The 121,896-nt window shown below is 39.3% G+C and overlaps 2 protein-coding genes and 1 long non-coding RNA gene across 17 annotated transcripts; 1 reads left to right on the forward strand and 2 right to left on the reverse strand.

Moving 5' to 3' along the window:
* Nucleotides 1-15,690: 15,690 nt before the first annotated feature.
* CDC27 (cell division cycle 27) lies at nucleotides 15,691-86,240 on the reverse strand. 14 transcript variants are annotated; one of them, XM_038547015.1, is made up of 19 exons: nucleotides 86,052-86,240; nucleotides 69,106-69,181; nucleotides 59,009-59,156; nucleotides 57,323-57,448; nucleotides 53,748-53,845; nucleotides 52,851-53,005; nucleotides 52,539-52,750; nucleotides 51,459-51,573; nucleotides 48,242-48,375; nucleotides 40,772-40,871; nucleotides 39,569-39,776; nucleotides 39,196-39,368; nucleotides 36,217-36,369; nucleotides 34,247-34,455; nucleotides 31,654-31,771; nucleotides 26,975-27,103; nucleotides 21,571-21,645; nucleotides 20,573-20,689; nucleotides 15,691-18,751 (listed from the first exon to the last, which is right to left on the reverse strand). In XM_038547015.1, the coding sequence occupies exons 1-18, from the start codon at nucleotides 86,076-86,078 to the stop codon at nucleotides 20,615-20,617; spliced, it is 2,331 nt and encodes a 776-aa protein (XP_038402943.1). In that variant the 5' UTR covers nucleotides 86,079-86,240; the 3' UTR covers nucleotides 15,691-18,751; nucleotides 20,573-20,614. The 14 variants fall into 14 exon arrangements, 13 of the variants coding, with proteins under 13 accessions (XP_038402943.1, XP_038402946.1, XP_038402945.1 ...); XM_038547018.1 differs by having other exon boundaries at nucleotides 20,597-20,689; nucleotides 39,196-39,365; nucleotides 48,242-48,357; nucleotides 86,052-86,239; XM_038547017.1 differs by having other exon boundaries at nucleotides 20,597-20,689; nucleotides 48,242-48,357; nucleotides 86,052-86,239.
* Nucleotides 86,241-86,412: 172 nt separating this feature from the next.
* MYL4 (myosin light chain 4) lies at nucleotides 86,413-113,714 on the forward strand. Its single transcript, XM_038547021.1, has 8 exons — nucleotides 86,413-86,551; nucleotides 102,210-102,360; nucleotides 105,230-105,257; nucleotides 110,319-110,468; nucleotides 111,756-111,929; nucleotides 112,411-112,488; nucleotides 113,042-113,086; nucleotides 113,540-113,714. Exons 2-7 carry the CDS (start codon nucleotides 102,244-102,246, stop codon nucleotides 113,068-113,070), a joined length of 576 nt encoding a protein of 191 aa, XP_038402949.1. The 5' UTR covers nucleotides 86,413-86,551; nucleotides 102,210-102,243; the 3' UTR covers nucleotides 113,071-113,086; nucleotides 113,540-113,714.
* Nucleotides 112,535-117,883, reverse strand: LOC119873238. Of its 2 annotated transcripts, none has more exons than XR_005364337.1 (4): nucleotides 117,750-117,883; nucleotides 116,301-116,621; nucleotides 114,748-115,295; nucleotides 112,535-112,852 (listed from the first exon to the last, which is right to left on the reverse strand). It is a non-coding gene; the product is annotated as an uncharacterized LOC119873238 (long non-coding RNA). The 2 variants fall into 2 exon arrangements; XR_005364338.1 differs by having other exon boundaries at nucleotides 112,537-112,852; nucleotides 114,748-115,052.
* Nucleotides 117,884-121,896: the final 4,013 nt, after the last annotated feature.

Here is a 121,896-nt window from a genome sequence, read left to right on the forward strand (position 1 = left end):
TTATTTAGGAGAGAGAGAGAGCACGAGTGAGCAGGAAGAGAGGGAGAAGCACACTTCCCATCAAGTGGGGAGCCCAACATGGGGCTTGATCCCAGGATCCCGAGACTGAGAACTGAGCCAAAGGCAACTGCCCAACTGAGCCACCCAGGTGCACCTGTATTCTTTTTTGAATTCTTTTTAAAAAATTGCTTTTAATTTAGGTATAGCTGACACATAATTGTTGAAATATTACATTAGTTTCAGGTGTACAACATGGTGATTCAACAAGTTTATACATTATGCTGTGCTCACTACAAGTGTAGCAACCACCTGTTACTATTCGAGGCTATGACAGTATCATTGACTATATTCCTTATGTTGTGCCTTTCTTCCCTGTGACTTATTCATTTCTTACCTGGAAACCTGTATTTTGCACTCCTCTTCACCCATTTTGCCCATCCCCCTGCCTCCTGTATTATTTCGTTTCTTACTTTTCTTGTTTATAAGATTCATCTTTTTGTGCATAATTCTAGTTTATATCATTCTAATGTTTGAATTATACCACCATTTATTTATCACTTTATTGTCGATGAACATTTAGGGTGTTTATACCTTCAGTCAATTAAAAAAATTCTGTAATGGATATTTTATACATAGAACACAACTGCTTAGGGATCCCTGGGTGGCGCAGCGGTTTGGCGCCTGCCTTTGGCCCAGGGCGCGATCCTGGAGACCCGGGATCGAATCCCACATCGGGCTCCCGGTGCATGGAGCCTGCTTCTCCCTCTGCCTATGTCTCTGCCTCTCTCTCTCTCTCTCTCTCTCTCTGTGACTATCATAAATAAATAAAAATTAAAAAAAAAAAAGAACACAACTGCTTAGGGCTGAACTGTTAAGTATGGGAGGCTCTAGCTACATGTATCTATTGAGCACTTCGAATGTGGTTGGTCCAAACTGAAATGTGCTTTAAGTGTAAAATACACACTACACTTCAAAGACTTAATATGAAAAAAGTAAAATATTTCATTAATATTTAAATTGATTCTATGTTCCTTTAATATTTTGGATACATTGGGTTAAATAAAACATATAAAACTTCTTTGTTGAGAAGAAAGAGAATTGCTTCATTGAAGGTCACTTTTCCTTCTTGGGACACCTGCATCCAGTGGCCGCTCAACATGGTGGGCAGGGGATAGATATGAAGGCTTGTCTCCTTGCCCCAATTCAGGACAACTCTAAAGGCCCACCCAGTATGACAGTTATAAAGATTTTTAAAGTATGCCTTATTTCTGCCCCCTAAAAATGAACTCGTTTTGAGTTTTTTCCACCTCGCTTTGTCAAAGTATAAACATGGTTTTCTTAAAAAATGTCATAAGTGTAATTATGTAAAACTTGTTTTTGAATATATTTTTGAGAAAAGTTTCTAAAAGGTGGAGAATATGTTTTTACTTGGAAATTGAGTAAACAAGATGTTTGTATTTGTTAGAACGCTTATGGAATTACTCGGAAGGATCTATGGGAAGACTCCTGGCTACTGAAGCTCCACAGCTCCCCTAGTGAATGTTTCGTATAAATGTCTGACCTCAAGGGAGTCTGTAGTGAGCAGAACATCAGTCTCCCATTACCTCTCATGGAAGGTGTCAAATTGAATTGACAGATCAGATTGTTAGGTAGCTTCGATCTCCTTGTGCAGATTGGAGGAAGAAAATTATTTTTTTTAAAAAAAGATTTTATTTATTTACTCATGAAAGATACAGAGAGAGTGGCAGAGACACAGGCAGAGGGAGAAGCAGGCTCTATGCAGGGAGCTCAATGGAGGACTCGATCCCAGGACCTGGGATCACGCCCCGAGCCAAAGGCAGATGCTCACCACTGAGCAACCCATGTGACCCAGGAGGAAGAAAATTCGGCTCACAGAGGCTTCCATATTGGCTGGGAGTCTGCAGAAGCTGAGGTAGAGAAGGAAGTTTCCTCAGGTGAGATTACATATCTCTTTCACCCATGTGCTAACTTTCTCCCTGCTTAACTCATTGAAGGGAAAGAATGGAAATACTGCACTGAACAAATGTGAGGTCTTCAAGAACTTCTCTCATATTGCCTACGCTTTGACGTCCTGAATCTAAGGGTCCTGGATTCAACCTTGAGTTAATACTCCTAGAAAATCCAGCTTCGGAACTGCCCAGAGTCAGCTGAGTCCTTCATCAAGACTTTACCATAGCTCTTCTCCCTTTGTTCAGTCTTGCTTCCTTTGCTTCTCTTCCATGGGTGTTGATCTCAAGAGCATTCTCTCTCTCTCTCTCTTTTTTTTTTAAAGACTATTTATTTATTCATGAGAGAGAGAGAGAAAGAGAGAGAATCAGAGACACAGGCAGAGGGAGAAGCAGGCTCCATGCAGGGAGCCCGACGTGGGACTCGATTCCAGGTCTCCAGGATCAGGCCCTGGGCTGAAGGCGGCGCTAAACCACTGAGCCACCCGGGCTGCCCCCCCCCAGAGCATTCTCTAATTTAAAAAACTGCACCAAAATAAGGGTACAAATGAAGGATATGGAAGGTATTGGATTCAGGAAACAAGAGAACCATCACAAAGGAAGAGCAAAGGGAATCTCTAGGAGGATGGTAAAGGGAGATCTAATGGTGACAGCTACTGACAAACAGAATGTAACCAGTCCAGACAGAAGCAGCTCTGAAAGGTACTATAAGAAGTCGAAACTGATGGAATAACTGATAGAGTCAAACATTTTGAGAGGAGATTTAGACAAATGGTAGAGTTTGGAGTTGAATTAATGATAAATATTTAAAAGCTTAAGGGGTACCTGGGTGGTTCAGTCTATCTATTAAGCTGCCTTCGGCTCAGGTCATGATCCTGGGGTCCTGGGATCGAATCCTGAGGGAGCCTCTAGCTCCCTGCTCAGCGGGGAGTCTGCTTCTCCCTCTCCCTCTGCCTGCCGCTTCCCCTGCCTGTGTTCTTTCCTCTCTCTCTCTCTCTTTCCCTCTCTCTGTCAAATAAATAATTTTTTTTTAATCTTAAAAAAATTTTTTTAATGAGAAATGAGGCAAACAATTCTAGGGAAAACACACAATTTTTTTTTTAAGGTTTTATTTATTTATTCATGAGAGACACAGGCAGAGGGAGAAGCAGGCTCCATGCAGGGAGCCCGAAGTGGGACTCGATCCTGGGTCTCCAGAATCAAGTCCCGGGCTGAAGGCGGCGCTAAACCGCCGAGCCACCTGGGCTGCCCCTGAGCCACCTGGGCTGCCCCGAAAACACACAATTGTACAGGGAAGGAAATCATAGGTTGTCATATGGCAATTTTTAAAAAAATATTTTATTTATTTATTCATGAAGGACACAGAGGAGAGAGACAGAGGCAGAGGAAGAAGCAGGCTCCATGCAGGGAGCCCCACGTGGGACTTGATCCCGGGTCTCCAGGATCATGCCCTGGGCCGAAGGCAGATGTTAAAGCGCTGAGCCACCCAGGGATTCCCCATATGGCAATTTTTGAACAGCGTTTAAAAAGTTATGAAATTCTAAACTGTGAATATTATTCTAACCACAATTACAACTATATTGAAGGGAGAATGGGAAACTTGTGTGTTCAGGGAGAAATAAGGGAGGAAACAGAAATCTTTATTTTCCTTCATATGCAGTCCACAGATAACTCCCAACACTGTAAAATCAGATGTTGTCATTGGAGAATCAAGATAAATATTAAGAGAAACTGGCAAAAGTGGTGAAAGTGATTCCCTTTGAGGAAGAGACTGCTCTTTTTTTGCAATTTTGAATTTTCTCACTAAGTAAAAATATATTTTTTAAAAGGAAAACATAAATTTGGGCACCTGTGTGGCTCAGTCGGGTGAGCATCTTCTTGGGCTTGCGTCATGATCTCTGGGGAGGCGGGGGTTCCTGGGATGGGCCCTGACACGTCAGACTTCCTGATGAGTAGAGTCTGTTTCTCCCTCTCCCTACGCCCCTCTCCACTGCTGCTTGGGCTCTCTCCCTCTCTAAATAAATAAATAAAACTAAAAAAAAGAAAAAAGAAAACATAACTTGCTTTAGGAAGGTTTATTGCAAATATGTAGGATAGTTCAACATGTAGCAATGTTATTTACCACAGACTAAAGAACAAAAAAAACATGATTTAACCCCCCCATTCTTTTTAAAATTTTTATTTATTTATTCATGAGAGACATACGAGAGAGAGAGAGGCAGAGACACAGGCAGAGGGAGAAGCAGGTTCCATGCAGGGATCCCGGTGTGGGACTCGATTCCGGGACCCCAGGATCATGCCCTGAGCTGAAGGCAGACGCTCAACCACAGAGCCACCCAGGTGTCCCTAAAACACCCCTTTTATCTGGAAATAATTTCAAGCTTCAAAAAGTTGCAAAAATACAAATAGTACAGGGGCTCTGGCTGGCCCTGTTGGTAGAGCATGTGTTTCTTGATCTCAGGGTGGGTGAGTTCAAGCCCCATATTGGGCATGGAGCCTACTTAAAAATAAAGAAAAAAATATCTGGTACACATATATATAGTACAAAAAACATTCTTGGGCAGCTCAGGTGGCGCAACGGTTTAGCGCCGCCTGCAGCCTAGGGCGTGATCCTGGAGACCCAAGATTCAGTCCCACATCGGGCTCCCTGCATGGGGCCTGCTTCTCCCTCTGCCTGTGCCTCTGCCTCTCTCTCTGTCTCTATGAATAAAAAAAAAAAATTATTTACCCAGATTCACCTATTGCTACTATATACTTATTTGCTCTCCTTTTCTCTTTCTCTGCACACACACACATACTTCCATATACGTGTCTATAGATTTAATTATATCTACCTATATACATAATTATATATATGTGTCTATGTATAGTATATTCCTTTTTCCGAGACTTTCATGGGTAAATTATAAATATCATGGCCCTTTAACACTTAAATACTTAAGTGTGTATTTCTTAAAAATAGGGATATTCTCTTACATAACAACAGTTCATAAATTTATAATACTTTATTATACTATACATATTCTGTTTTTAAAGTTTTATTTATTGAAGTAATCTCTACATCCAACATGGGGGTCAAACTCATGACCCTGAGATCAAGAGTTGCAGTCTTCCGACTGAGCCAGCCAGGCACCCTTACCATACATATTCTAAATTTGTCATTTGAGGGCAGCCTGGGTGGCTCAGAAGTTTATCGCCACCTTCAGTCCAGGGCCTGATCCTGGAAACCCGGGATTGAGTCCCACATGGAGCTCCCTGCATGGAGCCTACTTCTCCCTCTGCCTGTGTCTCTCCCTCTCATGAATAAATAAAATCTTTTAAAAAAATAAATAAATTTGTCATTTGATCTCATGATGTTCTTTAGAGTATTTTTTTCCCTCCAGGACAGGGTCTAGTCTAGGGTCAGTTATTGCATTTAGTTGGCATATGTCTTTTTTTTTTTTTTTTTTTAGTACCATTGACTATATTTTCTATCCTGTACCTTTTATCCTTGTGACCTATTCATTCCATGACAAGTGTGGACTTCCCACTTCTCTTCACCTGTTTTGTCCATTGCCCAGTCCGCCTCCCCTCTGGCAACCCCCAATCTGTTGTTCTCTGTATTTATGGACCTGTTTCTGCAGGTGTCGTGTCTTTAATCTCTTTTAATTTGAAACATTTCCACAGACATCTTTTATGACATGAACATTCTTTTTTTTAAAAAAAGATTTTTTTCAATTTATTTATTCGTGAAAGACATACACCCAGAGAGAGGGAGAGACACAGGGAGAGGGAGAAGCAGGCTCCACGCAGGGAGCCTGATGTGGGACTCAATCCCAGGACTCCAGGATCGTACCCTGGACCAAAGGCAAGCACTAAACTGCTGAGCCACCCAGAGATCCCTGACATTAACATTCTCGAAGAATATCTTTCCTTACCCCTGGTGCTTTATTCTGGTTTTTTTTTTGTTTGTTTGTTTTGTTTTGTTTTTGTTGCTGTTTTGTTTTGTAATCAACAACACAAAAAACAGCAGGTGTTGGCAAGGATGTGGAGAAAAGGAATCCTCCTTGCACTTTTGGTGGGAATGAAAACTAGTGCAGCCACTCTGGAAAACAGTATAGAATTCTTAAAAAAAAAAAAAACGTTTTGCTTTTTAAAATAATATATTCTTGGGGCACCTGGGTGGCTCGGATAGTTAAGCGTCTGCCTTCGGCTCAGATCATGATCTTGGGGTCCTGGGATTAAGCCCCCCTCCCCTTCAGGCTCCCTGCTCAGTAGGAAGTCTGCTTCTCCCTCTCCCTTTGCTCCTCCTGGCCCTACCTCCACTTGTTCTCTCTCTCTCAAATAAATAAATAAAATCTTTTTTAAAAGTAGTATTTTCTTTATTTTGTATTTGTCCAAGGTTTCCTTTGTTTAAATTAAGATCATGCATTCTCTGCTGGAATACTGTATAGATGACATGGTGTCTCTTTCAGGATATTGTACCTGGAAGCACACATTATCTAGCTGTCCTTCATTGGATGTAATTTTTAGTATCCAGTTGAGGAACTATCCAATTTCTCCACTGCTGATTCTTCTTTCTCCTTTACAATGAATAAACCGTGTGGGGGAAACAATTTAAAACCATGCAAATATAGTGTTTGTCATCAAAATTCCTCTCTAACTTTATCACCCATTGATGATTCTTGCCTCATTCAATCATTAATGTCATTGTTACAGGATGAGTCTAGCACTCCCTCTACATTTACCAGGCAGCCTTTGGCTGTGGGGATGACACTGCCACTAGAGGGTCTGGAAGGCAAGGCATTGAGCTGCAAGGATTATCCTCAAACTTTAATGTCTAAGGAAATTTGCCCCATTAGGTTTGGACTTGCTTGGGACCATTCATTCTTTTCTTTTTTTCCTATTTCTTCCTCTTGGAGTGAGTAGGTCTATCCTATGCTTGTCTTATTGCATTTTGGAAGCACATAACTTGTATGGTTTCATAGGTTCATAATTGGAGAGGAATTTGCTTCAGGATGAATTGTACCCTCCATATCTGATTAATTAATTAATTTATTTATTTAAAGATTTTATCTATTTACTCATGAGAGACAGAGAGAGAGAGAGGCAGAGACACAGGCAGAGAGAGAAGCAGGCCCCATGCCTGGAGCCCAACCAGGATCACGCCCCGGGCAGAAGGTGGCGCCAAACCACCGAGCTGCCACTCCATATCTGATTTAGGTAATATTTAATGAGACTTTGAATTTTAGACTTTTGAGTTGATATGGGAACAAGATAAGACTTTTGAGCTGTTAGGATGGATTTCATGTATTTTGCATATCAGCAGGGCATGTCTTTGGGAGGCCAGAGGAAAGATGTAATGGATTGAATGAATACGTCCTTCCCAAATTTATATGTTTTAGGAGATGGGGCCCTGGGAGGCAATTAGACCAGGAGAGTGGAGCCCTCATGAATGGGATTAGTGCCATTATAAAAGAGGTCACAGTGAGCTCCCTTACTCCTTTAGCCATGTGGGGATATAGCCAGATGACCATTGTCTCTGAACCAAGACACAAACCCTCATCAGAAACTGAATCTCCTGGCACTTTGATCTTGAACTTTATAGCCTCCAGAACTGTGAGAAGTCGTTTGAGCCATTTGGTCTATGGTGTTTCTATTATAGTAGCCTGAATACCCTCCTTTTCTTCTCTCCTTCACTTTTTCTTCCTTCTTTCTTCCCTTCCTTCCTTCCTTCCTCCCTCCCTCCCCTCCCTCCCTCCCTCCCTCCCTCCCTCCCTCCCTTCCTTCCTTCCTTCCTTCCTTCCTTCCTTCCTTCCTTCCTTCCTTCGATTTATTTATCTATTTGGGTGCCTGGGTGGCTCAATTGGTTGAGTGTCCAACTCTTGTTTTCAGCAAAGATCATGATCTCAGGCTTGTGGGATTGAGCCTCAGATTGGGCTCTGTGCTCAGTGGGGTGCCCGTTTGAGATTCTTTCCCTCCCTTGCTCATGCTCTCTCTTTCTCAAATCAATCAATCTTAAAGAAAAAAAAAAGGTAAAAAAGAGATTCATTTATTTGAGAAAAATCACCCATGTGTGCACATAAGAGCAGTGGGAGGGGCAGAGGCAGAGGGATAGAGAATGAGAATCTCAAGCAGACTCTGCACTGTGCATGGAACCCAATGGTGGGGCTTGATCCCATGACCCTCAGATCATGACCTGAGCAGAAACCAAGAGTCGATTGCTTGACCAAATGAGCCATCCAAACGCCCTATATTTTCTTTCTTCCTCCCTCCTTCTTACCCTCCCTCCCTTCCTTTCCTCTTTCTTCTTTCTTTCTTTCTTTCTTACTTTCTTTCTTTCTTTCTTTCTTTCTTTCTTTCTTTCTTTCTTTCTTTCTTTCTTTCTTCTTTCTTTCTTTCTTTCTTTTTTCTTTCTTTCTTTCCTTTCTTTCTTTCTTCTTTATTTCTTCTTTCTTTTTCTTTCTTAATTATTAATATGGGCTCATGAATTCTTATTTTTCTCCAATGGCTTATAATTCATTATTATACTAATCAGGTTTGGCCAGTGGGACCCCCTTCAGGTTGACTCCTGCATCCTTTTGATACAACTCCATCTTTTTTTTTTTTGTTTTATTTATTTTTTTTAGCTATTTCTTAATTTCTGGCAGAGCAAGCAAGATGTATACTTTCCTGTCCTAATCCTAGAATCAGCCATTTCTCTGAGCCCTGGTTCTTTTAGTGGGAAAAAGTATGAGACCAAGATTGGGGCACTAAGTGTGCTCATTGCTATTGGGATGTCTTTGCTTCTTGGAGCTTTCAGAGGAGAGAGTTGAAAATATACATGCATACCTACAAACACACATATAATACATAAATACATGTATACATAATGTGTATATATGCATATACACAGATATACACATATTTTAGAAATCATGAGCTCAAGGGACACCAGGGTAGTTCAGCGGTTAAGCCTCTGCCTTCGGCTCAGGGCGTGATCCTGGGGTCGTGGGATCTAGTCGCACGTCAGGCTCCCTGCATAGAGCTTGCTTCTCCCTCTGCCTATGTCTCTGCCTCTCTGTCTCTGTGTCTTTCATGAATAAATAAATAAAATCTTTAAAAAATCATGAGTTTAAAATAATTTCTTTCTTTTTTTTAAAGATTTACTTATTTGAGAGAGAGAGAGAGAGAGCACAGCAGGGGGAGCAGCAGAGGGAGAAGCAGACTCCCCACTGAGAGGTAACCCAACTCAGGGCTTGATCCCAGGACCCTGGGGTCATGACCCAAGCTGAAGGCAGATGCTTAACCAACTGAGCTACCCAGGCGTACCTCAAAACAGCTTCTATTCCAATTAATCCCCATAGGGTTGTTTCTTGCTTTTTTCCTCTCTGTATTTACACGTATCTTCTTCTGCAGCAAGAACACTGATCCCTAGTGATGTCAAGTGTTTATTTGTTCTACCCCAGAACATATTTAAAATAGCTTCCCAATCGCTTCCTCTGAACTACTAAACCACACCTACTAAAGAATTCATAATTTGTTTGTACTTTTACCCCATATTCCTGCCCTAACACACATCCTTCTCTGCCCAAGACTGAGGGTCTAAGTCAAATACTGTGTTCATAAGTTACTTTAATTCTTCTAGGTCCTTCTCTCTACTCCCCTTCCCAAAATGGTCATGGTATTCATTTGCAATATAGTTAGGTTCATTTATTTGTTTTATTTCAATTTTATTTCCCCCATTCCATTCTTGTTTTTTTTTTGAATGTATTACTAATTAATATGCTCTCAAAAGTAAAAATATTTCAAAAAAATATATCAGAGCGGTGTCATTCTCTTTGAATCCCTTCTGCTACATTCCTCCTCACCCTTTATTGGTAATAACCACCTTCACTATTTTCTGGTGTGTCCTTCCAACTGTTTTCTTTTGTGAAGATAAGCAGATAGATGTATATTTTTATTTCCCCTTTTTTTCTTACATAAAAGTAACACAATCTTTTGCACTTTACTTTTCACTTATTAACATCTGGAAATCCTTCCATAACAGTTCATAGAGATCTTCCTCGTTTTTTTAAAAAAAAATCCTTTTAGTGCAATTAAACTAGATCTTTGTATTCATCTCTGATGATGTAGTAAGTTTATGGTTATAAAGCAGTTAAAAGAAAAAAAAAATAAAGCAGTTAAAAGGAGACTCCAAATGGCTCTGTTACATAGTTGCCTATGAAAATTCAAAAGCAGAGTGACGAACAAAGGTCTATGTACTGTCTACTCAAATACATGGCAGCATTGCTATAGGTGACCTCATTTTCCTGAACAGTGACCAGCTTCTTGGTAAAGTTTCAAACAAAACAAAGCAGTCTTCTCTCAATTTATGTGGCAGTTGCATTCCTGGAAAATTTGGTCACTGTGAAAACTCTGCAAGCTGCTGCTGCGACTTAGGGAGAGAGCCAGAAAGGCAGCTTACTCCATTATCCTTTACAGCTACATAGTATTCCACTGTGTGTGTATCGCAGTTTATCCAACTCATCTTCTATGCTTGGGCATGTAGATAGTTCCCAATATTTTGCAATTACAAAGAATTCTGTGATAAATAAAATTATACATATGTATTTTCATTCTTTTGAGGTGCATCTTCAAAGTAAATTCCTAGAAGTGGGATCGCTGGGTTGAAGAGTAGAAGCATATGAAGTTTTGTTCTATACTGCCAATTTCTTCTTCATGAGGGTTGTATCATTTTTTCCCGGTTACCAATGTAGGAGAGTACCTATCTTCCCACAGCTTTGCCAACTGAGTTTATATTCAAGTTCTGGATTTTGCCCATCTGTTGGGTGAGAAATTATATCTTTGTGTAGCTTTTAAATGGTTTTTGAGTATAGTTGATATACACAAGATTACATTATTTTCGGGTGTACAGCATAGTGACTTGACATCTCAGTGTAGTCATTCTTTTGTTTGTTTGTTTTAAAGTAAATTCTATGCTCAGCACGGGGCTTGAACTCACAACCTTGAGACTGAGTCTCATAGTTCTACCAACTGAGCCAACTAGGTGCCTCTCAATGTAGTTTTAATTTGCATTTCTCTTATTATTGAAGGTGAACAACGTTACATGGTTAAGAGTCATTTTAAAATCTTTCTGGAAATTGTTCAAGTCCTCTCTCAAAATTAAAATTTTAAAAATTATATTAGGAGTATTAGTCTTTTATGTGTGACATATTGGGCAAATATTTCTTCCCAGTTTGTCATTTGTATTTCTTGTCATGCAAAAAGTTTTAGCGTATTCACATTCACCATTTTTTGTTCATTTCTGTGTTTTTTTGTTTGTTTTTTTCTGATATAGGGTGGCTTTTCACTTTCTCAGATGCTTTTAAAAAGATATATCTTCAGGGGATCCCTGGGTGGCTCAGCGGTTTAGCGCCTGCCTTTAGCCCAGGGCGCGATCCTGGAGTCCCTGGATCGAGTCACACGTCCAGCTCCCGGCGTGGAGCCTGCTTCTTCCTCTTCCTGTATCTCTGCCTTTCTCTCTCTCTCTATCATAAATAAATCTTTAAAAAAAAAAAGATATATCTTCTTTAGCTTTGTTGTTTGGGGAGACTTTTCACCAGCAGAAAGGCTTTAACTGACATTTTCTGAATTTTTGCAGGATGATGGCTGTTCTCTATTCCAAACAATTTCATGGACAGAATTGTTAGTTTCAGAGCCCTTATGTGTCAGTTTCACTCTTTCACGCAGCTTAAGGATTTTGCTGGCAGGGTGGGAAGGTTGATGTGCTTTGTTTCTTTTCTGTTCCTCTTACATTTCTCCTTTCTCTTTATCTGTTACCGATTTTCTCCCAGAAACAGCTTCTCTGAGGCTGCCACTCCTGGCCCTACACATTTTCAAATCATTTCCTAAACTCAAGACTGTGACCTAATGAATGCCAAATTGTCTTCAGTATTTTTTAATTTATTTTTTTTAAAGATTTTATTTATTTATTCATGAGAGACACAGGAAGCAGAGACAGAGGCAGAGGGAGAAGCAGGCTCCATGCAGGGAGCCCGACGTGGGATTCAATCCCAGGTCCCCGGGATCACGCCCTGGGCCGAAGGCAGACGCTCAACCACTGAGTCACCCAGGTGCCCAGTATTTTGTTCCATTTTCCCCCGTAGATTCTGTCCATGCTTCCTGAGTCCACTCCTCTCTTCTGTTCTGTCCCATGGAGTCATTTAACCACTTTCCTCACTTTCTATACCCACAGGCGTATGGTGGTACCAGGATCCCTACTGGATTTTTTCCCCCGCTTACAGGTGATTTGAAGTTAGTCTTGTAATGAAGTAACGAAGGCACAAACCCCATGTAGTTTTTGCTCTATTCGATTTGATAGTTTTGGCAGAGTCGGGGCAGATTTGTAATCAGGCTCCTCCCATTGTTTTCCAGCCCCCAACCACTCAACATGCTGAATAGATGGTGGGATCCCTGGGTGGCGCAGCGGTTTGGCGCCTGCCTTTGGCCCAGGGCACCGTCCTGGAGACCCCGGATCGAATCCCACATCGGGTTCCCAGTGCATGGAGCCTGCTTCTCCCTCTGCCTGTGTCTCTGCGCCTCTCTCTGTGACTATCATAAATAAATAAAAATTAAAAAAAAAAAACATGCTGAACAGATGGGTACATTTCAGGAGGTATCCATAAGAACCATTGAGAACTAGCAACAGCAAGGTATCTTCATTGAGTATCTGTGTTTATGAATGGTAGTTGAAATGAGAGTTGAGTGTTAGGGTTGGCAGTGAGATTAGCAAAGGGGACATATTGCATAATAGTGGCTTGTCGATTTTATCGAGTTGAAAGTTTGAGAAAATTAAGCATTCTCTTTAAGATTGGGAGCCAGACAGTGAGTGCTTGCTATTATCATTACTACTGCTTAATATCATATTGGTGATTCTGGCCATAGCAGTTAAAAAGGAAAAAAGAAATGAGTATGTTATCAAAGGATTAAAGAGGAATAGACATCAGTATTTGAAGATAGTATAATCTTAAATATAAACCCTACAAACTCTTAGGTTAGAAAGTTCACTAAATTAAATACCAAGATCAATTGCCAAAAGGCAGTGAATCCTTTACAGCAGTGTGGCAGGGGCTCTTGGCTATTGAACCAATAGCCATTCCCCTTCTTCGTTGATGAAATCTGTTTCTTTCTGTGCAAACCCAGAGATAAATCATGATTTATCTAAACCAGTCATAGCAAATGCATTCCGTTTTGCCAGATTCTAAATTTACCAGCATCCCCCTGCAGCTGGAGATGATTCTATGACCCAATCCTGGCCAATGATGTGGAGGAAAAGCCTGTCAAGTTGTTCCCAGGAGTTTCCACTTTTTGCAGATGTTCTGGTTTCTTTAAGCTTTAGTTTCCTCTTGTATCAAGCAGATAAAACATGCCTTACCCTTTAAGACTGTAAAGATGAATGAGAGGATTCTCATATCAAAGTGATCCATAAATGTGAAATAAAAAGCAAGTAAATGCTAGTGTTATTCAAGATATTCAAAAGATTATGGGCACAGATGTAGCCCTGATATAAATGCTAGAAACTGGCAGTAAGTTTAAGGAGTGCCATTATATACAAGGAAATCCCTTTACCTAATCAAGTCTTATTGTTAAAAAACTAAGAACTGATGAATTTTTCTTCTGTAGTACCCTGTCCAGTGATTTAACTCACAAAATATTGAGAAGAATCTAGCACCACAGAGAACATGTTCTTTGGGTGACTTGCAGATGGTTATGTCAATACAGCTGTTAAGTTCTAGATCAGGGGTTGCCAAATGTGAAATGTCAGATCATATGCACAGTATAATCTATACTACATGTATATATATTTAAAAATGTACACACAAATATACAGATAGTAAAATTGATGCTTCGTAGGCCATATAGTTTCTGTGCAACTATTCAACTGTCTGTCCCTGAAGTGAGAAAGCAGCCATGGACATGTAAACAAATGGTCATGGCTGTCGCAGTAAAATGAAACAAGCAATGGGCCAATTTGGCCGTATGCCATAGGCTGTCCTGGAGTCAAAGTTTACTGCTCTACGGTGAACTTGTCTCATGGGATCATGTCTTGGAATAAGCGTAATCAATATTCCATAACATCATTTCCACTGTCTATTTATTTGTACAGTGCAACCAAAGCTCTTGCATGGTGATTTAAAACATTTGATCTTCAGTCCTTTGAGTCCTCTGATTTTCTTTGTATTGATCAGAAAAAGGTTTAAGTGAATTGTTTAAGGTCACAGACTTCCTGAGGGACAAAATCTATATTTCCTAGGAATCAGTTTAGTGCTTTTTCAAAGCACAAGATTAGAAACCTTAATTCTACTTCATTATTCTTCTTTACTTCTACTGTTACTCCTTTTCTTACTCAAATTCCTGTGAAGCATTATGCATTTTCAAGTACTTAACTTTATCCTCAAATATAGCTTTTAGCCTCAGATTGAAAATTCTATTTTGAGGGTATTGAATATAAAAAAGAATGCTTGTGATAGGGAGAAGAAATTGGTAATAATATATTTAATTTTTTTCTATCTTAAAGCAAATTCTAGTCATTCAAGGAGGAATAACACACTTTCCAATCTCAGTGTGAGAGGGAAAACAGAGAGGCAGGATACAGATCAAAGCACCATCAAAGGACTATGCATATGACAGATTTGAATCTATGATTGATACTCAAGTTTGCTCTGTAAATCCCCAGTTTTATGATACTCTATAGCAGATAATTAAAAAATGCTAGAGAGGATACCTAACAGTCAACATGAGACATGATTTGAAACTTCCGGAGGAAGTGCAAAACTGAATTAAAAAAATTGAACATACACTAATGCCCAAGTGTCTAGCTCTATCATCTAATAGCTGAAGCCATTTTCTCTTCTGTAAAACGGAGTGACGTCTACCTTATAGGGTTGAAGACTGGAAATACTATGTACAATCAAGTAACTACTTATGGCAAAATTTCATTAAATGTGGCTATTTAACAAAGTTTGCACTTATAGGGAAAACTTATACTAAATCATTAATTAGCAGCTAAACAAGCCAAAGACTGCTGGTTTCTGTCTACACTTCTAGTTATCCCTGTCCAGCTGACAGTAAATGGCAGGTCCTAAATTATGAAGCCAGTCATTCCCACTGATCTGCCCAACTAATCCCACTTCACGTGTTTTCTCTATTGCTATCCCTTCAAGTCTGAACAAAACCATTCAGCTCCCCATATTTTTTATCCAAGAACAAAACCATTCAGCTCCCCATACTTCAACAAGATAACTAGACCAGAGTAAAATTTAGTTTCTATATTCTATTTCTCAGACTTTTCTTTCTTGACTTTTTATTTTTTATTTTTTTTTTCTTTCTTGACTTTTAAAATAGATTCTAATTGGAACAGAACAGCTTTGTGGCCCTTTTAAATACATTTCAGAAATCATATGATTAAAGAATAAGCAGGTGACTTGCAAAGTAAGCAGCTGCTGGCAAGGGGCTTTTGTAGTTTGAAAAAAATATATATTCTAAAAATTACATTTTTGTCACAATATTTATTTTGAAATTCTAAATAATACTAAAAAAGGATGGGAGTTTTTAAAAAATGTATATATATATATGAATTAGAAGAGGGTGTAAGTTTACAAAAAAAAGAGAAACACTGCCTTAGACTTTTGTGAAATGTAAAACTGTTAATTTTTCACTATTTTGCTGTGCCTTACTATAAAAATACAGATGGCACAGCTGTTATATAGCTTCAACAACTTGATTATAAATTGCTTTCAAAAGTAATTTATTTGGATTTTCCGTATCCTTTAATGAATTGCAAATATATTAACAGAAAAGGCTTTCTCCCCCCGCCTCCGCCCCGGGCTGTACAATTTCTGAAATAAGTCAGGAAAAGCAAAAAAAGACACAAAATTACATTGTTTCAATGCAAATAGAACACACACATCACACCCACACTTGCATTTTCCCGGGTTTTCACAAAGAAAACGGGTCACCATATTTCTCAGTGAAGACCCCATACTATACTCTGGCTAATCAGAGACTTCCAAACTTTTTTCTTCAAAAAGAGCATTTTTAATAGACTAAATACTGGTTATCACTGAGTTTTTGTTTAAGGTACAACAGCAGCATGGTTCAAATGTAACTTGCAGTTCTTGGAAAAAAACAAAAATTTTAAAATAATGAAATACAGAAATAGTAGGGACCACCTTTCGTTATTTTGAGTACCATTGTTCACTTGAAAAAATATTTCCAACCTTCTAAAATTCCAGAGTTAAGAACCATTTCCAAGGGGGAAAATTATCCAATGCCACAACATAACTTCTGAGCAAAAGTGTGTGTGTGTACACATATATGTATGTGTGTGAAAAGCTTAAAGAGACTAAAAAGGATGTTAAAGTTCTTAGTATTTTAAATTTCCTTCAAAGTAACTACTGAAATTTCAAACATTTTTATGTCCTTTTCTGGTTGTTTGATCCTCATTCCAGGCAAAGAAAAAGAAAAAGAAAAAAGAAAAAAAAGCAAGCAAGCAAGCCAGAAACAGTTACTAGGTGGGAATAAGGCTTCAGATACCTAAAGGTTTTGAAAATAGGTGTGAGGAAAATGAAATCAGGCTGAGCTTTGGGCTGAGTGTCCCATAGCCAGCCATTGCCATGGTGTGCCTTCCAAAGCTATCCTTGTATCCTTGGTCTCAAAGTTAGTACCAGAAAGGCTCTCACCTGTGGCACAGGACATAAATTCCCACTACAAAAATATAATCACACATCAGCAAATTACATTCTGAGCTTAGCTTTCTCCAGGCTTTGTAACAGAGCTCAGGTTGAAGCTGTCTATGAAATCCCATATTTGATACTGTTATATAGCTGGCTTATGATTTGCCAATTAAAAAAATAAAAGAATATAAAATTAAATATTACAGGACTAATGAATAAAATGGAATATTTGTTAGAATCCAAGTGCTAGCCTTTGGGAATTTTTAATGATATTCATTTATTCCCAGCCTTTTCTTTTTCTTATAAATTATTTCTTTAAGCAGCACATATTACAGAGATTTAGGTAGGAAATTTTGTTAAATACCTTTCTGGCACCCAATACCTAATCTAAGACTCTGATGTGAATTAATTTATAATGGTATCTAATCCACATTCAAATGGGCAGATTAACAGAAACGATAGAAAGTTACTGAGTCTATAGGTTACAATTTTGTTCACATCTTCTGTAATCCACCTTATTTTCACAACTTGACTAACAAGTACAGGTAACCAGTAGATAAATTTGTCCTTCATCAAATAATCCAAAATAATAACCATAGGCCTGTCATTCATAAGAAACTATAATTTGTTATAATCTGACATTGGCACTTAAAAAAATGTTAACAACTAAAGTTTCTCTAAAAATTTCAATACATTACAATAAAGGAGATACACAATTTAAGACTTTAAATCTGTTATTGTGAAATTCCAATAATTCCCATTTTATTATGCATAATTAGATCTTTAAAATTGTGGCCATTCCCCAAAAACACCAACCTGTACTATGACAAATTCAGGAGAGAATTCATCTCCTTCATAAGAATGGGTTTTTTGTTTTTTTTGCATCTAAAAATTTCTAATATCCTAAACCCAATCACTCCTGGTAAACGTTTTGGTGACTCACACTACTGAAAATAATTTGAAGCAGAGAGCTGAAAAGAATGGAAATGACCTCAACCAGAGGTAACTACACATTCTTGCACCCTGCTTCAACACTTAGAAAAGTCAAAGGGATACTTTCTTGAACAAATATAGATTCAAGGTTATGGTACAATTCTGATTGTATTAAGGCTTTCGCTATCATGATCTCTTAAAGTCTCTCCACTTTAGTGTTCTCATTTTGATTCTTATGATGAACTTAGATGTTTATTAAGGGCCTTGTTTTGGCTTTTCAGTGGGCAAACACTCTATCATCTCTGAATGTTTAAAGGTGATCCCACAGAGCTCAAAGAGAAGAGGCAATATGGTAAAGGGACAACTTTAAAGTTTGCAATACCGAGACAATGATCAACACTTTGAAGCAAGATGAATAAATTAAAATTCTTGGTTAGACATTAAAGCATTCTTGCCAAGAATAAGTGTACACTGTATGGTGGGATATTTGATTCCTACACAGGAGTCCCAATGTGCCCATTACATTTGTTTATGGGAGACACTGCAAGTTTAAGGTAATTTACATTCCTTGGCAATCAAGTTACTCTGTTATAGGCAATGTCTTTTATTGTTCCATCTGGCACTTGCTAACACCATTCTTGAAGAACCTAGAAATGAAGGTCAGTCACTCTGTTAATCGGGAACAGAACCAAATAAAAACAAAGTTTTGGAAAAACGACCAAGAAATTCTGGTTCATCACTATTTTCCATATCTAATGGTTCCTTCAAGATAAAACATAACTCTTCCTTCCATGATAGCTTTCCAACAAAGGGAGATTAAAGGAAAAAAAAAAAAAAAAAGAAAAGAAAGTTCCCCATCCTACCCCCCTAAATTGTCATTCATACTGGTGAAAGAGCCAGTCTTGTTAGCAGCTAAATATTGCACTGCCTTTCATTCTGTGTACAGTCAGGGTCCAATGAAAGTGGCACACTCATGGTATAAGTGATGGATGATGACACTGCCGGCTCAAGAGTGAAGACTCAGTATATGGAGGGACAAGAAACATGTCAGCACTAGTCACACATCCAGTTGCAAAAGTCTGATTTCCAGAAGTTAAAATTCATCACTTTCAGCTGCATGAAGTTGTGTGTCGTCTGCATCTGTCATGCTGCTCTCCTGGGATTCATCTGTTCCCACTTTAAAAATAAAAGAAAAGTCTACAGTAAGGTGTCTGATAAATATTTCTTGTTGGTTCATGAAAACATATAAGGAAAACTATTCTGTGCAGAGAGAGGAGATCTTAAATCAAGGCCCTTAAAAATCTTGATATCCTTCAATAAAATGCAATTCAGGCTCCTTATTTTACAGCATGTCTGAGAAGATTAGTTTATTGCATTTAACCTTTAAGAGTTTTAACTTTTAAAGCTGCCTCTCCCTAGTGAATTCCTTATTCCTAACCCAGGAATTAAAACTAGTTCAAGACATTAAAAAAAAAGACTGACATACCCTATAACTGTTGACTCCACTTTAGCAATATAATAGTTCCTGCTAGTCCACAGAAATATAATCTTCAGTTTATTTTTTTAAATATTTATTTATTTATTCATAGAGATACACACAGAGAGAGAGAGAGAGAGAGAGAGAGAGAGGCAGAGACACAGAGAGAGGGAGAAGCAGGCTCCATGCAGGGAGCCTGACATGGGACTCGATCCAGGGTCTCCAGGATCATACCACAGGCTGCAGGCGGCGCTAAACCGCTGCGCCACCGGGGCCGCCCTAATCTTCAGTTTAAAAAGGGATATTGGGATTATAGGAGCTATGAATTTTTTTTTTTTTTTTTTTTAGGAGCTATGATTTTAATTTTAAGCCTTTCACCAAGTTTTCTGGAACAAAGGCATCATCAGAAGTTTCTTAATTCTCTTATTAGGAGCACCTGGGTGGTATAGTCAATTGAATGACAGACTCTTGGTTTTGGTTCAGATTGTGATCTCAGGGTCATAAGTGATCTCAGGGTCATAAGACAGAGCCCCCGGTTGGGCTCTATGCTAGGTGTGGAGTCTGCCTAAGATTCTCTCTCCCTCTGCCCCTTGCTCTCTAAAAATAAATAAATCTTTAAAAAATATATTATGTTAGGACTTAGTTCTCACTATTTATTTTAAGAAATACATTCAAGTTAGAGGCGCCTGGGTGGCTCAGTCAGCTGAGCATTTGACTCTTGGTTTCAGCTCAGGTCATGATCTTATGGTTCCTGGGATCAAGCCCCATGTAGGGCTCCACACACCTCAGGGAGGCTCCTTCAAGATTCTCTCCCTCTGCCCCTCCCCTAAGTTATGGGCATTCTAATTTTTAAAAATCTTAATAAAAAAAGATATACAGTCAATTTAGATATAGAGTATTTACTACTGCCTTAAACTACTTTTTTGTTCCCTCCTCTTTTCTTGACCCTTCAGTTTATACATATTAGCCATATTTTTGGATTTTGAATTTGCCAGAGCTTTACAGAATTTGAATAGTAACTACTGCAGATCTATCAATACTTTAAAATGTGCACACATCATTCATTCACTTAGCACTTACAATGTCACATCCATCATCCCTCCCATCCCACCCTGCATTCTTATGAAGCAGTAAAGCAGACATTAGTTATATATTTTAACTTAAATTGAGGTCCAGGTAAAAACCTGCAACTGATTTGTCAAAGTCACATAGCAAATTATATCCAAAATGGAGACTAGTTACCGTTTATATATTGTTATATAATTGTTTATAACAATTATATATTGTTAATATATAATTTAATTTCTCTAAAATTCCATTTGGTAGTAAGAATACACCATCGTTAGAAAAAGAAAATTAAAATGCAGCCCACAAATCCTTATGCAAAAGGTAGATTTCTGAATATTCAATAATGGAGAAAATTTCCATGTTTATTCTGTATCATAAAGAAATATCTGTTCCCCTTTGCCTAACTCTGAGGTGATGTTTTATTAGCTCTCTGGTTAAATACACATACAAACCTGATTCTTACGGATGATACTCACTGATCTGTTCTTCTTGGGTTATTGGCTCCTCATCATCTGGAAGGTAGCGCTTATCAATTGCCTCTTTAATCTGGTTATTGGCTCCTTTAGGATCTAAATCCATAGCCCAAGAGAAATTCATCAGGGCGAGGTGCGTTTGACCTAACTTCTTGTAAACCTAAAAATAAACAGCAGCACTACATTTTTCATTAAGTTGTGAGCTTCAATTAAAAAATTCTAAACATTAATAATTTAAGTAGGCTTCTGATTTACATGCTGTAAACCCATTCTGATGATGAGTAGGGCATTTTCATTCTATAGAAAAACTCAGACTACCTTCTGAGTTCCTTTTAATATATTCAGATATTTTCAGAATTCCTTGCCTCTGTCTCTCTGATAGTGAGCATCCAATAAATCATACTCTGATTGGATCAACGACAATTGAAAGAAATGGACTATAAGCTGCCTGATTAGCATTTATATACACTGATTTTAAAGGCTGTTATATCAACTCTCAACCCCCGTCCACTGTTCTCAGCTACCCTAACCAGTTGGCACCTAGGGGCCAAGTCTGTAAAGTCCTGACTTGTCTGGCCTTGGAAATCTTGGAAGCCAGTTCTTCTAATTAAGATAACACAGAGCCACTAATTTTCTTTTGAGGGATGCCTACAAATTTTATTGATAATTGGAAACTAAGTGGTTTCAAAGATGTAGTCTCAGTTATGAATTCATGACTGCCATAGGCTGCAAGTGCTAATACACTTCCAAAACCATAGTATGTTTAGGATTATGGGGTGTGTGTTCTTGCTCTTTTATCAGGGTATCTTCTTCTTAAATGTTTTAACTAAATCCATTCTTTATTCCCAGAGCATTTAGTCTGGAGCTCTAGTTGAATTTGCTCAATAGATGTCGCACAATATGTTTTTATATTTCTTCTTCAGAAGTTAATATTCATTATGAAAGTCACAGTTTAGGACCATGGCCCCAATCTTTACCTTTCCTATTAAGAAGTAAACGAGGGATTCTTTGGGAACAATTTGTTTCAATTCTTCAAGTTCTTGTAAAGCAGACTGAAAAAAGCAAAGAAAAACAGAGTAGCAAAATTTTACAAAGTTCTAACTAAGCAAGTGTTATTTGATTTCCCGAATCATCTTAACTAAAGTTTACTACGTCTTAACCAATGCACTTCCTTATTGCGTTAATCCTGTAGATTAAGATAAAATGCATGAAAATACTTATGACAACAAACAAGAAATGGCAGGAATTCACCAGAGTACACTGAGAACACACACTTGTGGGTGACAATGCTTGCTTTGGTCACTACTGTATTTAAAATAACAAAGTGCTTTGAAAACTAAGTTGCAGAACAAAACAGTTCTAAAGTTTTGTTAATAAACCTCCCTGATGTAAGCCCTAAGCTTTGAATACCACCTGCCATTTTAACTAATGATTTAGAGTCTAAAATTTAAACCTCTGAATTAAATCAAAACTGTCTAGAAATCTTTTGACCATTGCTAACAGGTTGGGGAAATTGAGAGAAAAGATAGAGAAATAGATTTATATTTAAAAGGACATTATGATCGAAAATAAAACTGGCTCCCCAAATGAGATATTGTCCACTTTTCACCCAGCAAATGGACAAAAATAAAAATAGCTCGATGTTACATTAAGTTACCATAAGTGAATCAGATATTCCCACCACCGAAGGTGGAATTGTAAAGTGATATAATCTGTTTGTGAGAACAATTTAGCATTATCTATTAAGTTAAAAACTGCATGTAACCATTGATTCAGCAATTCCGCCGCTAGGCATTTGTCCCAGGGATATATTCAAAAAAGTTCACTAAATCATCTTTATAAGAATATTCAACCCAACATGTTTCTGCAAATCAATAGATGCAATCAAGTTGTGTCTAATCAAAGCCTAACTAAATAAATTATGGTCCATCCTCTATGGAATACTAGGTCTGTAGGCGCTCAACTGTATGTTTGGGGAAAAAAAAAAAAAAAAGCAAAAGCAAGATGTAAAAGAGTGTGTGCAATAATACTATTTCTTTTGTAACAAAACATATATACCACACATATACAAATAGTTATGTGGGTATTCCCATAAGTATTTTATAAATACATTTATGTGAGCATATATAAATTTTTTTTTCTGGCAGAAATCAATAAATATATGCCTCACGTATACAACTTACTTTTGGGCAGGGGATGATTGAAGTAAAGGGGGAGGAAGGATGTTTTATCTTTTCCTTGGTAGCTTTCTCTATTTTTTGAATTTTCTAACATAAATATCATGCTTTATTTTTCTATAATGTTCACAGAGGTTATCTACTTTTCTTCTCTATATCTCTTTGTAGTAAAACAAAACTCAATGTAAAGTTTTTGAAAAAAGATAATTATCAAATATTTATCCACAAGTGTTAAAGTGAAAAAAACGCAAATTATAGAATAGCATGTGCAGCTGTATTGGTTTCCTATTCTGTCATAAAAAATTACCACAATTTTGATGGCTTGAAACAGACAAATTTTTTTTATCTTATAGTCTATGCATCAGAAGTCCAATATGAGTTTCACTGGACTAAAATCAAAGTGTTTTCCTTTCTGGAGGGTATCTGTTTCCCTGCCTTTCTTGGCATCTAGAGGATGCCCACATTTTTTGGCTTGTAGACTCCTTCCTCCATCTTGGAAGGCAACAAAGGTGGGTTGAGTCCTTCTCATGCTGGTTCTGACTAAAGCTGGGAAAGACCCCCCACTTTTAAGATTCATGTGATTAGACTGGGCCTACCTGAATAATGTAGGGCACTCTCCCCAACTCAAGGTCTATATCCTTAATGACATCTGCAAAGTGTCTTCTGTGTAAGGTAACATATTCATAAGTACTCAGGATTAGGGCATGAACATCTCTGAGGGGTCATTACCCTGCCTACCACAACAGTGTAGCCTACTTTGTTAGATACAATTAAAAATATATAAATAATGAGAAAAAGAGCTAGAGAAGTATGTTTTGAGTTGTTAACAATGCTCCTCCCTGGAGGGTCCCCTTATGCGGCACATTCAACTTTGTATTTTTTTTTATACTTTCATATTATTTGACTATTTCGTAACAAGCCTATTACTTTCACAAAAAACACCCACAAAGATATAATGAATAAAGCAGTGATCAAAGACTGTGGGCTAGTAAAGGTACCAGAGGATTGTAGCATTTAGGTAACAGAAAGGGATTTATTCATTGATTGGTATAAGACTAGTTTTATTTCTCTAAGAAGGGTTCTCTAAAGAATAAGGAACAAATCTTATTACACAGTCCTAAAAAAAGTTTAATACATTCCCACTGACCCTCCTTTGACCTAAGGTCAAATGTAATTTCTTGGCTTTTGAAAATTTTTTATTGGCATTATCTAAAATAACAGATTTACAAAAAATCTTTTTTGTGAGAAGTAGTGTGAAAGCAGCTGGGTAGTAGGTTCCATGGATTCATTATCACAGTATAATGACGTCTGAAATTTTCTATAATAAAAAAGAAGAGTAAAGGCAAGCACACACACACACACACACACACACACCACACAGTTTCTTGGATAGTGCATTTGTTTAAAATGCTGTGTTTTTACACAAATATGTAGGGGGCTCTGGTGCATGCTTAACACTTCATCATCTTCCTAATTGCTGGCAACCTAAGAGAAATAAATTCAAACCACTGCTGGGCTGAATGGGTCTGAGAATCACATCTGCTTGTCTGGGAATGGAAGATTTATAAATAATTCTACAAGGTAGACTGTACTCTTTTCCTTCCATACTATTAAGTATTGTAAAATATACATGGAATAAAGAATCAAGATAAAAGATCAGTGGTCCTGGATATTATTTACTTACGATCACTGTTAACAACTGTCACATATTACTGACAGGGACTGATGAAGACTGTATCACAATGAAGAAGCCCAAAACTAATTTTAACACTGCCAAGAAGCAATTTTCACACTTGTTGAGCTCCAGATCTCTTTACACTCTTAAAGCTTATTAAGGAACCCAAAGAGTTTTTGTTAATGTGGGTCATAGCTATCAATTCTTACCATAAAAAAACAAAAAAAACAAAACAAAACAAAAAACCTTACCATATCAGAAATTAAAACTTGAAGTTTTAAAAAATTTATCCGTTAATCTAAGAAAAACAATAAACCCATTACATGTTAACATAGATAATATCTTTTTAATGAAAAATAGCCTTTTCAGAACAATAAGTCAGTAAGAATAGTGGCATTGCTTAGCATTTTTGCAAATCTCTGGTTAAAAGAAAACAGCTGGACTCTCTTATCTGCTTCTACATTCAATCTGTTATATCATGTAGCTTTTGGAAAATTCCACTGTACACTGAGAGAATAAGAGTGAGAGAATAAGAGTGAAAGAATAAGAGAATAAGAGTGAAAAAGGAAAATAACATCTAGATATTATGAAAATAGTTTTGACCTTGTGGACTCCTTGAAAGGATTTTTGGGGACTCTCAGAAGTTACCAGACCATTCTTTGAGAACCATTGCTTTAATCGGGACAAGCACCCCAATCCTTCTCTGCTCACCACACAGAGTTCAGAACTGATAGGTTTTCTTTCAATGACTTCCTGTTGTAATTGTTATAACAATTCATGCATCTTTCATACCTCTCCACCCTAATAATCTAATTAAAAGACTCATCGAGAAACAGTTTCTACCATAATATCAGAATTTTCATTTTTGCCTTAAAAAGACTTAAGACTTATGTGATATCAGTGCAGCACATTAAATAGGGTGATATTTAGCAATGCTTTTGCCACGGAGAGGTTGTCATTACTTGCTTTTGATTTTTCAAGCCAAGATATTTCAGAAGTAACCAGTAACTTTTCCTCATGCCCCTTTTTTATTTTAATAGAGGTATTTTGAATATACCCATGCATCAAAGTAGGCCTTATTATTTATTTAGCCAAACCTTAAGCTGGTACTCAAAAATGGCTGTGACCATTATAGCTTCAATGGTCGGTCAGATTAGAATTTGGGCTTCTTGAACCAAGTACAGGGCTGATTTATATGGCATACCTGATAGGCAAGTTGGTATTAAAATGGCTCTAAAAATAATAAATTGAATAAAATGCTTCAACTGAAGAATCTGACCACAAATCTAAAGACATACAATGAAGCAAAAACACGAAAACAAATGATGAAGCAAAAACATGAATACAAGTGATAAATTACAATGATAGTACCTTAAAGAACAAGTTAAAAGTTTAAAAGTGTTTATTAGATTTAAAAGTAGCTTTTACAGAAGAACAAAAACAGCAGGACTAGACATCTACTTCTTGATAAGGAAAAACAGAGTAAGATTAGGGGAATTACTGAATAAATGACAAAGAATAAATTAGATGGTTGATCCCTTATAAATCTTTATTAGGCTGGAAATATTAGGAGTTTATCATTGGTTTTGTATTTTTCAATTTCACCAAATGTCAATGTGTACTGGAAGAACCGACTTCTAGGGAGTCTACTGAAATGGATTATTTGGCCCAACATTTTCTGTGCACTTAAATTTTGGAGTTTTCTTATTTGGTAAGTTTTTACTCTTTTTAGAACAGCCTAAATTTATTATAAAAGAAACCTGAACTTTAAATGAAAACTTTGGATTCATGGTTTATGACTGAGTAAATGACAAAAATCCCATGTTACTTTATGCTTTTTTTCTTTCTCAATTTTCCTTATCTTCTTTCCTCAATTTTTTTTCATGCTACAGCTCCACAATTTGGAAAACAGAGTGATAGGTAAAGAGAGAAACACATCAGATGAGACCAAGTATCCTTGTTATAAGCTTTCATAATTCACTATACTTTTCCTTTATGTACTCCATATGGATTATTTTTGTGATTATTTGATTAACGTTTGTTGCTCCTCTAGAAGAGTACTAGATGGGAAGTTCTTCAAAGGCAGGAAATGTGATTGCTTTGCTTGCCACTATATTCTTAGTCCCTGATATGTAATAGTACTTGGTAAATATCTGAATAATGCACACACATTCACTTGCCATCCATTCAGATATTTTGATCCCAAGAGGATGGTTTAGGTCTTAGCTTTAAGAGAAATCCCTGATGGAAAAACTGCCTTTTATATACAGAGTCTTTATGCAGGATAACACATATTCCTTTTTTTTTTTTTTTTTTGATAACACATATTCCTAAATACCCACACACTCCTCTTACCTGTCAGTATTTCATAAAGAAATAAAATCACAAAAGAAAATTTCTTACTGTATAACTTCTAAAAATGGGAAAAATGAACTATCAGAGATGAAAAAATATAACTTTTGGTCTATTAAAAGAAGGGGCAAAACTTAAACAATAAAATGTCAAAACCCATTAAAATATATATCTTACCTTATATTTTTCATTTGCAAATAAAACTGAGGCTCTGTGAAATTTGCATAGAGGGTTCTTGGGATCAATAACAATGGCTTTGTTTAGGGTATCCAAAGCCTTCTCTGATTTTTTCAGTGCATGCTGAACCTATAAGAAATAAAGATCATATTAATATTTCCTTTAGATATTTATGAAGAAAGGTGAGAACCAAATACTGTGACTCAAAACCAACATAAATAACACTATTATCTGGCTGGCTCAATTAGTAGAGGGTGCAGTGCAACTCTTGATCCTGGGGTCATGAGTTCAAGCCCCATGTTGGGCATACAGATTACTTAAAAAAAAAAGAAAGATAATAAAATGACTAAAGTTGTATGGTCTAAGTGGGTTTTCCACAGAGTTAAGTGGACTTAATACTTGATTACTGGACTATTAATAGATTATCTCTAAAATCTCTTCCAATAAAAAAATAAATAAATAAAATAAAATCTCTCCCAATTCTAGTTCACCTGCTTCACTTTTGAGATAAGAAAATTACAAGCCCAGAATGTGAAATACCTTGCTTTGAGATCAGAAGCTAGGTCCTGTGGCACCCAATCTACCATTATGTATTCATAATGATAGCTTTATCTTTATTTTTAAGATTTTATTTATTTATTCATGAAAGACCGAGAGAGGCAGAGACATAGGCAGAGGGGAAGCAGCCTCCCTGCAGGAAGCCAAATGTGGAACTCTATCCTAGGACCCTTGGATCATGACCTGAGCCAAAGGCAGATGCTCAACCACTGAGCCACCCAGGTGCCCCTGATTATTTTATCTTTAGAGCAGATATTTAGTACCTTTAAGTCTAAAAGACAAGAAAAACCATGGTTTTTCCCCTCACAAGAAAATCTGTACTATTTAGGTAGATAATACATTTCACTATGTTTATTATGGTCCTCTAAATATTAGGCTTTTCAAAACTATATTCAAAGGAACACTACAGGATTTGCCTCTAAAGCCTTACCAAGTCCTATTTCACTCAAAACAATTAGATTTCTACTTGTTTTAGGAATTTATTTTAAAAATAATCCTTCTGTTTTATATATTTGAAAACCATTGATCTGTATATAGGGAAGTAAATATTTTAAATAACTTAAAAAAAACCCACATAACCCCAAGCATCACTATTCATTTATGTGTCTAGCTAATGCCATGCTGTGTTCCTCCTCAAACTGTATGTTAAAAAGAAAGTATAGTGCATGGATGGGGCTGTGGAACTTGAACAAATACCACTCACTACAACACAAATGTGAGTAGGTACTGCCAAAATCTAGTTCCTAAATTCATCTATATGACAATCTTTGCAGAAGGTTATTACTACATGTGGCCAAATATTCTGCCCACTGGATTGAAATCCTAAACATTAGTTCTCTAACAGAGAAAAATATATTCTATTACTTGAAAAGTTCTTTAAATGAACCACACAACATTTTAACAATCTGTTCCATAATCACTTTAGAAGAAAGCCTACTTTAAAAGATGTCCAACTTCACTAAAAGGTATCAAGAGGTACTTGTTTGATTTGCTTAAGTGATGCAGAAAAAATTTTTGTTGATATATTTTGCATAGTACCTAACCATAAAAAGTTACCATGGCAACTTGAAAAAGTTATAAAGAACTACAATTCTTCTCCCAAAATGCATTGAAATTCCCAACTCACATAATCTCCTCACATTGTATGCCCATTCTCACAAAAGCCAAGCTTGCTGAGAAGAAGTGAAGGTGAGGGGGGAGAGGGAGGAGACTGGTAAGAGGCAAGAACAAGAACTTCCAGTACCATAAAATGTGATTTCAAAAAGCAAACATACTTTTTCTCCTACTGAAGTATGACTAATTATCTAACACTTAAAATAAACATAAAAACAGTGATCCAGGGATCCCTGGGTGGCGCAGCGGTTTGGCGCCTGCCTTTGGCCTGGGGCACGATCCTGGAGACCCGGGATCGAATCCCACGTCGGGCTCCCGGTGCCTGGAGCCTGCTTCTCCCTCTGCCTATGTCTCTGCCTCTCTCTCTCTCTCTGTGACTATCATAAATAAATAAAAATTTAAAAAAAAATTTAAAAAACAGTGATCCAAAAACTGACTCAATGGAATAATTAGAAAAATCATCTTAACAGCATGCATGGATTTGAATCATTTTTAATATCCTAGAAATATTCTACAAATCTTAAAATTAAAAACATTAAGTTTCTGCTCTAATTTTTAAAAGATGGCTTTTCATGACAATATTCATTATATTGACAGGTACATGTCAAGACTAGTATCCCCCCTCTCTTCGTGATTTTTATTTTGACCTTTTCTTGAAAAAAAAAAAAGAAGGTAAAAGTCAGACTCCTTTAGGGCTTTGAAGTGTGTATTCTTTTTCTCTCTCTCCAAAAAAAAAAAAAAAAAAAAAAAGTGTGTGTGTGTAATGCCTGGGTGGCTCATCTGGTTAAGCATCTGCCTTTGGCTCAGATCATGATCCCAGAGTCCTGGGATGGAGCCCTGCATTCTCGGGTTCCCTGCTCATTGGGGAGTCTACTTCTCCCTCTTCCTCTGTCTCTCCCTATCCATTCATGCTCTCTCACTCTCAAGTAAATAAATAAAATCTTAAAAAAAGAAAAGAAAATGAGAGTGCAGTGAACATAATGTTAATCCTACAGTCAGGATGCAGTTGCTCCTTCCCAATCCACCATGTAACTACACCTTTCCATCAAGTGTCACCTGATGAGCCAAAACCTGGTATTTTTCGCCACATGCTATTCTATCTGCAGCACCAAAATAATCAGTAATGGAAGTTTTTTTTTATTTGAGAGAGAGAGAGAACACGCACAAGCGGGGGGAGGGGCAGAGAGAGAGGGAGAAACAGGCTCCCCACGGAGCAGGGAGACCAATTCGGGGCTAGATCCCAGGACACTGGGTTCATGACCTGAGCAGAAAGCAGACGTTTAACTGATTGAGCCACCCAGGCGCCCCAATGGAGTTTTTTAGATGACAGAGTTGCAACTCTTGATCTGCTACATTATGTAAAATCTGTGTTAAGTTCATCAAATTGGTAATCTTCTTTGTCTTCATCATTTTTCTAGTTATTTCACTGAGTTGGTTTTTGTGATTAGTGGTTCTCAGATCAAACAGATCATGCAGACAGACGATACAAGTATTTGGGGAATTTTGTCTCTTTTATTGCCAAAATGTTGGAAAAAATTTATTTCAATACCTTTCAGATTTCAAAAGTGCGGTATATATATAAAGCCTACTAAAAGACTAAAATACTGAAATTTTCCTTCAAGCAAAGTGTAAAAAGTATATTGAACCTGTAAATTGCTCGTGGCTAGACTTCATTGTCATCTTAATATATTCTCACAGGTACATATATACACACATGTGTATATACATGTGTGTGATTATGCAATCTATACTGTACAGATCATGGAACTGGGAGGCTTTGGAGTATATCCCCGTACTTTTTTAAAAAAAGATTTTATTTATTTATTTGACAGAGAGAGAGAGCACAAGCAGAGGGATCAGCAGAGAGAGGAAGAGGGAGGAGCAGGCTCCCCGCTGAGCAGGGAGCCCGACGTAGGGCTTGATCCCAGGACCCCAGGATCTATGACCTGAGCAGAAGGCAGACGCAGATGCCTAACCAACTGAAACACCCAGGCGTCCCTATCCGCCATACTTCTTTCTTCAGGAATAGTTGCAGTGTTTATACACCAGCATTTCTTCTCAGGCTTTTATTGGGTGCTGTTGCTTGTTATATATGAAGAGAAATGTGTCAAACAAGTTTAGAGTTTAGTGTGTTCTGAAGAAGGGTGTGAACAACAGTGTTCATGCACTCTGAGAATGCTTTCCACTTTCCAGCCTGGTAATTCAACTGTTCAGTATCTAAAAGCAAGTCAAATAATATGAACATTATCTCCTACTAGAAGCAATGTTTTTAAGTTTTCATGGCACATTATGATTGTAAATGTCTCTCCATCTCATCAATAAGTCTATGGGAGTCCCAGGAAGATCCCTGAAATGTCTGGAGTAACTGTAACTATTAGTCACATTGAATAAGTGTAGTATGAACAAAATATTTTGTTGCACAGAGTTAACAAACAGTATATTCCCTGACAAAACTACTATTGTTTTATTACAACATTACCTCTTATTTTTATAAAATGTATCAAGGTTTAAATTGATAACTTTATTTTACATGTAAAAAAACCAGTTTCTTTAAAAAGGAAAATGGTGATCCACACTGCCCTTTAAGAATTTCAATTAGTGCTGACATACCTGTATTACTCAGTGGCTAAAACATAGGGAACCATTTGCCTTGAAATATTAATTACTGAATTTATGAGCCAAATACTAACATGGAAAAAAGTGTGTTCAAAACATGAAGTATCTCATGTGAGTCTTACAACAACCCTATGAGGTAGGCAAGGTGGTATTACTTGTCATTTATAAAAAAGAAGCTCAGAGAAATGGACTTGCCCAAGGAATAAGGGTACTCCAGTGATTTCTCTTTATGTAAAGGCAAAAGGTGGTATTTTTGGCTAAAAAATAATCCACGATATTGTTCCAAGAATATAAACAAACAAAAAGCCCTAATTTTCACCACAGCAATCGAGTCAATAACAAATGTATTTCAAAAGGGAGATTCACTGAAAAATATTTAGAAAGCTACTTACTACTCCAATGTGGCAAAGTAAAACTGAACTTTGAGGGTTGATATCAAGTGCTTTCTGGAAATGCATTTCTGCAAGGCTGAATTTTTCTTGTTTGTAATAAATCATTCCTAAACCATACCTGGAAATAGAAAATAAAGTATAATTTTAGGGATATAAACGTTTGGCTGCTAATTAGTTCAACTAATAAAAGGGTAGGTTATGGAATCTGGCATTTTAATAAACTAAAGAGAAACACTGGTGGTGTCAGAGAAGGCAAAAACTATCAATCATGATAAAAAAAATCGTCAAAGCATTTTAGACAAATCACTTTTATAAGTAAAAACAATATATCCAAATCAATCAATCAATCAATCAAACAGAACTTCAACAAAGGGGAAAAAGAAACTGTATCCTTAAATCCATCATTACAGTATAGATTTAGCAGCTCATCTTTACTTAGAGTGGCTAATTACGTGTGTGTCAATCACATTGTTAAATTCTTTATGTGAATTATCTCATTTAATCCTAGAAGGAAACAAGGAGATAGGTACTATTACCACTCATATTTCAAATAAGGAAACTGAGTTAAAAGTTAAATAAGTTGCCCGCAGTTATATAGCTAATAAGGATTCTGATCAGATCCTTCCTTTATGATTCTAAACCCTATATTCTTTTTTTTTTTTTTTAAGATTTTATTTATTTATTCATTCATGAGACACAGAGAGAGAGGCAGAGCCACAGACAGAGGGAGAAGCAGGCTCCATGCAGGGAGCTCGACGTGGGACTTGATCCCGGGTCTCCAGGATCATGCCCTGGGCTGAAGGCGGTGCTAAACCGCTGAGCCACTCGGGCTGCCCCAACCCTATATTCTTAACAATGCTATTTCCATATTCTTGGTGCAAATGGATGTATGTCATTATAATTACATATAATATGCATAGTGTCATATTCTGCTTCTCCTCTCCTCACCTACTGATCAAAAACATACTCCCATGTACTTAAAAATTATAAAATTTAAAGGCTATGTAACATCATATTAAGTTAATATACAGGTATTTCTTCTGAGTTTTCAAAACATCAAATGAATATAAAGTGACTGACTTACATTAAGGAGACTTCTCTTGGCTATGACTAGATAATGATAATGAGGAATAAGCACCATATAAATGAATAAGAAAGCACAATACATCTTCTTATATTTGGGATGAAGAAATGGTATGAAAAGCTCTATGTTCATAATGGTGATGATGGAATAACAAAAGAAAGGCAATTTATTCTGGAGTTGGAATAATAAATTTACTTAATATTTAGTCAAATACTTAAAGTTACCTAAATACTGCAATTTAAATCCTTCCTGAAAAAGCTCACCATTCTATTTCTTTTTTTCTAATTGAAACAATTATTTTTATAACAATTTTTGATATGGTAAGGTTTTAAAATAATGCAACTATTAGGGATCCCTGGGTGGCGCAGCGGTTTGTCGCCTGCCTTTGACCCAGGGAGAGATCCTGGAGAACCGGGATCGAATCCCACGTCAGGCTCCCAGTGCATGGAGCCTGCTTCTCCCTCTGCCTATGTCTCTGCCTCTCTCTCTGTGTGACTATCATAAATAAATAAAAAATAAAAAAAAAATAAAAAAAGAATGCAACTATTACAGTATAGGAGAGACCCAAATATTTAAAAAAACAACACAGGTCCTATTAAGAACTGAGTCTTTAAAATATTAGAGTACTTTATGTGAAGAGAAGGCAGTGTAAGCAAGCTTGACTATTTAATAGGTCTACAGAAGCTAGCACTTGTCAGGCCATCTTTCAGGTAATGTAACTACTCAGAAATGAGATATAATCTTTTAAAAAACATATACACATAAAAAATATGCTTTAGTAATCTAGTGATTCAGATTTGGTGACAGAATGAAAATTCAGCTGCTATAATGATTACCTCAAGATTAAAAAAATGTCTGACATAAAAACTGTAGCAGAGTTATGATATCAGAATCATACTTCTTGATATTTAAACTATTAATTCAATCAATAAAACTACAATAAAATGTTAGTAGATACAGTGTTGAGGCAGAAATAAACTTTTAATGCCTTCTTCATTTGTTAACTATATGAGCCAGGTAACTTCCTCAATAGACATTACTTAATAAACTGGAATACTGAGTTCTAAAGAAACCTAATGAACTAGACTGGTATTTAATAAACTAGACCACTGCAAAGAGCAACAATTAGTGTAGTTCTCAATGTTTATTTTCTCTTATCCAATAGGTCCTCTAGTCCTCTCCACTTTCCTAACCATGTTCTAATCTTTATCACTGTTTCAGTGTTCTAAGAAAAAGAAACAAATCAAATAACAAAATCGATTATTTTCAAAAGTTTGGTAGGAGAAAAGGTTGAAACTTTCTGGTATTCCATCATTAGTTAACTTAGAGTTGTGTTAAAGGTATATATTGTACATAAAAAACATTTTGGTTATAACTTATCAGCCAGTATATAGTATTCTTAAGTATTAGCAACCAAATTCACGACAATAAAGAGATACCTAACAAGAAAAATTACTGAGTATCAGTCTCATCATTAAGACATTGTCTTTACACTTCATTAGCACTTACCACGCATTATAATGTCTCGGATTGACTCTGATAGCATTTCGAAAACAAGCTAATGCTTTGTCTAATTCTTCAGTTAATACAAACTCATGCCCTAATAGAGTATAGGCATAAGCATAATTTGGATCAACCTGGATAGCTCTCTGGAAGAATTTAATCGCAATATCATGTTCCCGTTGCAAACTGAAACAGTTCCCTGCAGCACACCAGGCCTTAAAAAAAAAATGGGAAAACCAAATGTATAGTTAAAATTTTGTTTCAATTTTTCTAACAAAACCAAATTTATGACTAAAATCAAGACTCAGCTCTCACTTAGAAAAACAATAACTAGAGTTCTTTTTTTTTAACTTTTTTATTTGAGAGAAAGAGCATGTGCATGAGAACATGGGGGAGGAGCAGAGGGAAATACTCTCAAGCCGATTTGGCATTGAGCCCAGAGCCCAATGGAGGGCTCAGATCTCAGGACACTGAGGATCAGGACTTGAGCCTGAGCTGAAGCCAAGAGTCACACGCTTAACTGGTTGTGGCACCCAGGTGCCTCCTGAAGTTTTAATAGATATAGTCAATCCTCATTGTCACAATTTCATATTGGTGAATTTGTCTACTTGTAAAAATTTATAATATTTGTAAAACCAAAATCTACACTTGAGACTGCTTTAGTGGTAACCTACATACAAGCTGTCCAACAGGTACAGTTTCTTTTCTTTTTTTTTTTTTTTTACAGTTTCAATTGAGGTAAAAAAAGGTGACTCTGTGTCTCCTTGTTTCATCTGTCATAGAGATGACCAGAGGATAGAGAGTGGAGGAAGCTGTGCAGTGCAGTGCAAGAAGCTCTGGCTCTGGGGCCAATCAGAAAGAGACTAAATCCTATATCTGGCACCTGTTGTAGGGTGGCTTCAGACAAATCACCTCAACACTTCTAAATTTCATATTCTCTTTTATAAAATAAGGATAATAAAATCTATTGGGATGGGTTGTTTTTAGGATTTAAGATTACAATCTGAGGTGTGTGTGTGTGTGTATATTTCCCCTAGGAGCAATGATCCAGTCTTTGCTGATTCAATGTTCACAGAAACTACTGAACATAATAACTACCAAGACTAACAAGAATTTACTATTTTTAATTCTAAGCTCAAATATGTGAAAAAAGTATCACTATTCTTGAGATGCAATTAAATACAATTCTTATAGGACTGGAGTATGTAAACGAATTGTGCCTATGTCTTTTTTTTTTTTTTTTAATAAATCTTTATTTATTTGAGAGACAGGGAGCATGAGCAGGCAGGGTTGAGGTGAGGGGAGAAGCAGAAGGAGACTCCCCGCTGAACAGGGAGCCTGACTCAAGGGCTCGATCCCAGGACCTGGAGATCATAACCTGAGTCAAAGGCAGACGCTTAACTCACTAAGCCACGTAGGCACCCTGAATTGTGCCTATGTCTTAAAATGACAATAAAAACCACTATTTTATTTTAATTTAAAATTAGCACTTTTTCCAATCTACGTATTTTCTGCTTAATGAACACGATTCCTGCTGACAATGGCAATTTAGAAAAAGATTTATTTATTTATTTCAGTGAGAGAGCGCAAGTGCAGAGGGGAGAGGAAGAGGGAGAGAAAAACCCAAGTAGACTCAGCACTGAGCATGGAGCCCAACACTGGGCTTGATCTCATGACCCTGAGATCAGACTTAGGCTGAAACTAAGTTGGATGCTGAACTGACTGCACCACTCAGACACCCCAACAGCAATTTTAATACAGCCAAATCTTGATTAATCTTAAATAAAACATATGTTTGTGAATCTGCACCACATATTCTAGGACTTTGTCTTCTCTGAGTTCCTCTCTGCCTGTAGAGAAGGGTGCAAAAGTAAGTGTCTATGACGCTAAACGGTGTTTGAATTATTTGCTTCATCCTCACTTGGCAAGGGTAGTCAGAAGACAACTACATAAGCAAAGTGTTTCAGTTATCATACCTCTGGTGAATTTTTATCCATGTCTGTTAAGTCTTTTGAAAGAACTGAAAGAGCAACATCTTTTTGAAGATGCCAAAGTGTTGTAGAGTAGATCTCCATGCCTTCAACTCTATAATTCTCAATCCTTCTAACCTCTGAGAATATTCTTTCAGCCTAAAATAAAAAAAAAAAACAAAAACAAAAACTAGTTAATGGGAAAGTAATTTGATAAAATTTATGTATACAGGGAGAGCACTGGGCACTGTTCTCATAGGACCTAAATGCTGCCTTGTTTTACAGTGTTTATGTGAATTAGTAATAACACTAATTCCACAGTAGGTCAAACAATATTCCACAGTAGGTCAAATACTGATATAATCATATTCATATTTAGTTTAAGTATATGCAAGTTATGGTAAGAATGTAAACTGTGAAAAGAAAACCTGCATCTCCACCAAAACGACAGGAGAAATCTATACAAAGTTATAATTCATAAACAAGTCAATTATTTTATTCTAAAAAAACATATTTCCAAGTTTTAATAATGGCTTACAAAATAACTCAGGAAAAGTGAGAGAATAATGATTTCTATAACACAAAACCACTTTTGCATGGGCTTTTATTAAGAGGTTGAGTTAAAAACTTAAGGGGGAAAAAGAGGTTCTGTTGACCACCAATGCTATGACATGTGGAGCACTGAGCACACCCACCAATGTCATACCTGCTGGGAACTGTAGTCCCAATCTAGTAATTCCCTTTTCCTTTACAACACTAACCTGACTTTAGGTTCCCTCTTCAGCTACTTTTTTTCCTCCCCACATTCAAAGCTCCCAGAGTGGTTTCTCTCATCTTGAAGTTTGAGGCTTTGATTTATATAAAACCAATTTAGCAGTTCTCTAGTTTATTCATTCAAAAAAAAATTCTGAAAGTTTAGTTGAGAATAAAAAATATTTGGGGTGATCTTAATGAAATGAAGATGACAGAAAATAAAGAAATAGCATTTATAAAACTAAGAACTCCAAGAAATGGCCATATACTATCCTTAGCTTAATGATTTGTAACTTCCCTAAGTCCCTTAAAAGTTATATAGATAAGTTTTTCTTTTTTTTTTTTTTTTAAGATTTTATTTATTCATAAGAGACAGAGAGAGAGAGAGAGAGAGAGAGAGATTGAGAGAGAGAGAGAGAGGAGAGAGAAGACAGAGACACAGGTAGAGGAGATACATGGAAAAGCAGGCTCCATGCAGGGAGCCTGATGTGGGACTCCATCCTGGGACTCCAGGATCATGCCCTGGGCTGAAGGCAGGTGCCAAACCGCTGAGCCACCCAGGCATCCCTATGTAAGTTTTTCAAACAGACATTGGTTATATGAAGACAGACTTGACCAAGTCAAATACAGGTTTTGGAAATATTTTGGTTTCAATTTTTTCAGGATCTATAGTGTCCTCTGAAAAGTGATTGTGGCATAGACAAAAAGAAAAAAGGGGGAAAAAAAACCCCTCATGAAATTAAGTTGAAACAAAGGCTTCTGTTTAGTTAGTAACTGGGTCACTGTTCTATAATTAGAGGGAAACAATTAAAATTATGTATTTTAAAGTACCTCTGAAACAAATTAGAAATAATTTTGAAAAGGGCTTGCCAAACATAGCTTTTGTCTATGTATCAGTAAAGGACCATTATCCAAACATGGAACTTATAGCAATGAATAAGGCTATCTGTCTACAGCAATACTTCTTTCTTTTCCATACAAAAGTACATGAGTTAATATCTTCTGTATCTATTCTCTACCTGGAAGAACACTTCATTCTCAGATCTGCATGGCTCATGGAGGAAGGAGTCACCTCCTTTCTCTGAGCATGTTTTTTTAATATATAGCACCACATATTTATTATTGTCCTGCAATTCTCTTACCATGCTTCATTTTTTTCTTCCTATGACTTATTGCTACCTGTCCTTATACATTTATTGGCTTACAATCTCTTACTAGAATGCAAGCTCTAGAAAGCCAAGCAATTATTTGTCTAGCTGTATTACAGAGTCTAGAAGAGAATATTAATCTATAATATGCACTGAATAAATGAAAGTAAATAGGGAAATACTTAGGGGTGAAGTGGGTACAAAATTTAAATTAAAAATCAGAATTTTCTTTTCTTCTTTCCTGGTAAACAAGTAACTTAAGCAACAAACATAATTAAAAGGATAAAAGCCTTGCGAAGGACATTATGTCCTTGATTATATACAGTTTTCTTTATGGCACTTTTCAAATTTATAAAACATATTAAATGCCAGAAATTCATCCCAGTAGGAACTCTGCATATAGTAGAAAAAAATTTTGATTATAAATATCTATTACATGGTAATATATCTTTGGATCCAACTGAGCAGGGTACAAATGTCTGTCTAAGAATATACGAATGTGGGTGCCTGGATGGCTCAGTTGGTTAAGCGTCCAACTCTTGATTTTTGGCTCAAGTCATGATCTCAGGGTTTTGAGATAGAGCCCTTGTAAGGCTCTGCACTCACATGGAATCTGCTTCAGATTCTTTCTCCCTCTCCCTCTGCCTCTCCCCTGACTTGAGCTCTAAAATAAATAAAATCTTAAAACCAAACATAACAAAACATATAGATGACTTGGATTCTCTAAAATAAGCAATTCCCTCAAATTTGAATTACCCCTTAACACAAGAAAAAATTGTCTATTTATAAATTAAAATGCTCAGAAAATATACATAAAGACATTACATAATAAATATTGGCCTTTTATTTTTTTTGTCTCGTTTTGTTAAATTTAAGCAGGCTGCACACCCAGTGTGGAACCCAATGCAGGACTTGAATGCATGACCCTGAGATCAAGACCCAAGCTAAAATCAAGAGTTGGATGCTTACCTGACTGAGCCACCCAGGTACCCCTAAATATTTACCTTTTAAATCTGTCTCGAGCATAGGCATTTTAATTAAATTCTCTCTAAAAAAGGCATGTATAATAGTTTTCTATACTTACTTGCATGTACTCTGAAAGTTCAAAATAGGCCCTTCCAATTTGGCACAGTACCCAACCAGTATTGTAGTGGTGAGAAGGTAGGTGGCTCAAGATATTTATAGCTTCTTTGCAGTTGTAAGAACACAAAGCTAAATAACCTTTCCCCATTTCACGAAGAAGGCTCATCAAACCTTCTAGGAGAAAACAATATAGTAAACAAAGGAGAAAAACACAATAAAACAGTTTGATTTTTTTAGAAAGGCTAACTACAAAATAATTTATTAAAAATTCCAATATCTATCTAGAAAAAACTGGAATGTACTTTAATGAACATAAAAAAACTTAAAGTGAATAAAATAAAATACAAAGAAGATATTAAGCATTTAAAACAGACCTGCTGCTGCTTTCTGTAGATTAAATGCCTGGATCTGAGGTGTGATTGTGGAGATTTTCCCTTCTGAAATGATGGAAGAGTCCAATTTGGTAATTTCCAGGCTATCATTTATGTTAGGTTGAGTTATTCCTCCTTTATTAGTTTTACTTTTAGTTTTTCTGTTTGGGATTTTAGGTGGAAACTTCATTTTTAACTTTTTGCTATTCTCCTGTAAAAAAGAGAAAAATTCCACATTTGTTAAACTCATGTATTTTAGACTTCCCAGTCCTTTCTCAAGTATCAGACACAAAATAAATATATAGTCTTGACTGGGCTATATTTTTCTCACAAAAAAATTACAGAAACAAAATTTTCAAAATCATTTAATTTTAAATGCAAAATAAATTGTATTCACGAATTAGTGTGTAATATAAATCAGCATTATGTGTTCGTTGCTCTTTTCTCAAAGTGTATCACTTTCATTTATTATTTAAAATAAGAAAATAAATGGATGTAATACTACCTAGTTGTCTCAGAGCATTGTAACTGGTAAGTCATAAAACTGTTGATTTGTTGATGTCAAAATTAAAAATTATCCATAATATTTGTCAATGGACCAAGAAAATTTACCAAGGGCATAATGAGGCCCTCCAACTGTACAAAGAAATATGCAAAGAAAACACAGAAAACTTCTATTTATCCTCCCTCTAATTTTCCCAGTGATACTATCTGATATAACCACAGGACATCAACAAATCCATGACCCTGGAATCAGTTCAGTACTGTCAACTAAATTAAGATCTTATTTGGATTTCATCAGTTTTGACATGTACTTATTTTTTGGTGTGACAGATCTATGAAATTTTATCACTTGTATGATTCGCATAATCAACCATTACAATAAGGATACAGGACTGTTCGACCACTACACAAAGAAACTCCTTTGTGCTATGCTCTAATAGTCACATCTTCCCCCCACAGTCTTAACTCCTAATAGCCACTAATTTGTTTCCCATCATAATAATTTTGTCTTTTGAACAATGTTTTATAATATTTATTTAAAAAGGACATTATTAAAGGACGGAGAAAATCTACAAATGTTATAGACAGCTTTACAAATTAAAAAAAATTAAAATAGTCTCTGTGTTTGAGATAAAGTCATCAATGAACAGAAATTTAAGAAGGCTAAGCATTAAGTATATATAACAGAAATCTTTAAATTACCTTGGTTGTAGAGCTGTCACTAGTAAAAAGTCGTGAACTTCTTCGAGGCAGTGCGTTTGGGGGAGATGTGATAGTGGGGCTCAATACCTGAGGTGTTGTACTAAAAAAAAAAAAAAGATAAAAGTGGACTTAAAAAAAAAAAACAGTTTATGACCATTACTTGTTTCAATTCAGATACATTTTAAAAAATGCATTCATCATGTTTGTACTCTAAAGTTCTTGAGTTTGGTTGGTCTATTTGTCATCCCTCTATGAAAACTCAGGATTTAAAAGTTATCTGTTACCATAAAATGATAAAAATTATAACATGGATATTCACTCTATATGAAATTGCTAATTTGAACTTAAAACAATCCACATAAAAATTCTGGATCAATAAATGATAAACATGTCTATAAACTAATACTCTCTAGCTCTCATTTGCAACCATAGCGAGTTAGAGAAAGATAGTTGGATACAGACAGTCTAAGTGTGGGATATTTGGCAACAAATAAATACCATTAAAACAATGGATACTTGGGAAATTATTTCCCTATAAATTCAAACAACCACATCAAGGTTTATTCTGTTTAGAAAAAAGGAATCTAATAACTGCCTGGGTATATTTTCTTTCTTTCTTTTTTTTTTTCCTTTAAAGGGCAAACCCTAAGATATAAGGATTTCATTTAATTCTTAGAAGGTAAGCAAACTTAAAACATCAAGTTATCTGAGAGTGGGTAAGTCTATCGACTAAATGGTTTACAGTTTATGGGAAATTCCACTAGTTAACCTGAATTTGAGTCAAAGAGACTTCTGAGAATAAGAGACATTGACCAGTGAGTACAGAAAATCCAGGCTGTCCTTAACTCTCTCAAAAGACAGAATCTCAATGTAGAGATTACAGCCAGTGAGGTCATTTAGGGTAATGAATTAATTTTACGATACATTTAAAATTTTTGTTTTATTTTTTAAAAGATTTATTTATTTTAGAGAGACAGAGAGAGAGAGCAGGGGGAAAGGCAGAGGGAAGGAGGGTCTTAATTAAGCAGACTCTGCTCTCAGTGCAGAGCCTGATGTGGGACTTGATCTTATGACCCTGAGATCATGACCTGAACCAAAACCAAGTCAGATGCTTAACGAACTGTGCCACCCAGGTGCCCTGATACATTTTTTTTTTAATTAAGATTTCTTTTTAGAGCAGATTAGAGTTCATAGCAAAATTGAGGGGAAGGTACAGAGAGATCTGCCTTATACCCCTGCCCACCCCCCCCCACACGCACAGCCTCCCTCATTATCAACATGCCCCATCAGAGTAGGATATTTGTTATAGGTGAGGAACCTACACTTACATATTGTAAAGTCCACAGTTTATGATAGAGTTCACCCTTGGTTTTGCTCATTCTATAGGTATATTGATCTTTTCATTGTTTCCACAGTTTTGTCCAGAAGCCGATTCATTTTTAAAAGCACAGTATCCTTTATTTGAACAACTATGTCATTTATATCATAAATGTGAAGTATATGTTATCAATAATATTACCTAATTATAGAAAAGAGTTTGCCTGAGAAGGGAGAGGTAATAATTTCATCCATGGAGTAGTTTATAGAGAGGACAGACCTGAGAAAAATTCTGAGATTTCTTAAAAGCCAAGAAAAGTTGCATAAGTGTAATATGACTCTTGTGGGGGTAGAAGCAAAAATAATAAGATGATTCTGGGACTAGGAGGATGAAGAAGAGAAACTCTTCCTATATTATAATTTTTGTTATGGTTCTATTAGTTTCAAAGGGCAATTTGACACAAGAAAAAATGTCCCAAGTCTGACAGCCATTAGGAAAATAAAGCAGGATTCTGAGTGAGTTTGAAACATTGGTCAAAGCACATGAAATATATTCATCTCTTTATAACTTGCATCTGTTTAACTAGGAGTTTGAGAATGAGAGGAATGTGCTCTAGAATCAGACTGTTGAGGTTTGAAATCAAGTTCTATCACTTATTACCTATGTGATTATGTGCCAGTTATATTAAACACTTTTTAAGAAAGTTTTCATAGGGGCACTTGGATGGCTTGGTCAGTTTAGTGTCTGCCTTTGGCTCAGGTTGTGATCTTGGGGTCCTGGGATGGAGCCCCACATTGGGCTCCCTGATCAGCAGGGAGTCTGCTTCTGCTTCTACCTCTGCCTCTCCCTTTCTGCCCCTGCTCATGCTTGCTCTCTGTTTCTCAAATAAATAAAATCTTTAAAAAAAATTAAAAGTTTTGTAAATAGTATCATTTCATGGCTTTGTAATAAAATATGATACTAGTTATAAGAAGATGCCTTGGAAAGAATATGAAAATGATTTCTAGAGGTTAATATATGTAGAGAAAATGATGACATACAAACTTTTTGGGAAGATTTAGCTAAGAGAACTACACTATTCTAATCATTGCTAAAAAAACAACTTTCCAAAAACAAGAACAGAATTCCATTGCCAATTATAATGGAGTAAAATGGACCAGATTTATTATCTCATCTTAAACAAATATCACACCGAAAAAAAATATATGAAACAATGCTTTTTAGACATTGGACAGCAAACATATATGCTGAGGAGAATTCTGAAGCCACAGTGTGTTCAGGTCTCACTTTTTACGTTCCGTTGGGTATGACAAGAGTTGAAACACAAATAGAACTTGTGGACTTCCTGCGTGGAGAGGAAAATGATGAGACTTCCAGGAAGTGAAGGCAGCTAGAAGATGCAGGTCAGAGTACTAAAAAGGGGAGAGTTACAAAGAAGGAAAGCTTCAAAGATTTACAAGAAGTTTTCCTAGAATCTTTAGTTGAAACTGAGTAGTGCAACTGTTTGAGTGTGTTATAATAAAGTTTTCATCTGGTCTCTGTCCTAAATTCTTGAGAAGCAGCTTCTAAAAGCTTAGAATTAAAAAAAAAAAAAAGCTTAGAATTTCTCAAGTGATAGTGTCTTTGTTCTTCATGGTGGGCCCCAGAGACCATGCTTGAGATTATGCTAATCAAACGACCTATAGTGGGACCTCAGATAGTTTCAGGATACTGGGCTGGCCATGTTGGAAAGATCAACCACTGATTAGAGGGTTGAAGCTCTGAGGTAGGTGTTAACAGCCTGACCTTCTCCAGAAGGGGAGGGTGGCTGGAGTTTGAGTTAAATCACATGGCCAGTGACATCTGTCATGCCTATGTAATGTAACTCCAATAAAAACTTTTGACTACCAAAACTCAGTTGAGCTTCCTGGTTGGTGAACACACTGATGTGCTAGTGAGGTGACACATCTCACCCAGGGAAAGGACACAGAAACTGTGTTCAGGACCTCCCAGACCTCATCCCAAGAGTCTCATTTGTCTGGTCCTGATTGGTATCCTCTATAATAAAACTATGTATAGAACTTTCCTAGATTCTGTGAATTTTTCTAGCATATTAAACCTGAGGGGGTAGCAAGAACCCTCAAACTCGTAGCTAGTTGGTCAGAAGTGAAGGCGGCCCAGAGAACTCCTAAATAGGCAGCTGACAAGTCAACAATTTTGATAAGTCTTCCTGGGACTATGATCTTAGCCTGCAGAGTCTATGCTAAGTCTGGGTAATTAGTACCAGTACTTATTACTGTATTACAGTGAAGAAAACTATCTGAATCTAGAGAAGAATTACTGGAAAGGAGCTGGCCAAGCTCACCCTGGGCTGGGAATAGCTCATATTTTCAATAGCCAAAATGAAGAAACGTCATACTCAACAGTTCACTGAGTAGAGTTCTCAAAAGATACTGCCTCAATAGTGCGACAAAATTAGTCGACTTAAGGCTATGCTTCTCCTACCTAACAAAACTTAAAAATCAAGAACTGGAAGGAATATATTGTTACAAGTGACTTAACTGCCTCCAAGATGAAACAGAAATACTTAGAAAATAGTCCAGTCTATTGTTTACTCAACAATGTAAAATTTCCAATAACTGGCATCAAAAGAGAAAAATACTAGGCCTATAGAGAAACTGGCAAATATAACCTATAATGAACAGGAAAAAAAAAAACCCATAAAAAAAAACAGACCCAGAAATAACACAGTAAGACAGTAGACAAAATCATTAAGAGTTATTATATTTACATATATTTTTTAATTTTATTTATTTATTCATGAGAGACATGGAGAGAGAGGCAGAGACACAGGCAGAGGGAGAAGCTGGTTCGCTGTGGGGAGCCCAATATGGGACTCGATCCCAGGACCCCAGGATCACGCCCTGAGCCAAAGGCAGATGCTCAACAACTGAGCCACCCAGGTGCCCCCATTAGGAGTTATTATAGATATACTCCATATGCTCAAAAAGATAGAAGAAAGAATGAGCATGTTAAAGGAGAGAACCAAATCAAACCTCTAGAGATGAAAAATAGAACATCTGAGGGTAAAAATATCTATATATTTATATCCTGGGTAGGGTTAATAGCAGATTAGATACTGCAAAAGAAAAGATTAATTAATGTGAACATATAACCATAAACACTATCCAAAATGAAACAAAGGAAAAAGACTGAAAACAAAAATGAACACGGCTGATCTATGGGAGACAATCTCATGGTCTAATATACACGTATGTGGTGTCCCAAAGGAAAGAGGACATGACTAGCAAAAATACTTGAAGGAATTAGAAAAAATGAGCTAAATTTGATAAAAATATGAACTCACAGATCCAAGAAGCTCAACCAATCTGTAGTCTAAGGAAAAGGAAGACTAAATAAGAGCACATCATGATCAAAGAACTCAAAATCCAAGGTAAAAAGACAATTGTAAAACTGTCGGAAAAGAGATGGGTTACATACTGAGGAACAAAAATGAGAATGACAGACTTGTCAGAAACAATACAAGCTAAAGATAGCAGAACATCTTTTTTTTTTTTTTTTAAGATTTTATTTATTTATTCATGAGAGACAGAGAGAGAGAGAGAGAGAGAGAGAGAGAGAGAGAGAGAGAGAGAGAGCCAGAGACACAGGCAGAGGGAGAAGCAGGCTCCATGCAAGGAGCCTGACGCGGGACTCGATCCCCGGCCTCCAGGATCAGGTCCTGGGCTGAAGGCGGCGCTAAACCGCTGAGCCACCGGGGTGCCCAAGACAGCAGAACATCTTTAAAGAAAAAACTACACACAAGAATTCTATATCCAGTGAAAATATTTCAAAAACAAAACCAAAGGTGAAATAAAAATCTCTTAGACATACAAAAAGTTGAAAAAATTCATCACCAGCAGACTTCAACTAGAAGAAATTTTAAGTCTTTCAAGATGAAGGAAAGAGGACACCAAATTGAAATATGAACCTATAGAAAGAAAGAGCACCAGAAATACTAAATATGTGGGTACATTTCTTTTTCCTATTAAAAAAACCCCCAAAACTCTCTATAAGATAACTATTTAAGGGAAAAGCTGTAACAATGCACTATGGGGTTTACACACATAGAAGTAAAATATATGGCAACAGCAGCATAAAGATGGGGAAAAGAGCATGAAAGTATACTGTTACAAGGTTTTATACTACATAATGATATGGTACATTACTTGAAGGCAGATTTGGTAAGTTAAAATGTATACTATAAACACTAAAAAATCCTCTAAAAAGACAAAATAGGGCAGCCCCGGTGGCTCAGCGGTTTAGCGCCGCCTTCAGCCCAGGGCATGATCTTGGAGACCCAGGATCAAGTCCCACGTCGGACTCCCTGCATGGAGCCTGCTTCTCCCTCTGCCTGTGTCTCTGCCTCTCTCTCTCTCTCTGTGTCTGTCATGAATAAATAAATAAAAATCTTAAAAAAAAAAAAAGACAAAATAAAGAGTAAAATTGTTAATAAGGTGATATTATGGTTGAACTGTGTTTCCCCAAAAAATATATTGAAGCCCTAACCCCCAGTACCTCTGAATGTGACTTCTTTGGATGCAGGGTCTTTGTAGATGTAATCAGGTTAAGATGAGGTCATTTAGGGTGAGCTCTGATTCAGTATGACTGGTGTCCTTATAAGAAGAGGGAAATTTGGATATAGAGACACACGGGGAAAGGGAAGATGGCCATGTGAAGACAGAGGCAGATACTGAGATATGCTCCCACAAACTAAGGAACGCCTGGGGCTACCAGAAACTAGAAGAGACAAGGAAGGATCTTCCCTTGGAGGCTTCAGAGGGAGTATGACTCTGTCAACACCTTGATTTTGGATTATACCTTTTTTTTTTTCTTAAGATTTTATTTATTTATTTGAGAGAGAGAGCTAGAGAGTACAAGCAGGGGGAGGGGAGTAGCAGAGGGAGAAGCAGTTCCCCACTGAGCAGGGAGCCCGATGTGGAGCTTGAACTCAGGACCCTGGGATCATGACCTAAATTGAAGACAGACTGAACCACCCAGGCACCCCTGGATTATAGTTTCTACAATTTTAAGTGAATAAACTTATGTTGTTTTAAGCCATTCAGTTTGCAGCACTTTGTTATGGCAGCTGTAGAAAACTAAGATAGGCAATAAAGGAGATAAAATGGAATCAGTAATAATATTAAAAACCCACAAAATTATCACTAAAGTTAATACATTTCTTTAGCTTTAAGTGAAACATATAATTCTGTATTTTATGTTTATATATATTCTTTAAGATTAGTATTTACTCAGCCTGTATGATGTTTTTCTGTAGGAGGCCTCAGGCTCCTCCTCATAACTGAGCCCTAGACAATCCTGGTCACCTGTCTGTGAGCTGGCACTCTTTTGAGACTTACCACCCTGGCATTTCAGAAATATTGAGACCTTTTAGATAGTCAAAGTATATATATGTGTGTGTCTATTTTAAGGGTTATGGTACACGTTCACTATTTTAGGAGACAGAGTTGTATCATTCTTTTCATACGTTAGCTATGGTTTGTTTTTGAGAGGTTGAACAGGAAAAGGAAACCCTATTTAACACCATTTCTGTGTGTCACTGGATTCATTATTTAAAGATTTATCAGAAGATTAATCTTATGATCTGTGTACAGAAGTGCATAATAGGGGAAGGGGAGAATGAAACCTAACTGTACTTGACTAATGAAAGTCATGTAAGGAGAAGAAAATTATTTTGGTGGAGTGTTCAGAATATCTAGTTTAAATAAATTCATGAGTCAATTAGAGTAAAATAAAAAGACATTTTGGTTACCTTTGTCTTGACTTGTATTAAAATACTCAACTAAAAATTACACTATTCTTTTCAGTAAGCTTGAAATTTCTTTTTTTTTTTTTTTTTTAAGATTTTATTTTTAAGTAATCTCTGCACCCAACGTGGGACTCGAATTTACAACCCCAAGGTCAAGAGTCACACACACGCTCTATCAACTGAACCAGCCAGGTAGGTGCCCCTAGAAATTTCTAATTTGACATATTCAAAATTTATAATAGTCATTCTAGAATTCTTGCAAGAGTCAAAACCTGCCCAAAGTGAGTAATGTTTTATAGCAAGAAAAGCCAACAACATAAAATAATGAAACCATAATAAATACCTTGTTTGTGGGCCAGAACTTTGTGTTTGTGCAACAAGAATTGGAGTTACCTCTCGACTATTTCCACTCTGTGAGAAGACAGATTTTGTTCCAGTTTGGCCGATTCTGGCAACAGACTGTAAAACACAAAAAGTCTAAGGTTTGTGAATTATAAATTGCACTGAAAATGGTAAAAGACACCATGATGCTGCTATCTACTTTTCCTAATTCAAGATTTCATAATATATACTGTCATCTGAAAACACAAATTGTCATTATTATTTTTTTAAAGATTTTATTTATTTATGAGAGACACAGAGAGAGAGAGAGAGAAAGAGAGAGAGAGGCAGAGACATAGGCAGAGGGAGAAGCTGGCTCCCTGTGGGAAGCCTGATGTGGGACTGAGATCACGCCCTGAGCCAAAGGCAGATGCTCAACCACTGAGTCACCCAGGCACTCAATTATTGTCATTATTAATGTCAATTAATATATTAGGGTTAACATCAAGCTATTTCCTCATTTTAACCTCAGTATTTTTATCTTTATACTATCCTTTCATTTTTCACTTTAGTTTTTAAGGAAAAACTCAAACTTCCTGAAAAATTCCTAAAAAGCCAATTATTACACATTTTCCAGGGAGGCTAAGTGTTACAAGAATTTGTTGTTGTTGTTGTTAACAAGAATTTTAAGACAGCTGCTACTCTTAAGATTTATGATCTCAGGGCAGCCTGGGTGGCTCAGTGGTTTAGCACCTGCCTTCGGCCCAGCACGTGATCCTGGGGTCTTGGGATCGAGTCCCATGTCGGGCTCCCAGCGTGGAGCCTGCTTCTCCCTCTGCCTGTGTCTCTGCCTCTTTCTATCTCTCTCTCTGTCTCTTGTGGATAAACAAATAAAATCTAAAAAAAAAAAAAAAAAAAAAAGATTTATGATCTCAGATTTATGATCTAATATAAAAAAATAATACACTAAGATTTTATATCCCTTCTTTGACACTTAGCAAGGATATTCTATAGTAGTTCAGAGGAATAAAATTAAAAAAATTACCTGATCATTTCTCACATCCTAAGCATATTGCTCCTAGAATGAACACTTCTTTCTAGTGCGTTGAATTTTTCATTAATTGGTCTCTGTTCACTTGGAGGAGAAAAAAGACTTTCCTGCCCCTCTGTCTTTTCTTTTCCTTTTTTTTTTTTTTTTTTTTAAGATTTTATTTATTTATTCATGAGAGATACAGAGAGAGAGCAGGGAGCCCAACATGGGACTCAATCCCGGGTCTCCTGGATCAGGCCCTGGGCTGAAGGCAGCACTAAACCACTAAGCCACCTGGGCTGCCCCTCTCTGTCTTTTTGTTTTCCCCCTCTGTCTTTTCTAATTTATCACCTGACTTCTATTCATTTTCATCACTTGGCTTGTTTATTTTTTAAAAAGATTTTATTTACTTGACACAGAGAGAAAGAGCACAAGCAAGGAGAGCAGCAGGCAGAGGGAGAGGGAAATGCAGGCTTCTTGCTGAGCAGGGAGCCCCATGAAGGGCAGGATCCCAGAACCCTGAGATCATAACCTGAGCCAAAGGCAGATGCTTAACCAACTGAGCTACCCAGGCGCCTCCTCTTGGCTTCTTTATAAAATAATCTGTGACTGTTACACAAATGGATATTTTTAATTTTTTTACTACCAGATAATTTTCTTCAAAATTATTCTCCAAAATCTATTTACTTTGATAGCCACTGTACATAATTCTCAAAATTTATATAATAACTTATAATAACTAAGTTTCTCACCAGATATGAAAGCCTTATTTTAGTCTTTCCTGTATTCAACGTCACTGATCATGCCCTCCTTTTTGAAACTGTGTATAACTTCCAAAATAGCATGGTATCTTGATTATTTGTCCTATCACTTCATTTGCAGGCCCTTTTTCCTTCCACTGTTTTAAATTAAGTATGCTTTGTGTTCCTCCACTATTCTCTTTTCCTAAGAGAGGCTGCCTATTTCAACAGCTTTAATTATTATTTCTATCACCTATTTCTATCATATTCTTTCCTCAACGACTAACTATCCACTAATTATTTTCATCTAATTTACCACTACCTCAAAATTAAACTTTATAATCCTTCCTCCTCTTCATCTCCCAAATTGGGACCTGTATATTCACCTAAGGGACAATTCTGGCCCTTTCTTACTTAACAAAGATCTATGTACTGTACACAATATTCAGTTTGATATTTTTAATTGATACTACATGCAGACTACAAGTACAACTTTCCTGTGAATGTCTTGTACTAGGGTAAGAAGAGAACAGGGACAGAAGAGGATGAGACAGCAAGTGGCTTGAAATCACCTACCGATCACTGACTAACTTGTCCTTGATTGCTATGGCTTGCATGGTTTTGGCCCACTTCACCTACCACACTAATTACTATCCTACTATGTCTTCTTATAATTGTAATAAACCAATTTCAACAATTATACTTTCCATAGCTGCTCTTAAAAATGAGATTTAAGATAATTCACACATTAAGTACTTTGCAGCCCTTTTTTACTAGTCTTGGAGTTTCTATTATTACTATTATTTCTATTAAGGAGCTATTACAGAAACAAAAGTTCACAGATGCTAAGGAATTTTTGGAGTCAAAAAACCAAGAACATATATCTAGGAGGGTAAAGGCTTTATGTCAGTCATATACTAGTATGACTTATTTCGCTTCCATTTCTTAAACATCTATTAAGGATGGCAAAAGGCATTTTACAATACATAACCTAATTTCTCACAGAAACCCTGTACCACAGACCTGTTTCAAACAAATGGCACTTTGACCTCTAATGCCATGGACCTATATAAAAGAACAGTACTTAAAAAGTCTCAAAACTTGTTTTTCTTAATAATGGCAGGTATAATTTCTGTTATTTATATTCAAAGTGATAGAAACCATTTTAATTCTGTTTAAAAAAGGGGGGGGATCAAAAGTAAAAATCTGAGTGTTTATTTCGCTACATGCTGAAATAAAGTATACTTGTGAGTTACAATCTTACATGGCCAAAGAGCAACCAGCTTTGTGTCTCCTACTACAACTGGCAGCTTGTGACAATGATGATCTTCTTTTACATTTAGATCAACAACTCTAAGGTGACAATCCTTATATAAAGTCAGACTCTCTCTGAAATTGCTTTTAACAGGTTGGAATTTTAAATGAATTTCTTTCATCAACATCAAAATTGTATTTCACATGGAAAATACCTTTTTTGAAGGGGCTCCAGTAGATGGCACGTCAATTACAGAAGATGTATTAGTGTAGTTTTGTAAATAGGATCCATCTCCAGGACTTGGGGTTTCTAATGGCAAAATCCCAAAACTGAGAAGAGGTTGAAATCAAGGTGTCAAAAAGTCATCAAGGCATATATAAAGCAGCAGTATACTTAAATTAGAAGGTCTAAAAGGAAGAGAATGGCAAATCAGTCTTGGGGGCAGTGAGGATCTGAGGGGCAGATTTAAAATAAGCTGTGAATGTAGACTACTCCACCCACCATAACTAAATTAAAAAGAAAAAAAAAATCAAACAAGGAACTAAATTGAGCAACAACTACTGATCTCAGGAGATTTATTGGAAATAAAGAAGAATGGCTTTGTAAAAGCAAAGATCCAAATGATCAAATTATTTCAAATTCTTGGGATTTATACACTGTTACAGACAGTCTCTAGAGACTACTGAATCCATTTGTGGATTCAGTGAGTTGTTGTAATCTCATGGTCATGGTATTTTAGTTAACTCTCTGGCCCCAGGATCCAATTCATAGCATTTATTCTAGCACAGAATTTTTTATTATGACATTTTTGGGTATGTATCCTCTGGGCTGGGTTCCTGTATTTATACATGCATATACTTCTAATAATTTTGACAAAATATTTCCTATTGATAGGTGTCAATTCTTCTGTGGTTTGGAAAACAGCACTTTAACAGTAACCACTGCTGTCACTGATTATATCATAAGCATTCCAACATTTCAAAGGTTCACTGCTATTCACTGATGCACAGCCAAAAAAGATAGTATCTTTTAACACACAGACTAGCTGAAGAAGACATATTGAGGAGTTTTACATTTTTCTCCAATATTTAGTATTAAATTTTTTATCACAGGTGGTGTATTTCTTTTACTTCATTTTCTGAAAACAGAATAGGTCCATTATTGACTTACTAAATGCTTCTATTTTCATGACGATTTATAAGTTGCTGTTCATATTAATTGATTTCTAATCATATGAATTATTACAGATCATTTAATATTATAGCACACTTTAAAGTATTTTTGTTTGTCTTACCTTGGGGTTAATGGGCTAAGAGCAGCTGGTCCTCCTAATAAGCTTCGACCAGTTTTTGGTTTATTTTGAACCTGTTTAGATAATATGGAAGTTCCTGTTCCAAGAGGGACAGTATCTGGTGAAATTACAGCTGAATCAATGTAAGACACTGAGGAATCTGTATTCAAGGAGTACTTTGAATTGGACGATTCTAAATTCAGTCTGTTTAATTCCTGAAACAGAAAATTTCTACCATGTCATTTATGATACATTATTTAGTTTATTCTTTTCTGTTTTTCATAATAGTTGAATACTAGTATATGATACACTTACAATTGTGTCTTGAGGTGTTTCTGTAAGAACGGTCTCAGGCTGTCTGTGAGATAAACTATGATTAGATACTAGTGTTGTACATGAGCTGGGCAGACAGTTGCTAAAGTTCTGTAAAGATGTTAATTTAAATGTTTGGTCAGGATCTGGCTTTTCACCTGTGAAGCAGAAAAAAAAATATGCCTCTGAGGATATGAGGATTAATATTTTTTTTCAGATATGCATAAATCAGTGAAAATAAGGCCTTATAAAGTTTTAAAGTTCTCCTTTCTCAGCTAATCAAATTTACCTCCTAAAAGCCCATCTATCAATTTATTATAAAAATTTACCCCTCAGATAAAGCTATAAATTTAGAAATTAAACTGAACTATAATAACACTAATTTTTAATATAACAATTCATAAGAAAATGCAGATTTCTGTGTTTGTTTTAAAGCAGAAAGCAACCAGATCTCACCTGACTCAAGGTAAGGAGTGATGGTCAAGAATTGAAACCCAACAGACATTATAGTTTTAAGCACTTCCATGTACATATAACACAATGTTTTAAAATTATCCTTTTTGCATCCTAGAGCACATATACTAGGATACTCTTTCCCCATACTCTCCAGGTCTTATTTACCTAACAGTTTCTGCTCTGGGCAATCTATTATTTTCTTTCCTTACCTAAAAAGCTATTTTGGCTAGTGTTATACTCACAATTAAACTCATTCTAGAGGACACAAGGTCACATCATTTCTTAAACATGATTCTATTATCTTATTTCTTGTTCTCAATTTTAACAGCCTTTAGCTCTGAAAAATATTTTTCTTATGAATAATTTTATCACTCTCCAAAAATTAAGGAGGAGGAAAAAAGAATAAGTAGGGGAACCCTCCCCTAGCCACCTCTATAAACCTACCTATTTCACATAATGATTCAAAGGGGGACCAGAGGAAAGGATTTAAACTAAGGCTCTTTTGGTAACATTCTGATCCTTTGGCAAGCCGATCTGTCTTGCTGTAAAGACAAACAAATAGATTAGACAAGCTACACAACCCAAAACACTATGAAGAAATTTTTGATACAAAAATTAAGGTAACTCTTATATATGTATTTGTACAAACATATTTAAATTCTGAGAGTACTCTTCTTGATGCTTCCCTAAATTACCAGGTTCCCCTTCTTACCATTCTTCTATCTCTATTATTTAGGGCAGTTCAAATGAAAAGTCTGGTGAAAGCAAGCAGAACATGAATTGAATGAAATACTAGCCTAATAAACTGTTACTGCCTTCTTCAGGCAGAATTAAAATAGCTTTTGGTTTCCTGTCAGATGCTAGAATTACTGAAGGAGAGGTGGATAATACCCAAATATTTCAGCCTTATTCTTAATTTTTAATGTAATATCCCAGTGGTAATTTTGGAAGTAACTTAAATGCTTTAAACATAGCATATCTAAATGATCAGATTTTCTAATGAAGTAGAAAATGGCAAATGGCAAAATCCCAAAACTGAGAAGAGGTTGAAATCAAGGTGTCGCTTTTTTTTAGGTTTTACTTTTTTAAGTAATCTCTACTCTCAGTGTGGGGCTCAAACTTACAATTCTGAGATCAAGAGTAGCTCTTAATGAAAAAAGTTTCCCAAAGAATTGGGGTGAAAAAATTATTAAGATGGTACTGGTACCATCTAAGAACAAGACTTACTACTGGTTGTATCCTAAACATAGAAGTATTATGAGAAAAAAAAAAAGTCTCATGAGCTACTATAGACAAAAAGACCAGTAAAGAGACAAAAAGATATTCTAATAAGCTATAGCTACAAAACCACAACAGGTATGTATCTAGATTACTGGGTGCAGTTTTGGTCATAAAACAGGCACATGACAGCTGAAATGAAAAGCCATGTTTTTGGAGCAGAGTTTTCCCCCACTGGATATATAACCCTTTAATATTTATGATGAATTAAAGGGACCCTTCCTTTATTCTTTCAAAGAGAGGAGGGAAAAAAAACCCTCATGGTTAGGGCCTGATTCAACTGTATCTTCAAAACTTGTTAATAATCTTGTTTAAAAATAATTAGTAATACATATATTTTTAAACACTTTTTTGGCTTTATTAACCTTTATTTGAAATAATTTTAGACTCATATACAAGTTGCAAAAATAGAATTCCCAGGTACCCTACATCCAGCTCCCTCAATGACAAAAATCTGACATAACCACAGCACAGTTATCAAAACTGGGAAATTGACAATAGCATAATAACTGTAAACTAAACCACAGACTTTATTTGGATTTCAGCAGTTCTTACCTGCACTCATTTGTTTATGAAAAGTTTTGTGAAATTTTATTGTGTAATCACCATCACAATCAGGATACAGAACTGTTCCAACAGCCCAGAGAAACTCCACAGCTGCCTCTGCACAGCCACACTTGCCTCAATTCTACTCTCTGATCTGACAACCACTAATCTGTCTCTATCATAATCCTATCATATCTATGTTTTATGATAAATTTTGTTGCTCCGCATCATCAGCACTTGGTATTGTCCAGTTATTTTAGCCATTCAAACAGGAGTGCAGTAGTTTCTAACAGTGTTTTTTACTTGTCTTTCCTTGAGAGCTAATGATTTGGTGTATCTTCTCATGTGCTTACTTACCATCCATATATCCTCTTTGGTAAAATGTTCACTCAAATATCTCACCCATATTCTAATTAATTTCCTAATTTCTAAATTTCTTATTATTGGGAATTCAAGAGACAAATCTGTTTCTACCAAGTCTTCCCTACTTAACATTTTACCCCTCCCTTCTTAATCAGGTAGAACTGATTATTCCCTCCTTCGGACAAAATACTGCTCAAATTTTAATCACAGCATTTTTATTGTGATGATAAAAACTTACAAACTTTTGTTTATTGCTTCTCCCCTATTATAAATCTCTGAGGGCAGGGACTGTGAGTTAATTATCTTTATATTCCCAGTGCCAAGTACTGTGTCTAGCCATAAATGGAGGATGGACCTCAAAATTTCTTGAATAAATGACAAGAATAATCATAGTCGCAGGAACTAAAATTCATTACTCCAAGTCCTTTTATTTATTTTATTTATTTATTTTTTAAAAGCCATGAGCCAAGGACCGAGCACAGCTTTTTTATTTTTTATTTTTTAAATTTTTATTTATTTATGATAGTCACACACAGAGAGAGAGAGGCAGAGACACAGGCAGAGGGAGAAGCAGGCTCCATGCACCGGGAGCCTGACGTGGGATTTGATCCTGGGTCTCCAGGATCACGCCCTGGGCCAAAGGCAGGCACTAAACCGCTGCGCCACCCAGGGATCCCCCTCCAAGTCCTTTTATTAAGATAAATGAAGACATTGATATTATATCTTTACTTACTCCTGTTCTCAAAAGAGTGGTGTCATCTGAAAATGAGGCCCAAAATTCAGCCAAAGAATTTATTCTGTTCAAAAAGGCATTTTCAAGGTTTTTAAAAAACTATTCAAACTAGCCTCACTTTTATCTTAAATAGACAAGCAATTCTCAACCATTTCTCCTATAATATGTAACAGGTGACATTTATACATGCAATACACTCCCATGGGTAGTTTGAACATTTCCTGTTACCTAACTATATCTCTACCCTCTACTCCCCAACTCAAACAGTATTTCAGAATAGAAATCATTGTGAACAATATTATAGTGATGACTTTGAATTCATTCTCACTTGCTTTCAAAAGACTAAATTTAAATAAATGTAAAGAAACTTTAAATACATTTAAAATTCTTTGCAAATTGCTATTATTTCAACTACCATTATAGGAAATTTCTTATGACATGCCTCAAAATTAGGATGGCAAACCAGATGGGAATTGCTATTTTATTTATTACTAAAACTTGCGTTCAGTCTTTGTTCTAAGGAGATGTAATATTTAATATAAAAGAGAAAACTTTACTCATTTCTTCTTTTTCCTCAGTGGATCACATGAAAATATTCTCCTCACCCAAGGTAAACCCATATGTACATTCAATTATTAGGTAGTGCTGCTGTAGCTACTATCATTAAGGCAAAGTGGATAGTCAAAAATGGGATCAACATCTCTACTACTTTATAGGTTTTTTTTTTTTTTAAGATTTTACTTATTTATTCATGAGACACACACACAGAGAGAGAGAGAGAGAGAGAGAGAGAGAGAGAGAGAGAGAGAGAGGGCAGAAACATAGGCAGAAGGAGAAGCAGGCTCCATGCAGGGAGCCCGATGTGGGACTCGATCCTGGGACTCCAGGATCACGCCCTGGGCCGAAGGCAGGTGCCCAACTGCTGAGCTACCCAGGCAGCCTTACTACTTTATAGTTTTAACAAGGTCAAAGAACTAAAAGACTGGTGTACTCTTCAGCCAAGTGCTGTTTGATAAACATGGATAATATAAGTTTTTTTAAACCACAAAGACCTAGTACTAGAAACAATCTTCAGGTAATTTGATTCGTTCTTACTTACCAATATACATGTCCCAACAACGAAAGAGTAAAGCAAGCTGAATCACCAAACTCAGTAACAATATCATCATGGCTTTTCTGCTTATTAAACACTCCACCAGATAAGATCTGTTCCCCTTCTGCAAGCCTTTAAAACACAAATTTACAGATTAACAAATGTCAGTATAAAAAGTACTGTGTGTAAAGACATTCTTTATTATCAATGTACTTCCTAATATGGAAACAGATAAAGTAAAAAGTCCATGGCACCTTTAGAACAGCAACAACTATGTATTTAGAATAATTTGGAGACTGGAAATTTATGATCTTAAAATTCCAGTCTTGCCTTTAAAAACAGAACCAGATAAATTTAGTCTCTGTATGTACAAATGTAGTCTGAGCAACATACACGTATTACTCATATCCAAAGAAATGGAAGGCCATTATACAGGGGGAAAATGTGGATGGTTCTTCATTAACAGATGTGGTGGTCCTTTTTAGTTCTATAATTTCTTGAAATAGGAATTGGCAAGCAAATTAAACAAGACTAACAGATTTTAACTAAAAACTGCATACTTAATGGTCTCATTTTTAGGTTTATATTTGTCAATTATGTTTTCTTGATATAGAAAATCACAAGTGTTACCCAAGGCAAAAAAAAAAAAAGACCTGACTTCTCTATATGTTTTTAGCATATCAGAGTTTGTAATGGTTTCTGTTCTAAAGTTTTTTTCAAACATCATGTGGAAAACCCTCATGTAAGTTTACACAGCATATCCTAAACACAAAAGGTGATATCTACAGTTCTTTTACTGTCAGTGGGACTTTTAAAAAACCATGACTACTTGTGAATAGGTAAGAATGTCTAAGGTTAAGAACTGACTTAAGAAACTAGCTAATTAAATAAAATTTTTAAGAATTTAACATTAGAACCTTTGGAGTAAAAATAATTCAGTAACAAATGTTTCAGAAATTTTATAAATATTTTAGCTAGCTTTAACTTAAAAAGTCATCAATTAGACAATAGACAAATACAATAGTTATTATTAGTCTGGGAAGACCTCATTAGGCTTATTTGTGTCCTCTCACTATAAAACTACAAACTAAATTCACTTACAGCCTTTTACAATTATTCCATCTCTTTCAGCACAGAAAAGAGTTTAATATAAGATAACTACCTACATCTATAGCTGCCTCCAGATTCAGAATAGGGACAGCTGACTTGATTTAACAGTAATGTTCAAAGTAAGTGTTCTCTTGAATCTGCCCCCTTGCTTCAAAGGGATAGGAGTAGTGGTTCCCAAATAGAATGATCTTGAAAGGCAAATAATTATACAGCTACTTAGACACAACGAAGTGTTAATCTCAGGTGAACAGGTAAAGAGGTTTTCAGGCTTATTCCATTTGAAAGCAAAGAAAGGAAATAATACTTCAGATAATTCTGGAAAATGCTAGTAATCAGTTATAACTTAAGTTTCTTCAGAGTTAAATTCTAATATTTATTACCATAACAATGAAATCGCTCCATAACAAAAATGATAATGCCATAGGCAACAGTATAAACATTTTAAGTTATTGAAACAGACAAATCTCTACTACCAAATAAGAGGGGAGAAAGGGAGTCAGAGTTTAATCTATCAAAAGGATTTTATCCAAAATTCTACAGTGTAAGTAAACAAAATTAGATAGAAAAGATTTAAAAACTTACTTGCTGAGATCAACACAACATTTTGCAAGCAGGTATTTACACTGCGGTGTAGTACAACTGTGTCCTTTCAAGAGTCTATATGCTTTATATGCCTTTCCTGAGCGGTAATAACAGGTTGCCAATAAAAACAAGGCTTCCTCTGAGTGTACTAAGAGCACATATGAAAAAAAATGGCTATTATTCAGTATGTTGAAAGGTAATCACTGTTTATCTGGTAATAAACAAGTTTAGCAACAAAAAATTAGTCATGTTATTTAATATAAAACAATCATTTATTAATCCAAATTTGAATTGAGAAATACTTTACTGATAGAAATCTTAGCTCCCCAAGTTCTGATTACCTTCTTACAAATAACCAAGGAAATAATACAATGAAGACAGTCATTGTATTTTCTATAAATCCTTAAGAAAAGCATGTGCTTCTGCACACACCTACACACCCACACCTACCTTTAAATAGAATACTACTAAACTGTCTTTCTTTTTGCTAATATTTTTCTAATAGACTCTTTGAGAGAAAAGAAGTTAAATTTCATGAGAGGAAAACTCAGGATTATAAAGCTAATTACCAATCTGAAATTATTTTCTAAATTAAAAAAGGACCAGATTTTTAAAAACACACACTTATTTCTAACACCAAATATACACTAAATTATATTCAAGATAATTTAAGACAAAAGAAAAATTCTAAATTGTGAATACCCACAACACTTAAACACTCAATTGACAAACTTAACACTTCTACAGTGACAATTATTACACTGGCCTGCAATGGCAAGAGCAGAATTATTCAATTTGTTCCCTAGGCTTCATTTAGGAAATTAATGAAATGTGGCATTTCCCCCCCTTATTTACTGTCTCCCAAACTGACCATCACCTCACTTCTATCATTGCAAGCTCCCAACCAATCTAGGTAAGAATCCTTAGAGGAAACAACAAAGGAGAAAGAAAGAAGACAAATCACAAATCTGTGCTTCTAAAAATGGGTTATATGATAATCTCAGTTGGGTTGAGGAATGTTCTAAACCAGTGGTTCTAAAGTGTGGTCCCTCTACTAGCATCAGCATGACTTGGGAGCTTGTTAGAAACAGAAACTCTTAGCTTCATGTTAGAGACACTAAGTCAATAATTCTGGGAATGGGTACTACCAATCTGTGTTGTAACAAACCCTTCAGGCAATTCTGATGCACACTGAAGTTTGAGAATCACTACTCTAGCGGACAAGATAAACTTGTCACATTTTCTTAAAAAGTTGACTTCACTCAAAGTTCAGGATAAAAAAAGGTAATTTGAAAGTTTACTCTTACAAAGGTTCTTTTGGGTCATATATACATGCAAGCAAAAACTAAGAAAACCTTTCTTCTCTGGTCTTTTTCATGAAACCCTAGTACAAAAGAAATATGCAATGAATGATATGTAGTAAATGATAAGAAAATCTGGCAACATGTTAATGGAATGTACATAGTAGTAGGGCATCAGAAGCAAAAAAAAAAATGAACAGGAAGCTCTATTGCAGTGAGAACAAATTCTTAATTTCACTGAACTCTAAGTGCTAATTCACATAAAATAGAAAGTGTGATTTCTTCTTGATTTTGCAAAGGCCTGGTTTGACTTATAAGTTTTTTTAAAATATTTTATTCATTTATTCATGAGAGACACACAGAGAGTCAGAGACATAGGCAGAGGGAGACTTGATGTGGGACTTGATCCCAGGACCCCAGGATCATGACCCAAGCCAAAGGCAGATGCTCAAGCACCGAGCCACCCAGGTGCCCCTCACTTATGAGTTTTTAAAAACTACTGATTACGCCAACAAAAATGGCTCCCCAAAACTAGTTTTACTTTTAACAATGCTTTATCAAATGTTTTATCAAATATTTTGCTTATAAATATTTGATTATGTTTAGGTCCATTTTCTTTTTTTTTTTTTTAAGATTTTATTTATTCATGAGAGACATAGAGAGGCAGAGACATAGGCAGGAGGAGAAGCAGGCTCCCTATGGGGAGCCCAGTGCAGGACTCGATCCCAGGACCCCAGGATCACAACCTGAGCCGAAGGTAGACGCTCAACCACTGAGCCACCCCAGGCATCCCCGTTTAGGTCTATTTTCACTGCAGAAAAATTCCATATAACATAAAGATACCAAATATTCTGTCTGTGATTTTAGTGCCATACTGTAATTACCTTTTTGAAGTGTAATAACTTAAAATCTACCAGTTCAGATGGGAATATGGATTGGAAGTTTAAGCACACCTTAAGGTTAATGAAAGTGTAAGATATTGAAGTAAATCCAGAACCACTTGAAGGGCTATGAAAGACTTGGAGAGACCTGGGTGGTTTTTGAGGCTCCTCAGAAATAACTCAACAGTCCAAAACACTGAACCAGTTGTAGTGTGTTATAATAAAGCTAAAAAGCATACACTATTAACAAAGAGATTTCATCTGAACAGTAACTCCATTGATTGACAGTGGCTGCCTCAGGTGCTAAATTAAAAAAACTTCTAAGGCTGATCATGGCTTAGCTAGTTAAGTGTGCAGAGATCAAAGTAACAGGATGACCTAGAAATAGTTATAGATGTCTGCATGACATTTATTTACCATCCTTCACTTAGAGCCTTAAATTGAAATATGTGATTGGGAATTATATGGTCCATAATATATTTTATAACCAGAAATAAAGTCAACATGGACTCCACAGTCACTCTTGATGTAATACTGAGAAATCAATCATGTACTAGTTAAATTATGGTACATCCATATGATGGAACACTCTCGAGTTGTCAAAAGAAGAAAAAAAGTCACAGAAAGATTTCCAGAATGCATTGTTAAGTGAAAAAAGCAAAAACAAAAAAGAAGTTGTAGAACAGTACTGAAGCTCCTCTTCTTACAGATTAGGCTTCAAAAATTGAAAGGTCATTTTATAGAAGTCCAAAATAATTAAGGGGGTTTAGGCTTGCATCCTCCAGATACATTTCCATCAAATAGGAAGGTGAATTAGTCCCTCAGTGCTTTCAAAGCAGAGAAGACACCTCTTCTTCATGTTGACTTACAATGTAAATGAGCAGCCTTTTCCAAAACGGACTAGTTTTGGCAAGACTTAAAAGTCTGATGAATGAGGATTCTCTAGTCTTGATAAACTCTACAATTACTATACAGAACTGCTTAGAGGTTAGAGTACTCTGCTGTTGTCTTGTCATGAACTCTGACGTCGTGAGTATTCAAAGGGCATAGAATCTATGAAATCATCTATGATTTGTGACACACTTTTCACCTTGATTTTTTTTTTAAGATTTCACTTATTTATTTGAGAGAGAGAGCGCATGCGCACGAGAGCACACAAGCTGAGCAAGAGGCAGAGAAAGAAGCAGACTCCCTGCTGACCAAGAGGCCCGATGCAGGGCTACATACATCCCAGGATCCTGGGATCATGACCTGAGCTGAAGGCAGAGGCTTAACCAACTGAGCCACCCAGATGCCCCACTTTTCATCTTGATTATCTTTTTTAAGTTCTTAAATCAAGGATAGGCAGTACAACACATGTGTTAGAACTATGGACTCTAGACTGCTTGGGCTCAGATTCCAGCACCACCACTTATTAGCTTCATAACTTATGGCAAGTTAGTTTCTTAGTCTCTCAAGTTTTTCATCTGTAAAATAAGGACATAAGAGATACTGATTTTCTAAGGGTGCTACTAGGATTCAATGAATTAACATAAAGAGTACTGAGGATAGTACTTGACCCATAGTAAGAGCTGTATGTGCTATTATCAAATTATCTTCGGGTTTCTCCTTAATTGACAATACCTGAGTAGTCATTTGATAGTAATGTGGGTTATACGTACACGGCACTGAGCTACAAGCTCAAATACTTCCATTTCATCACTAACGTTTCTTTTGCTGAAGGATTTCAATTGTCTGGGTGCTGTGCTTTTCAGATGCCACATGATGCATTCCATCCTTTAGAGTCATTTCTATTGTTAAATACCTCATTTACATGTACAACATGAGTATTTTAATATTATTCCCACTTTTTTTCTCTGCAGTTGTTTACACCCTAAATTTCAGTACTAACTCGTTTTATATTTGTTGTATATGACAGGATTAATAACGGTTTAAAATACCTTGAGGCCAGGCATAGAGTAAATAGGTAAGAGGGGTGAAGGAAGGCTTAGAAAGGCTTTTAGTGTTGAAGCGGGGAAAGTGGGCATTTGTAAGGAGAAAGCAGATGGCCAGATTGTACAGGGCTTTGCAAGCTGTCTAAAGATTTAGGGATACATCCTTATAGCAATCAGATAGCTCTGAAGCATTTTAAGAAAGAAAGTAAGGAGAATGGGTTGATTTGGGAAGTGGAAAGAAGAGGCAGGGAAGGATAGATATGGGAAGACCAATTAGGAAGCTTTTCTAGTAAGAGATGTCTTAGATTAGTGTAGGAATGTTATGAATCCAACTTTGTATGCATTGAGGTTGGTGTGTGTGATGTTTGTATGAAACAGCTAAATTAATGCAATGAAACAGTTGAGTCTCAAGTTAAAAAATGTTTGTTGGGAAGACTTGAGTCTTAATCACTAACACATTATAAAAATGAAGACTATCACAATTAAGTAGGATCATCTTTTTCACTGGCAAGCATTTAACTATGCTGGTAAAGGTTAGCTAAGCCAATGGGCCAGATATCCTTTTGGAGGCTCCCCCTCTCCCAATATAACAAGCTGACAGAATTTTTAGACTAGATATATGTATTAAATTCTCCAATAATGACCTAAAAATGAAACCACATCATTAGCAGCATTCTGGATATTTCCACTTAATAATGACCTTAACATAAATTGGTAAATAATTTTTTATTAAATGTTGCCATTTGTAGTCACATATTTCTGTGAGTTTGGGCTCTCAATATCACAGCTAAGACAGAGAAGAGAAACAGATGCTGAACCTTTTACTCTGGTTCACTTCTCTTCAACTAAGCCCAATTTACTGAAATCAACATACCCAGTGCAATTTCTACATCTGGCCCATTAATCATTAAGACAGGTAGAGAACTATTTTATGATAACATAAAATGTATTTATACTTAAACATTTTGTAGTGTAGGATACAAAATCTACATTGAGAGAGAGAATACTAGATTTCAAGCAACTGTGAGCTTTGCACAAGGACCCTCAAGATAACTTAGGGAACACATGTTGACACAATTTCTTCAGCTACTTTTTTCCCTGCTTTTCACCAGTTACATAAAATTGCCAACCCCATATGTTCTCATAAATAGCAATTTTTCATCTTTTCCCAGAGGTCCTAGGCATATCCTTATAAGATAAAATGCACACAAACTTACATCTGGTTAGTTTTCTAAACAAAAATAAATCATCTCGCTCCAAGGACCTATCATATTAATTGTATTAATGTATTCTTTGCCCATATAGTCTAAGGCTGTTTCTGTTTGTTCCTAACCACCCATTTCTATTTATTCCCAACAGCTAAATATATATATATTACAATTAAAAACCTTAAAAAATTTTAGAGGTACTATATGCTATCTATTAGTGCAAGGGGAAAAGCTGAATCTATATTCTGTCCAGCAGTTAATCAATTAGCAATGGAGAAAAACCTAGGTCAAGGAGATCAGGTATTGGGAGTGAGAAGGAAAAATAGGTGCTTACAATGGCAGAAGGGGATATGAAGGGAAATGATAAGATTAGGACAGTTTTTCCAAACAGCAAGTCTCAATTCACTGTGGATTGTGAAATCAATTTAGTGGATATCAACCTGCATTAAAACAACAACAACAGGGATCCCTGGGTGGCGCAGCGGTTTGGCGCCTGCCTTTGGCCCAGGGCACGATCCTGGAGACCCGGGATCGAATCCCACATCGGGCTCCCGGTGCATGGAGCCTGCTTCTCCCTCTGCCTGTGTCTCTGCCTCTCTCTCTCTCTGTGACTATCATGAATAAATAATAAATAAAATCTTTAAAAAAAAAAAAAAAAAAAAAACAACAACAACATCAACAAACACTCAAATAGAAAATATCAGAGTGCATCATATACAAGTTAAAAAAAAAAATCTGACAAGCCACTGTATTAGAATATGCTAGCGGAGAGGAACTTGTAAAAGACTTCCTACGTGCCAGAAACTACAGCTGATTACTATAGTTAGTGCTGAAAACTATCTTGTTAAATAGATATTCTTCTTCCTAATTTAAAGATGAGGAACATTAGGCTCAGAATAACTTCTTACCTAAGAGCAAATGAACATGTGAGTTGACAGTCTCTCTTAGACCATTTTGTCTACACCACAGTCTAGGTAGGCTAACTATGCAACTCTTAGGAGAGAGACAGGAACTAGTGAAATTGAGAAATTATTTCAAGAATTTGGCTTTCAGAGGGTCCTGTCCATCTACTTCTTTAGCCTCATGCTGTATTGAGTGTCTTTTCTTAAAACATAGGAGCTACCACTAGTGGCATGGGAGGCCACTGAGCAAAAGGGCAAACAGGTTATATCTAATATACCAACTCTGATCAATTATTGTTGTCAGCCAGCAACTGTGTCAACAAGAATTCCAAGGCTGGTTCAATGGGACTAAGTAGTATGATAGATTAGTGATGTCTATCATAAATCAGAATGACATGTATTTGCTGCCCTTTGTAATGAAAAAGATTTACCACTTACTGCCTGTGAACATTGGTCTCAGTTTCTTCATTTCTAAAATGGCAATAGCAATGTCTATAGTACTGAAAACTAAATAATTAATATTAAGTATGTAGAATACCTAGTACATAGTAAGAAACCAATAAATGGTAGAAGTTATGCTTGTCATTGTTATATTATTATAGTATCTGCTCCTGTTGCACTTAAATTCTAAAATCTTCCCTCACAGAAATTAGAGTTAAACAGTGATTAGGTTCTACAGTTACCTTCGAATAATGAGGGGGTTAGGGGCACCTATCCTGCAGTTAAAAATCTATAATTTTGACTCCCCAAAATTTCACTTCTGAAAGCCTACTGTTGACCACAAGGCTTACTAATAACACAAACAGTAGATTAACACATATTCTGTATGTTAATGTGTTCTATACTGTTATATACTGTATTCTTACAATGAAGTAAGCTAAAAATAAGAAAATGCCATGAAATAAAAACATAAGGGGGGCGGGGAGCACCTGGGTGGCCCAGTCAGTTAAGCACCTGACTCTTGAATTCAGCTCAGGTCATGATCTCAAGGTTGTGTGGTCGAGTCCCATGGTGAGCTCTGCACTGGGTATGGAGCCTGCTTTAGATTCTCTCTTTCCCTCTCCTCCCTCTGTTCCTCCCTGCCCCCTACCCTCTCTTGAAGAAAAAAGTCACAAGGAAGAGAAAATACATTTACAGTACTGTATTGAAAAAAATGTGCATACAAATAGCCCCACTCAGTTCGAATCCATGTTGTTCAAAGGTCAACTGTTTGAGAGAAACTGAACTTACTGAGCAACTTTCTAAGTGTCAAGTGCTGTATCAAAAACAGGCAGAAAGTGGACTGAACAGCTTTATGCAGATTCATCTGGAATCCTGCCCCAATTCTACGGGAAAAATCGAATCGTCTTAATTTGAAACCACTAATTCACAATCTTTTGGAGTCTAACTATAATAAACCAGAAACTGCCAATCCTTTAATAAACACATTCAAAAAAGAAAGTATAAAACAGCAAAAACATGAAGGTTGCATAGCTATCAATGAAAATCTATGTAAGTAGATTATGCATGATAAACCTTGATTTTATATAATCGAGCAGAATAGGGTAATCTATTGCATTATTTTCTTTCTAAGCCTGTCTTCTAAATCTTCTCATTGGGACCTCAACTCCTGTTTCACAGATCTTCCTTACTTTTGTCTCTGAACTCTCATTCTCCCTTGAAGGACCTGACAGCACTCTCAAAGGTATGCTATTGCCCTCATATCCACTTACATCAGAGTTAAAGTAAGGCTTCCTCCTTGCTTTGCATCTCCTTTTTTTTTTTTTTTTTTAAAGATTTTATTTATTTATTTGAGAGAGAGTGAGCAGGAGTGGGGGATAGGGGGGCAGAAGCAGAGGGAGAGGGAGAAGCAGATTCCCTGATGAGTAGGGAGCCCAACAGGGGGCTCAATCCCAGGGCCCTGGAATCATGACCCTAGCCCAAGGCAGATACTTAACCAACTGAGCCACCCAGGCACCTCTCCTCTTTACATCTCAAAACTATTTCCAAGCATTACTCATTGTCATTTGTGAAATTCCCTACTCCTGGGTTCATACCTTTTCCTCATAACTCTCAGCTACTAAATTCAGGACATTCTGCTTCATTAATGAAAGAATTTTGCAACTGGTTGGTTCATGGTCTTCCGCTCCCATGTTATTCCCATATATCTTTCAATTCAACCTCATCTAGACCTCTGGCACTTCTCTATCTCTTACTTACCAATCACCTTCTGTGTTAACTTTACTATATGTTTACATTCCTGGTCCCACATCTTGTCTATATTGTTCTTAACCCTTGTCCTTTCTTGTGACATATGCTTGGTAAACCCCTAATACCTACCTTCTTATGCTTGCAGTTAGATTACTAAGCACTTACTACAAGAGCAAAATCATACAATTAACCATAAAGGTTACACTAGCAATTCATACAAGAACACGCAAAACATGAAAATAAAGCTCATCTATAACTACAAAAACTTTTCTTTCCAAGTAATTCAATGGAAAGGTCACAAAAAGTAGAAAAATTGAATTAAACAAACACCTGAGTAAAAAGAAGGCAGCACTGTTTCTGATTGGAAAGGCTATCTATAGTAAGATGTAAATAATTAATTTAGAGAATTATATGGCTATAGGTCAGCACTGATCAAAATCTCTGTAAAATTTCAAAGCAGTAATAAAATACACATAGAAAAATGAAGGATAAGAAAACATAAAGACTTCTTATCAAAAAGAATGAATTGGAAAGAAAAAAATGATGGAAGATAGGCCTTATGAAATATTAAAATACAATATAAAGTATTAACTAAAAATGGTATGATATCGGGTTAAAAATAGAAAATTAATGGAAGAGAGGAGAAATTCTGGAGACAGAACAAAACATTTTTAAAAATATAAAACCAAGTAAAATACCACATGGGGAAGGAAAAAAGCATTAAATAAATAATACTATCATAAATTTAAAACATTTTTAAACCACTAATAACCATATATTTATTGTAGTTGTACAAAGATGATAAATGACAAAGCTAATGAGTTCAACTACATAAACACTTTAAATATTGAAATAATAAAAACCAACAGAATTAAGATTAAACAGCAACAATCTGGGGCAAAGATACAATAAAGATACAGCTCAGAGAAATAGGAATAAATTTAAAACAAACACTTGAGAAAATACCTAGAATCCCTCTTAGTAATAAAAATGCAAGACAAAACATCTCATAATTCTCAATTAAGCATAAGTACATTAAATTGATCAAAACTGATACTGATAGGATTAAGAAGGAAGTCTTATGCTGTTGGTAACACCCCAAATTATTATACTTCTCTCTGCTAAGTAACATGCCCAAGGTATACAACTGCATTTAAGTGACAGAATTAAGGGTTTATACCAAGGCTATAGACTAAATTCATGCTCTTAGCCACAGAATATAGACTCTTCTAACAAAAAACCTGGAAAAAATATCTAAAGATTGGAAAATGACTAAGCAAGCCAAAGTGTAAAACCTGAAACAACTCTATAGTTAGTAAAAGTAGCATATAAGGCCACGCCTGGGTGGCTCAGCGGTTTGGCGCCTGTCTTCGACCCAGGGCATGATCCTAGAGTCCCGGGATCAAGTCCCACATCGGGCTTCCTGCATGGAGCCTGCGTCTCTCCCTCTCTCTCTCTCTCTGTTTCTCTCATGAATAAAAAAATAAAATCTTTAAAAAAAAAAAAAAAGTAGCATATAAGGGAAGTAACAGATACAGGAAAAAGTTTTTATGAATTAGTGTCCATCATAAAGGAAAAACAAAAGTGATCCCCAGAATCTTGTTATATATGTCATAAGAAATGATAGAATTCCATATATTTTATTCATTTATGGTTCTATAGAAATGAAGAGATTACAAACCTTCTGCATACAGTCGTTCTGCAAGGAAAACTGCATCTCGGTAAGCATAGTGGTTTAGTGCTTGCCATATAGCAGCCTGAAAGTAGAGGAAAAAGAACATAAATACACAAACATAGAGTTTCAAATTAACTCCGAGCAGAGATTTGCATATAGTAAACAAATCAACAACCCTAGTGTGAGTAATAAAACCTCAGTGCCCATCATGCAAACTCCATAGTTTGCTACACAAGACTCTTCACAGTCTGGCTCCAAACATAACTAAATTTATTCACTCACACCTCCATGGACCGTTCGGCCTCTGTGCCTTGTACTTCCTTTTCCCCCATAGAGTAATGTAGGCTCCCTCACCTACCTCCTTTTAGAAACTGCTTATCTCTAAAGACCCAGCTTGATAAACATCTACTTCATGAAGGTTTCCTGGCTGATTCCTAGCCATTTTTTGGTAAGCATATCTCTTCCAGTTGAGCACTCATATTTTGTTATAGTTACTTGTTTATAGGTCTTCCCACTCCACTAAACTATACTACTCTAAACTTATAACAGTGGTTTAAATAATTTTTCACGATATACATGAAATGTATGTCATCCTCCACAAAAATGTCCCCATCTGTCAGCTGTAATGCTACCCTATTCTCATCCACACAAGGAAGCATATTAGGAGTAGAGATGAGTAGAGCTATTATAGGAATAACCTTTAATCTATGTGAATATATTTTTCTATTATTTTTATTTTAAAAAGGATTTTATTTTGGGAGAGAGAGAATATCAAGCAGACACCATGCTGAGTGTGGAGCCTGATGGGGGGCTATTTAATGACCTTGAGTTTCGACCCATAACCTGGGTCGAAATCAAGAGCTGGATGCTTAACCAACTGAGCTACCCAGGCACACCATATTTTTCCTTTTAGAGTTAAGAAACATATCTATAAAGTATTTATCAGGTAGAAGAGCATTTTAAGTAATTATAAATAAAAACATTTAGACCCATGTGCTCACTATCCAGCTCAAGAAATAATATATTACCTATATATTTGAAGCCCCTTCCCTACGTGCTCATCAGTCACAAAACCTCTTTCTGAAACCACCATCCTGAATTTTGTTAATCTTTAGGTTTTCCTCACAATTTTTATGGATTTATATGTTCATCTTTAAGCAATGCAACGTTTAGTTTTCCCGGTTTTTGAATTTTAAATAAATATAATCATATTTAAATATTCTACTATGATTTGCTTTTATAACCCAATATTGTATTTTAAAAACTCATTCTCAATCTGTGCAGTTGAAGTTCATTCATTTTGATTGCTGAATAAATATATTTCCATTGTATAAATACACTAAAATGTATTTTATCTATTTAAAGCATGTGAACATTGGGTTATTTCTGGTTGTATCTCCTTGCTACCCAGTTATAATAGTGCTGCAAAGAACATTCTTGTATTTGTCTCTTGGGGTTATCTGTTTAAGATCTCTCCAAATTAGGATATATATGTAAGAATGAAATTACGGGGTTGTTGAGTTCATGTTCATACACATGTACATCTTTACTAGGTTATGCAAATCATTTTCAAATTGTTGTTTAATTTATACTCCTACCAAAAATGTATGAGTTCCCATTATTCCATATCCTTATCTACATTACGTACTGTCAAAAATTTAAGTGTATTTATTTATTTATTTTTAGTAATCTCTATACCCAGTGTAGGGCTGGAACTCATGACCCTGGGATCAAGAGTTGCATGCTCTACGGACTGAGCCAATCAGGTACCCCCAAATTTTTAAGTTTTACTAGTCTGATAGATGTAAAATGCTTATCTAGTGCCTTTAATTAGCACTTCTCTGAGTATTACAATGAGGCTGTGTTCATTTGTAATTTATTTCATGTTTATTGGTCTTCTGGCAAATGCCTCCTTATGTGTCCTACATTTTTTTGTTAGGTGACTTCTCTTTTCTTACTATTTCACCCAGCATTTTTAGCAGCACTAAACCAGACAGGTTTCTTTTAAGTTTCAGTGTGCCATGTAACACTAATTTTTAGTGTATCATATACATTATGTATATGTATATTGTGTTTACATATGTTTACGTTTCGCCTAGCATTTTTAGGAGCACTAAACCACCGGAGTTTCTTCTAACTTCTCCAGGTTTAACTTTAGTCTATCGCAAGATATAAAAGTCACCAATAAATTTAAAATTTTTTCATAAACTTGCATATTAAGATATCTTACAACTGATTGTGATACAACAGCATTTTTTATTTCTAGCATAAATACCAGCTCATAATTCATTGAATAATTTAATAGTTACAATAAAACCAGTAAGATGGGATTACCTAATGAAGACCACTAGCTAGCACCATAAGAGTAAAGCTAGACTACATTATAACAAGTAATTCATATGCCATGGATATAGTAAAAGCTCAAATATTTGAATGAAAAAGCAAATGTTTAGTAACATTTCTATGAGTATTATTAATTATAATTTTTTATATTAAAAGTCCTAGTAGTAGTTGATGACTTACTTAGCCCACAGGTCTATTTTTCTATTTCCTCAAGAAAAAAATTGATAATGAATTTCATTTGGGATTTCTAGAGCCTCTCGTTTAAGCTTTTTGTCTATACAGTCTAAATTTTTTAAGGTCTCAGAGATGTTTTTTTTTTTAATTTTTAATTTTTAATTTTTATTTATTTATGATAGTCACACACACAGAGAGAGAGAGGCAGAGACATAGGCAGAGGGAGAAGCAGGCTCCATGCACCGGGAGCCCGACGTGGGATTCGATCCCAGGTCTCCAGGATCACGCCCTGGGCCAAAGGCAGGCACCAAACCGCTGCGCCACCCAGGGATCCCTAAGGTCTCAGAGATGTTCTAATCTGACCATTTCTAGCCAGACACAAGGGAAAGGAAGAGGGCAGGAATTTAAATTTAATTTTGAATGAACTATACTAATCCAGACAACTATACTAATCCAGACAGCATTTTTTCCCTCTAATGTTAGTGTTCTTAATCTGGTCCTTTCCTACTACTTTAAGAATTGTCTAAAACTGCTATTCAAAATATGGTCCTTGGAGCAGCAACACTAGTATTTTCTGGTAGTTTTCTGGGAGTATGGAATCTCAGACCCCACCCCAGACCTACTAAATCAGAATCAGCATTTTAACAAGATCCCCAGGTGATTTATATGCATACTAAAGTTTGAAAAGGACTGATCTATAAAAGACTTACTCTGATTAAAAACAACTACTCAACAGAGTCCCCAAAGCCAAAGAGGTTGTCTCATCTAATGTCCATTTCAAGATGTTATGAATACAATAATTTCTAATCCTTCAGGCCATATCCCTTAGCTTTAAAAGAAAGGCTTGAATTATTCAAATTCCAAAGTCTCCTGTTTGTTACATCTTTATGATCTTCCTTGGCCCTAAGCCATTTCTTATACTTAATAAAATATCCTACATATTAATAGAAATGAATCACAAATACTATCTCCCTTCACAATCCACCCAAGTTAGTTGGGCTCTAAAGAAAATTTCCTTTGGTCTAAAATGTACATTTTGCTCTCCTCCACTATTTTCAGAAGTAGCTGGCATAACCTATAGGATGATTCCAACAGCATACATAAAATATGACTTACCTGCTTTTAAATAAGGCAAATCCTAGAATTTCCAGATACTTATAAACTTCATAATAAAGATAATTTGCTATCCCAAAGCCTGATTGTTCCCAACACCCCTACTCCTAATTTCCAGAAGATAAAGGGGTTCATACAATTGTAATTTTACCATACTTCAGTTCTCTGCTAGTTGCCATATATGCTTATTTCTGCCATATATGCTTATTTACTTCCACATGATTTAATCTCACAATGCCCCTCAATAGAAAGGAATACTGAAATATACTATGCTAAAAAAAACCTCATCAGTCATTGGAAGGTCTTCTATTACTTGGGAAGTAAAATAGATGGGAAGACAAAAAAGAGAAGGCCATAAATACCAATAGGACTGGTATTTAACATCCTAAGATGGACTGTTAGATCACTATAGGATTTTTCCCCAATTAGAACTGCTTAAATAAGAAAGGTACCAAAGACAAGCTGTGCTGAAACAGCGAGAATCCCCAATAAACTGTTCCATTTTGCTGCTAATAATTCTTCCACATACCATTAACTGAGGATGAGGCTCCTACTCCTCACCACTTCTTGACTTTTTTTTTTAAGATTCATTTATTTATTTGAGAGAGCACGAGTGAGAGGGGCAGAGGGAGAGGGAGAGAGAATCTCAAGTGGACTGTGCTGAACACAGAGCCTGACATGGAGGTGGATTTCATGACCTGAGATCATGACTTGAGCCAAAACCAAGAGCTGGACACTTAACCAATTGTGCCACTGAGGCACTCCTCCTTGACTTTATTTCCAATAACATTTGCCTGTGGTGGATATTTAGCTATTTAGAGTACAAAGGCATATTATTACTGTGTGAGGAAATTGTTTTACCGATTGCAGCATGACTGACCATGAATGAAAACCAGTGTGTGGGGGGTGGTGTTATCTTTTTTTTTTTTTAAAGATTTTATTTATTTATTCATGAGAGACAGAGAGAGAGAGAGAGAGAGAGAGAGAGAGAGGCAGAGACACAGGCAGAGGGAGAAGCAGGCTCCATGCAGGGAGCCCGACGTGGGACTTGATCTCGGGTCTCCAGGATCAGGCCCTGGGCTGAAGGCGGCACTAAAGCACTGAGCCACCTGGGCTGCCCGGTGGTATCTTTTTTAACTTTTGTGAACTGAAGAGTTCTAGTAATCATTCATTCAATAAATATTTACCGAGTGTCTACTATGTGCCAGCCCTTTCTAGACTACAGTAATTAACAAATAGCTTCTGTTCTCATGAAGTACCTTTCAGTGTTACTCCTGTCTAGATCAGAAGTATCAAGTATCATTGCTTGACATTGCTCTACCTCAAATCCACTACATTACAATCCCTGGAAGCTGGGGCTGAGTTTAGATATCTTTATTTTTAAACCTTTTCACTGGTAAGCATTCAGAGCTCAGAATCATTCTTTTACTCTTCTAGACAAGTAGTTTTCCTTCCTTTTACAGGATACTCTTTTGCAAAAACTTGTAGAAGCTCTGGACCTCTTTTCCAGAAAAAAAAAAAAAAACAACATGTGTATGTATGTATGTGTGTGTGTTTGTGTGTGTGTTTGTGTGTGTGTGTATGTAAAAATCTGGGGAGGTGGGTACGGTATATAGGGTAACTGGGTGATGGGCATTAAGGAGCGCACATGATATGATGAGCACTGGGTGTTATACTCTAAGTTAGCAAATTGAATTTAAATAAAAAAGAAAGGGATCCCTGGGTGGCGCAGCGGTTTAGCGCCTGCCTCTGGCCCAGGGCGTGATCCTGGAGACCCGGGATCGAATCCCACGTCAGGCTCCTGGTGCATGGAGCCTGCTTCTCCCTCTGCCTATGTCTCTGCCTCTCTCTCTCTGTGACTATCATAAATAAATAATAAAAAAAAAATTAAAAAAAATAAATAAATAAATAAAGAAAAAGAAAAATCTGTGTACAGTGTTAGGGATTCACGAATATCCTGGTTCATTAAGTATCACTGGTCTAGCTGATGGGAGACAGGATTAAAGCTTGATACATAACAGGTTTCAATAAATATTTATAGAATTGAATTTAGATACTTGAAAGAAAGGAGAAGAGACAAGTTCCTGACCTAGAAAGGTACTTTCTCTTTTGCACATAGGAAACTACAGTACTAGGGCCTAGAGGAACACTGCTGCTGCCAGGATAAGGAGAGGTGCCCTTTGTTTGAAACTCAAAAACATTTTTTACCACATAAGATCAGCGATGCTGGATTAAGAACATGAAATAATGAATGTATTGGTAAATCAATTTGGGTACATTATGGATTTAAATGGTTCAAAAGAGCTGGTTAGTGTCTAACAGTCACTTACAAAACTGCACCTAAAGAACAGTAGAGGGCGCCTCCTTTGGCTCAGGTCATGATTCCAGGTCCTGGGATGGAGCCCCACATCAGGCTCCCTGCTCAGCCGGGAGTTGGCTTCACCCTTGCCTGCTGCTCTCCATGTTTGTGCTCTCGCTCTCTCTCTCTCAGATAAATAAAATCTTAAAAAACAAACCAAAAAAAAAAAAAAAAAAAAAAAGAATGGTATCTAGAATCCATCCTCCCTTTTCTACTCCCATTCCATAATAATCTCTTTAAACTCATAGAGTCAGGGAGCCTGGGTTGCTCAGTTGGTCCAGCCTCTTGTCGGCACCTTGCTCAGCAGGGGGTCTGCATCTCCCTCTGCCACTTCCCCTGCTTGTGCTATCTCGTTCTCTCAAATAAATAATTTTTTTAAAAAAAACTCCCAAAATAAATAAACTCTTAGCTTCCTGCTCTTCCTACCTATTAGCTGTAAGGTAATCTACCCTATCCCAGAATTACATTCCTTAAACATAAATATCATCACTGCTAAACAGAAGATGACAGTTGAAAGATGTGGGTTCAAATCCATGTTCCATGACTTACTAGTTCTGTGTCTTGGGCAAGTAACAATGTCTCAAGTCCTACTCTCTTCATTTAAAACATAAGAGTCCAGTAAAGTACATAATGGTTCTTATCACATACCTAATAATTACTCAATAAATTTTAGCTGTGCCATCATTATAATCATCATGTCTTCCTCCCTGATCAAAGCCTTCTAATGATTCCTCTTGGATAGCTCCACAGAGTTTAGAAAATATCTACACAATAAAGCACAAACTCCTTAGTAAACTATTCAAATCCCATCTCCACTTTTCAGCTGTTTTCACAACTCACCAAAGCTGCCCATGGTCTAGAACCAGTCCCTAAACATTCACTGTATTTTCATACTGCAGAGACTTTGCCTATTTGGGTTATACTTTGTCTTTAACTTCTATCTCCTGAAATTTTAGTTATCCTTTCTTCAAAATTCACCTTACATGTTCCTCTGTCTTTCCATGAAGCCTTTATTGATCTATCCCTTGCAATATTAATTACTCTGTCCTTTGAGGTCCTAGACAATTTTGTTTATACTTTTAAAAAATATCAGGCTGTGAAGGTCTGGGTGGCTCAGGTAAGCATCCAACTCTTGATTTTGGCTCAGGTCATGATCTCAATGCCGTGAGATCGAGCCCTACACTGAGCATGGAGCCTGCTTAAGATTCTTTCTCCCTCTCCTTGCCACCCCTGCCCCTGGCTCATGAGCACATGTCCTCTCTCTTTCAAAAAAAAAAGAAAGAAAGAAAGAAAGAAATATCAGGCTGTTCATTAGATTTGGTTATATTACTAAGTTGCAACTTCTTGAGGAAAAAAAGCCAGATTCTATTTTTCTCTATAATTCCCTGGTTATACTACTTAACTAGTTATTTCTCTAGTTTTCCTAGATAACTGCCTTTAAATATAGTGCATGCTCCATAAATGTTTGTAGAATGAGTATTTGTTTTGGAGCCCTGAATCCATTTTCCACTTACTGAAATATAAATTTTTAGAAACCCAATCTGGAGATAAAACAAAAGGTAATGGGACACCTGGGTGGCTCAGGAGTTGAGCATCTGCCTTTGGCTGGGGGCATGATCCCCGGGGTCTCTGAAGGGAACCTGCTTCTCCCTCTGCCTATGTCTCTTCCTCTCTCTGTGTGTCTCTCATGAAAAAACAAAAACAAAAACAAAAAAAACACATAAGGTAAGACATTCTTAATATAATCAACTTTTACTAATATGAATAAAAGGTAACATTAATGTTGACAATATAAAATAGTACAAAATAACATCTAGCTGTTTCTTCCTTGACAGAAATAAGCTAAACATTAAAAAGCAAAGAAGCAAGAATCTGGTAAGGAGATACCAGTTAGTCTGACAAAGGGGTTGAAATAAATTAGGTTTCAGGGCAACAAAATTTCTTAATTATGTGACCTATTAATACCTGGAAGATATTCAGATTTTTCTGGTTAATAGCAACCTAGATCATGTTGCATACTTCCAAGTATACCATCAGATCATTTGCCTTATCATCTTTCTCAATATGCCTACCCCTTCTGGAGCATATTCTTTATCCATTCAGTAAACATTTAATGAACATCTATTTTGTTTGCTATATGATCCTGATGACAGTAAAAACATAAAAAACAAAACCCTGATAAAAAACACGGGGTTCCTCGGTGGTTCAGTCCATTAAGCATCCAACTCTTGATTTCATCTCAGGTCATGATATCAGGGTCATGAGATGGAGCCCCTGTATCAGGCCAGGTGCTCAGCTGGGAGTCTGCTTGAGATTCTCTCCCTCTCCCACTCACCCCACCCCACACTCACTTGCTCACTCGCATACTCTCTCCCTCATAATCTTTAAAAATGAACGTGAGAGAATCAAGGTTTTCAGGGGAGCTGTACAAGGCCAATATATTGGATTTTCAAATTATGAACAAGCCAGGTATTATGCCATAGGCATCTATTTGGTCACTGTCATTGTGGCCACTGTGCTTTTAAGTTTATTTATTTAAGCAATCTCTACACCCAACATGGGTTTCAAACTCTCAGCCCTGAAATCAAGAGTCACATGCTCTACTGACTGAGCCAGCCAGGTACCCCTGTGCTTTTGTTTTTTTAATCAAACAATTGGAAAGATGAACTTTAGAACAAAAAATACATGGTGCTGGCAAGGAGTAAATGTAACTAGGTTGTAAATATACTAGAGAATCTCTGCTATCTGGCCTATATCTCCTCTGTACTATGACACAGAAAAGACATAGATAAAAGGTAACGTGATAAACAATGTTTTCCTTAGAGAACTTCAACATTTGCACTGAGAATAACGTGAAAGTCATTCAGAAAACAAAAGACTAATGGATATTCAAAATTTAATTTGACTCAACAATTTCTTGAATGTTTAATATAATCTCCAACTCCAACTCACAGCAAACGAACCCTAAACCTCATCCTAACCCTCTGACACTAATCCGATGACAAAGAGGTTCAGTTTTAATCATCAGTAAAATAAGATAAAAACACTACCTTTGAGATAAACCCAGCAAAGTACTTGGCTGAATTCTAAACCCCTGTAAGAACGTTATCTGTCCCTCTGCTGTTCTACCAGACATACATGACCTAGGGTTCTGGAACCACTCATAGAAGTATCTTTCAAAAGAATATTCATTTAAATTAGGCATCTATAATAATAATGAAAGGAAGAAAATAAATATTTACTTTCTAAGGCAGACCATTTTTTCCCCTGGATTAATTTGTGTCTTATTCGTCATCACTGAATTCTTTTCCACATTATGATCCATTCTCTCCCTCTGAGCTTTCCACAAATTGGATCTGATTATATTATTCCTTTGCTTGAGATCTTTCACTGTCTTCTCATTGTCCTTAACAATAAAAATCCAAAACACCAAACCAGGGCGGATGGTATATAGTCCATGCTTATCTCTCCAATTCACTTTGTATCATATTCTCTTATGCTCTCTGTGTTAGCACAATGACCTTCTTTCAACTCCTCAAACCTGCTATGTTACCTTTCTGCCACAGGTCCTTTAAACAAACACATAGTCACTTTACCTGGCACATTCCTCTCTTCCTCCAAATTATGCAAATTTGATTCATTCTTTGGACTTTTTTCTCAGGGAACACTTTTTTCGGGACATCTGATGAGGCCAGGTATCCTTATTATACACTCCAAAAGCATCAAGTACCTTTCCTTTGTAATACTTCTCACTGATGTAATTTTACTTTTATTCAGGAGACTATTTGAGTAATGTCTTCCTCACTATAATATAAACTCCAGAAAGGTAGGAACTACATCTGGTTTTGTTCATTTATTAGATTCCCAGCGTCTATTATGTACTTTTATAGCAAGTGCTTAACCAATGTAAACTGAATGAATAAAAATTGATCTTTGATTTCTGCCAGTTCTCCTACTCTTAGCATCTTAGGTTAGTCTTAAGTTTCTCTTTATTCTCATGCAATTCACCCTTGAACAACATGGGTTTGAACTACACAGGTTCACTTATATGTGGATCTTTTTCAATAAATACAGTACACTACCATAAAGGCATCTTCTCTTCCTTATGACTTTCTTAATAACGCTTTCTTTACTTTAGCTTACTTTATTATAAGAATGCAGTATATAATACATAATGTGTTAATCAACTGTTATTGGCAAAGCTTCTGGGCAAGAGCAGACTATTAAGAGTTAACTTTTTGAGGAGGCAAAAGTTATACTCAGATTTTCAACTACATGAGGGTCAGTGCCTCTAACTCCTGCATTGTTCAAGGGTCAACTCAAAGTCCAACGGTTAAGGATCTCTGCAAATCTCTATTGAAAGAACTCTGTAATATATAGAATTATTCTTTTGTAATGCAAATAACTACCACCTAATTACTCCTTTCTAAAATAATGGGGATTTCCTAAGAACCTACTTGTTAAATTTTGTTGTAAATGAAAGAATATAGTGAGTAGAAAGAATATACCCAGGATTTAATTTTGTAGGCATGTGTGCTAATTTGTGGGCCAGCACTTCCAAGAGTGTGATTTGGAGGGAATTATTTAACTTTTCTTTGCCTCAATTTTCTCATCTAGAGCTCTATTTCTTGGACTTGCATGGTTTAAATGACATGATACATAGATACTGCTCCTAGCAAATAGTAGACACTTAAAATCATCTTTTCCTGTCTCCCAATATAAACAAATTCAAAAAATCTAGTTTCCATTACTGTAACATCTCCCAGCATATCTGCCACAATTGTTTATTTTGTTAACATATAAGCTAAAAGCTCAAATGATTCACGAGCTAACTACAATTGATTACCAGAAAAACTTGACATATATACAATTGCCATAAAATCCTAGAACTTTTGAAATGTTTTCCTTTTTAAAATTAAAGAAATGAAGGAGAAAAAGTATCATGATAAAAGGTTCTAGTCATTTCTGATATAAAAATCAAGCTTCGCTCAGAAGAATATCATTCCTTTATTACCAATTCTTAAGAGGGTCAGAAAGCGATAGTAAAGGCAGTCAACTCAAACTCTACCTATGGCGTCCACTACTACTCTGCTCAGGCACCTCTAGGTTCCTCAGTGATGGTGTCTCTGGGAGGAAGGGAAATGGACTATTTTCTAAGGCACTACAGATTGGTAGCTTATGAAGAGCAGGGCTAAGATCAGCCTCTTGGCTAGTTATCTACTTCTGCTCAACTCCTGCCCCTAAAAGCATATCATTCAGTGCACCACCTCAGGAGTTCTACAAATTAAAGCCAGATGGATAAAATGCTACCAAAAGTCATGAAGACAAACAGCAACATTGCCCCAATTCTCAAAAAAAGAAAAAAAAGTTTAAAAGAGAATTCCTATTGATTAAATGAATGGGTTAGCCCTAGGTTGCAATAATTTAGAAGATGACAACATAAAATGAAATAGGGGCACGTGGGTGGCTCAGCTGTTTAAGCATCTGCCTTTGGCTCAGGTTTTATGATCCTGGGGTCCTGGGATCAGGCCCTGTGTCAGGCTGCCTGCTCAGCCAGTAGTCTGCTTCTCCGTCTTCCTCTGCTCCTCCCCTGTTTGTGCTCTCTCTCTCTCTCAAGTAAATAAAAATATTTAAAACAACAACAAAATGAAATGAAATGGCAAAGTTCCTTCTTCGCTCTTCTTAAACATGTAGTATTATTTAAAATGTAAACAAACCTCTGTAAATTGTACAACTAATTCACACTTAAATGTGACCATATAAATTATTTTGTTTTATTCTTGTTTTTGTCAAAAGAAAATAGCTGCCCTTTCTTTGGACCATAAGAGAAACGGGTAATAAAAGCTTCAGACAATATAAGAAGGTATAAGGAAAAAAATATCACTGTGGAATTTTCCTGTTATACGTTACAATCTAATTTCTAGAATTCTAATTTAGTTTAGGTCTCCATTCGTGGCTCTCTGTCTGGGTGATTTTGCCCCCCCAAGGGATATTTAGCAATGTCTGTGGGGTACTGTTTTTGGTAGTCACAAATGGAGGCACTAGTCGGTAGAGGCCAGGGATGTTGCACAACACTCTACAATACATAGGATAGAGTTCCCCCCAACAAAAAATTAGCTTGTCCCCAAATATCAACAGTGCCAAGAATAAGAAACCCTGGTATACATTACCATGTAACTAGGTTATTTTACTCATCTGTATGTCTCCCTAACTCTTATCTTGTCCCTCCTTCCCAATAGCACCAGATTAATTTTCCCAAAGCAGTGCTTTCATTACATATTCTTCTGTTCAAAACTTCGAATGGCTATTTATTACTAATACCTTAAACCACTCAACCTGGATATTAAGTCCCACATAATCTGATTCTACCTGACTAGCAAAACGTTCTCTCTTCTTACTCTCAATTCCCATTCTAACCAAGGCTATGATATTTTATCATTTTTTACTGTTGCTGTTCCTAAACATCATTCTCAAATTTGGGCTTTTGCTCATACTATTCCATACCAAAAACATTCTTTCTCTTCTTTACCACTTCAAACCCTTCCCATCTTCTAAAACTTTCCATCAAGAAACACTTCCCATTTTTCTAGTCTACAAGGATCTTCTTCCTAAATTTCTGTATTAGTATCTGTACAACCAAATACATACTGACTTGTAACATTATCCAATTGTTCCTATTAAACATTCTTATCTTCCCAACAAGATTAGATAGACCCCTCAAAAGATCAGAGATTATGTCTCCACGTTTTACTGGTTGATTCACAAATATCTCTAACTCATTTTGTTGAAAACAGATTGTCCTTCAGATTTGTCCTCCTCTCAAAAGAGGACATTTATTGAATGGCACCACCAAAATGAAATCCAGGCAGCTGTTCTTGATCCCCACCCTCTCCCATTCAATCAATTTCCGTCTCCTATGTTCTACCTCCAAAACATCTCTTGAATATCAACCTCTTTCCTACTCTACTACTACCACTTCAGTCCAGGTTACTTTCCTCTTAAGACTAAACTCTTTTTACTCATGCCTCCTTTCTCTCATTGCATTTCACATATAGTAGCCAAGAGATCTAACATCTACTTCAGATCAAGTCAGTCCTCTTCTGAAAATCCTTTAGTGACTCCCCAAACACTGAGAATGAAAACTGAACTTCTTATAATGGCCTCCCATTAATACGCAACTCCAGCCACACTGGCCACCTTTCAATTATTTCAATGCCAAGTTCTGCTATGTCTTAGGGACTTTGCACATGCTGTTTTCTTGTAATGTTCTCAAAATTACTGTTTCCTTCTCAACCTTCAGATCTCAGCTTCAATATTATTTGCTCAAAAAGGACTTTCCTGATACCATTTTTAGAGAAGATTTTAGAATGTCTTTTATATTCTTCTGTGGTTGGTACATAGTAGGTGCATAACATTCTTCCCAATTTGATTTTTTCATTGAGACTGCTTCTTTTTGCTGTTTTACAGTACCTCTTTTGGCAGTTCGATTGCAAACATGACACCTGGGCCCAGGTCAAGTCCCTCCTAATAGGTCTCTCTCCTAACAACCTATTTATAGTGCCCTTATCATAGTTTGTAATTATTAATTTGTGACTATTGTCTAGTGCTTTCTCTCTTTATAGACCATAAACATAAAAAGGGCTATATCAGGACACTAGCCCGTAAAGGACTTAAATGATTATCTATTTGCAATGACCTTCTCCTTCACCCTCATTCCCCAAAGTTCATTCTCTCAGTTCAGGTACTACATAGCACTGTCTTCAAGACATTATGTTGTACCTAAATAGAAGATAATCTCCTGTTTTCCAAAAGAAAATTTCATAAACAAATGTGTTCAGCTAACCAGTTTTTTGAATGAAGATCAAATTGTCAAATGCCTATTGATTTATCAATTTAATTACACGTGCATATTTTAAAAGCCACAAAATATATTTAGAAATTTCACTCTTTTTCTATTTTCATTGAATAGAACAATTTTACTGAAACTGTTCACATCTATCTTTGATATCAACAAAGCCATTTTTTTGGTCATCTAACACAATTTTCCTAAATATAACACTTCAAGTCTAAGTTATTTGAAATATGGTACCCTTTGAATCCATGTTAGAATGCTGTCACTGTAGGGGTACCTAGGTCGCATAGTCATCAGGTGTCCAATGCTTGGTTTCAGGTCAGGTTGTGATCTGAGTCATGTCTCAGGGTCATGGGATCAAGCCCCACCTCACCCCCATAGCCCCATGTCCGGCTCCAAACTGTGTGTGGAACCTGCTTGGGATTTTCTCTCCCTCTCCCTCTGCTCTCCCCCCTCTCTCAAATAAATAAATAAATCTAAAAAAAAAAAAAAAAAAAAAAGATGCTGTCCCTGTATATCTTATTCCAAATCAAAAGTATTCCTTCGTTATCTAAATGATCTCTAAAATAGTATTATGTGTATAGTACCCACTTATTATACTGATTAAGGCAATTTTTACAAGCCTTGTTTACTACTTCATCTGACACTTCTGTGAAGTTCTACCCCCAGGAATAATTGATAAGTCCATTAATGTCTTTTTTTTTACATCAATTTCATCAGGTGAGTTTTATAAATATCCAAATTAACACTAATTGAAGTCATTTAGGCTAGTGTCTTCCCCAAACAATTATATTAAAAATAATTGACAGAATTTCTGCCTCCTAATAGAAGAGATGTATGTAAAGACTCCTATATAAAGTAATGCTTTTCTATGAGAGACAATTTGGAGAAGGAGCTAATATTTAAGCTTATGTGGTTTATGAGATTGGCTATTCCACAGTAAAACTTTAAAGAAAAAAAACTGCAGAAAACAGTTGCTTATCTTTCCTCTCAACTTTTTCCTATGCCTAGTAATATCATGATTCCTTCAACAATTTTCCAACTTACTCTTCCTTTACAAGTACAATTACTTAGCATAGTTTTAAAAAACCACATAAACAGTATCTGTCCTATTTTTATTTTCTCCCTAATTCTTCCCATTTTCAGCCCTATCCCCAATCCGTCGATCTTTATCATCATAGCTAAAATGGCTTTTTTCTCCCACTGCTCCAGATCCTTTCTTGAGTGGATTCTTTTACTATAAATTACAACCAAAATTCTCACGTAGTCATATTGTAGTCATAGTCCCCAAATCTAATGGACAAAGGTAGTGGGGGGTGAGGGTGGGGACGACAAAATTGACTTTCAAGCCCTTGAAAATCCTGAAGTGCCTTACCACTAAGAGTACTTTAAGGAAAAAAGAGTAAACCTGATGGGTGGTACATCGAGGAAAAGAGTAAACCTGATGGGTACATCGAGGAAAGGAAAAGAGTAAACCTGATGGGTACATGGAGGAATAGGCTACATATTTCTTTTCTTCTCCATGTTTTTATACAAGTTGAAATTGTCATTAAATAGTGGTTATAGGCTAACAATGAAACTAGTTTATCATTTGAGAAGACTTCTGGGGCCAGAGAAGGCAAATGTATCATTAGTTAAGACAAAATTACAAGAATATGAAACAGAAATTAAACAACTTGAGTGATCTGCTTATCCATTTAAGAAGGTACAGATAACTTCTAATCCCACATTAGGCCTCAAAAAAATAATCTTAAAAGAGACTTCACCAGTAACATGAATTTCGATGGCAAGAAATAGCTCTGGAAGCATTGATACAACTTACAAACATAAATTTCCTGAGAGAGAATCCCACATTATATTAGTTCAAATACCAAGAGCGACTATATGTGAAGAGCTGTATGTAAAGAAGAAGCCAACTGGGAGAAATTTCTATTTCATCCTGTGAAAGAAAAATTAAGGAAATACGGAAGTGGTAATCTATTTAGAATATTTATCATTTGACATCACAGGCCTATTAAGGGTAATATGAAGTGATTTCTAAAATCGATTTGCCTTGTAACTTCAAAATAAAGAAAGCCCATAACTCAATGACAGCAGTTGGTAGAGGTCAACTCTTCTATTCAAACCAAAGATCCTATGGTGAGTGGAAAGTCTCCCAGACCTGGTCCATCAGGAAGGGACAAAAGATTCAGTTTCTTGAGATGGCGGGGGGGGGGGGGGGGGGCGGCGGATGACTTGGCACTGCATCACACTTCAAATCCAATAGGGTTTCTCCCATGCCAACAGAGCACTGTGCGTCAAAGCATACCCTGGTGTCGTAAGCACAGTGAAATGGATGTAAAAACCCTGCTCGGTCTTTCATTTTCCAAACGCCTTATCAACATGCACAACAAAACATTCCTGATCCCCATCACAGGTCACGGGGGAAACCCCCAGATTGGCCGTTGCCACCCCTTCCCCCCACCCCCAGAGGTGCTTGCCCCTCAGCACTGGGCCTTGGAGTTCTCTTCCCAGATCATTGTCCAAGGGGGGTGTAGGGGGGGTGGAATCCACTGAGCAAGAAACGCACAACGTGGGCTAGGACGTCTGTTGCCAAAACAGAAATGGATTAAAAATACCGATCCTATAGTCCCTCCACCCTCTCCCAGAGCACAAAAACAAAACCAAACAGCCCCTCCGCCAATTTGCCCCACCATTACGAAGGTGGCACAACCTCTGATCAGATGTGCTTCCCAATCATCCTTTGGGCGAGGGAGCACCTGGGGCGAGTCTCCGCCGCCCCCCCTCCCACCCCTCTCCTCGTCTCTCACTCGGGTCGGGGCCAGGCCCCTGCACTGACAGGAGGGGCTGGCCGGACGACGGACCGGCGGGGGAAGGAGACATTATCGCCGAACCGCGCTCACACCGCGGGGGGAAGCAACGCAGGACCTGAGCTAACACGGCTCGGGCTGCGGCCGAGGCCTCGGAGCCGACGAGCAGGCAGGCAGGACCCGGCAGCAGGGGAGGCGGGAGAAGCAGCCGGGCCTAGGCCGCACCAGGCCGCGGAGTGGCCATACGCGGCTTCCCGGCCGAGGCTGCGAGCCAAGCCTCAGCGAGCGACGTTATCATTACCTGGACGGGTTCCTGCAGCACCGTCATCCTTGAGGCTCAGGCCCACTTTCTGCAGTGCCTCAGGCCCCCCCCGTAGCGGCTCCGGCCCGGCCAGCCCCGGCTCATTTAAACTCACCAGCGACCGTTACCGGGGGATGGGGGAGGCCGAGCGATTGCCGAGTACCTCCGAGCGGGACACGGAAATGCCCGAAGTGGAGAGATCGGCGCGGGAGCCAGACGGAAAAGCCCGAAGGAGGCCGGAAATGCCCGAGGCCGATCGGCGGAGGAGGGGACCGTTGCCGGAAATTACCGAGAATGCCCGGATATTACCGACTCCGATCCAGAGCGCAGTTTTCTCCTCTCGGCCACGCCTTCACTCACGCACGCCACGCCCAGTCGGCCCCCCGAGGTTGGGCCACGCCCAATCGGCGACCCTGGGCGTGGCTTGCTGAAGCGGGCCGGGTGCGTTACGTGCCCCGACTACGGTCTCCGCTCGCCGCTCCCGCTCTCCGGATCAATTGGTGTGTGGTAGATTAAGCAGGAGGGTAAAGCACGAGAGTTTGGGGCTGACTTTAATCAAGAAGTGTTTTTTTGAGTTTAGTTCGTTCCTCATTCCAGAAGTACCTATATAGCACGGCTCAAAGAGAAATAGGAAATTTGGAAGGATTGCCGCCCGTCAAAGACTTGGTTTGGACCAGGGCTGTCCACACCGAAGACGTCACTACGATGTTACGTGATGCCCGTGATGAGTGACGTCAAAATTAAGAGGAGAGGGAACTAAATTGGGATTAAGATGAGGAAAGTTTCAGGGAAGGGAAAAGGGAGACAAACTGGATTCTGAAGGATGGGTAGAATTAGAAGAAAAGACTGGTAAGGGAAGGGACGCAGAAGTGAGATCAGTCCGGTTAGAGTTAAGGCATTAGCTGGAAATAATTACTTAGGTGACCAGATGATGGAAAATCTCAGAAGGCTGACAGAATTTTTTTTTCCTGATAAGGAAAAATTTCCTGATAATTTTTTTTTTCCTGTGGCATATTGGGAAATCCAGAGGCTTGATTCTAAATTTTACCTCTGGCACTAAGTTTTAAGTACCGAGGCAAGTCACATCTCTGAACATCTATTTCCTTAGTCTGAAAAAAAAAATGACTAAAAGAATTAAATGCATGGATGTATGTTGGTGTGTCTAACACACATAAGAGGCTCTCTCAGATTTCCTTCCCATTCCCCTTACCCACCCCCACCCCGCCGAAATGTGTGAGCCAGGGAACTATTACAATTTTGGGGTTTTTTGGTAGATGATGAAAACACGTTTAGAAAGTTAATTGTCCAATCAAGACATCTCAGTTGCTAGGTGAGGAACTCATGGTATATCCTGTTATGTAGGAATTTCCCTTTCTGGGTCTCTCGTTTTATGCAGATGAAATCAGGTTAAAATGGATTACTTCCCTTAGGTGATGTTGAACGAAGGGTTGGCTTGTTTTGTTTTGCTTTGTTTTGCTTTGTTTTGTTTTGCTTTTGTTTTGTTTTTGTTTTGTTTTGCTTTTTTTTTTTTTTAATACTAGCTAAGAGAGCTATATCTTTCACCACCAGCCATCTCTATTAACTGCTTCTGTATTCTGGGCCCTGTAAAGGGTAAGTGCCAAGGTGATTTTCTGCCCTGTGCCTTATTTTTTTTTTTTTAGCAAGATTATGAGTCTTCTAAATTGTCCAACTCGGTAGTCATTAGCTGTTTAACATTCAGTTAAGTCAAGAGAATTAAAAATGATTTTTTTGTCTTGTGTTGTTTTGGTGGGCAGCAAAGCAAAGTTTATTGAGCAATAGTGCAAAGCTCCCAAAGAGGGAGGGGACCTGAGAGGGTTGCCCTAAAAATGAAATTTTTCAGGTGCCCTTGCCACATTCCAAGGATCCAGTAGACATTTGTGGCTAGTGAGTCCCATACTGGGTAGCATAGATACAGAATATTACTGTTATTGGCTTGACTGGGGCTGGAGATCCAAAATGGCTTTGCCCACATGTTTGGGGCCTTGGTGCAAGCTGTTGGCTAAGCCCCTCATTTCTCTAATGTATCTCCACCTGACTTCTACCTCACCGTTGGCCTCTCATCAGTCAGTAATCTAGCCCCATTCCTGGCTTTGTGGCTGGCAACTGAGAAGGTAAAAAAGGAAGCTGTGAGGCCCCCTAAGACCTAGGTCTGTAAGTCAAACCCCACCACTTCTCATTGATTAAAGCAAGACACTGGCCAACATGGATTCAAGGGAAGGAGAAATAGACTCCACCTCTAGAAGGGAGGAGTAGCAAAGTGACACTGCAGAAGGCTTGTGCCACCTGAGGAATTGATTGCTGGACCTCTTTGGAAACAATCTACCAGATATGAGATGAGAGAAGCTAGTAGTAGTGATGGAAAGAAAGAGATGGATAAGAGAGATCACCCTTAAAATTTGATGCTTTGAACTGAACACAGAACTCTACATTTATTCTAATTAATGAAGGGAATGTTGAGACTGTTGCTTTATCTGGATGACTTCTATTAAAGTAGACTAAAAATTAAATTGTATTTGCATTTTAAACTGTCACATGACATTGTTCATGCTAAGCTTGTGGTCATTTTACACACACAGCTCTTTGTCACACAACATGCTGCTAACCCAAGTCTTATGCAATGAATTCTTGTAAACTTGAATGTAGGAACTTACAATACAGCATACATAATGATGATATTTTTTGTTTGAAAATGTGTATCATTTTCAGCATTTAAAGAGTCCATGATGCTTGGCATTCTGATGCTGAAGCTTAGAATTTGCTTAGAGTACCCCTGTTTTTTCTCCCCCCAAAAGGCATCTCTTTTCTAACTGTTCTTCACTGGTCTAATACATCTGTTGTGGTTTTCTGCTTATCCATAGCAAGGCCACATTGTTTGAAGTTGTGCTTTGATGGAATCTTTTAAAGCATTTTTCTTCCTTCTGTGTTCCTGATTGACCTACTTAAACTTGACATCCAGCAACCACTTGAGCATCCTGCTGTCATTCATTATCCACATATGTTTAGCTGGTGAGCAGATCTGGGTTACAATAAGCATTATTTCAAACATGGTGAATTTCCTCTTTTCCTTTAGCCTGCCTCTTGGTCTGTTTCATGTTCAATCAGATTCGGAGGCCGGCTTTCAGGGAACTATTGAAGAACGAGACTTGGCATTATTGCCAAGATGCAGGTCCTACTAAGGCATAGCCCCCAGCAAGTTTTCTCTTCTGAAATCCTTCAGTCCCTTTTGTCTGTACCCTTCCTTTGTCCCTGTTGCTGCTGCTTCTCTTATCCTCCTTCTATTACTTGACCTTGCGGCTTTTACTCCCATGTTTCCTCCTCCCTCTTGGTCAAATTATCCCCTTCCTTTGGCATCTCTGATCACACAGTCTTGTGGTTTTCCTCATACTGCTCTATTTTTTATCAGTTTCCTTTGTACCCCCCTAACATTAGAATGCTTCAGGGGCCTATTCTAGGCCTTCTTTTCACCCTGTGCTTTCTCCCTTTGAAAACCCATCCATCCTCTTGGTCTCCACTATCATCTAAAATTGTTCCAGGGGGGTGTGAGTGGCTCAGTCGGTTAAGCATCCAACTCTTGATTTCACCTCAGGTCATGATCTCAGGGTTGTGAGATCCAGTCCTGCACTGGGCTCTGAACTGGACTTGAAGCCTGCTTAAGATTCTCTCTCTCTTTCTCCCTCAGCTCCTATTCCATCTCCCTTTCTCTCTCTCTCTCAAAAAAATAAAATAAAATAATAATAAATAATAAAATAAAATAAATCAAACCTCCCAAAATGTAAAATTGTTCCAAAATCTCTATCTCTAGCCAGACTGCTTCTTAGAACTCCAGACCTGAATGCCTAGCTATCAACTGGATATCTCACAGATGCTTGTTCAGAATGGCATCCTCAGCCCTCATACTTGAAGTATTTCCTACCCCAGTTTATGGTACTGCCACGCACCCTCTTCATTGCCCAAACCTGAAACCAACCACTCTCTCTTTGACCCTAATATCTATTTGCAAAAGCCCTACTAATTTTACCCTGGATATACCTTTCATGTCTCTTCCTGTCCTAGACTTACATACCTTAAAACCAAGTCTGATTATGTCCCTCCCAAACCTTCCTACCCAACTCAAGATTTCCCATTGCTCTCAGGGTATCACTCAAACCTGTTCACTTCTCTCTCTCTCTGTCTCTCTCTCTCTCTCTCTCTCTCTCTTTTTTTTTTTTTTTAGAGAGGATGAGTGAACATACAGGAGGTAGGAGCAGAGGAAGGAGAGAGAATCTTAAGCAAGCTACAATCTAGCACGGAGCCCCACGCCAGTGAAAGTATAACCCGAGCTGAAATCAAGAGACGCTTAACTGAGTGAGCCACCAGGCGCCCCTAACTTCTCTTATAGGGCCCTCCAAGGTCTAGTCCCTGCCTCCTTATCCAGCCTTGTCTCACCTCCCTGTTAGACTCTACATTCCCGAGAAGGGACCAGAATATGTTACTTTGGCATGAGGATTATTTTGATCTGAAAGCAACTGGAAGCAGCAAACACAGAAAGAGCTCTTTGCTTTTCCACTATCAGCCTGATAGCAGGACATAAATTTCCCTCTGTGATGGTGCTTTCTCTTCTTTCTCCTGTACCAGGAGGAAGAAAACAACCATTATCACTAGAGACAAGGAGTTGACACTGATTTGGGTCTGCACAAACAGACCTTACTGAAATAACCGTTACCTTCCATTAGTTTCCCTAGATGTTTACCTTTCCACAGCTTACCACCCCAGAAGCCCAAACCTTTTCCCCACTCTGTTTTGCCACTTCTCCACAAATTTATTGCTGTTTGCTAAAATGGTAGGTAAGCCCCAAATTCTAACCACTTTTTGTTGTTAAAATTTTGTTAATCTGTCTTTTGTCAGTGTAATTTGCAAGGCCCATGATATAAACCTAAGAGAGTAGAGGGCAGGTCACACGAGGCATATAGCAAGAAAATGGCCATCTGCAAGCCAGGAAGACAATAATCACCAGAAACCAAATTTCTAGCATCTTGATCATGGACTTCTACCTTCCAACTGTGAGAAAATACATTTCTGTTGTTTAATACATCTAGTCTGGGGTAATTTTGTTTTAGCTTCCTGAGCAGACTAATAAAATCAAGATTATTTATGTGGTATTCTTCCTAAGGGAAGATAGAAGATATCTTATATATAGATATCTTATATTTCTCTATATTGTTCTTTGAAGATTTTTTCTTTTTTCATGATAGACATAGAGAGAGAGAGAGGCAGAGACACAGGCAGAGGTAGAAGCAGGCTGACATGGGAGCGTGACGTGGGACTTGATCCCAGGTCTCCAGGATCAGGCCCTGGGCTGAAGGCGGCACTAAACTGCTGAGCCACCCGGGGCTGCCCGCATATTTAGTATATTCTTTAAAAATATTGACTGATTAAAGTGGAAACCTTTACACATATTACTTCTTCCTGAAATACTTAATCTTACTTACTTATTCTTTAGCTAAGTTCAACTCATCCTTCAGGCCTCAGCCTTGGTATTATGTCCTCAGAATATTCCCTGTCCCCTAACCAAAATTGTTAGCTCCACCCAGGATTCTCTCACATCTTTGTTTTCTTTTCCTTCATAGTATGTATGGTAATTTTAATTGTATTTGTTTATAATATAAATTCCATGAAGGCAGGGACTTTGGCTTACCCTGATGTCCCCATTATCTGGAATTGTGTCCTATACAAATATAAAGTTATTAAAATATTATATCTGATGATTAAAAGAAATGACCACTCAGTATTATTTCTTATTGGTCATAACTTGACACTCTTTTGACTCTCTCTTTCTGGACTCAGAGAACATGCTGGTTTTGTACATAAGTCCCTAACAGATTTCATATCAAAGCAGTCTGAAGTGTTGACGCTAATCAGAAATACATCCTGGTTGAGGTAAACTCTGAGATGGGCTACGTGGTCTATGGCAGGGAGGGGTAGGGAGACTTGAAAAGCACAGGGAAGAAGAGAAACTGTAAACAAATTATCTTGCCTGGAGTGGAGCCTGTGTATGCTTGGTTGAAATGGCGATGTACCAGACAGTTGATAAGCTTTGGGTTCCAAACTGATGACTTTAGGTTGATAAAATAGACCTAGGGAGCTGCTGGTGGTGATTGAGCAGGGGGAGTGACTTCATAAGAACGGAATTTGAGAAAGATTATGCTAACAGCTGAGGATTATGTGAATTGGTGGAGAGAGAGAGAGAGAGAGAGAGAGAGAGAGAGAGAGAGGAGTGAGTAGGAGCCAGGAGTGCAGCAAAGAGGCTGCTAAGGGAGCAACTCTAAATTTCCATTATTCCTGGAGCCTAGCTGGTTGTGATATGGGATCGTTGAGCCCAATGGTCAAGACAGAATTCTTGAGACTTTTTATGGTGCAAAAAGGTGTTTTACTATGGCACAGGGACGGGACCTATGTGCAGAAAGAGCTGCATCGTGATTGTGAGGAGTGACTGATCATGTAGGGTTTTCTATCCTATGGCAATGAAGATGATGCTAGGGCTCCAGGAAATTGAGTCTACAGGTTCCTGAAGGTCTATTATTAAGATTGTCTTTTTCTTAAAATCATGAAGACACTTAAAAACTATAGTGGAGTTTCATGTTCTACATGACTGTGATCTTTATCAACTGACCATTTCTTTTTCCCCTGCCTTTGTTCTTAGGCAGTCACTACTGCCCGAGGAATGTTATATATATATATATATCCCACTTTGGGATGGGGGGTTGCAGTGTGTCAGCTTGTGTTTTGCCCTCACCTTGCCCTCTCATCAGTTGAGTCTGAAAAAAAGGTGCAAAATGAAAATCTTTCCAAGTTTCTCATTTACAGTGAGAGATATTCTCCAATTCCTTCTCTTTTGGGCATTCAGATTCCAACCAGAGGCTGCTTATTGAATGCAGACAGACCAAAAGAGTCAATTGAATGATCTTGTAGGCTATTACCTCCTTTTCCTCAGAAAGGACCTATATGCCTGGCTGCTAGATAAGAAATATTACTATGTGGAGAGGACATTCACCAAATAGTAGGTTCTCTGCTATTTCTCTCCCTTTTAGGTTCTAGGCAAACTTTCATTTTTCTCTGAATAAATTGCACAGCAATGAGTTAAATACAAACTTGGTTATGTTCCCAATTCTTGGGACGCCTGGGTGACTCAGTCGGTTAAGCATCTGCCTTCAGCTCAGGTCATAGTCTTGGGGTTCTGTGATTGAGCCCCATGTGGGGGCTCTCTGCTCAGTGGGGGGGCCTGCTTCTTCCTCTCCTCCCTGCTTGTGCTCTCTGTTGCTATCTTGGTCTCTCTCTCTCTCAAATAAATAAATAAAATCTTAAAAAAAAGAGATTTTTCAGGTAGAACTAAATGCATTCTATTTTAGAATACCTTATAAAACTTTTGTGAGTGTACTTATCATTACATTAAAATTGTTTATATACCTGTGTCCTCCATACCAGATAGGAAGCTCCTTGGATGGCCTTTATTAATTTTAGTAAAAGTATGTGCATACTGTAGGTATAATAAATATTAGTTGAATGGATGAATCAATGAATGAATGAGAGTAATCTGGATAAAGGAGCAGGGTGAGTCACAGAACTTTGGTATGATAAGTACAGCAGAGGGACGCCTGAGTGGCTCAGTCTGTTAAGTCTCTACCTTCAGCTCAGGTCCCTATCCCAGGGTTCTGGGATGGAGCCTTGTATCAGGTTCCCTGCTCAGCGAAGAATCTGGTTGTCCCTCTCCCTCTGCTCCTTCCCCCTTGCTTCTTTCTCTCTCTCACTTGTACTGTCTCTCTCTTGAGTAAATAAATAAAATCTTAAAGAAAAAAAAAAAGTATAACAGAGAAGGCCCAGAGACAAGAGCACTAGATCTAGCCACAGAGAAGTCACTGGTGGAGTGCTAGGAAGGAAGTCAGATTTGAGAAGTAAAAGAAGAAGTTGGTGGAAATGGAAACCAAGAAAAGAGAATCATTTTTAGCATTAAAAGCATGTCCTCAAATGCTGAAAAAAAGTGCTTGCTAAGGGGTTAAGTCTCTTTTTCCTTAGTGAGAGCCACCCGTGGTGTGGGTGACAGGGCCAGCTGTCATTGATGCTTTCTTATTTCCTTGCCCCCTTGGGGTCCAGGACTCTCCATGAGGGAATCCCATCAGCTCCACCAGCTCCTATTATTGCCTTAGAGTGGCATCTTGGGTTCTAGTCTCAGGTCTGCCATGACTCATAGTGTGTGACCTTGGGCAAGTCACCCCCTTCTGTCTGTGCCTCTAAAGTCCCTTGCAGCTGACAGGATGTCTGGTGGAATGCAGTTCGGATGACTGGTGAGGATTCTGACTTGCTCTCTGTTGCTTTTCAACTATAAATCACTTTGCCAGACACCAGCTGTCCTGCCCTCTGCTTTAGATTCTTAGGCGGACTCCAACCCACCTGTTTTTGGGGCCCTCCCAATGTCTTCTTCCCACGGTTCAGTTCACAGATACATCACTAGGCTGCACTGCCTTGATCACAGCACAGAAATGAGCTTCAACCATTTAGACAGACTACTGAGTGATTGCACCAAACGTGTAGCATTCTCTACCTATGTTAAATAGCTGAGGAAATGAAGTTGGATGGGATGATTTAAAGTGCTCTGAGGACCTGTGCTATCATGGCCCATAAATTTTTGTTTTAAACCCTCCATTCCTTCTTGGCCTTTACCTTTGCTGCTCTGAGTTTTCAGGGTCACTAAGACTTCAGGTTTTCATTGCTTTTTTCCTTCTTCCTTGGTCATAAAGAGTCTTAGCTACAGGGGATTGGGTTAATCATTCTCCTTGAGTTATATAGCCTTCTTTCATCACTAGTCCATATAAGGCCCCTTGTTTAATTAGTTATTTATTTCTTTTTTATCTCATTGCTCCATCCCATCCAAACAATAGTCATAATAAGCAACCCTCAGAAATTTTTAATGTGTATTTTTTGTTTGTATGTGTTCTTGAATAATGGGTAATGCTTCTAGTATGTGGGTACTTAATACAATTTAATAATGTCTTATTCTCTCAGTATAGCCAAAATGTTATTTCAACATGTAAACAATATAATAATTATTGATGAGATAATATATTACATTTTTGTACTAAGTTTTCAAAACCTTTCATTGTGTATTTTATCTCAATTTGGATGCTAAATTTTCATCACAAATACTTGATCTGTATTTAGATTTTATAATTGCATGGTTGAAAAAGTAGATTTACTACCTAAGTTGTTCCAAGCATACTTTAAAATTTTCCAGTAACTGAACCAAGTACCAAAAAAATCATTTTCCTTTAATATTTGCACCCAAATAGTCAAAATTGCTCTATTTTAAAGGAACTATATCAGTATCAAAATTATGTCTAAGTCAAGTAAATTCACTAACTCTTGTGTCAACTCAGTATTACTAACGTGAAATTCGAGGAGCTACTGCAAAAATTGAAAAGCAACTCTAAATTCATTAATATCAACAAAACATTTAAACTGTTCTTGTCATTTTTGCAGCCAGTTTATATAATGCTGTTGATTAAAATCTGCATATTTGTGTTAGAGAAATGTGTATTAATTTGTATTGTGAGAGGCTTCAATTTTAGCATAAGTTCCTGTACCTACATTGCTAAGTTGCAAATAAGTGTTTTCTTGGAGCTTCAGTTTTAGCTCATTCATGTGCAGTATGCTATCAGTGAGATTATGTGCAGGTATTTTAAATTTATAGAAATGTATTTGTGGTTTGTATTTTATTCAGCTTCTTACTCATCACTATCTTCTTCTGGGTGTATATCTAATCTTTTCCTTCTAACTGGTATGTACTCTTTCATGGCATTGTTTCAGTACTGGAGACTCACACTGTTTCCACCTCCTGCCACCACATGGCATGCTGCGGCAGAGAATCACCTTCCTCATGTCTTTTCTGAACTTGAGCGAGATTTCTTTTAGATGTATACTCAGCTTGATTGCCCATCTAAACCACAAAGCACTTCTACTTCTATCTCCCATATTTCTTAGCTTTTCTATTTATTTGCATTTCTTTCTTTCCTTCTTTTTAAAAGATTTTATTAATTTATTTGACAGAGAGAAAGAGAGAGAGAGCACAAGCAGGGGGAGCAGCAGAGGCAGAGAGAGAGAATCAGGTTCCCTGCTGAGCAGGGAACTCAATGTGGGTCTCAATCCCAGGACCCTGGGATCATGACCTGAGCCTAAAACAGATGCTTAGCCAACTAAGCCACCAGGCATCCCGCGATATTCTTTCTTTTGCCTTTCAATACCCTAATATGTTTCCCAACTGTGTCCATCATGCTACTTTTCAAATCTGTTATAATTATTCTATTTTAATTATTAATTTTTTATACCTAGCATATTGCTTGTTTTATGAAAGTTTTTTTTTCTTATTTCAATGATTATACTTTTCATATCTGAAATTTCTGTTTGGTTCTTCTTTATGTCTTCTTGTTCTGTATCATATTGGTCATATTTCCTTTTATCTCTTTTAGCATGTTTACTAAGTTCCTTTTAAAATCTTGGCCTGTTATCATTTTTCTACTTAAAGTGCCATCTTTAATCAAGTGGGCTGTGTCCTTTTGGATTAGGTGCTCCTCATCTGTCTTGTTATTTTGCCTAAAGGCACATCGGTTGCTGATCCAACAGTGCATGCCAGCACCACTGAGCTCAAGGGGTAAGGGTTGGAGGTGAATGAGCCCTAGTACTGAGAATAGTTCTACCACCCGCCAGAACGAAGCAGCCTTGGTAGGGGGAGATACATTTAGATTGAAATTTACCTGCCCTGAGAGTTTAGGGAACTCTCAGGGCAGGTAAGAGAGAAAAGAGAACACAATTGTCCAAAGTTCAGTTGTCCCCTACCTGTTCTTTACTAGCTCTTCACAAGCATGGTGCATCTTCAGTGCCCTGATGTTACCCTAGCCATCACAGGTTTGAGTCACACAGTTGATGGGGCATTGCTGTATGTTTGAAGCCAGTAGTGGAGGAAAAGAGACCCTAGAGCTCCTTTTTTTTTTTTTTTTTGGTCATTCCACAGCCTGCCTGGCCACATCTCTCCCCAAACCAAAGCCACCCCTCTAACACACACATGCACAGACACACATGCATACCCACCCACACATACACACCCCAGTTCTAAACAGGGATCCCCTTCATCCAAGGGATTTCTCACAGTGAGAAATTTATCTTTATTTCTTGTATTTTCTCTATATAATTCTTCCACTGTTGATCTTGGGAGAGGGAGCAGAAGCCACACTATTTCAATCAGGACCCAGGCTTGGGTATTTTGATTACTTGCTCTGTCCTGGACACGGTGTTAACACCATATTAACTCATATAATCCTCGTGACCAATCTATAAAGTTGTATTAGCGGCCCCATATTACAGATAGGAAAACTGAGACATAAAGAAGTTAACTTGTGGGATAACTGGGTGGTTCAGTTGTTTAAGTTGCAGACTCGATTTCATCTCAGGTCAAGATCTCAGGGTCATGAGATGGAGGCTCTGAGCTCAGTGAGGAGTCTGCTTGAGATTCTTTCCCTCTGCACCACCCAAACCCAGCTCACATTGCATGCATACTCATGCTCTTTTTCTCTCTCAAATCAATAAAATCTTTTTAAAAAAATTTTTTTAAAGATTTTATTTATTTATTCATAGAGACAGAGAGAGAGAGAGAGGCAGAGACACAGACAGAGGGAGAAGCAGGCTCTATGCAGGGGAGTTGTGATGTGATCTCTAGGATCACACCCTGGGCTGCAGGCAGCGCTAAACCGCTGCGCAACTGGGGCTGCCCAAATCAATAAAATCTTAAAAAAGAAAAAAGTTAACGAGTTTGCCTAATCCCCTGAGTCCAGACTCTAACCTGGGCAGTCCAGCTCCTGAGTGGGCTTTCCTACCCCTGCCTTGCAGCAGAGCCCAATTTACCCAGTGCCCTCTATGGGGACAGATTAGTGTTGGCCAGGGCATTGCTCCATGATGTCTAGCTTATGAGATGTTGGCCAGAAGAGAGGAGGGAGGGTGACAAGGACAAGGCATTAAGAGCCAGGCCTCCTGTCAGCAGCATTTGATCCCAGGCAGGAGACTCTGATGGATCTCTTTCAGGACAGGACACAGGGCATGTGTGGTTAGAGAGGAAGGGGGAAGAACAAGTGAGTGTATGTAAGCTCAGCCCAGTTGAGGGCTGATGTCAGTTCTCTAAGCTAAGTGTCTGTCTCCGAGTTTGACATGGGGTGTAAATGGGTTGGTGTGAAATCTGTCCGGAGTTTTCCATCTACCAAGTTTGAAGTCCTTCCAGTGGGAGCATCTGAATGGGCATTAGAGGCCTCTCAGGGGCACTTGGCAGGCTGCCAATACCTACTTCTAATTTGCCTCTACAGTCTCTGCTTTCTTTCTCTTTCTTTCCTTTGCTCTACTTGGTCAGCATGTATTGGAGGGGGAAGCTATGCTGTAGGCCTGGTGCAGGATACTCTAGACAGACAAGAAGGGAAAAGCCAGTGACCATGAAGTAGAATGAGGGCCGCAAAAGTGACACCTCTGGCTCCAGTTACTGAGCTCTTCTGAACTGTGGGCATCATGAGTTGTGGTAATAATAACAAGGCCAGGGGCGGGTATCTTGACGCTTGATGCATAGCTCTTTCTGGAAAACCACACTCTCCTCCAGTTGCTTCTGAAGTGCCAGACACTCTTTTAGCTGGTGTTGCTTAAAGAGCATCAGAAACTGATTTGAGGAGTGTCTCCTCCCACGCTGGGGCGCCTGTGGCCTAAAGTTTCAGGCAGGCTGGCTCCTCATCTGAGTGTGGCTGACAGGCAGGCTGCTTGGCCCCAGGGACCTGCAACATGCTTTCTGAGCCACAAATATGTCACACCATGGGTACCAGTGGCCGCCCTCCTCCAACCCCCATTTCTCTCCACCTCTTCCTCATTCCTAAACCCACACCTCATAATCCCAGTAGCCACTGCCACCTTACCTGTGCTGCTCCTCCCCCACAGGCCCTCTCTCCTGGAGTTCCTTCCAAGAAGTCTGAGAAACCCAGACACACATCTAGCTTCATCTAGGAAAACAAATGAACAGCTGTGAGTGTTTCCATTGTGCCAGGGGTGGCTTGTGGTGCTTTGCTCATGTTGTTTCATACAGATCTCACAACAACTTGAGAAGGAAATGTTTACTGCTGAAGGTCCTTAGGGTACTGGACCGGAGATTAGGAAATGGCAAATCTAGCATTCAGCCCTATGTTCGTCTATCTCTAAGGCCCTCATCCTTTCATGTCTACAGTTGCTCAGCTAGCCTCATTCAGTCTTCCCAGCTCTCTAACCTCATAGCTCTGTCCCCAAGCAGACTGAATATTTTGCTCCTCATTACAAAAAGAAAGAAAAAGGAAAAAAGAAAAAGATAAATGAAATGAAAGGAAACCCCTGACTTTCTGTCTTTTGAGGATCAACTTCTTACTAGAATGGTTAGAATAACTTGTTTCTTGACTGGAAAGGATATATGAAAGCATCTCATTCAGTGGTTATTTTTACTCTTAAACCATGAAATCATTTCTTTGACAATGATCGTGGGACCCCCATGTAGAAAACACACAGGAGTGGTGCTGATTGAAATGGCAGGGGGAGCTCCAAACCTGGCCTCTCTGCATCCCTTACAGCCGGAAGCAATTTAAGGGAGGCTTGGGTCTTGGGTGTCTGTTGAACACTGTTTGAAAGCTCCTGATTATCTCTCATTTTAGAGATAAGCAAGCTCAGGCCCAGAGAAGGGGAGTGGCTGGCAAAGTCAGGTCTAGTGCCTGGATCTTCCAGCTTCTGGCTTGCAGCTTTTCCACCAAACTCCACAGCACACCTAGTCTGGGAAGAGGTTGCAGTGGGAGGAGAGAAGGGGAGAGGCTGGGCTTCTCTTTCCTCCTTTCTCACCTCCCACAACCTGAGCTCCCAACGTCTGGGGAGTGAGGAAGTCAGGGAAGGGTCAGACAGGGAAAGTGCAAGAGTGCAAGCAGAGGCCCCTGGAAGCAGATGATAGGAACTCAGAAGGAAGACAGAAGGTGAAGCCCAGGAGGGGTGAGGTGAGGTGAAAGAGTGAACAGCTGCTATCCCAGCCAGGACCAGTACTGACGTGGGTTTGGGTCTTGTTCTTGTATCACCTTGGGCAAGTCCTGGCTCCTTTTCCTGCCTCAGTTTCCTTTGAAGGCTTCTCCGCTTACCAGTGGTGAGGGCACATCTAGGTTTGTAAGAGCAGCAGGGTGGGGTCAGAGCTCCACACACCACACGGGGAGCCAGAATTAGCTGGCTTGGCTCTATGAGTGGCTGAATTTCTCTGGGCAGCTTAAAAGTCTGGCGTTAGGCGTTAGGTTCCTCACAAAAGCAGGTAGGATGAGACCAACTCCAAGGGCCCTTTGGCTGGGAAAGGTCTGGAAAAATGGAGCCTAGGGAATGAGTGGGTGTGAGCCCCCAGGCACCTGGAACTGCACGCAGACTTAGGAGCTAGCAGGGACCAGGTGGTATGTAGTCTAGTAATCCTGTTTATAGGTAAGAAGACCAGGCCTAGAGAGGCAGAGGTAACTTTTTGGCTTTTCTTGACTTGAGTTTTCATCCTCTGAACTGGAGAGTCTTAAAGTTCAGCTCAAAGCAATTCTGTGTGGTGGGTAAGCTTTTTGGTGGTGGTTTTCTGAACATTGTATAGCCTTTAAGTGTTTGTTTGTTTTTTTTTTTAAAACAGTACATGCTAGTTCTAAAAATTTCCATTAATGCAGGAAGTGAAAAAAGTACAAAATTCTGAACTGCTGTCATCTCCCTTCCTCACCGCCCCCAGGTCCCAGGGGTGTGTCTCCCTAACACTTTAGCGTGTATACGTCCTGGCCTTTCAGATGAACACACAGACATATGTGCACACCCCCCACCATAAATCCCATAAATGGGATTATTATTTTTTAAGACTTTATTTATTTATTCATGAAAGAGACAGAGGGAGAAGCAGGCACCCTGCAGAGGGCCTGATGTGGGACTTGATCCTAGGACCCCGGGATCAAGCCCTGAGCCAAAGGCAGATGCTCAACCACTGAGCCACCCAGGTGCCCCCATAAATGGGATTATGATCTCAATGATATAAGCATACACTTTAGAATCAGATACACCTGGGTCCTGATCCAGCTCATAGCTACTTAGCTGAGTGACCTTGTTACCTGACCACTTTTAGTTTCAATCTCCCTAAGTGTAAAATGGGAATAGTATCTAGTTTGTAGGATTGGGGTGAAGAGGTAATGAGATTTTATACAATAGCATTGAACAGTGCCTGGTACACAGTAAGCACTTCACAGACACACACACACAGACCCGCACACCTGCACATGCACACCTAGTGTCCAGAGTTAAAGGGATAGTGACAAGGAGACCCAAGTTGACCTCCAGTCACCTTGACTTTTAGCCACACCCCTCTGCCTCTCAGGACTCCCTGAATGAATGATGGAGGTGGCTGGTGGTGAGGGTAAGCCCGGGGATTTGAGGTCTGTGGAGTTCCTGGGATGCCTGCTCTGGAGGATGGAGGGCTTTAGCCTGTAAATAGGGAGGGTGAGGGGCAGGGGGTGGGGAGGGGGGGCGGGAATGGGGAGGGTTGGCCGACCAGCTGTTGCTTCAGGGCTCCAGGCCTAGAGCTGAGCCTCAGGGCAGAGCTGAGGCCCCAGAGTGGCTCTCAGCTTAAAGGAGCCGGCTTAAAAGGAATGTGCAGTGGGCTGCCTCTGCTCTGGAGGGGCTAAAAAAAGCCTTACCCTCCCCTGGGCTTTGTGTGAAGGTTATCAACTGCTCCAGTCAGCTCATCTCTCTGGCTGGACTCTGGTGTTTTTGGAGGGTCTGTCTTCCTGGCCCCTCTGGGCTTCCACCAATTGGCAGGAAGGGTCAGCCTGTCCCAGAGGTGGAGGCCGGGAGGAGTGTGAGGTGTGGAGGGAGGGGAGGCTCGTGGCCCCAAACCTGGTGACAATACACAGTTGTCAGCTGTACCCTGCTGGTGTTTCTTCCTTTTATAGTCAGGGCGGTTGCTCTTGCTCTCACCCAGCCCCTCTGTGGGGGCTCCTGCCCAGGATAAAAGGGGAGGGAGGCAGCCCAGTCTCCTGTCTCCTCTCCTAGGCGCCACATCTCTTGATTCTGTCCTAGCTCCCACCTCCACCGGAGATCCCAGCAAGACAACATGCCTCCCAAGAAGCCCGAGCCTAAGAAGGAAGCAGCCAAGGCTGCCCCAGCCCCTGCCCCTGCCCCAGCTCCTGAACCCCCCAAGGAACCTGCCTTTGATCCCAAGAGTGTAAAGGTGAGTGAGCCTTAACCATTGGAATGGAGGTGGGGATGACCTTTGGGATCCTGTCTGTCTTGGACCTTAGAGATCTATTTCCTGGAGGCTGGACCAGGATGGGGACTGTGGTGCCTATGCCCTGCATCATGGGGCACGGGATGGTGGAGCTGGCATTGGGGCTGGTGAGGGGGATTTGGGATCTAGGCCTTGCCCCTCAGGGATGGGTTTCTGCTCTGAGGAAGCCCTGCTCTGTCAGAGTCAGGAATGGCAGGGAGGTATTACCAACCGACTATTCAGCCTTAAATTTTAATGCACTGTGGGAGCCATCATAGCAAAGAAAAAGAGACTGACCCTTTCCTCAGAGGTGGTACCTCATCTTTCTGGAGAAAAGACACGTACCAATAATGGCCAATGTACCTTGGAACGAGTTATATAAATGGCAAGGGAGGAGAGAGTCTGGGAAAGGCTTTGTTCACCAAGACCCTTGCAGTAGGAGGGTGGTGGGGGCAGAGAGGAGCCTGCTTCCCTCTCTCCTCCCCAGCCGAGGTGGTTCCCTCCTTCTGTGGCCTCAGCCTAGGCTCCTGTCTGGAGTCTGCAGGGGACTGGCCCATCTTAGGACGAGGCCCACCCTCTAACCCGGTGAGGGAGGGGGGCCTGCTTCCCTCTCTGCCCACCCTGCTCCCCTCACCCTGGAAGGTTCCTCTCCCTGCGGCTGGCGTGGGCCCTGCCTGCTGACTCAGTCACTTCAGGCCTCCCAGCTATCTGGCCCAGCTGCTGAAGGAATGGAACTGGGAGGGGCCGGGCTGGGGAAGGAGGGGTCAGAGGCCTCTGGAGAGTGAAGCAGTTCTAAGCCTTGGCACCAGAATGTGAGAGGTCAAGTGCTTCTGGTATGAAGAGCTATTAATAACAGGTTGGGAGTGGTGGGCCCCTGGGGATACCCATGAGGGCAGGGCCAGGGGTGGTGAGGAATCAAATCAAAATAAGGGCTCAGGACCGGGTGCTACGACAAGAAGATAGGGAAACTGACCCTCCCTAGTCTCTCAGGATTCCTCCTGGTGCCCACATCCCCTGCAGCTGTGCCAAGGGCCCTGGGGTTGATCTGTGGTAATTCGTACAAGGGTGAGGGGTCAAGCATAACTGGTTTGGCCAAGAGATGGAAGTAGTTGCACGTCCCTGGGTTTGGTTGTGGTACACATGGAGGTGATAGTGTAAGACCTTGAAAGTACGTGGGTCATACATTACTCCCACTACGGGCAGAGCCTAGTGAGAAAAGCTGACTCTCCCCCATACTCCTCAGGATGCTTTTATTTCTGATTTGTTCTGATAATGGGCTACTCCTATGGGATAGCCTGCCCCCCCCCCCCCCCCCCCCCGCATCCTGGTGACAGCTACCTCGTGGTATCATATCAGAGCCTTCTCTTTGACCCATTGCCTCTCCATCCACCCACCACCCCCACCCCCTGATTCTCTCCTCCCCACTGCAGTCCTCTTTCCCATGCCTGGATCTTCCAAACCTGACCATAGTTGAAATTGCTTTAAAGTGGAAAAAAAAAATGTAGGTATCCTTCATTATTGTGCTTATTTGGTTCCTTTGCTTTGAAGTCTGTGCTCAAAAACTAGAACAAAAGTAAACTTAACCCCAATATGTATGGTTATGACCATAGATTCTGATTTTATGTTTTTACACTAATTTCTCTTACACATTTACTCCTGGGACTTAGCACGTCACAAAGCAAAGCAACTGCACCTTTTCCTCAGAGTTCATGCAAAGCATCCTTTACCCTAGTCCAGGGGCATTTATACCTTGCTGACCAACCCTCCTGAGGCAAAGCCCATTCCATTCCTGGTCACAGCTAGTTTCCTGCCCAACCCAGTGTAACCCCTCCTCCCCTCTCCTAGCTTATTCCAGCCACCCCCAGAGGTCCTCATTAACAGGGGTCTGCCTGGGAGGCACAGCACAAGCAGCAGAGTTAGGACTAGAAATGGTGGTCCATGAAGGAGATGTGCCAGCAGTGGTTACCACCACCCCTGGAGAGGGGATTGGGTGGGGAGGGTGGTGGCAGATAAGGATGGTGAAGTAACACGCAAAATCCTAAATGATGATGATGACTCATGCTTGTTCATTGTCATTCATTTTCAGAGCCTCCCACCTGATTGTTCTTTACTCACCATTGAATTATTATGCATTGTGTGAGTGTATCCAAATTTATTACTTTGCTCAACAAATATTTTTTGAGTGTCTACCCTGTGCCAGGCATTTCTGTGAACAGTAACAAAAAATCCCTGACCTAGGAGAGCCCTGGCATCAGGGGGCCTGGGCACACCTGGAGGCAGGACTGTAGAATAGTTCAGGAATGCAGAGGACCCACCCAAGCTAGGCTTGCTGTCCCAGTGCCTAAGAGGAGGGGTGGGGTTGGAAGGGGCCAGAGAAGGAAAGGTGGGATTGCAGGACGTGGATGGTCATCATCAAGTAGGACAGAGAGGCCGAGGGTGAGGAGTGGTGGCTGCCCAAAGGGAGAGGATGTATGATTGTGGGTGGATTGTGGAGTAGGGTTGAAAGTGAGGGCAGTTTATGGTCAGCTAGGGTGAGCAATTTATATTTGACCTGAAGAAATCACCACAGAGAGTCAGCATATCTTCTAGAGTTATCTGGAACATTTCTTTCTCTCTTTCTCTTTCATTTTGAGCCATCACTTCATTTGCAGTATTGAGGGAGCACTCGTGGCTGCATTATTTGATATTGTAGTTCATTCATCTGGGGCTCTGCCCTGAGTCTCCGCCCCTCACTGGTGGCCTGAGGGAGTTGCCCCCTGACTGTGGTGGAAGCCACTTCTGCTTCCCTCCAGGAGCCTTCGGCAGTCTCATTCCTGTGTTTCCCTCCCCACAGATAGACTTCACTGCTGACCAGATTGAAGGTGAGTACTGACAACCCCACCTTCCCTAGCATGCCTGCTGTTGTACTTTCCAGGAGGAGGAGGACTGAGAGGAGTGGTTGCTATCTCCAGGTTAATAGTAATCACCGTTCTCATCATTACTAACTTGTATTTGCCAAAGGTTTTCTGTTTGCTTCTTTTCATCTAACCTATGTTATCACATAAGCGCTTTATGTGGATTAACTCAATTCTCACCACACCCCCAGGAGGTAGGGACTATTACCACCCCCATTGACTGATAAAACTGAGGCACAGGTTCAGTAGTTTGCCCAATCTCATGCAGGCAGTTGTTAGTAGAGCAGAACTCTAACTCAGGAAATCCGATTGCAGACGTGAATTCTCAACTATCCTGCCAGACTGCCTGAGACATAATAGATGCACAACAAAAATGTCTTTTTCTTCCCTCTACCCACAAAATCTACTATTCAAGATATCTAGAACACTCATTTCTGTTCCTGTTATTGGAAAGCCCTCTTTAGGTCACTGGCATCCTCTCCTCTCATCCTATAGCTCACTGAGATGCTCACCTGCTAATGGCGGCAGGGCCAGTGGTGACTTGGGGGTGCCTAGTCCACCTGTGATCCCCATCACCAACCCTTCTCCATCTTGGATGGAGACAGTTTGTTTTCTCAATGTTCTAGGAAGTGCTATTAAGTGGGCTTCAAGACAAGCCTCCAATCTCCAACTCCCCAACCTGATTGTTACCCTCCTCCTGTGGGAGTCTGCTGTTTTGAGGATGGAATGTTTCATCATGTGGAATCTGCTTCATAGCTGGGGCTTATTGCCACTGCAACTTATCCCTCTGTTTTCCTCACTAAATGCTTCTAGGACACGAAGTCATTGGAGTTAGAAGGGACCTTGAAAGGTCATCTGATCCACCCCCTTGATTTTAAGCACATACTATATTTTAAAAAGTAAACTAATACCTGCACGTGGTAAAACAAAAACAAAAATTCATATACTACTTAAAGGTAAATAATGAAAAATAAAAATATTTTCCTCTTGCTTTCCTGTCATGTTGATTCCTGTCCCAAAGGTAACTACTGTTAATAAGCCTCTGTGTCCTTCAAGAAAAATTTATAGTGACTTACCGATATGTATGTATAAAATTTACACAAATTGAGTTGTGTGATATATACTATCCTGCATCTTTTATTTAATACATATTTGGTTTTACTAATGTATATTATTTAATAATAAACCTATTATACCTTGGTATCTTTTTATAGTTAACAATTCTGCTTCATTTTTTTCAAGAATTACATAGAGTCTCATACACAGATGTACCTTTTAATTGAATCAGGCTAATTGGGATGGAGCTTTAGATTGTTGCCGGTGGGGAGTTATCAGCATGTTTCCCCCAGGGGAACTTCCTAGGAGTGGGTCAAAGGATACATACAGGGGATCCCTGGGTGGCTCAGTGGTTTAGTGCTTGCCTTTGGCCCAGGGTGTGATCCTGGAGACCTGGGATCGAGTCCCGCATCAGGCTCCCTGCATGGAGCCTGCTTCTCTCTCTCTCTCTCCCTCTCTGTGTCTCATGAATAAATAAGTAAAATCTTAAAAAAAAAAAAAAAGATACATACATTTTAAACTATAAGAGTTCTTGTGAAATTGCCTTCCCATAAAGTGATGCCAATTTACCCACAAATAGGACATTAGAACTAGCAGATGTATTTTGAAACTAGTAAATTGAATCTGACTCTGCTTTTGCAATACCCCATGGACATTCACTTTTAGTCAATAGTTTGGTGTGCTACAAAATACTTAAAATTAATTTAAATGCATCTTAGTTAAATATATACTTGTGCATAGATATAAGCATGGGGGTACCCATGAGGATTTGAGAGAATCAACTAACAATAAAAAATTTTCATTTCCCAAATGAGAGTCACCATCAAAGCTAACTGGAACAGCTGGTTGCCTCTTTGGTCCAGGAAGATTTTCAGGGCTATGGTCTAACTCCTTTCAGTCTGTCATCCCTCCGACCTTGAAGACATTGTCCCTTATTTTGGATCGGAATTGTTTCTGTTTGAATTTTACTCCTGCTATCTCTTTATTTGCTCTTTGATGAAGCTGAAGATGGCTTTCTTGTATTATGCTAAAAAGAGTATTTGGACTCAGGAGATATTCATTCATTCATTCATGAGAGAGACAGAGAGGCAGAGACACAGGCAGAGGGAGAAGCAGGCTCCCTGTGGGGTAGCCCAACATGGGATTCAATCCCAGGATTCCTGGGATCATGACCTGAGCCAAAGGCAGACGTTCAACCACTGAGCCACCGAGGCAACTCTGGAATTAGGAGATTTTAGTGTTGGCCCTAATTCTGCCACTATTAGCCATGAGACTTTGGGCAAGGTCACTTTTTTGAACCTTAATTTTCTTATCTGAAAAGTAAGAATATTTGGTTCTTTTCAACTCAGAAAGTCTGTGACTCTATTCGGCATCCTTCAGATATCCTCCGTTCATTTGAAGATAGTTATCAAATCCTGTCTTTATATTCTCCTGGCGGTATGGCCCCATTTTATTATAATGCTTTTTTTTTTCTTATAGAAAACTAACTTCTAACTCTTGGTCCCTTTCCAGATTTCCATATTCTTTTTCTTTTTTTTAAAGATTATTTATTTGAGAGAGGGCATTTGAGGTGGATGGCAAGAAGAAAAGGGAGAGAAGCAGACTCCCCAGTGAGCACAGAGCCACGAGGCAGGGCTTGATCTCATGACACTGAGATCATGACATAAATGGACAACAAGAATTGGATGCTCAACCAACTGAGCCATCCAGGCGCCCAGATTTCCATATTCTTATAGGAAGGGATTACCACCTTTACTCATTGCTCTAGCAAGCACCCAACTCCTACAGACTATCAAGAAAAGGTTTCTTCTGGGCCCATGAACATCACCTCATCACCTCTCATACACCCCAAGATCATACTGGCTTTGTCTTCTATGTAGTAGCAACCCTAAACTTCAGTGTTTTGGCTTATGTGTATATATACCAGGGTTTGCAGCGGGCTGGGGTGTTAACAGATACAGCAGGTCCTTTCCTTCTCCTCCTTCTTCCTCACTATTTTCTTGGAGTCCTGAATAGTTGGTCAGAAGTCACATGTGCATTGGCCTACAAATGAAGACAATAATACCCATAGCATAGAGTTTTTGAAAGATTAATTAGCTCAGAACTTGGTCCATTGTCAGTGATCAGATCATAAGTCATTGTTCTTTTACTCCCCCACCCTGTCGTGTTCCACCTCCTTATTTTTTTACATTTATTTATTTTTTGTTCCACCTCCTTATTAAGTATCATTATATTCTTTTTTCGTGAGGACTTTTATTAAATCTGACCTCAGTCTTCTGAATGAACTGGGAGATCAAAAACTCTGAGTTCAGGTTCAACTAACATATTTATTGAGTACTGAATTTGTGCCAGAAGCCGTGCTAATCGCTTTAAAAGTTAAAAAAAAAAAAATTTAGATCCTTCTAACAAAACGGTGAGGTAGGTGTTATTTCCTTTTGACAGAGGAGGAAACTAAGGTCAGTGAGGTTAAGTGACCTGGCCAGAATCACATAGTTAAGTGGTAAAATTAAGATTAAACCATTAAGAAAAGACTAGCAGCATTGTTTGAGCATTTACTATATGCAGGACATTTTGTTAAGATTTGTAACCTACGTTATTGTATATAACATGAGTGTAATTTAAGAATGCTCTGAGGTAGGTGCCATTTATAAAGGAGAAGAGGTTTATAGAGGTTAAATATTTATTTGCCCAACGTCACGCAGCTAATAAGCAATGGCAATGGAATTTGAACTTCATTATTCAGTAATTGAAAGACATGTGGTTTTGTATCTTTTAAATTCTTACAAAGTCTAATAAAGACTTGCAAATAAATGTCTTGGGCGGGGGGACTGCTTTGATATGTGGAATGGTTTATAAATAATCCGTGGGTAGCCTCTAAGGAATAAACGTTTCTAGAGTATTTGATGAGGATTAAAAGGAGCTTTTTTCCTAAGTGGTTCATACATATTGTTAATCTGCCCAGTAAACCATTTCTTTGCCATTCCCAGTCCAAATTATCCACAGTAATGAACTGGTTGTATCCAAATTAATGAGGAATTGAGGTTCTTTGCAAAGGGCCAGGAGTGCCTTAATTTGGTCTTGCTCCTTGGACAGCACCCTGATACCTTCGGGAGTCTAGTCCCTAGAGCTCTGGGCTGGCTCCAGAGCCAGGGAATACAGTAATAACCACCCTTTGTTGTTTCCCTTACCATGTGCTAGACAGCAGGCTTGGCACACTTGATAATCCAGCCTTCTCCCCTCCGGTAACCCACTCAGGTGGACATTGCATCCCTGCTTAGAGCTAAAAAAAAAAAAAAAAAAAGGAGGGTCCACGGAGTTGAATAGTTTGCTCAAGGCCACATGCAGGTCAGCGGTGAAGCTGGGGTGGTCTTCATCATGTCAGTTGGCCTGGCCTGGAACAGGCAGCCCTGTTAGCCAACTTTTGAACAGGTCTTATCACTTTGCAAAGTGCCCCCACATGCTACCATCTCCTTTGATTCTCACGGTAACTGGGAAGGGAGGCGAGGGTGAAGCCTTATTCCTTGGTTTGCACAAGGAAACTGAGTCCTAGCTGGTCTTATTCTAAGCTACTCAGCAGAGCCAAGTTGAGAACCCAGGAATCCTGACTTCTGAGCCAGCAGTAGTTTCACTTCCCTCCCAGTTTTGATAGTCAGGCACCACCCCTATAGCAGGGCAGGGTGGGGGGATTTGAGGGGGCAGCAGGGGAGATATTCAGATTACACGACAATAATTGGTAGAAGAGCTCCCAGGCCCAGCGCCGGAGCAGGTCATGGAGGCTCCAGAATGCTCTTTGGTTGTCAAAAGACGGCATGGGGGGCTTCCAGGGAGGGGCTGGCCTGGTGGCCAAGGGCAAATACCAAAACGTTTTATTGACCACATTGACCTGCTCTTCAGGCAGGGTGGAGGCTGATCAGCTCCCAGTCACTGTCTTTGCTTGGCCCAGGAGGCCGCAGTCAGGTCTTCTTTCTGCAGAGTTCAAAGAGGCTTTCTCGTTGTTTGACCGGACACCGACTGGAGAGATGAAGATCACCTATGGGCAGTGTGGAGACGTACTGCGGGCACTGGGCCAGAACCCCACCAATGCCGAGGTGCTGCGTGTCCTGGGCAAGCCCAAGCCTGAAGGTCAGCATGGGCCTCGTGGCTCGGCCTCCTGGTGTCTGCCCTGAGGCCCCTGAGGCTCTTCCTCTTCCCCTGCTTTAGCCCTTCAAGACCAGACCCCATCCCCAGCTTACCCCTTCTCTCCTTGCTAGAATTATTTGGAAGTCTCTGACAGTTGGCTCTTGAAGAACGTGGCCAGGCCTTGCTCTTGTTTTCCCTGTGAGGTTGAAGCCCCAGTTGAGCAGGAGCGACATTCTGTTGCTTCAGTGTCTTCCTCTGACATCCTGGGTTGTAGGGATGTGAGGTGGGGATCTGCCCACACCCCCACGCCCAGTATCTCAGTTGACGTGTTAGCACACTGAAGTGCCCTGTGACCACTATGACTTGTATCATGAATACTTTGTTTCTAAGGATGGTTAGAGCACTGAAGATCACAAATTATTTGTTCAAGTTTAAAGCAGACTCAAGATGAGCTCTGTAATGTTGCCTCTTTCATTCATCTGCATTTGGCAGGTTTTGGTAAGTTTCAAAAGTGGTGCAAGGGAACGTGTCCCATTTGTGAATGTCATCTGTCACATGTGGTAGTACATTAACAGCTGCTCTAACACACATGTCCTTCTGAGAGAGGTAGGCAGGGATAGGCAGACAGGGCAGGAGCCCCCTGGCCAGGGGAGGCCATCTCTTGAGGCTTCCTGGGCCCCCATATTGATCTCCTGCCCTTTCCTTGATTCTGGCCCCTTCTCCAGTATGGGGTGAAGGACGTGGGCAGGAGAGGGCCCGAGGACCAGCAGGCCTTCTTAGAGGTAAAGGATGTCTGAGCACTTCCATTTTTTGGAGATTCTTGTGTTGTTATATAAGAAAGAATTTCCAACATTTGTGGTTTTTAAAAATTAAACCTTTTTAACATACTATAATATGGGAAAAGTGGGTTTGTCACAAAAGAATTGCAAATTTATAACAATTATTGATTCATTGTTGCTCCAAGCAATGTGGTCTAGTCCGGAGACCCAGAAGAGGAATTATGCCAAATTCTTTTTGTAGTCCTATCAGTTTACCTCTGTGACATGTGTGTTACATGGTGCATGTGGGGCCCGATTCTGTGATCCTTTGGGCCCCTCCAGGCCTGCTGCTGCCACCCCAGCTCCCCCACGTCACCCACCACCTGGAGCTTAGGGGTCCAGGTGGAGTCCTGATGGTTTTTCCCCTCTGCCCTGGTCCTGGTCTGGCAGAGCTGGGGTGAGGCCTCTTGCTGACCCCCTGTTCCCCTTGAGCTTCTGCTCATATCACATTCTTTTTCCTTCCTACCTAAAGAGATGAATGCCAAGATGCTGGACTTTGAGACGTTCCTGCCAATCTTGCAGCACATCTCCCGCAACAAGGAACAGGGCACCTATGAGGACTTTGTGGAGGGGCTGCGTGTGTTTGACAAGGAGAGTAATGGGACAGTTATGGGTGCTGAGCTTCGCCATGTCCTTGCCACCCTGGGTATGCAGGCTGGTGGTGCCCAGGGGGGAGGAATGGAGAGGTGGGAAGTGCCCGGGTGGCATACATAGGGGGTAGATGGGAGTCTCTGCATCCTGAGGATCACATCCTGATCCAGGCTATGTCTCTCCAGGCTCTGCAGGAACAACCTTCCCTAACTGGGTTTGCTCAGTTGGGCTTGGAAGGAGATGAGAGCAGGTTGGCAGAGCAAGGCTAAGGCCTGAGATGTGGGACCCAGAGCTTCCATCTTTGTCATTGCCTCAATCACTGGGGCCCTGGTTTGCTTGCCTAGTGCTGGCTGTAGGGTGGAGGGAGAGGCCTTGGGGAGTAGGAAAGATCTAAGACCCTTGGCTCCCTCTTTAAAACTTGGATATCCACTTCTCAGATTCGGGGAGCCTTGGGCCCTGAGACTCAAGGGGGTGTTTGGGTTGGGCCTGTCTCTCCTTTGCCATCTATAATTCAGAGCCTACTGTTCCCACCCCAGGAGAGAAGATGACTGAGGCCGAAGTGGAGCAGCTGTTGGCCGGGCAAGAGGATGCCAATGGCTGTATCAATTACGAAGGTATCGGGTCATGCCTCACTTCCTGGGACACCCAGGGATGGTGGGAACAGTTTGGGCTGGGCGGGTCTGCAGAACAGAACAGAAATATCCAGGGGCTAGAGGCTGTGTGCACCAGATGGGCGGTGGTGAGCTCCCAATGGATGTTCTTTTCCATCCCTGGAGTGGACAGGATAGTGTAATAGAAGGAGCATGGGTTTTGGAGATAGCTCTGTGATAGACTGGCTGTGTGATCTGAATCGAGTCACTGACCTTCTCTGAGCCTCAGTTTTCTCATCTGAGCAATGGGGCAATGCTGGCACCTTTCTCAAGGTTGAGGGGATTAGCAGAGACAACGTAGCTCCTTTTGTCTATGTCCGAGGGTCAGCTGAGAAGACACAGAGCAGAGGTTAGGAGAGTCCTCCAGCTTTTCCTTATCAACTCCAAATAAGAGAGAGAATCATAGTCTGGAGAAAGGGTGGTGGGAAGGTTGGAAGTCAGGCAACATGAGGGAGGGGAAGAGGTCTCAGGGGCCGAGAGGAGCCAAGTGCAATGACTGATTTGTCTCCCTTCCCAGCCTTTGTCAAACACATCATGTCTGGGTGAAGCAGACTCGTCCAGGGTGAGTGCAGCCTCTCCCTCCTCCCTTCTGGGGTCTGCCAGGGGCTCCCAAACCCCACCACCTGCCCTAGAGCTTTTCTGTCCCAACCTGACCCTGTTAGGGGGCTATCAGAGGAGGTCGTGGTGGGAGAGCAGCCTGGCCTGCCCACCATTCTCTGCACCCTCTGTGCTCCTGCCTCCTGGCCTCAATCCCTTCCAGCCCAGCCTGGCGCTCGCCGGCTCTTTGCACCCTGCCTTGACCTTCTCAGTTCCCCCTGACAGCCTCTCCAGTAGGTCTCTCAGCCTGGGGCCTCCTGTTCAGGCCCCTGCCTGTGCGAAAGCCAGGTCCTGGGTAGAAGAATGGCCTGTGTCCTTGACTCTTCCCATTTACTCCCTTCCCTGAGTTTAAGGCCATCCTGATTAGGGTGTGTGGTTTGTGATAAGGGGCTGGGATCCATCTAGCACTTTCTTTCAGGTGCCTGGCCCTTGGCCTCAGCCTTTCTGGGGCAAGTGAAGCAAGAAGCCCAGAATAACTGAGCTGGAGCTAAGGTTCTGGACTCATTGCATGCAGCCCTGAGGGCATCCCAGGCCCATAGCCCTCCCTGTAAATAAACAGTCCTGGCAAGGTTCTGGGCCAAATTCTGAGTCCAGCCTGTCTTTGAATTGTTTTTTAAATCTAATTAATTGAGGTGTGTGTGCATGCATGTGTGTGTGTGTGTATGTGTGTGTGTGTTTGAGATATGAGGCTTCACACATATTCCTTGGAGAAATGAGTAGTATCTGGGAGCTAGGTGACAAGGCTGAAGCCCAGGGATCCAGAAATATTAAGGTTGGATGAGCAGAAAGCTCAAGGGGGTGGGGTGGGTGGGGCTGCATGTTTAAGGAGCTGAAATCCAGAGTTTAGTTTCCTTCCAAGGCTCACTCACCACCTGATCTCACCTCCAGGTGGTGAACAGGAAGAGGGGTGTAGGAGCCCTGGGGCTGCCAAGGATGCCTCAAATGATCCTTCATTTTTATAAAAACTATAGCAAAATACATATAAAATGTCCATCTTAACAATTTTTAGTGTACAGTCTATAGCATTGAGTACATTCACATTGTTGTAAAAGCCAACCTCCAGAACCTTTCATCTTACAAAACTAAATTCTATATCCATTAGATACTAACTCCCCACTACCTCTCCCCTCAGCCCCTGGCAACCATCATTCTCCTTCTGTCTTTATGAATCCGACTCCTGTAGGTATCTCATAAAAGTGGAACCATGTAATATTTGGCTTTTTGCATCTGGCTTATTTCACTTAGCATAACGTCCTCCAGGTTCACCCATGCTGTAGCCTGTGTCAAAATTTCCTTGTTTTCTTAATGATGGATAGTATTCCGCTGTCTGTATGTACTACATTTTGTTTATTTATGGTCCTTGTTGCTTGCTGTGAGCCCTTCAGGTGCCTCTTTCCCTGGATATAAAACCCTTGGTTTCTGATTCACCTGCTCAAACCCTGGGCTCCATACTCAGGACTCCAAATCAGCGCCTTAGAAAGTGTCAGGGTCAGGGAGCACAGACCTCGGATGGCAGGGGAGCAGGGAGAGGCAAGCGGGGAAAGGAGAGAGATGAGTAAACCAGGATTGGGAAGAAGGCGATAGAAATGTGGTGAGTTAAAGACACCCATGAGTAGAAACACTTACATCAGAGTTCAGGGGCCCAGTCACCACTATATTGGGATCCCGAGATCCCTGAGAGCTCTCCAGGGTGGATTAGATTCTCCTTCTCATAGCTTCCCTGTTGCCCCATTGGGGCAACCAGCCGCAGAATTTTGTGGAACATCTATAAATCCAGCCATTGTTGAGGCTCCGTAGGAAGCTTGTTGCAGGAAGCTGAGAACCACCAACCTAAATTCACCCTTCTCAGAATTTAGTCTGGCTGCGAAGATGAGACCAAGGTCCATGGGTAGCCTTTCTTCTTTGAAGAGAGCTCCAACTTTGTGAGTAAGCTGGTTGAATCATAAAACCAGAGATCTTTATGTAGTTATGAAAGGGGTCATTGACTCTAGTGGTTTTCAAATTGTTTTAGCTCCAAAGACTTTTGCTCAACCTAAATTCTATGGGGGAAGCCAATATGCAAAGCTGAAGGGAACAGAGCTCTGGCTGAGGCGGTGGGCTGGATTCCAGCTTCTTGAGAGTCTCTAACTTGTGCTTCTTGGAGCACAACCAGAAGACCACTGCTGGAGCCAGACCTAATTGTAAAAATAAAGAGACGGATTCTTAGAAGTGAAGTGACCTATCCAAGGTCACAGCTAATGGAACCCCAGAATCCCATCTTTTCCCCATGGTCAACATACCAATGTGCCTTTGAAATTTTTTCCAAGTTAGGCTCTTGGGAGTCTGACTGCTCTTTTTTGACCTTACTTATTTCCCCTTTTCAAAATCATCCTTTCCAACTTTAAATCCAATATTCTTCTTCAGTGTCGAGGCCTCATCAAGCTTCCCTCTTCCCCACCTTTCTTCACAAAGTGTTTGCTGTCCGCTCTACACATTTGTGAGGAATTGGGGTTAAGGCCTCCAACAATCAAAACACTGCAAGTGTGGGACACCTGAGTGGCTCAGTGGTTGAGCATCTGTCTTTGGCTCAGGGTGTGATCTTGGGGTCCTGGGATCAAGTCCCTACCAGGCTCTCCACAGGGAGGCTGTTTCTCCCTCAGCCTATGTCTCTGCCTCTCTCTGTGTCTCTCATGAATAAATAAGTAAAATCTCTAAAAACAAAAAACAAAAAAACCCCCAAAGAACCAAAAAACTGCAAGTGTTTTCCCTACCAAAGCAGCTTACGGTCCAGTTAAGCAAGGATGTAAGCCTCCAAGGACTAACCAGAGAATGATTGCCAAGTAGCCTCACAGCAGCAGCACCGCTTTATCTTTGTAACTCACAAAGTATGAGCTCCCAGGGACCTGCAAGAAGAGGAACTAGGAGATGAGGTGTGACAAGGAAGATTTTCCCTGGGAGATGGGCTTTAAGTGAGACATCACAGGGAAAGATCCCCCAAGGCTGGTGCTCAGGCCAAAGGAAAGGACTGTCATGCACGGAGATGACCACCTCATTCAATAGACCCTTACCCAGTGCCTGCTGTGTGTGAGGCCCTGGCTTGGCCCTTGGGGACAGCCACGGTCCCTGTCCTCATGAAGCTTACAATCTAGTGGGCAGATAGGCATTACATAGTTGTAATCACGTGATAGATAACAGCCAACCTTTTCTGAAACCAGTATCAGTTATGGTCCTATGTGGCTGTGACTTATGAAGACCGAAAACAGTGGCTCAAAAGAAACACAAGTGCATTTTTCTCCTCCTGTTGAAGTTCAGAGGTTGGCAGTGTCATTCTGCACAAAGTGCTCAGGACCCCAGGCTCCTTTTATCTGGTGGCATTGTGGTGTATGACCTCTTTTCATGGTCTAAGATGGTGGCGCAGGCTCAGCCACCACTTCTATTGAAGGAATGGTTCTGGAAGCGTCTCCTACTTGGTAAGCCTCCTCAGGAAGCAGCAGGACCTCTGTGGTATTGGGCTTGTTCATCTGAAGACAGAAGAAAAAGAAACTCTGATCCTCTTAACTTCTTCAGCCTCTTCAACCTCCCTCCTGCCTGGCCCCTCAGTCAGGCCCGGTACTTGCCCCTCCTGGGAAGAAGTATGGGTAAAAGGTAACCTATTTCCGAGTTTTTCTTGGACTGGACTGACTTCCAATATTTCAAACCATGACTCAAGCCATGTGTCAGTCTGTTCTAGTTGATAGGACAAAATGTCATAGACTGGGTGACCTAAACAATTGACATTTATTTCTCACAGTTCTGGAGGCTGGAAGTCTGAGATTAGGGTGCCAGCATGATTGGGTTCTGATGAGAGCTCCCTTCCTATCTTCCTGCTGTGCCCTCACAGAGGAGAAAAAGTGGGGAGAGAAGGAGAGGGAGAGAGAGGCTGATCCCATTACGAGGGCTCCACAAACATGACTTTTCCAAAACATAATTGTCAAGGGCCCCTCCTCCAAATGCCTTTACATATTAGGGGTGGGAGGCTGGGGCTTCAACATATGAATCTGGGGGTGGGAGTGGGGGGACACAATTCAGTCTCTTAGCAGACTGTATAATTTATAGGAATAGGGTTGAGCCCACTGAGGACCCTTCCACCACCCTGAGGGGTAGCTGATTGTGGACCTGAGAGGGTGGCACCTCAGTAGGTCAAATGAGGGTTGAGAGGAAGGGGTGCCCCAGATCCTGAGCAAATGGAAAGAGGATTCCAATCTGAAGCTGGCAATGGTACCGTCCTGATGGGGTGATGGCAAGTGAAGGACATGGGACAGCTGTCTTGCAGAAGGAAGATGCCTGAATATGCCCACCAGCCAGGCTTCCTATCTCCCAGAGATTGGAACAGCAAATACAGATCCTGGTGCAGCTTCCATACCACCCCAAGACCTGTGGCCAGCTGCTACAGAGGAAGCTTCCTGCTCCAGGTCAGAGAAGATGAGGAGCCTCACTGAAAACTTCCACCATTAGGATGCCTGGGTGACTCAATGGTTGAGCGGCTGCCTTCAGCTGAAGGCATGGTCCTGGGGTCCTGGGATCAAGTCTCTATGTCCCTGCCTCTCTCTCTCTCTGTGACTCTCATGATTACATAAATAAAACATCTTTAAAAAGAAAAAAGTTCCCACCATCAGAGAAGATGAACCAAGGCCAGGAACAGGGAGGAGATTTGGGGAAGTTCCTGCTTGCACTCTCCCGGCTCTGCCCCTTCCCTGCCTCCCATCTAATGGTCAGTGCGTGTGTCCTGGCTCCTGATTACCTGAGCAAGCTGGGAGAGGAAATGGGTAAGGCAGTCACTAGAGCTAAGGTGACTATGACATGGGGTCTGCTGACATCACAGGCAAATTTCAGAGAGATGATAATAACGAGCATTACCAACTTAGTGAACACCTACTCTGGGCCAGGCGCCATGCTAAGCATTTCACGTCTCATTTTCTCATAGCAGCCAGGAAATGAGAGTTGACATCCCCATTTAAGGTTTTTAAAACATGACATAGAAACAATACCAACAACAAACTTGATTCTTACTTCTTTTAGTTTCCCCCACCTCCAGCAGAAGGCTGTAGCCTGGTACGATATTAATATTCCTGGAACACCGTTTTCATCAAATTGCTTCCTCAATTAGAACTTTAAAAGCCTCCCTAAAAGCTACTGGCCATTTCCAAACCTTTCTGTGGGTTTCTAAGGCCTTCCTTTATCTGGCCCTACTGTCCTAAGACTCACAGTAGCCGGCTGCCCTCTTTCCCCTCTGTTAGCTCCCTTACTCTTCCTCCTCCTCCTCCTTTTCTGCCCCCCCCCCCCCGTGACCTCTGATCCACCTTATTCCTCCCTCCTGATGTGTGTTCTTTCTGCCCAAGTGGTTCCCCTGCTTCAAGACCCAAGTCAGGTTGCCTTCTCCCCCTGCCCCCCAGCTTTCTCCTCGGCCGGAGGTCTCTGTGCTAGTTACCGATGGCCACAGTTTAGTGTCCTTAAATAGTTGCCAAATTGGAACCTAAGATATCAGAGCTAGAGGAGAGCCTGGAGACTTCTAGTGGAGTGTAGTCACCTGGGAGCAGCTCTGGGGCACAGGGCTGTCACGCGTTCGGTTGGCATCCTCTAAAACCTCTTGGTGGGGCTATAAGCGAGACCGCGCGGCGGAGGTCGCTGGCGGTGCAATGTCCGCCTGCCACCGCTAGATGGCAGGATTGCAGCGGCCTGCCCCGCCGCTCGGCCGGGCGTGGGACGGCACCGCGGGTCGCCAGAGGAAGAGGGATGCCCAGCGCGGGCTGGAAGGACCCTTCAGAAGGCACTTAGTCCCTCTCTATGCCAGCAGGAAAGCGGAGGTTTTAGTCACTTTCAAAGACTCATAACTCGTAGCGTGCTTCAGTAAGCCCACAAGGTTTTGCAACTGAGGGGTCAAGGAGAGGATACTGTTCTGGCCCCCTGCGGTCAGCTCCTAAGTCACATCTGCGCTCAGCTTCAGCCCCACAGGTTGCAAAATGAAGAGGATGATTAGCTCATTCTTAATCCCCTCTGGCTCTCTGCTACTGCTCATTTAGAGCTCGAAGAATCTCTTGCTATATTCAGCTTTTGTCCATTTGCTCTTTGTTCACCGCTAGTGTGCATAAACATTTAGAATCCTTGGTGGTAGAAAGCATTCAGTCAATGGAGTGCACGGTAGTAGGTGCTTTGGGAGATTAAACAAAAATCAAAATTACTATAGTCTCCCACTCCGTGAGTTTACACTCCACTGGAGGACAAACGATCTACATGCGAAAAAGGTAAACCACATCAAAAAAAAAGTTGGGGGGCACTTGGGTGGCTCAGTGGATGAGCGTCCACTTTTGGTTCAGGTAGTGATCCTGGGGTTCTGAGATCGAGTCCTGCCTCAGGCTCCCTGCATGGAGCCTGCTTCTCCCTCTGCCTATGTCTCTGCCTCTCTGTGTCTCTCATGAATTTAAAATATATATATATATATATATATATATATATATATATATATTTTTTTTTTTTTTTTTTTTTTTAAAGACAAGATAGAAGAAAAGACACCAGGCAATGTAAGTCTGGATCAAGGGAGATGTCTGGGACCAGAGTGCTAGGAGCTCTGAAAAGTGGTCAGGGAAGGTTTCATAGAAGAGATGTGGCAAAGTTGGATGGGCTATAAATAGATAAGCACCCAGAGAGAAGATTCCAGACAAGAGGTGCAAGGTGTCCTCTTCATCGACTAGAGCCACAGTCTCTGTCTTTTAGGGCTTGGTAAAAAGAAATAAAGAGGAATAAAAGGAGAGAGGGGGGATGGGCCTGGGTGACTCAGTTGGTTCCATGTCTGTTTTCAGCTCAGGTCATAGTCTCGGGGTCCTGGAGCCCTGCATTGGGCTTTCTGCTTGGCAAAGAGTCTGCTTCTCCCTCTCCCTCTGTGCTTGTTCTCTTTCTCTTTCTCTCTCTCTCTCTCTCGAATAAATAAAAATATAAAAAATCTTTGTAAAAAAATAAAAGGAGAGTGGGATAAAAGAACTGGAGAGAATGGCATGAGAGGCCAGGAGAAGGTAGAGAGATAGAGGATGGAAGGGTGAGCAGGGACCACACTCTGGAGTGATATGCACCAATTTAGAGGTGAAGAAGAGGGACATCCTTAGGGATGTCTGGTGGCTCAGTGGTTGAGCATCTGCCTTTGGCTCAGGGCGTGATCTTGGGGTCCTGGGATCAAGGCCTGCTTCGGGCTCCCTGTAGGGAACTGCATCTCCCTCTGTCTATGCTTCTGCCTCTCTCTGTGTCTTTCATGAATAAATAAATAAAATCTTAAAAAAAAAAAAAAGGAGAGACCTTAAAACAATCTAAGGGTAAGCTGGGAAAGTACTTTCTTTTCTCCCCTTATCTTGTAGAACCACAGAATTATAGACTTTTTGGGTTAAAAGAGACCTCTAGTTCAAACTCTTCCATAAAACCCTTATAAAATGATTGCCTGGGGTACCTGGGTGGCTCAGTTGGTTAAGTGTTGGACTTTTGATTTTGGCTCAGGTCATGATCTCAGGGTTGTGAGATTGAGCCCTGAGTTGGGCTCTGTGCTGGGCTTAAGATTCTCTTTCTCCCTCTCCCTGTGCCCCACTGCCCCCCAAAAATGAAAATGAAAATGAAAAGAATAAAAAAATAAAACGACTGCCGATTGTTGACTTGAATACCTACCATGACAGGGGACTCACTATCTTCCAAAGAAATCCACTCCATTTAAGAAAAACTCTAGTTGATATTCTTCATAGTAGGAATCTGATATTTACATTCCTGATTTCCATTGAATGGTCTTGGATTTGTCTTCCAAAGTAACCCAGGAAAGTTGTAAGAAATTCCCCATAATAGAAGTTGGCATTTCTTCTTTCCTCAGCGGAATACCTGCCAGCAGGTGCTTGTTCTAGCCCAAGATTCTTCCTCTTTTTTTTTTTTTTAATTTATTTATTCATGATAGTCACACGGAGAGAGAGAGAGGCAGAGACACAGGCAGAGGGAGAAGCAGGCTCCATGCACTGGGAGCCCGATGTGGGATTCGATCCCGGGTCTCCAGGATCACGCCCTGGGCCAAAGGCAGGCGCCAAACCGCTGCGCCACCCAGGGATCCCTAGCCCAAGATTCTTATATCCATTTAACATGACCAGTTGCTATCTAACTTGTTCTATCTGGGGCTCAGTTCTCTCTTAGCAATGTACTTTCACACTTTAGAGTCTGGAAGTTAATCTTTTTTGTTGTTGTTGTTAAAGATTTTATTTATTTATTTGACAGAGAGAGAGAGAGAGAGAGAGAGAGTGCACAAGCAGAAAAAGCAGCAGAGGCAGAGGGAGAAGCAGACTCCTCGCTGAGCAGGGAGACTGATTTGGGGTTCCATCCAGGACACTGGAATCACCTGAACCAAAGGCAGATGCTTAACTGACTGAGCCACCCAGTTGCCCCAGGAAGTTAATCTTCTTGATAAGAAAGATGGCACTAAGGTCAAAATTGCCAGCACAGGGATCCCTGAGTGGCCCAGCGGTTTGGCACCTGCCTTTGGCCCAGGGCACGATCCTGGAGACCCGGGATCGAATCCCACATCGGGCTCCCGGTGTATGGAGCCTGCTTCTCCCTCTGCCTATGTCTCTGCCTCTCTCTCTTTCTCTCTCTGTGACTATCATAAATAAATAAAAATTTAAAAAAAAATTGCCAGCACAAAGGACTGTGCCTTTTTTGTTCTTCTTGCTCAGAACATAAACAGCATATTTTCATTAATCCTAACATTAAAAAATTTCACTTCCTTTCAGACTTATGCCTTCT

The sequence above is a fragment of the Canis lupus genome, chromosome 9 (assembly GCF_011100685.1).
Source record: "Canis lupus familiaris isolate Mischka breed German Shepherd chromosome 9, alternate assembly UU_Cfam_GSD_1.0, whole genome shotgun sequence".
In the NCBI taxonomy this organism is placed as follows: domain Eukaryota; kingdom Metazoa; phylum Chordata; class Mammalia; order Carnivora; family Canidae; genus Canis; species Canis lupus.

Bases quoted from the DNA above. Each gene is read 5' to 3' on its own strand.
- CDC27 (XM_038547008.1), bottom strand. From the start codon at position 86,078: ATGACGGTGCTGCAGGAACCCGTCCAG. The intron at 53,846-57,322 runs GTAAGTAAGAAC...TTGTCTTTACAG, and splicing joins TTGTTGGGACATGTATATTG to CAAGACAGATCGGCTTGCCA. The intron at 36,370-39,195 runs GTAAGTATAGAA...TTTTTATTTTAG, and splicing joins AACTTTCAGAGTACATGCAA to GCTGAAAGAATATTCTCAGA.
- MYL4 (XM_038547021.1), top strand. From the start codon at position 102,244: ATGCCTCCCAAGAAGCCCGAGCCTAAGAAGGAAGCAGCCAAGGCTGCC. The intron at 105,258-110,318 runs GTGAGTACTGAC...TTCTTTCTGCAG, and splicing joins CACTGCTGACCAGATTGAAG to AGTTCAAAGAGGCTTTCTCG. The intron at 111,930-112,410 runs GTATGCAGGCTG...TTCCCACCCCAG, and splicing joins CCATGTCCTTGCCACCCTGG to GAGAGAAGATGACTGAGGCC.